The 144,179-nt window shown below is 37.7% G+C and overlaps 1 protein-coding gene across 1 annotated transcript; it reads right to left on the bottom strand.

The window, feature by feature from the left end:
• Positions 1-56,444: 56,444 nt before the first annotated feature.
• LOC101978348 (sodium/glucose cotransporter 1) lies at positions 56,445-125,468 on the bottom strand. The gene is made up of 15 exons (XM_005339872.4): positions 124,989-125,468; positions 118,815-118,886; positions 101,158-101,262; positions 100,018-100,077; positions 98,648-98,752; positions 90,333-90,438; positions 89,267-89,347; positions 86,396-86,616; positions 86,051-86,186; positions 84,492-84,599; positions 75,365-75,515; positions 72,788-72,956; positions 69,558-69,773; positions 61,572-61,677; positions 56,445-58,061 (listed from the first exon to the last, which is right to left on the bottom strand). The coding sequence occupies exons 1-15, from the start codon at positions 125,121-125,123 to the stop codon at positions 57,847-57,849; spliced, it is 1,986 nt and encodes a 661-aa protein (XP_005339929.1). The 5' UTR covers positions 125,124-125,468; the 3' UTR covers positions 56,445-57,846.
• Positions 125,469-144,179: the final 18,711 nt, after the last annotated feature.

Below are 144,179 nucleotides of genomic sequence, written 5' to 3'. Positions count from 1 at the left end.
AAGGACAGTTGGCCAGAAATTGTATTGGTGGCTGCCTGTAATCTGCTTAGCTACTACTTGAGTATATATACATGGTACCTGTGCAATAAAATCAGACCTGCTTCCTGCTTTATCTCCAGAAGTCTTTATTAGAGACTCTGCACCACACTCTCTTCTACCCTATATCGTGGACCTCCTCGCTGGACAAGAGAGAGCCCACGCAAATAGGAGCATTCAATGGATTTTGGAAAGTATGCTAAATGTTTCCAAAAAATGAGTTGAAAGGATTTTGAAGGTTTCCACACAAAGAAATGATAATGTTTGAAGTGTTGGACATCACAATTACTCTGTCCTGATTATTACACATTTTATGTATTTATTAAAATGTCACACTGTGCCATATAAATATGCATAATTATTCCATGTCAATTAAAAATAATAAAAATATATATTTTTAAAACTATCCTGTATCAAAAATCATGTTTGAATTCATTAAAGGCTCCCCCTTCCCCTTCTTCTAAGCACACTGGGAACCTTTCAACCAGGTTCTAATCTTGGCTCTGCCATCACAAACTATGTGACCTTGACCCAGTCACTTTTATGCTATGAACCTTAGTTTCCTCTGTTATAAACCAAGAATAAGACTCTTTCTTCCCCTAACCCACAAGGGTATTGTTGCACTTAAATGAGATGACAAATGTTGGAGACCTTTGAGAAACATTTGCCCACAAAATCATACTACTCTGAAAGAATACTAATATACGTTTTTACATGACCTGTGTTTTTATAGAGTGCCCTGAGTTTCATCAAAGAGCCAGAGTTGTCGATTTCTCTTTGAGGGAGAAAGATCATAGCTCAAACGGAATTGCACTCAACAAATTTCAAGAAACTATTTTCTTCATTAATTAAGCATGTAATTTCAATAATATCCAGAACACTGAGATGGCACCCTGCTCCCTGCTTCTGTCCTCCTCTTTAAAGGATAGGACTGTTTCTCCGTCCCTTCTCTGGGCTGTGCTAGACACAGCTATTGGGGTGTTCTCCCAAAAGTGATTCTCAAACTTTAGCACACATCACCATATGAGATTCCAAACTAAATATGCATTTCACATTAGTAATGAATATAGGTTTTTAAGTACATCATGTGCAATATTTGGGATAACTTATCATAAAATGTTTTTCTTGTTTGTCTGAAATTCACATTTAACTGAATATTGTGTATATTTATTTGTTGAATTTGGCAATCCTAATTAAAATCACCTAGAAGCTTTCATTGCTCTGCTTGATTCTCTAGAGTTTCTGATGCAGTAGGTCTAGGTTAGGGCTGGACAAATAGCAAGGTCTGGGTACCTCACTTAGAGAGCCCCACACTAGGAAAATAAGAAAAGAAAAGAGGAACACTGACTTTAACAGTGCCTCCAAGTGTTAGGCCATGAACTCAGTTCACTTTATCTTACTTAATGCCCACAAAGTTTGGTAAGGTTGGTATTATTCATCTTAATTTTACAGATGAGATTAAGGATCAGAGGAGTTGAGTGACTTGCCCAAGGTCCAATACGTTCTTAAAGTCCAGAAGGCACAAGAATTGCTTCAGCCCTCCACTGACTTCCCCCTTTTCTGACAGTTTCTTCTAATTTCCATGAAGGGGAACCATGGGAAGAGACCCTCCTCCCTACCATCTCACTGTAAACTCAGGAGCAGCATGTGCTCCCCTGCATCATCTTTTATTTCCTCCTTCACCTTCTCAGGAACTGTTAATATCTTTTTCCCTTTAGTAACTATCTGTTCAATAAGGGGAATTTGAAAAGGTTTAACCTTTGAAACTTGCCATCTCTCAGGAATCACACTTCTTGGATCGAACAGAAATAGGGTGGGGTTTGTATATTCAGAATGTTTTATTTCTGAGTCTCTGGTAAATATTTAGACACAAGCTTTGCTCCAGAGTTGTTATAACCTCTGTTTACTCTACATCAGCTCATGTGCCCACAGACAATGGTTGTCTTTCATTCATTACATGCATGCACATCTCTCCCCTGACCAACAAATCAAAGTGATAAGAAGTCAGGAAGCCACTGCCAAAGCTGGTATCTTCCCACCAGTTTTTGACACAAAAGGCAGGTGAGGTCTTCTGATGGCATTTAGAGGTTGAGGGGACTGGACACCAACTCCCCCACCAACAGATGAACCCATCTTCAGAATCATCAGCAATTCAAAAGGCCTGATCTAAATGTACCAAAACTCTCTCATGCTGCCCCTTTTCAATCCTTTATATACCCTCATCTTCTTTTCTATCTCAGTGCTTTTGGCTATCTGTTTATTTTGCTTAGATTGCTCATCCCCCAATTTTCCTTATTTTATATTTTAAAATTTTTAATTGATTCATAAAAGGTACACATACTTATGCGGTAAAATGTGGTTTGTCAATGCACTTATACATTGTGCAATGATCAAAACACAGTAATCATTTCAATCATTTCTTGTTTCTGGATGAGTTTTTCTGCTCCTTTAGGTCTTAGCCTAAATGACCAATCCTCATAAATTTCCACACTATGTAAGCAAAGAAGACCCTTATCTTTCCCACCTACCCTTAACTCAAATTCTTTTATTTCTTAACATTTAACTATTACTTATAATATTATATATCTTGTGGAAATGTGACATGTACACACATAAATTCATATATATAGGCACCTATCACAGAATCTGACACATAGTAATCACATGCAGTTGTGGAAAAAAGAATAGCAAATCATAAATAGATGAATGAATAAATGAATTCATAGCTAAAGGGAAAGATATGCAAATTTGTTAAAATAATGATTATAATGATAATAGCCAACCCTTGATTAGTACTGAAAGTATCCTATCATAAGATATTCACATACACTAACTAGTTCAATATTCATAACAACTCTACAAGATAGGTGCAATTATCTCTATTTTGCATTTGAGGAATTGGGGCACACAGAGAGTAACTCACCCAATAGCCACGTAAGTATGAATTTATGGAGCTGGGGTTTTAACCAAGGATTCCAACTCCAGAGTCTGTGCTCTTAACTATAACTTTAAATCACCTCCTTAACGTAAAGTTTGCCCAAAAAGATTGATATAGTTGCCTTGACTCACTTTGCCACATGCCAAGATAGACAAGGAAAGCCCAGATATATTTCTTAATGCAAAAACCACTTCATTTTAGCTGATAGTTTTAGCACTCTTCTGACAGTGACCAACTGGAAACATTGATTGAAATTTAGTTTGTTCTTTCTGTCTACAAAAGTGTTAATTTGTTAGAAAATACTGGGAAGGTACCAGTGGGAAAGGGGAATCTGGGAGCTTAGGTACTAACTAGATGACAGCATCTTGGCTACATGCCAGTTGACTGATGCCTAGGAACACAAAGAGGTGAGTGGCACATGATGCCTAGGAACCCATGGGGAGGTGAGTGGCAATACATTTCTCAAAGAAGCTCCTCAGCAGGGACTAAGAATAGAAGAATGGGAGGCAAATTGCTCTACCAAAAAAAATGAAGAATAATGAGAAGGAGACAATGAAGGTGAAAGGAAAAAGTAGAGAAGAGCAAGAAAAGGAGAAAGCAAGAGAAGATAGAGGAAGAAGAAAATGAGAAGCAGCAAAAAGAGCAAGAAAGGAAGAAAAGAAGGAGGAAGAGAACAAAGGAACCGGGTTATTTAAGAGCAAAGCAGGAGCTGGCAAAAATTTTCACTGAAAAGGAGATACATATTATGGGATTTTTCACGTTTTACAAAAAGTTGACTCAAACTGACCAAAAAAAAAAAAAACAAAAAACAGTCTTGAGATAGAGAGGAAGCATGGCCACACCAGACTTTACCAAGATTCCTATGTGGGCTGCACCTGTGGGAGACCTTGAGTGAGGTGATTGCTGGTGATTTGGCTTGGTCCACAGTGAAGTTCATGGAAGAAGCTTCATGAAGGAAGTGGATGGACAATGGACACTGCTGGCTTTTATTGTTTATTAATTATTAAGGTTTTAATGAGGAAAATAACAGAACCAATGAATGGCAGAACTATCAAAATGACAAAACTATTACTTATAAGGAGGAGCATTGTAGTTTACTCATTTAGAAATGGCAATAATAATAATAGAATGAATAACAGTGAATGTACCACAAAAAGGGAAGCCTAAGCAGGAAGAATCACCTCATCAGTTATGAGTTTATTCTAAAATATCTGTTATTTCACTTAACCTTATAAAAATAGTTCCTTTAGAAATAACTTTAAGGAAAATTATTTTGTAGATGTTCCAAGTTTTATGAAAAGATTAGACAGAATACTCAACTTTAAATGATAATAGAATATAAAGGTTTTTTAGTATATAAGTAAATTTAATCATGGCTTCAATAAAAATATATTTTAAGACCTATAGAAATGATTTAAATATTTTCCTGTATGTGTTACTTCATGTGAATTTTGTTTTCTTGGGCATTTTGTGTTGGAATGCCAGAGTGAAACATAACTTAGATAGTAAATACAGTATCATTTACCAGAATGCCTACCTTCCAACAACATTGTTTCTTTATTTCTGAGTAATTACAACTTGTTTCAAGAGAGCTGTGGCTAATTAAAAATAAATTTCAACAGTAAATAAAAAACAAATTTGGATACTCCAATTAAGGACAGACTTGTTTTTCCAGTTTTACTATTATGAGCCTTAAAAAAATAGAGCAGCAAAAGCCATTTTCTCTGTGCACAGGGACAGAAATTTGGAGCCCTGCTGGAGAAAGACTTTGAGTTGGATCCTGCATCCTCTGGATCTCCTGAATTCTTACCAATGCCTACACTAGAGAAGAGAATGCAGACTGAGCTCTCAGGTGACACCACCAAGGGGGGCCAGCATGAGGATCTGCAGACATTTCCCTCTCCTCTCTCCCTTTTCTCAAATTCAGCTCCTATTTCCAGTGCTTGCTTTCATTGAAAGATCTTGGAGCAGGTATTGTAAGGGATAAAGAGAAATTATGAAAAGTATAGGATTAGACCTCATCAGAGGATACTGGGATAAAAAGAACACAAATGGCTTTTTGCTGGTGGAAAGCAATTCCAACAAGAAGACAGGGCCCAATGGACTTGGGTGGTAAAAGGAGGCAGAAATCACTTCTCCCAGATTTTTGAAGGATAAACTACTTGTCTTTTCTTCTCATTTTGTCCTGGGGATTTCTCTTTTAGTGGACTTTCTGTCTCTTCTATGTCCATTTGCCTAGTTCCCTCCCTTTTCTCTCTGATTCACGAGGTCCCACCTGTACTGGGCCTGCCAGGTTTTTTTGGTCCTCTAGTGGCATTGTAAGGGGCCAAACTTTGGTTGGATCATTAGCTTTTAGAGACTTAAAGTTAAATCTGGTATATTTTTCTCCAGAAGGTTTTAAAAGTTTGAGAAGCTGTCTTCTTTCTCCAGGGATAATTTCTATCATGGTCTCTGGTCAACACTAAATGAAAGAATTTCTGGGTTTTCAGGTTAACCTTAAGGCTACACCTATTGGCCTCATAACTCTTCTCAAAGGACAAAGAGAAAGAGACCTGAATAACCAGAAGAACAGAGAGAGTCCTAGCTCAGTCTTTATCTTTGAGTGAACTTGGCCCATGGAGTCAATCATCATCCTTATTATATTTGCAAACTAGATCACTGAAAAGTCAATTGGATAAGTGATGTGACAGTCTTTGGAAAAGTTTCTACTTGAAAAAAAAAAGGAAAAAAAATTAAAAGAACTACCATTAAGACTTTACTATCAATACTACTATACACATGTTCTCAAACCAATAAACAATAAATCTGGTCCTTTGCCTGTTTTTTTAAATAAAGTTTATTGGAACACAGCCATGCCCATTCATTAATGCACTTTTAATGTATGCTTTTGTGCTACAAATATGAGAGTAGTTTTGACAAATATCACAGCTACAAAGATGAAAATGTTTACCATGTAGCCTTTTGCAGAAAAAGTTTGCCAACTCTTTCCCTAAGGCACTGGGATATAATGCTTTCTGTAAATTCTCTAACAATAAAAGAAGAAAAGGAATTCTGGCTGTCCAGAGACACTATAATCTCCATGGTCTTTGCAGGTAATGAATTAGCTAGCATGCCCACACCCATTCCCTGTACTTTCTCCCTCCTCTTTGGTATATAAAGTCTTAGAATTTTAGTCCTGGAAGAGCCTTTGAAACTCATTGAATGTTTTTGCCATGGTCAGAAGGCCAAGAGAGATGCCAGATCTGGAGAGCCTCTGGCTTCTGTAATGATATCTTTGAGCCAGCACATTTGAGAACCGATATTTGAGACCTCTCATTGGACCCCTATCATTAAAGAGGAAACTCCTGGAGCCTTGGAGAAGTTAATGAATTTCTCAATGTCCTAAGGCTTGGTTAAGTCAGGTCCTTTGGTTCCTTGTGCAGTTCTCACTCCCTGCCCTTTGGAATGCTTACTTCTGAGTAGAAAGAGTTCCAAGGGGTTGTCCCAGCCTTGTTGTGCCCCATGCTCCCATGGAGTCCATCTGCCAATGTATAATTATGACCAAACTCCTCTCTGAAACAAGAGTTTTCCCTGAGATGTGCCTCTGGGGGCCTACTTTTCTGAATAATTTCTGCTGCCTATAGCCAAGGAGTAGGAAGTTCTCTTTCAAAACTCAGCCCATGAGTTTCCTAGCCTTCTTGCTTTCATATCTTCCATGTCTCTCAAATGATCATCACAATATAGCACACAGGCAGCTGCTAGGTAAAAAACAAGAACTATGTTGACTAGAAGTGATGAAAAAGAGCATCCCTATCTTGTTCCAGTTTTTAGAGGGAATTCTTCCAATTTTTCTCTGTTTAGAATGATATTGGCCTTGGGTTTAGCATAGAGAGCTTTTACAATGTTGAGGTATGTTCATACTATCCCTAGTTTTTCTAGTGTTTTGAACATGAAAGAGTGCTGTATTTTGTCATATGCTTTCTCTGCATCAATTGATATAATTATATGATTCTTATCTTTAAGTCTATTGATATGATGAATTATATTCATTGATTTCTGTATGTTGAACCAAACTTGCATCCCTGGAATGAACCCCCACTTCATCATGGTGCACTATTTTTTAAAATGTGGTTTTTATATGTGACTTGCCAGAATTTTAATGAGATTTGAAAACTGGTTGGGGGAAGAAGACTCAAATGAGAGCCTCATCATTAAATCAGTGGATTCTGTACAAAAGTATGACGCCATGCATCTCTTTGGTTATAATAATCCAATTCTGAGATATGCATATATGTTCTTAAGGAAAAGAACACCCATGGAAAACACTATATGAACCATTGAACCCTACCTGCTTAGAGTGGGGCTAATTCCTCTCATTAATCAACCATCAGCCCAGATATAGACTCAGAAAATATCAGGAAGAAAGAAATTATTGCTGGTCAATATGTGAAGTATTCCCAGACCTAGACTAGACTAAAATGCAAATCTCCTATGTGTGATTGTGCCACATGCATTCCCTCTCATTGGCTTCTCCAAGTCCCAGAAATTGGAAACTGAGGTATCACACCCAATAAAACAGTCCTAGAGGCACAAAAATTCATCTTGATTACAATCAATAGAAGGGAAAATAGCTGTGTAAAAAATGCAATGATTTATCTTAAAAGCGGTGAGTTTCCTATCATGGGGGGATGTATAGGAGAAAGGGGTACTGGAAACAAACTGAGACTGGATGAGTATTCGGCAGGCTTGCTATAGGTGGCACTGAGGCATTAAATGGAGGAGGAATACACTATTTTAAAAAATATTTAAACAAGCTTCTAGGTCCTGTTTAGCTCTCTAGTTTGGAAAATCTCAAATCCACTAAGATTTCAGGCTAATTTGCATATGAAATCCATAGGCTGGCAACATCCAATAGGAATATCTGTGATTTTGGAAATGTTCTATATCTGTACTATTCTATATGACAGCCTTTGCTACAAATGGTAATTAAGCACTTGAAATATGGCTAAGTGACCAAGGGATGATAATTTTATCTAATCTTAAATTTATATTAAATAGACTATTGACTAGTGGTTATCACATTGGTCAGGACAACTTCAGAAAGGATACCCAAACCTTGTCTTAAACTTTGGGATTTGAGATACCTCTTTAATGCCTGATTTTAGGAAAATACCAAATTCTAAACATGAGAGGATTAAAAAACATTGACCCAGAACTGAAAGGAAACATTAGAATAGGTGTGCTTCTACCCACTAAGTAAAAGAAAGAAAACCATGAGGGACTCATCACAAAGTCAGCATCTACCCAATATTTTGGCCAGTATAAGGATAAAATATAAATTACTTCACATTCCAACTTACATTCAGAATCTAAAAGGGTTGGGCTAATAGAAACAGAGAATAGATGGTAGTTGCCAGGGGATGAAGCATAGGAAATTAGGAATGGATGAGAAGATGTAAAACATTTTAGTTGGGTTTAATAAATTCCAGAGATCTATGATACAGCATGGTGACCATAGTTAATGATAATGGATTGTCTACTTAAAAATTGCTAGGAGGGGCTGGGATTGTGACTCAGTGGCAGAGCATTTGCCTTGCACTTATGAGGCAAAAACAAAAAAGCAATCCATCTACAAAAATAATTTTTTAAAAATTGCTAGGAGATTAGATCTTCAATGTACTTATTGCAAAAATAGTAAGGTGATGGGCTTATTAGCATGTTTGATTTATTTCTCTGTGTGTGTGCATATATATATATATATATTATATACATATTATATGCCAAAACATTACATTGTATACCATAAGTGTATACAATTTTTACTTGTCAAAAATTTTTAAATAGAAAATGACTTCAGAAATAACTTAAGCAGCTGTAAAAATTCCAGTTATCAAAGTCCATCCTAAAATAGTTCATCAAAAACCAACTTCAGGATGTAATGATATCCTGATAAGTCCTCTCTGGGCAGCATGTATCAGAACAGTGACAATCTTTACTTTCTTGCTTCTCTTTCTCCAATCATCTTACTGCTGTCATTCCTCCTCATTGTATATAGTTGTCAGTACTCCCATCTTTCACCAATCTCACTTGTATTTTAATTTGGACATGTTGCAATTGTTCAATCAGTTGTTTCAATGAGAACTTTGGATCAAAATGATAAGTGGGCTGAATTGATAACCCAGCCAGATCCCTGTGCTGATATAATGGGATGAATGTCTTAGTTTCTCTACCACCCATGCACCTTAAAAAGAACATAGGCCACACAGTGATAATGGTAAGAAACCATGAGCAGAACATTCAAGAAATATGAGATAGCATAAAAAGACCAAATTTAAGAGTTATTGAGATAGAGGAAGGCACAGAGGTCAAAACTAAAGGCATGAAGAATCAGAAAACTTTCCAAACATGAAGAATGACTTGGAAATCCATATTCAAGAAACATACAAAACACTGAATGTACAAAATCACAACAGATCCACCCCAAGGTACATTATAATAAAAATGCCCTATATATAGAATAAGGAGATAATTTTTAAAGCCATGAGAGAAAGGAATAAGATTACATATAGGGGAAATTTAATTAGAATAATGGCAAATTTTTCAACACAGACCTTGAAAGCTAGAAGATCCTGGAACAACATATATCAAGCTCTGAAAGAAAATGGGTGCCAACCAAGAATCTTATATCCAGGAAAATTAAGCTTTAGATTTGAAGATGAAATAAAAACCTTCCATAAACAAAAGTTAAAAGAATTTATAGCTAGAAAACCAGCACTACAAAACATCCATGGCAAAATATTCCATGAAGAGGAAATGAAAAACAACAATGAAAATCAGCAGAGGGAGATAGTACCCTAAAAGCAAACTAATCAAAGAAGAAACTCAAGTTAAACAATAAAAATAAACAAATATGCCTGGGAATACAAACCATGTGTCAATAATAACCCTGAATGTTAATGGCTTAAACACACCAATCAAAATACATAGGCTAGCAGATTGGATTTTCAAAAAAAAGACCCAACAATATGCTGCCTTCAGGAGACTCATCTGATAGAAAAAGACACATACAGACTGAAGGTGACAGGTTGGGACTAACATGGACTGCAGAAGTAAGAAGGGGTTTCTGTCCTCATATTAAATAAAAGTAGACTTCAAGCCAAAGTTGATCAAAAGGGATAAAGATGGATATTACATACTGCTCAAGGGAACCATACACCAACAAGACATAACAATCATAAATATATATATATATATATATATATATATATATATATATATATATATATTCCAAACAATGGTGTGGATCTGTTGTGACATCATGTAATGTAGCTTAAATAAAATTTTTATGTATACATTTTTACTTAATTTTTGTAATTATATAGTTAGGAATTAGGATTTTTTGTCTATGACAGGAATATTATTGGCTTTTGTTCTTGTGGCAAGCAAATGTATCCCCATAACTTTTAAAATTAAAAGCAAAATATAGATGTATGTTTGATATCTCTATTTAGTAACAAACTATAGAGAAAAGTCATGTTAATTAACTCAAAATTAACTTAAACTTAGGGCTGGAATTAGATTTTGTTTGAAAAAGATATTTTTTGTTAACATTTTTAAATTAATCATTTTTAAAAATCCAGGCTCTGGGTAGCTCCAGGCAGCAGGTCTGAAACAGGAAGTACAGGTTATAGGCTGGAAGGCAGGACCAGAAGTTCTGTCTGAGTGACAGTGGAAGGACCAATGGGAACCCCACTAACATGTAGGAGGTAGGATCAGGAAGTCCGCTCCTCCAGACAGGTGTTGAGTTATTACCATGGTGAGAGAAACAGCATGGAGCCCATAAGCTGCTTGAGTTTCCCTAGTTGGTTACATTGCATTTGATTTTGTCTGTATTTTCCCCACCTGGGCAGGATCCTATGGGTGTTTAGCAGCTTGCCTTGTCTCTGTGACCTATGATCTATAGTTTGTGTTCTTTTAAATTTCGCATTCTCCCTTGCAGCATGTGGGACTTTAATAGTGAGTTTTATAGGCAATGCCAGTGTTACTATCAGATCTTAAGGCAGTCTTCTTTTGGCACTCAGGTGAGCTTGTTTAAGGGTTAAAAGCACTACTGGTGATGGGTCTAGTTACAAACCCCATAGGGAGTAGCAGCTAAAGCCTTTTGTCCAAAGTGGCTGAGTTGCAGCCATTCTGATCTGGTAGGACAAGAATGTAGTAAAGAGGTTAAGTAAAAATTTTCTGAGTATTCACACACACAAAAAGAAAATTAAATTTTACTTTTCTACAGGTAAAGAACCCTTGTATTAAGTCTCATCACAGAAATTTATTTCCCCTTTTCTCACTCTCCAAGTGCAGACTTCTACTACATAAACCACAAAAGTCTTTACCTAATATTTCAAAATATAAAGATTCACAAAAACAATCTAAAAAAGTCCACAAAAGCACTTTTTCCATGGGAGAGGACTCAACTAAACAAACAATCCCATTAATCATCTTAATAACTCTTATATTTATTTAGAGTCTCTAGAATTATAAATTTTTTTCTAAAGACAAAATATTCTTAAATATTAAAAAGTTTAACATCACAGATTTTTCTTCTAATTCACTTAGTTTCTACAATTCAGCCCACAATACTCTGCAACCCTAAACATACTTAACTTCTGGAGAGAAATTTCAAACCCACTAAATTTTTAAAAAATCATCCTGGAGTCCCTGTTTGGGCACCAATTGTCATGCTTCTCATGACTAAATCACTCAGGGTCACTCCAGGGGAACTGGGCTTCACAAAATAACCACACAAGAGACAGAGATATCTTTTTCTTTGGGATCCTGTGACAGCTCCTCTGACCTTAAGGGTCCACAGAGAGAGAGAGAGAGAGAGAGAGAGAGAGAGAGAGAGAGAGAGAGAGAGAGAGAGAGAGCCAATGCACACTGACCCCTTTTATTGAGGAGAAGCCATTCAAATGAGGCAAGGGATCAGGTTTCAGGGGGTTGTGTCTAGCTTTGTGATGTCTGTTGTCAGCAGTTGACTGACATCTAGGATGGCCACACCCAAAGGCAGAGCAAGAGAAGGAGAAACACAAAGGGCATTTCCATGGAACATTCTATCTCAAAAGGGCAAAGGGGTAATATCACAAAGGATCAGGTGAGTGTAGCTCAATCCATGGAGTGACATGCCTACATTTGAAGACATGTTCTCAAACTTCCAGGACTGGGGCAATGTCCAGGTCACTAGGAGATGTAGTGATGGTCAAAGCTTCTCCACTTTAGGAAGGAGAATGGAAATCATTACAGAGAGGAAGAGATGAAGAAAGGACAAGTGAAGCCTTAGTACTAATTCGGAGGCTATCTGAGACAGCCACTCTCCATCCCTTCTTCTAGTTTGGCACTGGGCCCCAGTTACCCACAGAGGCATTTCAATGATCATTAGTTATAACAAATGCAGGCAAAAGTCAGTACTCTTCTAGGCACCAAGTTCTACCAAATACTTTGGTTTGCTGAAAACTCAGAGCCTAAGTATAAGACCCTATTGGATCCTAAAGAAATCAGCTCTCTGAGAGAAAAGGTTCAGTATTACTGGCACTCCATGTGTCCCAATTTCCTCTAGAGATGAGATAAAGAAGCTCTGGAAAGGAAATGGCTCAGAGACCTGAGGGCCCTGGCTGGATAACTCACCAAAGCTCTCATCTGTTAGTCTTTCCCCATCCTGCTAATTCACCGACCATCAGTCAATCTGCTAATGAGAGTGAGATTCTAGGAACACAAAACCCAGGCTCAAAAATCCCTGGACAATTCCATTTATATGAGGTAGTTCAAGGAGTCAAAAATAGAGACAGAAATTAGTGCAATATTTGCCAGGAGCCACAGAGAGGGGGAAAATGGGGAGTTATAAATGCTTTTTTTTTCTCAGTGCTGAGGATCCAACCCAGGACCTTGTACATGGGAGGCAAACACTCTACCACTGAGCTACACCCCCAGCCTGGGAGTTATTGTTTAATGAGTACTGAGTTTCAGTTTTATAAGACAAAAAGTTGTGTAGGTATATGATGCTAATGGTTGTACAACACTATGAATTACAAGTTTAAATAGCCAGAATTGTTAATTTGTTGTTACATGTATTGCTCCACATTAAAATAATAAATTTCTAGTGATGTCTAAATATATTATAAATAACATAATTAAGAAAAAATCTGAGGGCTGCAGATGTAGCTTAATGGTAGAGGGCTTGCCTAGTATACTTGATGCCCTGGGTTTAATTTTAGTACCAGAAAAAAAGAGAGAGAGGAAAAAAAATCTTTGAGCAATGAAAAGACCCATGAAGATAACAGTGGAATTAGGAAATTATTTGTGTATTAGATAAAGACTGGTTAAACACTGGTCTAAACACTAGGGGGACAGAGTGAATAAGGCATTTAGTACCTGCCTTCCAGGGCTTAAAATTAATTGCAAATGCTTAATGAGCACTGGAAGCCATTTGAGAAAGAAAAGAATGTATGGGAATTAGATAGAGATGGTAGTTGCACAACTGTGTAAATGTGCCAGACACCTCTAAATTGTATACTTTACAATGGTCAATTTTATGTCATGTGAATTTCACCTCATTTGAATGAATAAATCAATAAACAAATAATAAACAAGGTACCTGGCCTGGAGATAAGAAAAATCAAATTCCCCACCCAGATAATTTTTCCTTGATTTGTTGTGGGTTCTAAAGTTTTCACATATCTTATTCGTTTGTTCAACAAACACACTATTTGACAAGAAAAAATGAAAAGAATCATAAAAAACATGACTCTTTATGTCATCTAGAGACCCATCTTGGTAATTCTATACTGAGAAACTCATTCAGTCATTCATTCATAATATTCACTCTATGTAAATACTGGTATTACAAACTGAATAACACAATTCAGTGCCTCAGACCCTCCTGAGGTCCATCGAGGGAAGTTTGCGCATGATATGCACTTGCTGTGCAAGGATGCTTTCCCCTTGCCTCTTCACTAAGTCTCACCTACCTTTACACTCAATTAAAACTTATCCCAACAGGCTTTCTGACCTGCTTTCTACCCCTAGCCTAAAAGCATCCTTAGAAATTCCTATTCTTCCTACAGTTGTCTGATTTTTTAATTATATTTATTTGTATAACTATATGTTTAATATCTACAATACCCCAGTAAGCTATAATCTTCATGAAGATAGCACCAGAATATCTTGGCCTTCACTGTGCCTAAGCCTGGGGTTGGCATATATGAGATGCTCAATAAATATTAACTAGATGAATAGAAATAATGAACATAAGCAATTCCAATGTGATAGATATTCTGATAGTGAGGCAGGACATATTTGACTTTATCTTTCCAAGGGAGAGAGTGGCAAAAGAAACAATTTTGAATAACTCACCAAATACTTAGTCTTAAGTATTTGTATTTAGTCTTAAGGGAGAAGTAGGAACCACTGATGCAGCACAGCTGGAGAAATGTAGGGAGGTGTGAGAGCACATGGTGTGCATGTTCAAGGAACTGGAAGCATTTGTGTTCTGCATGACTGGGAAGAACAGTAGACAATAATGCAAGAGATGTGGACAGGACTTGGACCACAGAAGAGCACATGCAGTATGCCCAGCCTGCTGGAATTCACTCCATAGAATAATGAGGAGCATGTAAAGCAGAGATTCCTGTCATTAGATTCATGGACACTCAGAGGTGAGTTTCAGACATCCATTAACTCCCTAAAATTGTATGCATAGTTGTGGTCAGATTTGTATTTCTTTGGGAAGAGGGCTCACAATTTTCATAAGATTCCCAGAAAGATAAGTGACCCCCAAACTGGTTAAGAGCTACCACTTACTTTAACTACCCAAACTAAAACAATCCCACTCTCACCCCGGTGGGCTTTTTTAGCACTCAAAACAAAATATAAATAAAAACATACTGTCTTATTTCACTTAGCATAATGTCTTCAACTTTCATCCATATATTGTAATATCTTTCAAATTTTTCTTCACTTTTGAGGCTCAATAAATATTACTGAGACTCAGTACTTATTAAAAAATAACTCCCAGGCTAAGGGTGTATCTCAATGGTAGAGTGTCTACCTCACATGTGCAAGATCCTGAGTTGAATCCCCAGCACTGAAAAAAATAATATTAAGTCTGGAGAAAAACACATTTTAAAATGTTAGTTAAAAATTTGTGATCTGATAAATATATCCATATATAGTATGTATATGCCATATTTTGTTTATTTCTTCATTCATTTATGAATATTTGGTTTGCTTTCATCTTTTGATGATTGTGAATAATGCTATAAGATCATGGGCATGTAGGTATTTTTTATCCTTTTTGAAATAAAGAGTAACAAAGTGGATAGGCATGTTGCTTGATGGTAAAGCACATAATTAGCATGTGTGAGGCTCTGGGCTCAATCCCAGGCACCAAAACAAATAAATAAATAAGCATAGTGACACAATGGTGGATGAATGAATGGAGGCATGGATAGATTTTTGATGGACAGAAAAGTTATTGATGAATATAAAATTGGGGGATGGAGGTATGGATGAATAATGGAAGGACAGACAAATAGATAAAAGCACTCTGAATTAAACATTAGGAGAGCTGTTCTCTATCTTAGCATGACACTTTCCAGCTGACACACCAGGTATCAGAGATACTGTGAGCTAACAGTGATCCCATAGTAACAATGGCAGTAGTATTAGATTAAAGGAAGTTTCAAAATATTTATAAAGACGAGTAACTCAGTTTAAGATCACAGTCAGCATTAGTCAATGAAAGGATTGTGTACTAGAACTTAAGTTGTTGCTGACTAGGGTCATTAGAGTTTCCCAGAATGTTATCAGGAAAGAAGGAAATAACTCAAGTTGAGTGAAACCACACTCAGTATCAAATATGGAACAACCAGAACATCAGTCAAAATAGCAAAAGCAGGATCAATGAAAACTCAGGAACATGAGCCACAGAGGATGCTGGCAGTGCATGGGTCCAAATGTTAAGGAAACATATATAAATGAAGAGTGCTCAGGGAGGGAATTTTGATAATATTGAGCCCTGCTCTGGCCCATAATATTTACTGATCCATAGTCTCATTATTTATGGCTGTTGTCAGAGCTAACCCCAATGGTTAAAGGAACAAAAAATGTAAAGTTATCTCATATAAATGGAAATATAAATGGCATATAACATTAAAAGCTACAAAAAGTGTCACTAATAAAATAAATGCCAACTAAAACTACAGTGAGATAATATGTTTAGCAGACTGGAAAAGATTTTAAGTAAATAGATAATACATTATTTTTGTGAGGAAGTATGTACTCTCACACACTGCTGACAGAGGACATAATTTTGTGTCACTCTAGCAGTGATTTGAGACCATCTATGAAAATTATATCATGAGAATAGATAAGATGCAGACTGGGAGAAAATATTTGCAACTGACATATCTGATAATCTACCAATATACAAATAACTCAAAAATAAAATTTAACAATCTGGTTTTAAAATGGGCAAAAGTAACTATTACTAGCTACTCAGGAGGCTGAGTCAGATCAGTCACGAGCTCGAGGACAGCCCTGACAACTTAATAAGACCCTGTCTTAAAAATAAAATTAAAGCCATTCTTGGGATCCATCTCTAGACCCCCTGTCCTGTGTTCAGAAGACCCATTTTACTCTTATGTGCAAATGTTGGAAAACCTATAGGGAGAAAGCAAGAAATCCTGAAAGTCAGAAAATGTAACTGTCGACATTCAGAGATGTGGCTGTTGATTTCTCCGAAAGGGAATGGGAATGCCTGGAGCCTGCTCAATAAAATTTATATAGACATGTGATTTTAGAGAACTACTGAAACCTGGTCTTCCTGGTGAGGATAAGTTCCTTTCAGACTTCCTAATTTGCTATTAATATTTAATTTCTTTAGATTCTTTTTTATTTCTAAACATCACAGCACTAGGATAGAAACATCAATAGTTATAGGAAGGATCCCAATGAAGAGTCATTCCATTTTCCAATAAGCAAGTCTATGCCATCCCTTGCACCTTTCTGAAGCAAAGGAAAGAGCTCTGGAGAGAAAAGAAATAGTAGCTATATACTCAGATGTGCAGAAATGGGTAAAACCAAAAACACAGATGAGAGGCCCAAAGGCCAAGGAAGATCTCAGAATGGTAGTTGAAAATGTATGGTCCAATACAAATGACTATTTAGAAGCCTAAATTTATTTCTCTTGATATTATAGAAGAACACTTCTTGCTTTATGTTTATCATTCTTTTAAATTCTTTAAAGTTTCCTCCTCCCCCTCCAGTGATCTCTGAGTACAGTGAAAGTAACAGCAAAAAAACTCCCCTTTGGGAGGGTCTGCATGATCTGACTGCTTTTCCATTGCTTAAGGTGGTCTCTAGAAAATCTATGCATATTTCTAGAGACCTCTAGATAAACAAACTTTTATATGTTAATATCACAAAGAAGTTTCTCTAATATTTATACATTTTTTGAGTAATATTTTTCTCATCAAAAGTGTTTATAAACTCTTATAATAAATTTTCTGTGAACTTTTTCGTCTAAATAATTAATGTCAATGATTTACAATAGTCATTGTGGGTATATAGTCATATATGAAAATTATAGTTACTCAGAAGGACTTTAAAAGTAATACATCTATGGTTATTAAGGGTTTTGTAAATTAAAGTTTTTCTTTTTCTTGACTCCTTTTCTGTGTTTCATTTATGAAATAAGTTTTCTGTTGTAGAGCAGATTCCCTCATATACTTTAATAATGCTTTATATTTTCACCTACATATTATGATTGGATAGCAACTGTTATTACTTCACAATGTAATTACAACAATGTAAGTTGAAATTAAATTATGAACAATCCTATGTCTACTGACAATAAAAATATAATTCTCCTTACTTGCTTTTATAAATATCACCCCTAGTTTGCTTATGACTTGTATTTTTGCCTCATTTGGTTTTGTCTAGGTGCACATGAAAAGTTATAAAAATTATCTTATTTTTGTATGTATATGTAAATGTATATAGCCCTAAAAGGAATGGAAACCGGGGGAGTGGTCTAATACTGAGCTGTATCCATAGCCCCTTTTATTGGGAGAGAGATTCTCGCTAATTTGTGAGGATATCTTCTAATCCTCCTGCTTCAGCCTTCCTAGTTTTTAGGTTTACATACATGTTCATCATCTGTATATTGATGACTCTGTTCTTATGTCCAGAAGAAAATTTTAGCATTTTAAAGACAACTTTAAACAATTTTTGTGATTCTGTTTGTCTTTTATGTACTGTTTGAAATTTTGTGATGAAAATCATTCAAAATAAACTTACTCTCTTAAGTATTTAAATAATTATATTAAATCAATAAAGATTGGGGAAGTAGCTCAGTGGTGGAGTGCTTGCCTGGCATGAGCTAGGACCTGGATTTAACCTCCCTAAAGCAATAATAATAATAATAATAATAATAATAATAATAATAATAATAAACAAAAGAACTGAACAGACACCTTACCAAAGAAGATAAACAGATGGCAAATAAGCAAATGAAAATATATGCAACATCGTGCCACTAGAAAATTGCAAGTAAAACAGCAGTGAGATATCATTATGCAACTATTAGAATAACCAGTAGGTGGCCTAAGTACTGAAAACACCAAATGCTGGTGAGCATGGGGAACAATAGGAACTCATTCATGGCTAGTGGGAATGCAAAGTAGTACAACCACTTTGGATAAAATTGAGACAGTTTCTTACAAAGCTAAACATAGTCTTACCATAACTTCTATCAATCATCCCCCTTGGTACCAACTCAAATAAGTTAGAAACATGTCCACACAACAACTGGCACAGAGATGTTTATAGCAGCTTTATTCATAATTTCCCAAAGCTAAAAGCAACCAAAATGTCATCCTTCAATAGGTGAAAGGATAAACAAACTGTAGTACACCCATACAATGGAGTATTATTCAGAAGTGAAAGAAATGAGCTATCAAACTATGATAGAACATGAAGGAAATGAAAAAGCATGTAACTAAGTGAAAGAAACCAATCTAAAAAGATCACATACTGTATGTTTCAAACTATATGATATTCTTTAAAGGTACAACTATGGAGATAGTACAAAGATCTGTAGTTGCAGATTTGTAGCCCAGAGGAAGGAATAAATAGATGGAATACAGATGATTTTTAGGGCAGTGAAATATTCCATATGATAATATATGATAGATTTGTATCATTACACATTAGTCAAAACCCACAGAATGTATAATACAACACCAAGAGTGAACCCCAGTGTGAACTATGCACTTTGGTAGATGATAAGGTGAGAGTGTAGGATTATAGATTATAACAAATGTTCCATTCTGGTGTGGGATGCTGATAGTTTGGGTCATGAGTATATGGGAACTTTCTGTACTTCCCACTCCATTGTTCTTTGAACCTGAAACTACTCTTGAAAAAATAAAATCCACTCTTCAAAATTATATATGCATATACCCTTTGAACCCAAAATATACTTCTAATAATTTATGCTGTAAATTATTCACATAGGACAAAATAAAATGTAAAATTTTCCTTATTGCAGCATTATTCATAGTTTTAAAAAGATTAAAAACAATGTAAATGCCCATCAATTCATGTATGTAATTAAATATATCATGATGTATACATTTAATGGAGTAATACTATGCAGATGTTTTTAAAAATAAACTTTTTGTGTGTTGATATAGATTGATCTCAAAGATATTTTGTTATATTCAAAAAGCAAAGCATGTAGAACAACATATAGTTTGTTAACACTAATTTAAAATTTTAGGGGTGAGGAAAGAATATAGATACATATTTGATCATTTAGATATTAAATATCTTAAACATACATGAAACTAGCTAAATTGATTACCTTTAGGGAGAAAATTTGAATGATTATGAGATTTTTCTCATTACCTTGATTAACACAGGGGCAATAATTAAAACTCTAATATTTAGCCTAATGTTCTAAGTTAATGTTTACCAAAACATTATATAACACAATATGGAACCAAATACACACAGATATATAAATATCCCCATAAATATCCACCCACATAGACAAATATTAACCCTAAAGCACAGAGTCAAAGTCTGACTTGAAAAACTATCAATTCTTGACTGGATTCACTTAGATAATGTGACCCACAATGATGACTCAAAATGCAAAATCCTAAAATCTCTGACTTGGAGTGATTTTATTAAAGGAGAAGGGCCCAATGATTGACTCTTTAGCTTTACTTTGGCTCCTTGCTGAGATAGAAATGCTAACTGGAGAGAAGAAATGGTTTGAGGTTGTGCTTCAAAAAAAGCAAAGAAGTCAAGTTTTAATATGGGCTTAAACTATGGATACAACCATAGGGCCTCATTTTCCATGGAAGACCACTGGAAGGCCCATTTGCTCTGTACTCCAGACACCAGTTATCCCGAGTCCCAGTTTCATCCCTTATTTTGAATTATCCTGAGTCACTCACTGTTTTCTTCTCACTCTCATTACTTGAGAAAGCACCTGGGCTGAGAGAGTGCAAAGTATACTCCAGAGTCATTATTCCATGTGAAAGAGCTGTGATTTCTTTGGGGCAAAGGCCTCTTTAATCTACAGCTGTTACTATTGTGACTATCCCCACATGACCTTGATACAGGAGGGCTGCCTGTGCCTTCTTTTTGTCCCTGAGCACAGCGAGGTACAGTGGCTTGGGGGTCAATTTCTTCAATGTCTGAATAAGGCACTGTCAGGTTTTGAATTTCCAAAACCTCTAAGAATGATAGACTCTTCGTATTGAAAAAGTCAAACACATTCAACCAACCTACCCGACCCTTCATTCTATGGTGAGGAAATTGAGACCCAAAGAGTAGGAGTGACTAGTCTAAAGTCATGGTCTGATCTCTGAGAAACTAATGAAATGCTCTTTCACCTTCAAAAATATTTTCAACACAAATTCTTAGAATTTCTTGTAAAGTTTAATCTACATTTACCCTATGACCTAGCAATTCCATTCTGAAATGCATGTTCAAGAGAAATGAAAACATATCTTTCAGAGGGAAGATGGCCAGCAGCTCACTGGAAGGTTCTTCTGCCCAAAGGAATCCAAGCCACACTAAATGGCAACCCAAAATCTTAATATCTCAACTAATTATCAAATAATAAAAGACAAACACTCAGAAATTTATTTACAAAAGGGAAGCCCCTGATAGATCTAGTCCACTAAAGACAAAATGGCTCCGGTGGTTTATTTAAGTGGGTACATCAAAGGTAGGGGTAAGGCTTCAAGGACAGAGTCTTTGTGATGTCCTGCAGTCAGCAAGTTGATTAACATCTTGCAGGTCACACCCATCTCAGGTGCTGTGTGGAATCTTAGGCAGAGCTTGAGGGGGAAGTTCACCTGCATCAGGCTGTCAATCCCTATGGGGAGTGCCCCAGGGAGTTCCCAGTGCCAGACTCATTCCCTCAGGGGGCTACAATGCACAACTCAGTCCATACACAGCCCACAGATGGCTGGTGACATGTATCCCCCCCCCTCTCTCTCACACACACACACACACAAATATTCATAGCAAGTTTGTTTATAGTAGCCAGAAACTAGGTATCACCCAAATATCCATAGGTAAATGGGTAATCAAATTGTGGTTTATCCACTTAATGGAATACAATACATCAATAGAAAGAAACAAATTCTTGATACATACAATGTCTCGAAGACATTGAATTAGAAAAAGAGGATAAACATTAAGCACAAAAGAATATTCACATATTTTAACATTTATATGTGTCAGTACCACAGGCAAAAATAATTCATCTTTGGAGAAAAAAAATAGAAGAAAGTGACCCCCGCTCCCCTGGGGGGACAGGACAACTACAGTCAACACAGGAAGCCACGCTGCCTCTCACCCTGCACAAGCCTGGGCCAGTCTCTACAGTGCTGGGGCCCCAGGTGCCTCTCCACAAGGTCCCCACTGAGGTGCACCACATACTCCCCAGGCACCAAGGCTAGAGAGCACCCCAAATATTACAACTGGTCAGTCCTGTGGTCTCTATCCACCTCGGGCTTGACAGTTTGGCCTGATTAAGGGATATGGGATGGGTGGGCCAGTGTCCTTTGTGTTCCTTGTTAAGCAAAAGAAGTTAGTAGTTAATTCTATTATGAATGTTCTTCTCTGTGTATAATCTTTAAGACATTACAAGGGATTTGTTTGCTTAGCTGTCAACAGAATCAAGCCCTGGGGGCCTATAGCCACAGTCTGAGCTACCCTCCAGAGGGATGCAGGCAATCCCCTTCTCAGGATGATGGATCCTTTCCCTTTTCCTTCATTCTTTACAGTGCATTGTTTTTTCTACCTGCTTGTCTTATTATTAGAACAACTTAGAAAAACAACAAAGACTGTTTTCCTGATTTTGGCATGAACCCCACCTTGTTCTAAAAGAAGACTGCCCAGGGCACCCCCAAGCTCCCTGCAGCTGACTTCTATCCTCCAGGGGGTAGTCTCAAAGTCCCACCTGCACAAGTGCTTTCCTGCTGATGTGGTAGGCTAGTAATATTTTGGCTAAAATCATGTTTGTGGATGTAACATTTTTAAGAATTATTTTAAGAAATAAAAGTCCCAGAAAGTAAAAAAAAAAAAGTTGTCTGGGGCAGGAGAGGGATAATGTGGACAGGTTTAGGCTCATTACTCATAGGTAAATATTTGACAAATGTTTACCCCTAAAAGGGGGGGGGTAAACAAAAAATTTAGGGGTAAACATTTGTCAAACTTATTAAACCATATATGTTAAATCTATGTATTTTATTGTATGAAAATTATACCTTAATAAGATTGATTTTAAAAAAATCTGACAGACTCAGTAGCTCACACCTATAATCTGATACTCAGGATGCCAAGGCAGGAGGTTTGCAAGCTCAAAACCAGCCTGTGCAAATTAGTAAGATCCTTGCCTCAAAATAAAAAATAAAAATGATAGAGAAAGTAGCTCAGTGGTAGAGTGTTGTTAGGTTCAATCCCTAGTACCACACACACACACATGCACACACACACACACACACACACACACACACAGCTTTGATATTTGCATTGCTTTTTTTTTTTGTAAAGTACTTTCTTACATTTCATATGTTAGAGAAAGGAGAAAATCCCTTTTCTTCCCAGTTTAATGTGCACTCTTTGAATCTAGGAACAAAATTAGAGATCTAGGAGTCAAATTAACACAAGACAGATTAATAAGAGAGAAACAAACAAGTTTCTTTTATATTTTTTGACAACAAAAAATATGAAGAAATCACAGAACAAAGGATCTCAGGGCTAGGGGTAATTAATTCTAGGAAATTCATTAGGAAATATATAAAGGGTGAAGTGTAAAGCTACAGGTAGATAAGGATTACCTTAGTGACCTTATCTATGCAGGCCCATTGCAGTACCAATTTTGTAGGTATTCTGACCATGGAAATATACCGGGAAGCGTTCCTCTGGTGATCAAACTCTGGGGGAGTGGCGAGGGGGTTGAAGGTAACTGGCACTCTGTTTCCCATGCTTTGAATGCCCTGCAGTTTCCCTAGGAACTAGTAAGATAACTAATACATATGCTATGTCTAGCTGCTGTAGCAATGCCACTAGAGTCTTATCAGCCTCAACCTTGATCTCAGGCACATAGTTCCTGGGAATGAAGAAACTCTCTTGTTAGACAACCACAATGCTTCACTGAGCCTAAACCTGTCCACATAACAGTAACTTAATACAATGGGCTTTCTTGAGAACGACACAAGGCTCCTAACATTGCACATTGCAATTTAGTATGTAACTGAAGAATAAGCTGCGTAATGTTGTTAAGTCTGCGAACTGATTAGTAATACAATGAACAATATGTACAAATGATGTCAATGACCTAAAGTAACATAAGGATATAAATAAAGCTTGGCAACTTGGCCCCTCTGCCATTCTTCCATCTTTCTTTCCTGCCTCAGCATCTTGTCTGTGTCTCCTTTTATTTTCCTTACACAATTCAAAGTCTCTAGTTATAAGGACTCTTTTTATCATGGTTACAGGGAAGAAATCCCTCCCAAAGCAATCTTTATTATGACTTGCTATATGTAGGAAAAGGCAGGGCAGGTAACCCTGTCTGCAACTACAGTTTCTCCAATGTTTTCAGCTTGAAGCTATCAATATACTAACTGGGCATATTTTGTGTTGGCTTTCTTTAACCCCTTCACATCTTACAACTATCTGGCAAAAGTCCTGTTAAATCAGTGAGTTAGGGCATACTATCTTCATTTTACAGTGGATAAACTGAGGCTGACAGTCAAGAGTCTCAACAATCTAGAACAGGTACTGGGAAGGCCTGTATGACCATTGGACCTGGAAGTCCACCCCTCATTTGTCAGACAGGCACACTTTTGTTCAGAGTATCAGGGAATCCTATAGTGAATCAGTGGCAGGATTGGGACTAGGGCCCTGGCTCCTGGCTCCTGTGGTCCTATGTGTTCCTCCTGTGCACAGGGCTGTTGAGACTCTCACTTTGCCTACCCACCCCCTTTCTTTTCTCTGCCTATGACCTGTTTCTGCTGCTCTGGGATGCTCTCAGATCCCTCTGGGAGCTCCAAACCTTACTTCCTGAAGCAAAGCCACAAATCCCAGCTCTATGCTTTTCCTTCTCTATGTAAATGCTGGGTGAGCTCCTCAGGCCCTCTCTCAGCTTGTTCTCAAGAATTCCAGGGTGCTAACAAATGTGTCCACAGAATGGTTTCTCATAAAATACTTCCTAGCTGATTCCATAACTTGTGAATCACACTGCTATAAACATTTATGTGGCTGTATCACTGTAGTGGACTAACTTTAAGTGTTTTGGCTAAATATCAAAAAGTGTAATAGCTGGGTGAAGCTAGACAAAAAATAAGGAAACAGAGGGTGGTGGGGATACCATGAAAATAGTATAGAGATGAGTGAATAGAGGGCAGAGATTGAGAGCTAGGGAGGGGGGATAGGAAATGGGAAGAACAGTGAAATGAAAAGGGAAATTAAAAGGAAAGTACTGGAGATTAAACTGGAGCAAATTATATTCCATGCTTGCATAATTATGTCACAAAGAACCCCAACATTATGTATAACTATAATCCGCTAATAAGGGAGATCTTTTCATCTTCTAAGGTCTTCTTTAATTTCTTACTTTAGCATTCTATAGTTTTCATTGTAAAGGTCTTTCACTTCTTTCATTAAGTTGATTCCCAAGTATTTTAATTTTATTTTCAGGCTATTGTAAATTGGGTAGTATTTCCCATTTCCCTTTCAGAAGATTTGTCACTGATTTACAAAAATGCCTTTGAATTATGAGTGTTGATTTTATATCCTGCTAATTTGCCAAATTCATTTATTAGTTCTAAAAGTTTTCTGTTGGAATTTTTTAGGTTTTTTAGGTATAGAAACATGTTCTCAGCAAATAGGGATAGTTTGAGCTCTTCTTTTCCTATTCATGTCCCTTTAATTTCTTTCATCTGTCTAGTTGCTCTGGCTAGAGTTTCAAGGACTGTGGTAAATAGTAAGGGTGAAAGAGGGCACCCCTGTCTTGTTCCTGTTTTTAGAGAGAATACTAACAATTTTTCTTCATTTAGAATGCTGTTGGCCTTGGGTTTAGTATAGATAGCTATTACAATGTTGAGATATGTTCCTTTTATTCCTAGTCTTTCTAATGTTTTGAAAATGAACGGGTGCTATATTTTGTCAAATGCTTTTTCTACATCTATTGAGATGATCATATGATACTTACCTTTAAGTTTATTAATGTGATGAATTACTTTTATCAATTTCTGTATGTTGAACCAACCTTTCATCCCTGGGATAAACCCCACTTGATCGTGGTGCTCTAGCTTTTTAATATGTTTTTGTTTGACTTATCAGAATTTTATTAAGAATTTTTGCATCTATGTTCATTAGAGATGTTGTCTGAAGTTTTCCTTCTTTGAGGTGCCTTTGTCTGATTTTGGAATCAGGGTGATATTGGCCTCATAGAATGAGTTTGGAAGTGTTCTCACTTTTCTTATTTCATGGAATAATTTGGTAGTATTGGTACTAGTTTTCCTTTGAAGGTCTTAACTCAGTTGTGTATCCATCTGGTCCTCGGCTTTTCTTGGTTGGTATACTTCTGATAGTGTCTTCATTTCATTGCTTGAAATTGACTGGTTTAACTTGTGTATATCATCCTGATTCAATTTGGACAAATCATGACTCTAGAAATTTCTTCCAGATTTTCTATTTTATTGGAGAACAAATAATTTCTAGTTATCTTCTGTGTTTCTGTAGTGTCCATTGTGATATTTCCTATTTCATCAAGGATGTTAGTAATTTGAGTTTTTTTCTCCTTCTCTTCACTAGCATGACTAAGGGCTTATAAATTTTACTTATTTTTTTCAAAGAGCCAACTTTTTGTTTTGTCAATTTTTTCAATTGTTTTTTTTTTTGTTTGAATTTCATTGATTTCAGCTCTGATTTCAATTATTTTCTGTTTTCTACTGCTTTTGGTGTTGATTTGTTCTTCTTTTTCTAAGGCTTTGAGATGTAATTTATTTTTTTGTCTTTTTCTTCTTTTAAAAAAAAAATGAACTTCATGCAATGAACTTTCCTCAGTACTTCCTTCATAGTGTCCCTGATATTTTGATATGTTGTATTAATGTTCTTGTTTACATCTAAGAAATTTTTAATCTCTTCTTTGATGTCTTTTGCAACCCAGTATTCATTCAGTAGCATATTATTTAGTCTTCAGGTGTTGGAGTAGTTTTGTTTTTTATTTTTTCCTTGATTTCTAATTCCATGCCATTATGATCTGATAGAACACAGGGTAGCAACTCTAATTATTTGTATTTTCTAAGAGTTGCTTTGTGGCATAATATATGGTTTATTTTAGAGAAGGATCCATGTGCTTCTAAGAAGAAAGTGTATTCACTTGTTGCTGGATGAAATATTCTGTATATGTCTGTCGAATCTAAGTTATTGATTATTATTGAGTTATATAGTTTCTTTGTTTAGCTTTTGTTTGGATTATCTATCCAGTGGTGAAAGAGGTTTGTTAAAGTCACCCAGAATTATTGTGTTATGATCTATTTGACTCTTGAACTTGAGAAGAGTTTGATGAATGTAGATGGTCTATTGTTTGGGGCATATGTATTTATAATTGTTATGTCTTGTTGATGTATTGTTCCCTTGAGCAGTATAAAATATCCTTATTTATCCCTTTTGATTAACTTTGGCTTGAAGTCTATTTGATATGAGGATGGAAACTCCTGCTTGTTTCCTCAATCCATGTAAGTGGTATGTTTTTTCTTAACCTTTCACCTTCAGTCTGTGAATGACTTTTCCTAGGAGATGAGTCTTGTGAATGCAGCATATTTTTAATCCAATCTGCCAGTCTGTGTCTTTTGATGGGCAAGTTTAGGCCGTTAACAGTCAGGGTTATTATTGAGACATGATGTGTATTCCTGGTCATATTTGTTTATTTTTGGTATTAACTTGACCTGGTTTCTCCTTTGATTAGTATTTCCTGTAGTGCAATACCTCCCTTTGTTGATTTTCCTTGTTGTTTTTCATTTCCTCCTTATGGGATGTTTTGCCGAGGATGTTCTATAGTGCAGGCTATCTAGTTGTAAATTCTTTTAACTTTTGTTTATCATGAAAGATTTCTATTTTGTCATCAAATCTAAAGCTTAATTTTGCTGGATATAAGATTCTTGGTTGGCATTCATTTCTTTCCTGAGCTTGCTACATGTTGTTCCAGGATCTTCTAACTTTCAAGGTCTGAGTTGAAAAATCTACAGATATCGTAATTGGTTTCCCCTATATGTAATCTGATTCCTTTATCTTGTGAATTCTCTCCTTATTCTTCATGCTAGTCATTTTTATTATAGATTGTTTCCTTCTCTCTGATTCTGAGACTCTGTCTAAGCCAGAATTGATCACTGCAGGGCCAGAATCTCAGAACCTGGATTCAAAGGAGAGGTTTAAAGGTCCCCATGCTCAGGAGCTGGCTCTGATATCTCTCCCCACTTACCTGAGGCTGATAAATAGCCAAATGCTTAAAGAAAGGGCCATCCTTGGGGTGGGGAAATCATCACCTGCAACCATGGCTAGCACATTAAGCCCCAGCACTATGGCTGGAACTCCAGAGACATCTGCATTGTCAGAGGGTTTTAGAATGCTGCTGATATCTCTGTCATTGTCCATTTCATTCTGGTGATGGCTTCTGGGATGTAGATATGTGGGAACTCAATGGACTTTCAGAATGGGCACCATGATTGTCAAGGGATGAAACTTAAGGTAGGAAAAGTGTGACATAAAAAGGCAACATTAACACTTCACTTTCTGCATGAGTGATTTCCTGATGTTTGGCATAAATAATGCTTATACAGAATAAATTTTTCTCCTAGAAGCCCAATCATTTTTAACAGAGATAAAACTAGGAACTACAGATTTCTTGTGTTCGGCATCTCCATTACCTGGAATAATGAACAACAATATTAGTTTTATTATCTCACTTTATTTGTTTTCTTTGGTTTATTCCCCTTGCTTTGTGACTTGGTGGAACATTTAATCATTTTCTGTTCTCTTTATTCTTTCTTTTCAATAATTAGTTTCCATATTTTTATTAGTGCATCATAATTGTATACAATATTGGTGTTCATTTTGACATAATCATACATACAAGGAATATAATTTGCTCCACTTTAGTTCACCTATACTTTCCCTTTTTCCCTTCCTCCTTCCCCCTGTTCCTTTTCCTGAACACTACTGGTTTTTCTTTTATTTATAGTTTTTTTAAAAAATTGTGCTTTATAGGTATCCATAAAGATGGGGTTCACTGTGGTAAATTCAAATATGCATATCAAATAATTTGGTCAGTTTCATCCTGCAGTTTCTCTTTTTCTGTTCTTCTTTCTTTCCCCTCTACTTACTTCTTCTACTCCCCTGATCTCCTTTCTATTTACATGGGATCTTCTCATCCTTTCCCCACTTATTTTGACCTATCTTTTACATTAAGAAAAAACATGTAACCCTTGACTTTCTGGGTCTGGCTTATTTTATTTAATATTATTTTCTCCAGTTCCACCCATTTACTAACAAATGACATTACTTCATTCTTCTTTATAGCTAAATAAAACACCATTATGTATATATAACACATCAATAATGAATTTGAGCCTGTAAATTTTTTCCAAGGACAGCTTTAGATACACCTCAAATTGTTTTCATAAATGAAAATAAATAGCAGTTTGAAAGAATATTATCTCTTGAAGTCAGTCCAGCTCTGAAGTTTTATAAAAACGAAGATTTTATTGATGCTTTTTAGTTACACATGACAATAGAATTTATTTTAACATAATTATAAAAGTATAGAATATGATTTGTTCTAATTCGGTTCCTGATGCTTCTCCTTATCCTCCGTTCCTCCTAACTCTGTTCCCTTACCTTTACTCTACTCATTGTTCTGTTCTGCTATTTTTTTTAATTAGTGTCTTGTGAATATACATAATGGTGAGATTCACTGCAGTATATTCATATATGTATATTGAAATGTTATGTCAGATTCATTCCACTGTCTTTCCCTATCCCATTTCTCCTCCCTTTCCTTCATTCCCATTTGTCCACTCCACTAATTGCTTTCTATTTTTTAAATATTCACCTCATCTTATTTTGGATTACCTTCCACAGATAAGAGAAAATATTTGACCTTTGTTTAGTTCCATCCATTTATCAGAAAAATGGCATAAACCCATTCTTCTTTATGGCTGAGCAATACTCCACTGCATATATATCTATACCACATGTTCTTTATATATTCTCTGCTTAAGGGCACTAGATTGGCTCCATAGCTTAGCTATTGTGAATTGAGTTGCTATAAACATTGATGATGCTGCATCACTATAATATACTGATTTTATTTCCTTTTATAAACTGAGTAGTGGGATAGTTAGGTAAAATGGTAGTTCAATTCCTAATAAAATTATAATTTTTTAATTCCAATAAAAATTTCTGATATAAGGACTGTAGGTTTACCTCAATTCTTGAGCACTTGCCTAATATGTGTAAGGCCCTGTGTTCAATTTCCAGCACTGTAAAAATAACTTATTTTTAAAGTCATTTCCATAACCATTCCTAGGGAAATATTTCTCTCCTTATGAGTCCTGGAAAAATCACCAATATCAGCACCCTGGCCAGAGGATCAAGGGTTTCTCCAGTGCATCTGCAATTGTTTTGCCTTCACATGACTTCTTTTGTGCTTAGGTATGCTGAAGACCAACTGAGGTACTGTTAGATTCTTCTTTTTGACTGGTCAAGATATATTTTGGCATAGACCAATGGTGCAGAATAGAAGACACAGAGATAAATCCACATAAATACAGTTATCTCATATTAGACAAAGACGCCTAAAACAAATTGGAGAAAAAATAGTCTCTTTAACAAATGGTGCTGGGAAAACTGGAAATCCACATGTAGAAAAATGAAATTAAATCTCTATCTCTCACCCTGCACAAAACTCAACTCAAAGTAGATCAAAGTTTAGTCACTAGAAGAGAGATCCTGCACCTAAGAGAATAAACAGTAGGCCTGAATCATCACTACGTCAGCTTAGGAACTGACTTCCTTAATAAGACTTCTAAAATCAAGAATCAACAAATGGGAGGGCATCAAGCTGAAAAGCTTTTTCTCAGTAAAGAAAGCAATCAATTGTGGGAGGCCATCACGCCATGTGACCAACATTTTCCTTCCCTGATTGGTGAGGCTCTGTCAGTCACTTCCCATGTTTTGGCCACATAAAGTGGCCCTAGAAAGTGGCATGGGTCATAAAAATGTCACAAAAATGTGTCTTCATGCATAGGCGTGCCTTCCTACAGCCCCAGGGGTCAAGTTACCTTACCTGTCCTTGTAACCCCACCCCTCTTGACCTTTATTGGATGGAAATTTCTAAAGAATGAGAGTCTCCCACTAAAAGACCACTCCCAAATGTGCTAGCTCTCTCTCACCAGCCTCTCATGACATTCCTCACTCTTCCATTTGGGGAGCTTGAGGCTAAGGGCAGAGGAGTCATTCCAGGGCTTGAATTAAAGGTAAATGGTGTGTGTGTGTTTTATTTGGTACCTTAGGAAATTCATTTGAGCGATCCTTTGTTGGCTACTTGCACTGGCTGGGGACAGTAACCAATAATGTGAGGAGAGAGCTACAGAATGGGAAAAATCTTTGCCACATGCATCTCAGAGCATTGATCTCAAGAATATATAAAGAACCTGACCTGCAACCCCCCTCCCCATCTGCAGCCAAAACGAAACGTGTCTAGCTAGCGCTGGGGGAGGGGCAAGCAGGAAAAATCAAAAGGATAGAGTGCCTGGGATCCCAATTGCAACTGTGGGACCCTGGAGATCCAGGCCGACTGATTCGCACGGCCTGCCCCGCGGCTACAGAAGGCGTGGCGCCCCAGGGAAGCGATTAATTAGCAAGCAGGGAGAGACGTGGCTGCGATCAGGTGGAATCCCACCAGCCAAGCCCGCACTGACCCCTGGGCTGAGTACGGGATTTTAGACGGGGAAGGAAGCAGTACAGTCCCATCCCCCACAGCAGACACTCCACCAAGGCAATCAGCAGCCAGCATCTTGGAAAGCTGAAGTATCCACCGCCACTCTCCGACAGATTGCAACAACAAAACAGGTGTATGGCACTCAACCCATCCCCCATACATCGGGAACTCGCATAAAATCTCTCCTAGGCTTTCCGGGGGAGGGAGTATCAGAGTGAGCCTGCATAAAGACTAGGGGAAAACTAGAGACACCTGACCTTCAACTCCCCTCCCCATCTGCAGCCAAAACGAAACCTGTCTAGCTAGCGCTGGGGGAGGGGCAAGCAGGAAAAATCAAAAGGATAGAGTGCCTGGGATCCCAATTGCCAACTGTGGGACCCCGAAGATCCAGGCAACTGATTCGCGCGGCCTGCCCTGCGGCTACAGAAGGTGTAGGAGGGAGTATCAGAGTGAGCCTGCATAAAGGAAGGAAGCGGTACAGTTCTATCACCCACAATGGAAACAAAACAATAGAGTTCCGGGGTTCCCAATAGTCACCCTCCACACCCAACAAACGGCAGGCCCAGAGTACAGTTTGAACTGCTGAGAACCATCACTCAGGGGAAATCTGGTCTAGCAGGAGAAACCAAGACTAGCAGGAGAAACCAGGAGGCTAGAGGCAAGGCCCTCGAGACTGGGCAGCTGGAAACCGCAGGCCCGCCGAGGACAGTTCACCCACTGCCCACGTAGCTGGGCGGTAGGAGAACACCCGCCTGCAGGCGACCAATCACCCGCCCGCGGCCTGTGATACTGGGCGGCTGGAGACCGCCCGCCTGCTGCAACTGGGAGCTGAAACCAAACAGAGACAGTCCAGTCACACCCCCTCATCAGGACACCCCGGCAAGGAACTGGGGCCAGTCATAGCAAAGTAGTGTCGTCACTGGAGCTCGGACATCGGAACTTCCTTCACAGTGGAATCCACGTTAGCAGGCATAGTTTAACAACACAAAGGAGAGACATCAGAGTAATACAGAACCAAAACAAATCTATAGAAGAGAGCAGAAACACGACAATCAAATAGAGCTGGAAAGCAACGGGGACAACGTGAGAAAACAAGGGAAAAAAGGAGTACAAACAATGCAAGACAACTTAATTCTACAAGAGGACATAGAAATATCAGAAGCAGGGATAGGGAAAGAACTCAAGGCATACCTAACTCGAATGGAAAGGAATATTAGAGAAGACATGAGACAGCAAGTCCAAGCAATAAAAATATATTTTGAAAATGAATTAAACAAACAAATTCAAATGGCAAAGAACGAGCTCTACCAGGAGATAGAGATCTTAAAAAAAAAATCAAACAATAATCCTAGAATTGCAGGAAACTATAAACCAAATTAAAAACTCAAACAAGAATATTACAAATAGACTTGATCAAGTAGAAGTCAGAACATCAGATAATGAAGACAAGGTTTATCAACTTGAAAAGAGTATAGTCAACACAGAAAAGATGCTTAAATCCCATGAGCAATCTATTCAAGAGATATGGGATGTCATTAAAAACCAAATTTGAGAGTCATCGGGATAGAAGAAGGCACAGAGATTCAAACCAAAGGAATGGACAGCATATTAAATGAAATAATTGTAGAGAACTTCCCAGAGATGAAAGATGGAATGGATTGCCAAATCCTGGAAGCATACAGGACCCCAAACATTCAAAACTATAATAGACCAACTCCAAGACACATAATTATGAAGATAGCCAACATACAGGACAAGGAGAGAATATTAAAAGCTAGGAGAGAAAAGAGGCAGATTACATTCAGGGGTAAACCAATTAGGTTAATGACTGATTTCTCAGCACAGACTTTGAAAGCGAGAAGATCCTGGAACAATGTATTTCAAACGCTGAAAAATAATGGATTTCAACCAAGAATACTGATGCCAGCAAAATTGAGCTTCAGATTTGACAACGAAATTAAAATCTTTCACGATAAACAAAAGCTAAAAGAATTCGCAGCAAGAAAACCAGCACTGCAAAGCATTCTGAGCAAAATACTACAAGAAGAGGAATTGAAAAATAGTGCCCAAAACTAACAACAAGAGGTATCTCAGTAAAGGAGGAGGAAAATAACCAAAAAGTAAAACTAGCCAAACTAAAATAAATAAATAAAGAAGCATGACTGGAAGTACAAATCATATCTCAATTGTAACCTTAAATGTTAATGACCTAAACTCACCAATCAAGAGACATAGGCTAGTAACCTGGATCAAAAAAACAAATCCAACAATATGCTGCCTTCAGGAGACTCATATGATAGGAAAAGACATACACAGGCTGAAGGTAAAAGGTTGGGCAAAATCATACCACTCACATGGCCCTCGGAAGCAAGCAGGAGTGGCCATACTCATATAGAATAAAATCAACTTCAAACCTAAGTTAATTAAGAAGGATAAAGAAGGACACTATATACTGTTAAAAGGGACCATCCACCAACAAGACATAACAATTATAAATTTGTATGCACCAAACAATGGAGCTGCAACGTACATAAAACAAATGCTCCTCAAGTTCAAGAGTCAAATAGACCATAACACAATAATTACGGGTGACTTCAACACACCACTCTCACCATTAGACAGATCCTCTAGACAAAAACTGAATAAAGAAACTATAGAACTCAACAGCACAATCAATAACCTAGACCTAACTGACATATATAGAATATACCAACCATCATCAAGTGGATACACGTTCTTCTCAGCAGCACATGGATCCTACTCAAAGATAGACCATATATTATGCCATAAGGCAACTCTTAGTAAATATAAAGGCATGGAGATAATACCATGCACCATATCTGACCATAATGGAATGAAATTGGAAATCAATGATAAAAAAAGGAAGGAAAAATCCTACACCACATGGAAAATGAACAATATGTTATTGAATGATCAATGGGTTACAGAAGACATAAAGGAAGAGATAAAAAAAATTCTTAGAGTCAAATGATAATACAGACACAACATACCGGAATCTCTGGGACACAATGAAAGCAGTTTTAAGAGGGAAATTCATTTCCTGGAGTTCTTTCATCAAAAAAAGAAAAAAACCAACAAATAAATGAACTCACACTACACCTCAAAAACCTAGAAAAGGAAGAACAAAACAACAGCAAATGTAGTAGAAGACAAGAAATAATTAAAATTAGAGCAGAAATAAACGAAATTGAAACAAAAAAAATTGAAAAAATTGATAAAACTAAAAGTTGGTTCTTTGAAAAAATAAATAAGATAGACAAGCCCTTAGCCATGCTAACGAAAAGAAGAAGAGAGAGAACTCAAATTACTAATATACGGGATGAAAAAGGCAATATCACAACAGACACTACAGAAATACAGAAGATAATTAGAAAGTATTTTGAAACCCTATATTCTAATAAAATAGAAGATAGCGAAGATATCGATAAATTTCTTAAGGCATATGATTTGCCCAGATTGAGACAGGAAGACACACACAATTTAAACAGACCAATAACAAAGGAAGAAATAGAAGAAGCCATCGAAAGACTACCAACCAAGAAAAGCCCTGGACCGGATGGGTATACAGCGGAGTTCTACAAAACCTTCAAAGAAGAATTAATACCAATACTTTTCAAGCTATTTCAAGAAATAGAAAAAGAAGGAGCTCTTCCAAATTCATTCTATGAGGCCAACATCACTCTGATCCCAAAACCAGACAAAGACACTTCAAAGAAAGAAAACTACAGACCAATATCTCTAATGAACTTAGATGCAAAAATTCTCAATAAAATTCTGGCGAATCGAATACAAAAACATATCAGAAAACTTGTGCACCATGATCAAGTAGGATTCATCCCTGGGATGCAAGGCTGGTTCAATATACGGAAATCAATAAATGCTATTAACCACATCAATAGGCTTAAAGACAAGAACCATATGATCATCTCGATAGATGCAGAAAAAGCATTTGACAAAGTACAGCATCCCTTTATGTTCAAAACACTAGAAAAACTAGGGATAACAGGAACTTACCTCAACATTGTAAAAGCTATATATGCTAAACCTCAGGCTAGCATCATCCTAAACAGAGAAAAACTGAAGGCATTCCCTCTAAAATCTGGAACAAGACAGAGATGCCCTCTATCACCACTTCTATTCAATTTAGTTCTCGAAGTACTAGCCAGAGCAATTAGACAGACAAAAGAAATTAAAGGCATAAAAATAGGAAAAGAAGAAATTAAAATATCGCTATTTGTGGATGACATGATAATATACTTAACAGACCCAAAAGGATCTACAAAGAAGCTGCTAGAGTTAATAAATGAATTCAGCAAAGTGGCAGGATATAAAATCAACACGCATAAATCAAGGCATTCCTGTATATCAGCAACAAAACCTCTGAAATGGAAATAAGGAAAACCACTCCATTCACAATATCCTCAAAGAAAATAAGATGCTTGGGAATCAACCTAACAAAAGAGGTGAAAGATTTATACAATGAAAACTACAGAACCCTAAAGAGAGAGATAGAAGAAGATCTCAGAAGATGGAAAAATGTACCCTGTTCATGGATAGGCAGAACTAACATCATCAAAATGGCGATATTACCAAAAGTTCTCTACAGGTTTAATGCGATGCCAATCAGAATCCCAAAGGCATTTCTTATAGAAATAGATAAAGAAATCATGAAATTCATATGGAAAAACAAAAGACCCAGAATAGCGAAAGCAATTCTAAGAAGGAAGTGTGAATCTAGAGGTATAGTGATACCAGAGCTCAAACTGTACTACAAAGCAACAGTAACAAAAACAGCATGGTACTGGTACCAAAACAGGCAGGTGGACCAATGGTACAGAATAGAGGACACAGAGACTAATCCACAAAATTACAACTATCTTATATTTGATAAAGAGGCTAAAAACATGCAATGGAGGAAGGATAGCATCTTCAACAAATGGTGCTGGGAAAATTGGAAATCCATATGCAACAAAATGAAATTGAATCCCTTTCTCTCGCCATGCACAAAAGTTAACTCAAAATGGATCAAGGAGCTAGATATCAAAACAGAGACACTGCATCTGATAGAAGGAAAAGTTGGCTATGATCTACATATTGTGGGGTCGGGCTCCAAATTCCTTAATAGGACGCCCGTAGCCCAAGAGTTAATAACAAGAATAAACAAATGGGACCTACTTAAACTAAAAAGTTTTTTCTCAGCAAGAGAAACAGTAAAAGAGGTAAATAGAGAGCCTACATCCTGGGAACAAATTTTTACCCCTCACACCTCAGATAGAGCCCTAATATCCAGAATGTACAAAGAACTCAAAAAATTAAACAATAAGATAACAAATAATCCAATCAACAAATGGGCCAAGGACCTGAACAGACACTTCTCAGAGGAGGACATACAATCAATCCACAAGTACATGAGAAAATGCTCACCATCTCTAGCAATCAGAGAAATGCAAATAAAAACCACCCTAAGATACCATTTCACTCCAGTAAGATTGGCAGCCATTATGAAGTCAAACAACAATAAATGTTGGCGAGGATATGGGGAAAAGGGCACACTTGTACACTGCTGGTGGGACTGCAAAATGGTGAGGCCAATTTGGAAAGCAGTATGGAGATTCCTGGGAAAGCTGGGAATGGATCCACCATTTGACCCAGCTATTGCCCTTCTCAGACTATTCCCTGAGGACCTTAAAAGAGCGCACTATAAGGATACAGCCACATCAATGATTATAGCAGCACAATTCACAATAGCTAGACTGTGGAACCAACCTAGATGCCCTTCAATAGATGAGTGGATAAAAAAATTGTGGCAGCTATACACAATGGAGTAGTATGCAGCACTAAGAAATGACAAAATCATAGAATTTGCAGGGAAATGGATGGCATTAGAGCAGATTATGCTAAGTGAAGCTAGCCAAGCCCTAAAAAACAAATGTCAAATGTCTTCTTTGATATAAAGAGATCCACTAAGAATAGAACAGGAAGGAAGAGCATGAGGAAAAGACTAACAGTAAAGTAAGATGAATGGGGGGAGAGAAAGGGAGAGAGAAGGGAAAGCATATGGAAATGGTAGGAGACCTTCAGTGATACACAAAATTATAAGAGGTTATGAGGGGCAAGGGGGAGGGGGAAAAAAGGGAGAGAATTGAACAACAGCAGAGGAGGTAGAGAGGGAAGATGGGAGGGGAGGGGAGGGGAGGGGGGATAGTAGGGGATAGGAAAGGTAGCAGAATACAACAGTCACTAATATGCCATTATGTAAAAATGTGAGTATGTAACAGAAGTGAGTCTGCAATTTGTATTTGGGGAGTTCAAAACCCAATTGAGTCAAATGTATGAAAGATGATATATCGTGAGCTCTGTAATGTTTTGAACAATCAATAAAATAAATGAAAATTTAAAAAAAGGAAAAAAAAGAATATATAAAGAATTCCAAAAACTTAACACTAAAAAAAACTCACAAATAACCCAATCAAAAACTTAACACTAAAAAAAAAACCTCAGAAGTAACCCAATCAATAAATGGGCAAAGAAACTAGACACTTCACAGAAGAAGAAATATAATTGATCAACAAATATATGAAAAAAATGTTCAATATCTCTAGCAATTATAGAAATGGAAAACTAGGATTTCATCTTACTCCATTCAGAATGGCAATTATCAAAAAAATACAAGCATTAATAAATATTGGCAAGGATTTGGGGGAAAGGTACACTCATACATTGCTCTTGGGACTGCAGATTGGTGCAACTACACTGGAAAGCAGTATGGAGATTCCTCAGAAAACTTGGAATGGAACCACTGTTTGATCTGTTTGATTTATAACCAGTGGACTTAAAATCAGCATACTACAGTGCCACAGCTACTGTATGTTTATAGCAGCTCAATTCACAAAACTATGAAACCAAACTAGATGCCCTCAACAGATGAGTAAATAAAGAAAATGTGATATATATATATATATAATATATATATAATATATAATATATATATAAATATATATATATATTTAAGGATGATATATATATAAGGATGATATATATATCATCCTTAAAGAAGAATAAAATATAGCATTTGCTTGTAAATCAATGTAGCTGGAGAATATCATGCTAAGTGAAATAAGCCAATCCCCTAAACCAATGATTGAATGTTTTCTCTGGCATGTGGATGCTATTTACAATAAGAGAGTGGGAGCTAGGGAATAATAGAGGTACTTTGGAATAGACAGAGGGGAATGAAGGGAGGGAAGGGGATATATGGGTAGAAAGGGTAATAGAATAAATCAGAGATTATCACCCTATGTGCATGTATAATTATATCACTGATGTGATTCTACATGGTGTACAACTAGAAGAGTGAGAAGTTGTATTCCATTTGTGTATTATGTGTCAAAATGCAATCTATTGTCATGTATAACTAGCAAAAACAAATTTTTTAAAGCCTCATGGAAAAAAAGGGTAGAGTAACATAATATGTATTAGGCATGATATTTACAGGAGGAAAACTGAAACTCAGAGAGGCTGAGTATATTGTCCAAAATCACTGGGTTAATTGAAACAAGAATTGAACTGCAAAACTATCTGCCTACAAATTGCAAGGTAGATTCTTTTAATTTTGTCCATTGGCCTTCTTTTTTGGTAAAATATAATTTGATAACTTACTTCTTACAAGTATAAAATGTGCTATATCTTTAAACGTGGACTCAGACAAAACAAACCATCTTGGAATTCTTACCATGAACCCTAGTGTAAAGGTGATATAGTTCTGTGAATGAAGTACCTTCATGGATTTTTGTAAGTTGAGAAACTTGGATGTCTGTAATATGCTTCAGTAAATAGAAGTTACACCCTAAGAAGCTAAAACAGGAGGACATTTCAAACTTTCTTTTATTAATAAAAAACATTTGATATTTGCGAAAACAAATTTCTTGATAGGAAGTTTCCATGCCATAGCTTCCTGGAGACAAGTTCTCTCTCTCTCTCTCTCTCTCTCTCTCTCTCTCTCTCTCTCTCTCTCTGTGTGTGTGTGTGTGTGTGTGTGTGTGTGTGTGTGAGAGAGAGAGAGAGAGAGAGAGAGAGAGAGAGAGAGAATAAAAAATTGGACACATTTTGCTGGGAGTCGCCCCGGCTCCAAAGACTAGCTTCCCCATCCCCCGAGAAGAGCGGTCCAATGGTGAGCCCTGCTAGTTCACATGATCCTTACTCACCAATCAGACTAGCCCTGATGGCTCACATGATCCTTACCCACAAATCAGAAAGCACCCCATGCCAACTGTCAAACCATTCAACCATTAAACTGTCATAACTGTCAAACCACCCCCAGCTCTATAAATATGCAGAGCTGTTCCTCAATAAATGGGCATTTTCTCAGATGACGAGCCTTGTTCATTCTTTCACATTGATTATTTTTGACATACATTGGTTGCTCACTTGCTGGTGGCTCTTTTCATAAATCTTTAATTTATGACTGTGACCTGCAATTCCAGAAAAAAAAAAACATTGTCACCAATTATGAGATGTTTACTTTTGGCATTTGAGAACCCCAAGTTCAGCTCTATCTTGTGTGCTTTTCTCTGTTCCTCATCAAGACTCTTCTGCTTTAGCTTCTAACTACCACCACACATTCCTTCTTTTCTCCCAATCCTGAGCTAATGCTAATCCTCTTGTATGAATTAGCCTTCCCTCTCCTCCAAAGTCTAGTTTCTCCCAAATCACTCCAACCCTACCCTACTCCCTCCCCTCACCTGAATATCTGGGTACTTCAACTGTCTAGTTCATATGTTCTGTGCAGTTACTGAAAGTGTATTCTGTTCCCTGTGGTAATGCTAAAGGTGGTGCCCCTGACCCTTATCCAGTGACTGATCTTTCTGGGTTTTGATGTGTGCTACCTTTTGACCACATTTCTATTGCAGTAGAGGCTGCATCTTCCTCTATGGATTCGAATAGTTTCAGAATTGTTTTGGGTATACAACAGGTGTTCAGTAAATTCTGTCTTCATACATCTTTTGACTTTATTTAAGTAGTACAAAAGAAAATGGAGACTGGCCAATGACTTAGCCAGGGTTATTGGAGCAGACCAACTGCAAGTTCAAAATGGACTTTTATTCAGGGCATCCAATCTGACATTGGTTTCTTTTGTGAAACATGCAAGTCTCAACCAAATTCCAAAGCCACAAACCAGTTCAATGCCTCTCCTCACCTGAAATATCTAAAGAGAAAAACTGATTTCACAAATTGCTTAAAGTAAGACAGAGGAAGTACTCTAGGGTCTTATACTCTAGTTCTATTCTGTCAGAACTAGTGCTTGCCCATGTTCACTCAAGGGCTTTTTCTTCATCTTTGAGTCTTAAGCATAGAAGGCAATATTATGGAAAGGTGCATGACTGAGGACAGGGTCTTATAGCAGAGGGATAGAAATGGATTCTTTTCCATGCAATTTTGGGGTCTATGTTACTGATTCTAGGGTAAGAGTTGATAGGAGGCCTGACAGTTTGGGGCCAAACACAAGCTCAACTCAGAGCACATAGGTAGATACACCAGTGTTCTACCTATACATTACCTACACACCAGATAGTTATAAGTATTTAAGGGTTTATATGACATAGAGCCTATTGCAGCCATACAATGCTGCCATTGTAACACAAAAGCACCCAGAGTCAATATGTTATTCCCAAGATCATGACTGCATTCCAGTAAAACTATGAACACTGAAATTTAAATGTTATATTATTTCACATTTCACAAATTAGTATTATTTATTAGGATTTTAACCATACTTAATCATTCAAAAAGATAAAAAATATTCTTGCACTATGGGACATGCAAAAATTGTTGACAGGTAGATTTAGCCTATGAACCACAATTTGTTGACTTCTACTTTAACAAATGGCAATTGGAGCACCTTAACATCCATCTGTTTTCAATAAGTTGATTAGGATCTTTTAACTCTAACCCCATCCTGCTCTCTTGCAATCCAGTTGGTTGCATTCCTCTGCCAGTGACAATAGCATTGGCTACTTTGTGGGTCTGGTTGGTATGGTATAGGAGCAGCTTCAGGAATTGCTGTTGCAACATTTGAGTGGAATGTAAATGACAAATAGGATTTTTCCTTTAAATTAATCCATACGTAGAAATTTTTATAAAACCATATCTCAGGTAGTCTATATAGGATGTATTGCTTTCTTTTAATTTTCATTTTTCCTTCTACTGACATATATATATATATATATATATGTGTATGTGTGTGTGTGTGTGTGTGTGTGTGTGTGTGTTTTATATATATATATAAAACTTTTGACACATTGGTAGCCCTATTCTGCCTAAGACATTCTAGTCACATTGTTACTCACCTTTGAGATTTCTCTCAGTTATTTCAATCAGGAATTTCAAGATTGTGATGAAGTTCCTAGTTGTTTTGTAGAATGTATATTTTTCTTAATCAGACCATCTTTAAGGCAAAGGACAAGGATAATGTCCTCTCTTTCATTCATACCACCCCACATACAGCATATAACTGGGCATGAGGTGAGAGTGTCAGTTCTTGAATAGCCTCAGGTTTTTTTTTCCTATTCTTTTATCCTTTTTAGTGTTTCATGTACATTCATGTGCATATTTATCAGAGGCAGAAGCTTGTGTGAAAAAAGTTGGGCATATTTAAAGTTTAAATGCACCAACTAAAAAATTTTTAAAAAGAAAGTTTAAAAAGGCCATTCCTGTATGGGCTCAGGAAGTGACCTTGAACCATCATAAATATTGTTTCCCATCCTGTGTTGAAAACATTTGCTTCAGCTTTTATTTTAGTAGTATCATGGAATAACAGTATGCATCCAGCCCCCAGATATACCCTATGCCAGAGATTTGTTTTGATAGTACCATGAATACCAGAATAAAGTCAGCCTCAAGAGGCATGAACAGAATTGTCTATAACCCCAAGAGTGATTATCAACCTGCAGATAATTCTGCTATTCCTCATTTAGGCTTTGACCTCTATGAGGCACAAGTTGTACTTCCATAGGACTCTTTGTAAGACTTGCATTTTAACTCTGATTATTTTGTTACTATTATTATATTTGGTAATGCTTAGTGGGCATTGAAAATATTATTCCATTTCCAATTTTTTCTCATGCTTTCTCATTTACATATAATTCCTACCATTCAAAGTTATTTCTTTTAGCAGAGTTTGTATGATCTTCAGCAGTCAGCTGGGCTCAGATCACTTTATATTCTGATCACTTTTTATCTTACATCTTGATCACATCCTAAGCCCCAGAAAATGGTGGCCTCCACATTATAAAAACAAAGGAAAGGAAGGTCATAGTTGTCTGGGAATCATAATTGTTTAGTGGGTCAGGATCAAAGTAGAGCTTTTTGCTTTACAGACTCAGAATTAAAAAATTATAAAGTCTCACAAGTGAAGCCTCTTTGACTTTACACTGTTCTTGGTTTCCAGGGCAGTTCTATTTGACCCCATGTTCATCAAGTGAGGGATGATTATCTACAGATGTCCTGGGAAATCTTTCAGATATATATAATCAGGCATTCACTTATTCAAACATTCTTTTCATTCATCATACCTGGATACTCAGGCTCACCAAGCCTATTGCTAAAAATATATAGTAACAAAAATCAAATTCCTTGCCCAGATGGTCTCCCAGCATAGATTGTGGCTGCAGCCCCATGAGAAATTTATACTGGACCAGCATAGCAACTACTGTAATGAGGGCAGCCTGGTGAAGGAGCCCTAAATCTGTAGTCATTCATGTCTTTCAAACAAAGCTTGTTAGAGATGACCAGACTCAAGCTCTAAGAATAAAGATCACATCTGTAGGTAGAAAAATTGAACCATGGAGGGGTATAAAAAGTAAATAAATTGAATCTAAAAATAAATTACTTGGGCTATTTGGAGGTCAAGTAAAATATGGTCAAAATAGAGAGTATATGAGGGTAGAGTGATGGGAAATGGAGATAGGTCTGCAAGTGTAAGGGTTTAATTATGAAAGCCTCATGAGTATGCTACATTTTAAAACTGTCCAATATGCTCCTGGAAAAGGGATATTTAGGCATTCAGATCATTATCAGATTAATGTTTTAGGAAGTTTTACTCGGACTGAATGGAGAATGGACTTGAGAAGATGTTTACTCAAGGCCTCATGAGGCTCTCTGAAGGAAACAGACAGGAGAGGCAACTGCTTCCTCATTATCAATGACAGGTTTGGTAGCAGATTACAGGTGAAGGCTGTGGATAGGGAAGCATTATGAGAAACTCAGTCTTGAGGCTCAGAGACCTGATGTGTGAGGTTTTATTAATGGAATAGGGGATCCCAGAGGAGAGCTAGATGATGGGTGATGAGAAGAACAGTGAATTAGCTTTGGTACTGGATGAGTATTTGGTATATACAACACTAATTTGGAGATGCCCAGCAGGCAGAGGGATAATTTCAGGTTGGTCAGAAGAGAGGGCTGTGCTGCAATTATCCAAATAGTTACCCTCTTTAGAAACATTGAACACCTGCCTTATGCTAATCACTGTGTCAGGACATAGGACATGATCAAGATTGCTATAAATATACTCCTTTAATAAGACTTTAGTCCAGCTATGTTTTAGTATCTAGTCAAGGTTATAAACACCCTGATTCAAGATATGTATTCAAGGTCATAAATATCTGCTTGTGAGAATGCACTTATTTGTGTAAGCTGTTTACACGGGGTCTTCTATATTTAGTCTGCTTTGCACATTAAAAAGGCCCGTAGAAAGACTCAGGGGGATGCTTCTGCCTCTGAATTAAGCATGTCTACTATGTCAACTGCACCTTGCATCTTCTTTTACCTATAGAGATCTCAAATGTTTTTCCAAGGGTCTGAGCCCCTGCAGGACAATTGGTGTAGTTGGCAGGATTCCACACAGGTGAAAGGTGCCTCAACCCTGGAAGAAGGAAGGTACTTGTATTCACCAAGCTGCATGTAGCGCTCAGTTGCCATGGTCCTATTATCATTAACTCTTGTGGAGAGTTTCGATATAATGGATGGATCACCTATTAGCATAGAAAATACTTTACCGGCAGTTAGCTCCCACCTATGAGATGATGTCACTTGGACACCAGGAAGACAAATAGGGTGTTATGAAAGTCCTAGAATGCCAAGAGTTCCTTCTCAAAGAGAGATATTATAATATTCTTTCCTTTCTTCAAAAACCAGATTCCAGCAGAGGGTCTTTACATTTCTACTTGGAATTAAAAAAACCCTCTAATATATTATTCTCTGATCACCTGTAAATATGCAGGAAACTCTATATACTGTTGTAAATACATAAGCACACTAGTTTATCAATGTTCCATATTATACTTGTATTATTTAATGGCTCTCTGATTTAGCTCAGCCTTCATAGATCATGACACTGACCACTAACCAGTACTTGTAAACTCTTCTGGCCCAGGAACTATTAGGCCTGATGCTGTCAGTCATTTAGACCTCTGTTATAAGTCCCTGACCTCCATATTCAACAGCTTTAACACCTTCTTCACCATGGGCCTCTACATCAAGGTACATCATAGAATATAATGGGATGGATCACCTATTAGCATAGAAAAAGACTTTACCAGCAGTTAGCTCCCATCTATGAGATAATGTCACTTAATAATTGCATGCTAAGGGAATCCAAATTTCTAAGAAGAATTTGGAAGGACAGATGTAGAAGTGAAAAAGAACTGGCAAGTCTTTAGCTTCATTGAAAGTGATCACAGTTACACATAGAGTGTGTAAAGGGACAAATTATAAAACATGTAATTCAACTTATCTCCTCATACAAAAACTTGGATCATACTTTTAAATCTTTTAAAATAGATAATTGCTTTTTCATACTTTCAAAATTTCTCTGATTATTTTTTATTTAATCCTCTTCTTACCTAAGCTCCTTCAGCCACATTGTCACAAATTATACAATTCCCATTTGCTCTTATAGGTTAATGAATTTTCCATTTTTAACACATGAAGGAGATAATGGTTTCATTCATATACTAACACAAATGAGTTTATCTTCTGAATTCATTAAGAATTCCACCATGTTAAAAAGGGACATACTTAGGGAAATGGCTAATTGATAAGATTTCTTAGAGAGTTATGCCAACCAATGGGATCCTGAGTTGTCTGGGGGATGTGAAAGTAATAAGGTGGAAATAAAAAGAAAAATTGATTTATAAAACACTCCTTTTTTCCTCTTCATAATTTCAAGTAGATCCTATATTATAGTAGCCTTTTGTAAAATGTTTTAAAGATTAAAATATAATATACATGCAAAATGTAAATGTACATCTCAGCGATGTATTGCAAAATAAGTACATAATAACCACTGATGGTCACATCATTCCAAAAATTGGATCTTAACAGCACTCAGAGTTTCACCTTTGTCCACATCTTTCCCAACCTAACCACTGTAACTTCTAATGTTATTCATTTAGGCTTCCAGTTTCAGGCTATATAAATAAAATAACTCAATCTGTCTTTCTTGAGATATGGCTTTTTGTGCTCATTAATTTTGTGATGTTCAGTCATGTTGCTATGTCTAAGTTTAGCTTATTTGTTTTTCTCACCATATCATATTCCATTGTAGTCATATATCAGAATTTATTTGCTCTATTGTTCATGGCCATATTGCTTTGTCTATCTGTTGGTGCACATGGGCATATATTATTATTATTATTAGTTAGATTATTGTGTGTGCATATATTTCATTCTCAGTATTTTCAAAATTAGTGATTTTGATTAGAAAGAAATATGGAAAAATGTCTTAAAAGAAATTGAGCCTATTTCTTACAAATGTAACCAGATTGGAGAGATAATGTGGCAGAATGGACAAAAGATGCACCTCACAGTAGCTCCTCATCTTCAGATTCACAAAGTTGAAAAGATATTTTCTTTGGAAAGAGGGAAACTAAATGGAAGTCACTGAAGCTTATTACTAATTTTTTAAAAAATTGAAATTATAGAGGTGCACACAGTGCAACTGTTAGCAGTGGCAGAAAGATGGGAACTCCTGCAGCCAACTTAAAAAATTTACAGAAGACACCTGAACCAGAGAGAGTAGTATAGGCACAAAGGATATTGTACTTGGATCATCCAGAATCTGGACTGCAAGGGAGAATGCTACCTTATTGCTGATACTGTACTGTACAGACAAAAGTATCTGTAGTCAAAGGAAGATACTTAATACTTCATATGCATAGTGATGAAGCTGAAACCTGTGAAAGCTTAGTTCCTATGCCCCAAAGTAGGTTTTAACAGACTTTGAAATCCAGACATTCTGCAGTTACTGGCATTTTCTCAGTATTAAGGGGTGTGGAACAATTCTCAAATTTCCACCCACAGAGTTCCAAAGTTCAGTTGAGAATAAACCCCAATTACTAGAATCTCCAATTTAGAACACTACACCAAGCCCATCACAGAAATACAATGTGTCAGCACACAAATTGTGATGTCTCAACTGTAATGGTTAATTTGAATTGTCAACTTGACTGAAGTAAGAGATGCTGAAGATTAAGAGACTTGTGGTGTGTCAAGGAATGATTAGAGCATGGGATAACAAACTTAAGTAGAGACCCTCTCTATGTGTGGGCAGTACTGTCCAATAGCTTGGAGACTTGGATGAAATAAAAGTTGGAAAACAAAGAAGTAGCAGAAGATAAAAACTTGATTCTTACATGGGAGGAATAGACAAACTCTAGATAGGGCAGAGGAGTTGGAGGGGAAGGGAAGGGGGCATGGGGTAATTAATGATGGTGGAATGTGATGATCATTACTATCCAAAGTACATGTATGAAGACACAAATTGGTGTTAATATACTATGTATACAACCAGAGTTATGAAAAATTGTGCTCTATACATGTAATAAGAATTTTAATGCAGTCTGCAGTCATATATAAATAAAAATCTTCATTCTTCTTGAATGAATTCTTGATTGCTGCTGCAATCACCTGAAGACATCAGAATTTCACTCCTTCACTCTTCTAAAGAGATCTCTGCCAGTGATTCTTCAGGGAGTTTCCAGAAGTCTTCAGTATTGGACTGAGGTAGCATCATTGATCCCTCTTGTTCTGAGTCTTTACTATCTCAGAACAACTACTGGTTCCTCCAGCTCTCTAGCCTGCAGATGGCCACCATGGACTGTCCAGCTTTTGGTTATGTAAGACAAACTAATAAATTCCCTTTTTATTAGAACAAACCTCCTTTTGGTTCTGTTTCTATAGAGAACCATGACCAATAAAGAAATTGGTACCAAGGTGGTTCTAGAGAAACAGAATTTTAAAGATAAATTTACGTAGTTAGTTTTGTGGTTTCTGGAGTTGGCTGTCTAAACTGATTAGGTCTAAAGTTGCTAAAGTCTCTCCTACTGTTACTATAAAGTCTCTCCTACTGGTACTCTCCTACTATACTAAGTTGCTAAAGTCTCTTGTACTGGTACCAATAATCCATGGATTCACAACCAAGTGGTGAATGTCTTCTCTGGTATAAGGGGGGTGACTCAAAATGAGGTTGGGAGGGAGAGCAAGGGAGGAAGATTACCTCTAGATAGGGAATAAGGGTGGGAGGGAAATGGAGAGAGAAGGGGAATAGCATGGATGGTCAAAGAATACCTTCATCATTATACAAAATACATATATGAAGATATGAACTTGGTGTCAACATACCTTACATATAATCAGAGATATGATAAATTATGGTATAATGAATGGTGTATTAAGAATTGTAATGCAAAAATAAGTCAAGTCTCAAAAATAGAATTAATACCAGTAATGCAAATAATTGGTATTAATAAGTTAATAATATCAAATATTATTGGTATTAATACCAATAATACTATTCAAATTACTGTATGAAATAGAAAAGAAGGGAACCATTTAGACTCATTCTATAAGACTAATTTCATCCTGATATCAAAACCAGGCACAGACACAAATTCAGTGAAAGAAAATTTCAGACCAATATTCCTGATAAACATAGATGCAAAAATTCTCAATAAAATTCTGGAAAATTTCATACAAAAATATATTAAACAAATAGTGCATCATAATCAAGTGGGGTTCATTCATTTCAGGGATGCAAGCTTGGTTCAACATACAGAAATCAATAAATGTAATTCATCACATCAATAGAATTTAAGATAAGATCAGATGATTATATCAAGTGATGTAGAGAAAGTATTTCACAAAATACAGCAACCTTTCATGTTCAAAACACTAGAAAAACTAGGACTAGTAGGAACATAGCTCAACATTGTAAAAGCTATCTATGCTAAACCCAAGGCTAATATCATTCTAAATTGAGAAAAATTAGAAGCATTCCCTCTAAAAAATGAAACAGGACAGGGATGCCTACTTTTACTACTTTTTAAAAAATATTACCCTTTTTTAAAAATCTCCTCCCTGATGTCTTCTGATACCTATATATTATTCATACCATAATATTTAGTCTCCAGTTGTTGGAGTAGTTTCTAGTTTTTATGTTATCATTGATTTCTAATTTCATTTGATTATGGTACAATAGAATGCAGAGTAGGATCTCTAGTTTTTGTTTTAATTTTATTTGTTTTAATTAGTTATACATAACAGTAGAATGCACTTATACACTTTGATATATCATATATGAATGGGTTATAATTTCTCATTTTTCTGAGTGTATGTGTTGAAGAATAGTGATTGTACCATGGTGGTTGTACCAATTTGCAGTCACATCAAGAACGTATGAGTGCACCTTTTCCCCCACATCCTCGCCAACACTTATTGTTACCTATATTATTGATTATTGCCAATCTGATGGGAGTGAGATGAAATCTTACAGTAGTTTTGATTTGCATTTCTCTAATTTCTAGACATGTTGAAATAAAGTAATAATGTCTGTTTCATTTTACTATCTTTCCTATCCCCACATCTGCTCCCATCCCCTCCCTTTACTTCCTTCTATCTAATCTAAGGTAACACCATTCTTCTTTAGTGCCCCCTGTCTTATTGTGAATTAGCATCCACATATTAGAGAAAACATTAAGCCTTTGGTTTTGGGGAGTTGGCTTATTTCGCTTAGCATGATATTCTCCAACTCCATCCATTTATTGGCTAATGCCATAATTTAATTCTTCTTTAAAGCTGAATAAGATTCCATTTTATATATAGCACATTTTCTCTATCCATTCATCTATTGAAGGACACCTATGTTGGTACCATAGTTTATCTATTGTGAATTGAGCTGCTATAAACAATGACATGGATACATTACCAATGTATCAATGTGCTGATTTTGAGTGCTTTGGATATAAACTGAAGAGTGGGATAGCTGGGTCAAATGGTAATTCCATTTCCAATTTTCTGAGGAGTCTCCATACTGCTTTCCATAGTGGTTGTACCAATTTGCAGTCACATCAACAATGTATGAGTGCACCTTTTTCCCCACATCCTCACCAACACTTATTGTTGCCTATATTCTTGATTATTGCCAATCTGACGGGAGTGAGATGAAATATTACAGTAGTTTTGATTTGCATTTCTCTAATTGCTAGACATGTTGAACACTTTTTCATGTGTTTCTTGATCGATGTATTTCTTTTTCTGTGAAGTGTCTGTTCAGTTCCTTACAAATTTATTGATTGGGTTATTTGTTTTCTTGATGTTAAGTTTTTTGAGTTCTTTATATAGCATAGAGATTAATGCTTTATTGGAGATGCATATGGTAAAGACTCCCTCCCACCAGTAAGTCCTCTGCTCACATTTTTTGAATGTTTCCTTTGCTGAGAAGAAGCTTTTGAATTGGAATCCATTCCATTTATTGATTCTTGGTTTTACTTCTTGAGTTTTAGTAATCTTGCGAAGGGAGTCAGATTCTAGGTTGACATGGTGAAGATTTGGCCTATTTTTTGTCTATTAGGTGTAGAGTGTCTGTACTAGTGGCTAAGCCTTTGATCCATTTTTGAGTTGACTTTTGTGCAGGGTGAAGACAGAGGTTTAATTTCAATTTGCTATGTATGGATTTCCAGTGTTTCCAGCACCATTTGTTGAATAGGCTATCTTTTCTCCACTGAATGCAATCATATCTGGAAACTCCACTCAATTGTATGACCTTTGACTAATTCTTTAATTCCTTAGAAACTCAGTTTTCTTATCTAAATTAGAGATACACTTTATCACTAAATTGGTGTATTGAGAGAATATGGGCTTATTACCTCATACCTAGTTGCCCATTAATGATGAATGTTAGTCCCCCACGGAAGGTAATGACTTAGTCTATCTTTGTTTTCTGTTCTGAAAAACACCTACCTTTATAGGATCAAGGTAATGGCTAAATGAAAATATATGAAAACACATAACTTTTACAAGTTATTATTTTATTATCCACTCTTCCTTAAAGTCACACTAAGTAGATTTCTGCTACCAGCTTTATACACAGAGGAAGATTTCTGCCTTAGTTAATTAAAATATAGTAGCTAATTTTAGATGAGAAAGTGATGAATAGCTGTTTTAAAAGGAGATAGCCATTTTGGGGGGCAGATAATATGTCAGGCTGTATGCAAAGCACTGTTGCTGTGAAACTTTTTTAAAAATACAGTAGGGAATGTCTTATTATTCACACACTCCAGATGAGAAATTCAGTTAAAGGAACATAAATAAATACACTTCCTTAGGATATACAACTAATAGACAAGGAGACAAGATTTCAACTTATTTTTTTAGACTCAAAATTCCAAGCTCTTAACCTGTACACAGGCTTTTAATGATGTTAATAAAAATGGAAAGGATAGAGGGAAGATTTGATAATGGGGAAAGAGATAAGTCACAATGAGTTAGGACTAGTCAAAAAACCACAGTGGGTTTTTTCATAAGCAACAGGCAGGTGGAGAATTTTATTTTATCAGGTAGATGTTCTTCTCTCAACTTTAAGGGTGATAGAGAGCCTCAAATCTACTTGGTATGGCCTTGAACCAAAGAATAATTTTGATGGGAACCTATCCATAAACAAGTCTTTTATTCAGAGAAATAGAAACTGGTGGAGAGAAAGAAAGGGAAGGAAAGAGAGAAAAGGGAAAAACTGATACAATACCTGGCAGCAAGGCCATTTCTTAATCTTTCAGGAAGAAGACTCATCATGGTGCTGGGGCTTCAAGTGGTGGTCATGGTTACAGACAGTGATTCTTGATCTCATACCTGGCCCATTTCTATAAGATCTGGGGTAATATATAATTTCAGGCAGATGGAGCATGACATCAAACCTGAGCATAGGGAGCATCAAATTAGATGAGGCCAGGCCTGTCTTCCAGGGATAAACCCTGATATTCCAGACTTAGAGGGGTTAGAATTGGGGTTTGAGACTAAAGTAAAAAAATGTGAACCTGTAAGTGTAGTTTATGTGACTTGAGGATGTGATGCAGATAATATATTCTCTGAAATCATCATCTGATAATCTTCCTTATTTTGAAATTTTCTGTGAGAATGAAAACTCTCACTGCTTGCCAAAAGGTCTAAATAACATATACAAAAATACATTTAGAAAATCACTGGTAGAAAAATAGCATCAAGGGGCTGGGGATGTGGCTCAAGTGGTAGCGCGCTCGCCTGGCATGTGTGCGGCCCGGGTTCGATCCTCAGCACCACATACAAACAAAGATGTTGTGTCTGCCGAAAAACTAAAAAATAAATATTAAAAAATTCTCTCTCTCTCTCTCTCTCTCTCAAAAAAGAAAAAGAAAAATAGCATCAATTTCCAACTAACTTTCAAAGCTTCACATATAAAATTTTCAAATATAGTATTTCCATGTTGATCTCAACATTGAATTCCCAAGATAATAGGACTCGTGAATCTGATTCTTAGACTAGGCTGGTTATTGAACCCTTTGCATACAGTCTCTGCTGTACTTTGAGCTAAAAATATATGACAGTATGTAAAATTTCTCTAAACACTACATTTATTAAAAATCACATAATAATTCTGTATCTTCTTTTTTTGGTGAGAAACTCAAATTCTGTTTCTCAAATTCTTGAATCAACCTAGCTTTGTGTGACCACAGGTGTGTTCTTGGTGGGGCCTAGTTGATGATGGATTTCAAGAGAATTATAAAGGAGTGAAAAGTATAGGGAGAGACTAGTAGTATAGGTTAACTGTGGTCCATAAGATAACTGGATCCTGAAAATGAGTACTGAGTAGCACATAGGATACAATAAAAAGAAAGCACAAAGGGGCCAGAAAAAAGGTTAAGATAAAGGGGTGATTGTGCCTATAGGCATGAAATCAGGTTATTTGTATAAGAAAGACATAATCCCAGCCAATCCCTTTAAATCTTCAAGAAAAATTGGGAGATGAAGCCTTTTCCCAAGTCTATAAGAACCCCCAAATACAAGACCATCAAGAATACATAAAATAATCTGGGGGTGTAGCTCAATGGTAGAGCACATGCTTAGCATACATGAGATCCTGGGTTCCTTCACCAGCAACACACACACACACACACACACACACACATACACACAGTAAGAATTAGGAAATAAGAAATATTATGATTGGCTTTGTGTTGAATGGGTACCAACTAGATAAATACATCATCTAAAAAAATACAGAAGAGGCTCTAACAGCTCCCTTCTAGACTGTATCTACTTGCTAGAGCTGCCATAACAAAATACAAGTACTGATAGGCTGAAAAAAATTAAAATTATCTTTTCAATATTCTATAGGCAAAAAGTTTGAGATCAAGGTGTCCACAGGGTTCCCCTTAAGACTTTCATTTTCTCTTGTAGATATCCATCCTTGTGTCTTCACATAGTTTTCCTCTGTGTCCTAAATCTCCTCTTCTTCTAAGGACACCAGTAAAATATTACTGGTTAGGACCAATCCTAATGACCTCACTTTAACTCAATCACCTTTAAAAACCCTATATCCCCATCCAATCACATTCTGAAATACTGGGGGTTAATGAATTTTGAGGCTAATGAATCCCACATGCAGAGTTGTACCCTGTGCACCCACAAACCAGAGTTCCTGTGGAAAGATAATCCAAAGTGGGTGCTATGCAGCAGAAGGAAAGAGAATCACAAGCCTATGGAATAAATGTTAGTGCTTTCTCTTCTCAAACTCACAGAAGCAAAGAGCAGATTGGTGGTTACCAGGAGGTAGAAGAGAAAGATATTTGGGAGATTTGGTCAAAGAATGGAAATTTTCAGGTTTTCTGGTAGAATCAGTTTCAGAAATATATTGTACAATATGTTGATTATACCTAATAGCAATATATTATATACTTAAAATTGATGAGAGTATATTATAAATGTTCTCATCACAAGTTAGTATGTGAAGTAATGGATATATTAAGTGGCTGGCTTTAATTATCTCATAATGTATACATATATCAATACATCATGTTGTACACAATAAATATATTTTATTCATCAATTAAAAACCTCATAAAGAACTTTTTAAAATAGTGTCAGACCCTGTATATCTAAATAAGAGGGAAGAATTAAACAGAGGATCCTTTAAAGTTAGTGGGGTAGGATTTTATTATACTTTGGCATTATAATGTGCCTCAGACATACTTAAACCTTGGCTTTAGAAAAGACTTTTGATCCTAAGGTATCACTAGAAATATCAAAGGAAGACCTGGGGGGAAGTTCCACTAGCTCAGTATGCCTTGGTAATGAAATCATTTTGGAAATTAACCTAAATAGTAGTTTTCAGAGTGTTTTCTTCAGATTATCAGCATCAAAATCATCTGGAAACTTGTGAGAAATGCATTTCAGGCTCTATTCCAAGATCTATCGAATCACAAATTCTGGGGTAGGTCCAGCAATCCACGTTCACACAAGTCCACCAGGGGATTCTGATGCAATCTATAGTTTGAGAACCATGACTGTAAGCCTTTGTCTGATTCTGAAATTCACTTGTCTGTGCTACAAGCACTCATGTGTAGAAAAGTCCCCTTTAACAGATGAGCATTTGTTACCAGTTTTCTAAACATGTGATGAATTATATTAAATAACTTAATTTTTTATTTGTTCTCTTTAGATATACATGGCTGTAGAGTGTATTTTGGGATATTATACGTACATGGAGTATAACTTATTCTAATTAGGATCTCTCATTCTTGTGGTCACACATGATGTGGAGTTTCACTGGTAATGTATTCATATATGAACATAGATTTTTACTAAGAGTTACCCTTATGACCAAAATTTTGGGCTGGGTTAGGGAGGCAACATGAGGCTCTGCTACAAAAGGACACTCACCAGCAAACACTCCCCCCCTCATAAAGAGCCAAACAATGCCAGCCCTGTTGACTTCTTCCTAATCTCATCCCATTCCCACCAACCTACTCAAACAATGATGGCACCTCACTCAAACAAGTTCATGCACCAAATCACAATCTGGAGGTTAGGTGTGATTTTTTGGAGTGGGATAAGAGGAATTATTAATGAAAATTTCTTTCCTCCAACCAAGCACACATATGATTTTTTTCCTGAGGTTTGCTTTTGTGAAGCAGCCACATATCATTTAGGAGATGGTGATTTCAGCACCATGGAAAAGTGGATTCCTTTAAGTCCCCAAAGTAAAACTATCCCTAAGTGAACACTAGTGTCTGACTGGGCTACAGAGAAGTAAGCAGTGCTCCCAGGGAGGCTCAGGACCTACTTCACTCTGCAAGGAAGGAGACCTGCCTTTTCATTATGAGATAGTCCTTTCAAAACTATCATCTGTATTTAAACAAGCTTTTTATTCCACTAAATTGTAATTTTTCAGTTCTATAAACTGAGCATTGATAAGTTATCATTCTGCTCCTTGTACAATACCACCTTCAGTTTGAGAACAAGAATAGCTCTTCCATGTTCTCCTGAAATGATTCAAATATAATTTATCAGTTACTGGCCTCTGGTTACCCAAGTAGCAGTCTATTTTAGGAGGACATTATACAGGTTTATTAGAGGCTTGCATCTGAAAATTATCTTCAAGCTTAGCTATACTTTTTAGATGAGGTCTCACTGTGTTGCCCAGGCTGGTCTCAAATTCCTGGGCTCAAACAATCCTCCCTCCTCTGCCTCTCTATTAGCTGGGACTACATAACTGCACCACCATGTCCAGCTTTAGCTACATTTAAAAGAAATTGTTCAAGTTGCCCAATTTTATTCTCAACTATCCTGACCTCCTGTTCCTAAACCATACCTTGTGCTAACCAGTTTTGTATTTATTTATGATCTCTAGATGTTAGAGATTTCAACGTTTGTATTCTTTCAAATACATTTAATTGCTGAGACTCTAATGCAGCTTAATATAGCATCTGTATGGCATCTTTCATGTATGTATCTCCCATCCCCTTTTCAAAGTAACTTATTTATACCACAGGAGGCAGGAAGATCCCATAATCATCAAGTTTCCCATATTTCAAAGAGAAAAAATACACAGTTGAGACAAAATAATTTACCCCAATATATATAATAAATCATTGACTAAGACAGAAACCAAACACAAGGCACTTCATCTAATACTATTCAATCCTCTCCCTTTATTCTCAAAGGTCAAAACTTACCACAAACTCCACACAAGACATTCCTTTAAGTAATGCTAGCCATGTGAAAATCTCCATTTTCCCTATTCTTTGCTTAGATTAAGAATGCACCGGGCTGGGGATGTGGCTCAAGCGGTAGCGCGCTCGCCTGGCATGCGTGCGGCCCGGGTTCGATCCTCAGCACCACATACCAACAAAGATGTTGTGTCTGCCGAGAACTAGAAAATAAATATTAAAAAATTCTCTCTCTCTCTCTCTCTCTCCTCTCTCACTCTCTCTTAAAAAAAAAAAAAAAAAAAAAAAAAAAAAAAAAAAAAAAAAAAAAAAAAAAAAGAATGCACCTAAAGCAGTGAACACTAGGTTTCCTTCCTTCCACAAGAATAAGCCATCCCCTGTCAAGCTACTTCTTCTAGACCCAAAACCTACTCTCAAAACTCTTTTCCAAACCCAAAACTCTTTTCCAAATCATTCAATACAAACAAGTTGACTTTAACTCCAATGTGAATATATTATCATTAAGATTTCACAGGTAGAATTTTTAAAAATAATTACATTTAAATTAAATAAAAATGATTTCCTACTAGGAAACAATTCAATGAAAACTACATTGTTTTCACATAGAGGCAAGGATTACCATCACCTGAAATAGAGACAATGCATTTTAACCTTTGTCAATAGATGATTTGCAATCAAGACACCTGATAAAGGAATAATAGCTGTAGTCACATGAACTAATGAAGGATCAAACCTAGGCTAATTATTTCAATGTTTCTTTGGAGAATGAAGCTGTATTGACATGACAGATACCCTGGGAGATGCATTTTCTCTGTCAAGTGACACAATGTCAGCTTCTAAGTCCATGGGTCAACATCAGCACCATGAGGCACAGTAGCCTCTGACAAATGCATTTAAGTTTATTAAAATCACCAGAGGGTAAAGTATGTATACAAAAACTGGTTAACCAAGAACCAGGCAAAACTATCTGTAAATAAAGGCCAGTATCATTGATTTAGAAAAAAAGAAAATAAAAAATAAAGACTTACTGAGGGGCCAAGACATTCTAGGAATATTGAATGTCAAAATGAGTGAAATCCCAAACATGAGGAACACCCAATGGGAATCTTTAAAAAGATAAGAAAATTCCCTGGACTCAAGATTATCTGTTTTCCCTTGGGCCTGGGGCCCTCCCTATTGGGCTAGTACAACTTTTCTGAGGCCTGTACTTCAAGGAGCAAATAACAAGGACAAGACTCCATCAAATTTTCTTCCTCAACTTCTGGGTGTTCATTGGTTTCTCAGATTGGTATCTCTAGTACAAGGAAAAACATGAGAAGAATATGATGGTGGGAGAAATTTTTTCTTAAAAAATAAAGATGAGAAGTTGAGACATGGTTAGAAATTGAGAGATTAAAACTCTAAAAATAGTATTCAAGGATCACAAAGAATGTGGACACACTGATTCTACTTGAGACAAAACTGTATCAGACACCATAGGACTTCTGTTTCTTAGTCTGATTTTTATGAATATGACTGAACCAACCTTCCTTCTGAGACTCTAATATGTACAGGTGAAAGTATTACACTGGCTTCAATATATAAGTTAATGGCAAAATAATGATTTGCCTTCAGCTACCCTATAATTAATTACATGTATACATGTTTATCCAACTGGGCAAATTTTACAACTATCTGGTTTCCCTTCAATGCTACAGAATGGAACTGAAGGGAGGTAAAGATTGCAGCCTTGATGAGTCTACAGCAGAAGATAGGACTCAGGCAAAGTATGCATGGCAAAAGACAGCTACAGCTAGCAGGATGATGCCATTGATGTTCACTACTGTCCTCCACAAAGGCTTCTCAGAGGTGTCTGTCAGCTTCATCTTCATAGCTGCCTCCTCTTCCTTGGTCATCTTAGGTCCCTTCTGGTCCAGCCCACAGAACAGGTCATAGGCCCGCCTGAAGCACCCTTTTCTCTCCTCAGGAACTTCTGCATCAAGGGAAAGGCATAAAAGAATTATTGGATACAGAAGCAGGAGAGATGAGAAGGGGCTTCCAGAAAGATGCTACTCCATGAAGCATCTCCATTCTGAAGAAATTTCTTAATTTTCTTATTTTCAGGAATGGGAGTAGTAAGTACAAGACAATGTTGGATGGATTCTACATTGTCACAATCAACTAGCCTGAACTGTTTATCAGATAAATAAAATGTATTTTGATTTAGAAAATTTAGATCAAGTGATAGTTTATGAGAGAGAAATGTTAACAGTTGGCTGGTAAACTGTGGTGTGAAGGACATGGAAAACCCACCTGTGAAATACATAAACTCATAGCTCTCTGCTGTGTTAATGGAAAGCAACAAGGCTGGCATGTCAGGAGTGAATTTGGCTACATCTGTGAATTCTAAGCTTCCACATCAGACCCACCTGGATGGCAAAGAAAGGTCTGAACCATTCCTGATGCAAAGTAGCAGTGATCAATACTTCTGGGCCTTAAGATCTGGTGTTGCATATCAATACTGATGAGTCAAACTATCCAAGTGGCCCTTACACCCAAAGTGGATGCCTACCAGGGAATGGATTCCCTTCTGAGTTCATGTGTGGCACCAGAAGTAGGCAGACCCAGTTTACAATCTCTCTCTTCCACTCACTAATATGAGATCAAACACATTATTTTTTGGCACCATCTGCAGAGAACACTCTTCTGCATTTTCCCATTTTTACAAGTCACAGATATTTTAAAGACAGGCACAGAATTTTAGAACTGGAAACATCCTCAGTGATCCAGGGCATAAATGTATCACAACTGGTACCAAGTCCAGTCTTGTGGCCTTGTTAATTCACTTCTTTATATTTTGGGTATCTGTAAAAGTAGATAAATACTGGCTTGTTTGCTTTATTAATGAAAATTTAATGATATATTTAATCTAATGATTTAATGAGAGGAACTCATTACATAGTATATATTAATAAGTAAAAAGCTCCTCCCACTCTCTCTCTCTTTTTTATCTACATGAGACATACCCTTTTGTACCTCTCCCATCTATTTGTTTCATCCCAGATGGACTCACTGACTAGCTCATGTGCCAAATAAATACATGGTTATCTGAGTTAATATAAAGTGGTTTTGGGAAAGTATCTACATCTTATTTTTCTCATCTATAAAATTGGAAAAAGTATCTTTGCCTTATCTGCCTTCAGTTATGATATGAATACAAAATGTATCATTTAATGAGTAAGTTATTTATAACTAAATGTTATAAAAATGTCACAGTCAATCATATGATAATGGTGGTGGCGATGCATATGATAAGGGGATGGTAATGCAATTGCCAATCTTCCTTATAATGCTTTTTCTTAGAGAATGGTGATTGTGACACCCATGGTCCATCAAGAGAGCTTAATTTACTGTGCTTTAGTATGGTAGAGTGTTTCTTATTATTTCACCATAAGTTATCAAAGAAAAACAATTCAAGTTCTTCCATGAACCTCAGAGGTTGCCAAGCTAATTCTGCTCCCAATGAGAGAGTCTCCTCTATAATATCCCTGAGAGACAAATATCTGAAACTCATCCCTTTCCAGATCAATTCACTAAGAAAACTCTTCCTTAAAATCAATCATATGGTGATAATTATAGTCAATTCTTAAAATATCCAAATAGAATACTCAAAGCTAAGGAACAGGAATTTTAAAAAATCAATTCACTTTCCCAAGGTAATGAAAAATAGAATTCATGATTCAATATCAGTTCCACCTCATTATAAAAACACCCCCTACCCTCTGTCTCAATAGGGATTGAATACAGGGGCATTCTATAATTCAACCATAGGCCTGGTTCTTTTTCTTTTCTATTTTGAGACAGCATCTCATTTAATTGCCCATGCTGGTCTCATATTTGCAATCCTCTTGCCTCAGCCTCTTGAATCACTATGATTACATGTATGCATCACCAAACCCAGATCCATAACCTAGATGTACAATAGTCTACATTCTTACTCTGAGTTAAAATTAGATGGATCCTTGAGTTCATCAGTTTCATATCTCTTCTCTGGTGCAAAAATTATCTCTTCTTCCATATTAACACTTCTTGATACTCAAGGCTCCTTATCCATGTCCTTCTAAAATCTGATACTCTCACTCAGTATGGAAACACTTTTTAAAGTAGAAGAGGAAGGGGTCATGTTCACAGGGCTAAGGTGTAGTTTTGTGGTACAGCAGTGGTCTAGTAGGTGCAAGTCCTTGTTTTAATTCCCAGTATCACAAAAACGAAGAGAACAAGAAAAAGAATAGCGGGGCATGTTCATGCCTGGCTGCTCCAGGAAAGCAGGAAGGAACTGCCTGATGTCAGCATCATGGACAGCTGCCTGTGGCTCCATGTTCCTCCAGTACCCTCAGAGATGCTGGTTTCAGAAATGAAATGTTCTTAGACATTAAGAGCATATTGTATCAGGGCCAAGACCATTAACAGTCTCTCCCTCCCAGTGCCTCAATTTGTGTCTATAAAGTGAGATAATAAGATCTTAGGATATTTATGGCCCTTTCCAGAGCTAGAATTCTATGACATTCCTAATGGCCAGATTCAAAATTTTCTCTGCTTCATCTGGCGCTCTACTTCACATGGAGCAATGAGCACTCCAGTCCAGTACCAGCAAAAGCATCTGATCTTGAGCTCCCCTACTTCTGCACACCAACATATCCATTCTCCATGTATGTATCTCACCAATATTGTGAGTAAAAGTTCCAACATTGACGCTAAACAAGACATTAATTTAAAAGGAAAGCCTCTAGGCACTAACTAAGCATCATCTCAGGCTTCCAGAGAAATTTGATTTTCTAAGTCTGATATGGAAAGACATAATATCCCAACAGTCTCTATTCTTTTATTCTCTTAATGTTACTAGAATTGAACAAAGCTTCTCCCCACCCCTCCACCCCCCCCCCGCATCTTTTCTGTTTCCAAACTATGTCAGAAGAGCCCTGACCTACCTCTTACCTATGACCATGCCCCAAAGCATGGTCAAGTCAGGGTGACAAACTTCTCATGTACTGATTCAATGAGCACTTAAATTTGAGGGGTAAGGTAGCTGAAATGGCCCTGTACCTCCCTTCTTGACCTCAATCAAGCCTCATCATAAACTTTCCAAAATCCACTTATCCATCTCATCTTTCCTCATTCCTCCCAGGGAAGGGATCTGAGCTCTGATGAAGGCATTTAGTGAAAGCTTTACACAGTCTTGCTGTTGTGAGAGTACTTTTTTTGTACCAGGGATTGAACTCAGGGGCACTCGACCACTAAGTCATGTCCTCAGCCCTACTTTCTATTTTATTTACAGACAGGGTCTCACTGAGTTGCTTAGTGCCTTGCTTTTGCTATATCTGGCTTTGAACTCATGATTCTTCTGCCTCAGACTCCTGAACTGCTGGGATTACAGGTGCACACCACCACACCCAGCAAGAGTAACTTTTTATGGCTTGTAAATCAGCTTTGACTCATAAATCACCTATTTCAATGGTATCCTTCGGGGATTCCTGGAGGTCCTCCTCTTCTGCATCCAGGTCAATACGTTCCTCTGTGCTGTTTCGAAGACTCCAACACAGACGATAGAGCTATGGGAAAACAGAGAAAAAGTTAACATAAAAATCCAGTGTCTTCAGCCAAGCAGTAGGAGAGCAAAGAGATAACAATCAAGAAAGGAAAAGGAATGTGGACTCTTAGTACCAACAAAAAACATAGATTACATTTCTCACCCACAGCATAATCTCTCAATATGTTGGAAACTTACATGTAGATAATACCCATGTATACATGATATATGGATATTCATAAGTTAAAGAGGCTGCCTCAAATAAATAATGTTTGTACAGTGATTGTTTTTACACATGATAAATGAATTGTTCCTTTTAGCATTGGTACTAGGAAGCAAGACTAGACAAAACAACCATTTGTCCAGATCAGCAGTGTGAGGTCATAATTTTATACTATGTCATATTACAGGGATAAGAATATGCAGAGGGATACATCAAGTTGGTAGAATAGAGACAGCCAGCACTAGTTTGCTCCTCCATGGGATGGAAACAAAGAAAAACATTGTGTAACTGCTCACAGAAGTAAGGAACTATGAGTGAACACCGGAAATTGGTAGCACAGAAAATTAAACCTGATGAATTCCAGAGACAACAGAGAATAGCAAAGCAAAAGAGGTAGAATACCCCAGCGCCTGGTGCCTGACACTCTAGTCAGGGGAAGGCACTGATTCCTGCAAGGAGGTAAAGTCTACAGAAAGGGTCATGGCATGGCATAAAAGGATGTACCCTGCAGACTAACAGCTTAAATAAAGATGACCTGGAGTCTGTTTAGCAAGCTAGCTTTAAAGAAACTGCATCTCTCAGCAAACCCTCAGAGTGCTATGGCGAGGATCCAACTTGAGTAGGGTCCTATTGTTAGGGACTAATCAGCTCTGGGATCAGAAAACCCAGCAAAATCACATTTCAGTGTCCCTATGAGCATTCCTGTGCACTGACTGGGTATGCAGTGGCCAAATGAGCTAGTATGACTTGGAAGAGTGTCCCTGACAAAATTTTGCTGAGAAATTTATGCAAGTATTTATTTATGATTTACTTATTTATGATTTATTTATAAAGGGAACATAGACTGCAATATATATGAGAATGGATGGAACAGAAATTCAGCAGTTTTCCCTTGTGTTACTTGAAATAACCTCAGAAGTATATTATTTTGGGGGCCAGGTCTGAAGTCATGAGGATAGAGGTCAGCAAATCATTTGGTTCCCACAACCAAAAGTACAGAACAAAAAGTAAAGGCTGCAATAGAGCAGTGCAGACTCACTATTCAAACCAAAGCAGATTTCTCAGTGGAAAACATTATCACCAGGAGGGTATGGAATGATGTATTTCAAATACTGAAAGAAAGTAAATGCCCATCTATATTAGTATACCCAGCAAAGTTATTCTTCACATTTGAATGATAAATAAGGACCTTCTATGCTAATCACAAACAAAGCGAGTTTATGGCCATGAAGCCAGCACTGCAGAAGAAAGGGACTTCTATACCTAGAAGAGGAATAATGATAAACACAATCATGAGAACACAGGAAAGAATAAATCTCACTAAAAGAGCTGATGAGCAAATAACAATTAGGAAAAACAAACAAACTTAATGTGTAAAACCATCAATCTTCTAAGATGAATAAGAAAAATAAACATAGAATATCCAAAACAACCAGAAGCTAAACAACAAAATTATATAAACCTACACATACATTTCAACAGTAATCCTGAATGTAAATAGTCTGAATCCTCCAATTAAAAAATACATACAGGCCAACTGGATTAAAAAATAAGATGTAGCAATCTGCTGCATACAAGAAATTTATGTCATCATCAAGGGCATGAACAGTCTAAAAGTGAAAGGATGGAGAATGATATTTCAAGCAAATGAAATATGAAAGCAAATAGCAATAGCTGTACGCATATCTGACATAACTGACTTTTAGCCAAAATTTGTCAGAAGAGACACGGAAGATCGATACAGATTGATAAAGGGAACAATTCATCAAGAAGATATAAAGATCATAAATACATATGCACCAAATGTCAGGGTACCCAGTTTTGTAAAACACAGACTATTGAATATAAATGGAGAGATAAGATTAATACTATAATAGTAGGTGACTTCAATACCACACCCTCAGCAAGTGATAAGATCACCCAGACAATAAACCAACAAAGAAACATCAGAGTTAAATTATACTACAGATCAGATGGACTTAATATACAACCATAGAAATTTCACCCCAAAACTGTACAACACATATTTTCATAAGTACATGGAAGATTTTCCAAAATAGATCATATATTAGGCCATAAATCAAGTCTTACATATACCAAAAAAATTGAAATAATTTCTTATATCTAATCAGATCATAATGGACTGAAACTAGAATTAAGAGGAAGAGAAACTACACAGAAATTATACAAACACATGGATATTGAACAATATACTTGTTTTTGGTGGTATGGGGGTATTCTACCTCTGAGCTACATCCTCAGCTCTCTCTTTAATTTTATTTTGAGACAGGATCTCACTAAGTTGCCCAGGCTAACCTCAAACTTGTGATCCTCCCTGACAAGTATGATGTCACCACCACACCAAGCTGACAATACACTTTTGAATGTATAGTAAGTCATTGAAGAAATTTGGAATGATATTTAAAAATTTCTAGAATCAAATGAAAATGGAAATATAACATATCATAATTTGTAGGATATAATGAAGACAGTATGAAGATGAAAATTCAGAGCTATGAGTGTTTGCATTAACAACAACCAAAAAAAACCCACAGAGATTATAAATAAATAACCTAAGCAATGCAAGGCCTTAGAATGACAAAAACAAACTAAACCCCAAGTCAGTAGAAGGACAGAAATAATAAAGATTAGGGTAAGAATAAATAAAATAGAGACTAAATGAATAATACAAAGATTTAATGAAACAAAGAGTTGGTTCTTTGAAAAGATAACATTCACAAGTCCTTGACTAAACTTACTAAAAGGAAGAGAAATAAGACCCAAATAAATAGAAAGAGATAAGAAGGGGAATATACAATAGATATCATTGAAATTCACTGGATCATTTGGGAGTATTTTTTTAAAAAACTATATGTAAAACAAATTGGAAAATATCACAGAGATGGACAAATTTTTGGACACATATAACATTACAAAATGAATCAAAATAGAAAATAAAACGAAAAAGCCTAAATAGATCAATAACAAGAAATGAGATTGAAATAGTCATAAAAAGTTTTCTAACAAAGAAAAATTCAGAACAAACAGGTTCACTGTTGAGTTTTGCTAAATTTTTAAAGAAGAAATAATGCCAAATACCAAAGCTCCTCAAAATATTCCATAAATTAGAAAGAGAAGGTACCTTTTAAACCAATTCTACAAAGCTAGTATCACCCTACTATCATAACATGATAAAGACACAACACACATACACATAAGGAAACTATAGATCAATATCCCTAATGTCATAGTCCAAAAATTCTCAATCAAATTGTTGCGACTTGAATTCAACAGCACATTAAAAAGATAATACACCATGAACAAGTTAGTTTCATTTCAGTGATGTAAGAATGGTTCAACACACACAAATCAATAAATGAAATACAGTACACAAATAAAACCAAAGACAAACATCACACGATCATCTCAATAGATTCAGAAAGAGCCTTTGATAAATTGTGTATCTCTTCATGATAAAAATTCTGATTATAATTAGATATGATAGGAAAATCAGAATTTTGTTGAACTTCCTTATACTTGTTTAGAATATAGTATTGTTTTTAGTCTAAATTACATAATGCTTTAATTAACAAGGACCATAAAATTCTTATTCTAGTCCTGTCTGTTGAGAAGGCATGTTGGAAAGTGAAGAAAAAAACCTGATTACATTAGGGATAGAAGTATTATATGTCAACACAGTAAAGGCTCTATATCACAAGCCCATAGCCAACATCATTCTGAATGGGAAGAATAAAAGCATTTCCTCTAAAAATCAGGAAAATATGAGAATGTCCACTCTCATTACTCTTATTCAATATATAAAATTTCATCCGGAGCAATCAGGCAAGAAAAACAAAAGAGATTCACAGAAAAAATGAGGAAGTCAAATTTCCCCTGGTTGCAGATAGTACAATTTTATACTTAGAAAGCCCTAAAGACTATACACATACCCCCACAAAAAAAAACCTTTTAGAACTGATAAACAAATTCAACAAAATAGCAGAATATAAAACCAAATATATATAAAATCGATAACTTTTTAATACACCAAAAATGAACTTCCTGAAAAAGAAATTAGAAAAAAAACTATCCACAATAAGTGAAAAAAAACACAAATTAATAAAATATTCAGGAATAATCTTGACCAAAAAGATGAAAAAATTCTACAATAAAAATTTTAAAGCACTGAAGAAAGAAATTGAAGAAGACACTAGAAGGTGGAAAGAACACCAGTGGGAGAATAAATATTGTTTAAATGAATACACTACCAAAAGTGATCTACAGATTCAATATAGTCCTCATCAAAATACCAATGACATTCTTCACAGAACTAGAAAAAACAATACTAAAATTCATATAAAAGCACAAAAGACCCATAACAGCCAAAGCAATCCTGGACAAAAAGAGCAACACTGTGGGGATGATAATTCCTGGTTTCAAAATATACTAAGAGCAATAATAATAAAAATAGAATTGTATTTAAATAGAATAGAGGACTCAGAAATAAATTCATGCATCTATAGCTAACTGATCCTCAACAAAAGTTCCAAACACATATGTTGGAGAAAAGACAGCCTTTTTAACAAATTATGTTGGGAAAACTGAATACCCATAGGGAAAAAATTGAAACTAGGCCCCCTGTACAAAAATCAAGTCTCAACTTGTATAAAAATCAACTCAAATAAATAAATAAATAAACTCAAAATGAATCAAATATATTAATGTAAGACCTGAAGCTTTTAAATGACGAGAAGAAAGCATAGATATTGCTACAGGCAACAATTTCCTGAATAGGATTCCAATAGCCCAGGAAACAAAAGAAATAATGGACAAATAGGATCACATCATATTAAAAAGTTTCTGCACAACAAGAGAAACAATTATCAGAGTGAAGAGATAATGTACACTATAGCAGGAAACAAAATCTTTGCTAGCTATTCATTTGACAAAGAATTAATATCCAGAATATATAATTTTTAAAAATTAACAAAAGAACAAGCAATCTAATCAAGAAATGAGCAATTGGTGTGAATAGATACTTCTCAAGAGAAGAGTATGGATGGTCAATAAATATATTTTTAAATGATATATATCTTTATTCATCAGGCAAGTGCAAATCAAAACTATAGTAAGATTCCATCTGGAAGTATAGTCAGAATGGCTATTATAAAAATTAATAAATAAATAACAAATGCAGGCAAGGATATGGAGAAAAAAAGAACCCTTTTACAATTTTAGTGGGAGTGTAAATTAGCTCTGTCACTATAGCAATCAGTATGGAGTTTCCTTAAAAAATTAAAAATAGAATTACCAAACAATCCAGCTATATCAATCCTGGGTATATATCCAGAGGAAATAAGTCAGTGTACCAAAGAGGTACCTGTACACCCATGTTTTTTTACAGCACCATTCATAATTGTAAAGATACTGAATCAGTCCAGGTGCTCATCAACATATGAATGAATTTTAAAAATGGTATATATACACTATGGATATCATTCAGTCATAAAGAATAATGAAACCATGTCATTTTCAGGAAAATTGGTGGAATTGGAGAATGTTAAGTGAAATCAGCCACATAAAGAATAAGTGTGGCATGTTTTCTCATGCCCATTAGTACCTTGGTTTTTCTACTTTAAAATGAAACAGAGCTAAATGTGTTTGGGGCTGCAAGACTAAGCATGGGGAAGCAGGTGATAGTTTTATCAAAGAAAATCTGTGACAGTCAATTAACATCATGGTGATTCTACAGTTACAAAATCAGTTTTTATTTGACATATAGTTTTGTCACAGCTTTTGAAAATTTGGCAATGAGGCTGAAGGTCTGTTAATAATTCTATAGATCCTTGTATTCATGTATGCATGAATAAAGTATTAATAAAAACTTTTCTCTTTTCTATGGGTATATATGATCTTGGGTTAGCTTTCTACCTTTGTTCCCTTGGAAACCTGAGAAAGGTGGAATACCATTTGGATTGGTTTTGTAGATTTATATTGCTTATAGTCCCATAATTACTAATTTTTCTAGATTTGGAGGGATACAAGTGAACCCTAAATCAATGGAAGCATCTAGATTTAAAGAAGAATGCTTTTCATTTATGAAGTCTTAAATCAACTGGACCTTGATATTATGCTATGATTTGAATATCAGCTCCAAAACTTATGTTGAAATTTAACTGCCATTGTGACAGTATTAACAGGTGTCAGCATCCTACAGTGATACAGGCACATCACTGTTTATAGCAGTGCAATTCACAATAGTCAAGTTATGGAACAATCCCAGGTGCCCATTAACAGATGAATCAATAAAGAAAATGAGTCATGTATACACAACGGACTTTTACTCAGCTATAAAGGAGAATGGAATAATGCCATTTGCTGGTAAATGGATGTAATTAAAGAACATCAGGCTAAGTGAAATAAGTTAGATTCACAAAATCAAAGGTCAACTGTTTTCTTATACAAGCAGAAATTAGAAACAAGGGGGAAACAGGGTTGGAGAATCCCACAAAAACAGAAGAAAAGTCAGTAAATTACAGAAAAGGGATTAAGGGTGATAGAGGATAGATGGGGAAAGGGAGGAACTGCAGAATTGAATTGACCAAGTTATGCTATGTACATATATGAGTATACCACATTGAATTCCCCTCCATGTATACCTACAAAGTACCAATTAAAAACAATGAATAAACAGAAGTAAGTTCAGTAGAGTAGAAGAAGAAAACTGGGACAGGAAGGACAGAAGAAAATATGCAACTACTGAGGATTGAAATGCACCAAATTATATTCCATATATGTATGAATATGTCACTATTGAACATATGAACCCCACTATTATTTATAACCATAATACACTAATAAGAACTTTTTTAAAAAAAAAAGGATAATTAGATCATGAGGAGTCTGTCCTGATGAGTGGATTAAATCTACTATTGTGGGAGCACTTTTCTGATAAAAAGATGAAGTTTGGCCTCTATTAATTTATAACCCTCTCTTATTCTTTCTTGCTACATAATGACTTCCATGAGGTTATGATGTGGCAAGAGGGTCCTTACCAGGTGCACCCCTCAATCTTAGACTTACCAGACTCAAGGATAGAAAATGAAACAAATTTTATTATTTATAACCTATCCAATCTGTGGCATTCTGTTATAGCAGCAGTAAACAGACTAAGATATATTGTTAGAAATATCTTGAATTTTATAAACAACTCTTTGGCAGCTTAAGTGGAAAATATCAAAAGGTAAAACATAATACAGATTTCCCTGAGTTTAGAAATTTTTGTAACCAGGCCTCAGAAGCTTCAACTATGGGAAAGTTACAGGAAACACCAGTTCCTATTTTGAACATGGGTTTCTGAGCCATGGTAGCCCCGTGCTTGCTCATGTGATCTCATTTCCCTTGCACATGTACTATCACTCAGGGAGTAGGATCCAGAGTCAACCCCTCTGGACTGAAGTATGGACCTTAAAAAGATTCCCATTAAAAATGCACTCTTGAAACTTCCTAGCTGGCATACCATGTTTCCTAACCTGTGTCCTTCTACACAAAAGTAATGGCAAGTACAAACCATTTTATTCATGCAGGTGGGAGATGTCTAGTTGAGCTGAGGTCGACCAAGAGTGCTGCAACATGAATGTGAAACAAGGACAGACGAGGTCTTCTGAATGGATACTCACATGCACATCTGGAATGGGCTTGGTGAACAGGGAGATGACCACAATGGTGATGACAGAAATGACAAAGAGGATAATGGCAAAATATAAGTAGTGGACCCCACAGATAATGGTGGGACAGTTGCTGGGCTCCATGCAGCTCCCAGTTCCATAGGCAAACTCAGTAATCATACGGGAAATTCCAATCAGAAATCCTAGGATGAGTCCCCAAAAGGCTCCCTGTGAAAGAAAACCCTGAATTAATGAGTGCTGAACCCACAAAACAGGTGGGAATTCTAACATTCCAAGAGATGGGCAGAGGCAAAGGAATAAAGCTGAGAGAAATGGTAGCTCTAGACCATCTGAAGCCAGGACATCATGGTGCAGGATTGTTAAGTCAGGCTTCCAGGGGGTCTCTCTATCTTGTTTCAGCAGCATGATTTCACCTGCATCATTAAACAAGGACTCATAATATAATGGGGTAAAGTGATTAATAAATCATATGGAATTTTAATCTCCCCTAAATTCCAAAAATTCCTTTTAACTTAAAAAATATTTGAACTCTCCACCTCATCTATTGTCACCACCTGCCTCCAGATTTACACCTATTCAGATATAAAGTAACTACTTGTAAAATATTTTGTCTTCTTTGAAGACACTGAAAAAAAATTAGGTATTTGTGGGGTAGAGAAAGTAAATTTTCCATATATAAATAATAATTCTTCCTTCATTAGTCCCTGTTACAAATAAAAAATATCTCTTTTTAGTTTAATAACATAACATTATATAATGCATTTTTATATCAAATTTGGGGTTTGTATATGAGATACACAGAAATTTTCCAAAGACTAAAAGAGGGGACTATTTTTTCAGAGAATTTTTTAGACTCTTCTTTCTTCTTCCTTTCCTTTCTTCCGTATCTTTTCTTTGCTTTCTTCCTCCTTTTTTCTTTACTTTCCTTCACCTTTCTTTCTTTGCTTCTTCCTTTGCTTGCTTTTTTTTTTGCCTTTTGGTCTGCACTCACTTAAGGTCCATATCTATTTTTGAAAGCTACATATTAAGTGATCAAGTGGCAAATGAGAATGTGCAAGTAGAATGGTGGCCAAAATGAATCTTCATGATTTTATCAAGTATTGACAGTCCCTTAGCTAGCCACAGTTACTCCTACACTATAATCCAAGTGTGTTACATTAACAGCTATTCTTTAAGTATGCCATGTATGTTTATGTCCTAGGACCTTTGTTCAGGTCATTCTTTCTATCTAGAAGACTTGGGATAATTCTCTTCCTGGTAAATTTCTCCTGTCTTAAATACAATAAAATAGAGAGAACTGGGTGGGTTCATTCTCCTTGTGTGGCCACAACACTGTGAACACATCTCCATGCCAGCCCAACTCTCCTGCCATGCAATCACTCATTCAGTTCTCTGCCTCCTCACTTGAATTGGGAGTTTTCCCAGGAAAGGAACCAAGTTTCACTCACTTAATGTAGCTAGTGCCTGGCACCATGCCTGGTATCTGAAATTGTCTATTAAATTAATAAATGAGTAAGAAAAAAGGTTTCTCATTCATCCCCCATAATGTATTCCTTAAAAAACATTTTTTTAAATTTTAGTTAGTATGAATAATTCTGATAAAACTTACCAAGAATCTTTTTCTTTTTGGCAATTAACTTCTATTCCTTTATCATTACTCTCAAGTGGCTCTTAAAAAAACTGATAGCCTTTCATATTTTCTTGTGCATTTTAGGATATCCCTGACAACTAACCACTAGATATATGCAGGGTTCTCAGAAGCAAAACTATCAAAAATGTTTCCAGACATTGACAAAGTCCCCCTTGAAGAGGGTGAAAAAACACCTCCAATGGAGAATAAATATGGTCTATCTCAATTCTTAGCTTTATTTTTAAAAGCACTGGTCTATTACCAAATTAGATATTCTTGTGGCCTAATATAGTACCCACCTGGGCTCTCAGTTGACAATTTGTATTTTAGAAATATTCCAGGGAACCAGCTTTCTGCTAATAACTACTGAAATTTGTCCAAAGATATTTATCTATGTCTCTATTGAGATTACTTTCTTGTTTAATTCTGATTTCTCCAAGGTATCTGTGTGCCTAGTTTTGAATAACTGGATTATCTTTCTCATAGCACAAATATGGAAAGAACAGATATACCTGTTGTATTTTGTGTACCTCAAAACTGGGTTTTTCCACTGAAGTACTTCCCTGATGCAGTATATATCTGTTTCTGTCCTTTTGAGAGTGAAAAAGTGTTTTCAAGTAAAACTATGTTATCAATTTTATTTTACTCTTTCAGATAGTAAGCCACATGGTCAGCACTGCTGCTCAGAGACAGCTGAGCAACACCCCAGTCATACAACATATCCAAAAGCATCTTTCTCATTGTTTTTTAAAAACAGCAATGGCACCCCACTGTTGGCTTAAATTCTTTAACCTGGCTTTCAAAGTGATCATTCCTATTCTAACTTTGACCTGCTTTTCCAGCTGCATATTCCATTATTCACAAACTCTCTCTCCAGCCAGGTAAGATTCCTTGCAAGACCCTTGTCTTCCCCTTATCCTTTCTTTTCCACATTGGGCAAATCTCTTCTCTCTGCTTAAATTCTTTCTCTTTCTTTTACAATTTTAAATCCCTCCAGATCCACTTTTCCAAGGTATCTTCTCAAATGATTTCAGCACATGTTGATTGATACAGCCTTTCCTAAATCTCTTCCTACTTACATTTTGAATCAAATTTTTAAAAATGCCTCAATTCCTATCTATCTTACATTGTTTTTCAGATAAAATGTTTGAGCAACAGGACCTTTTCCTTCACTGGGTCCTGAATAGTGCTGGCTGAAAAACCCAGTTCAAACCATAGCCACTGGAAGTAACTTATGCTAGGATTTCCTGTGGAGCTGCTCACCCAGAGACTACAAACTTCATAGGAGGCTCCATGAGGTCAGGTCAGAATCACCAAGGTTGGATAGAAAATGTACAATATGAGTTGGGACCCTGTACCAAGAAGAACAGGGTACTTATAGAGAAAGTAGACCCAGTATTAACTCCTGAGGAGTTTATTCCAACTCTTAGAGAGTCTCCATGGTCCATAAAGACTTTCTCATATAAACCTTTAGAGGTACATCCATTTCTTCTTAAGATCTCTGGGAAACAGAATCTCTTCCGCAGAGAATGTACCCATAGAAAATTCTGTGTCAGACTGACTTTTCTGAACATGTCAAAGCAATACCTACAGGTTCAGTGATTCTCTTCCAGAAAACAGCAAGCAGGAAGACAGCTGCAATGGGTGGTCCCAAGTAACTGGTAATGGACTGGATATAATCAAAGAGCTGCCCACTTTGTGCTGACTGCACAATGGGCACCCAGGCAATGCTGATGGCAATCAGAAAGAGAATGAACAACCTGAAATCAAATTCCCCATGACAGAATGTTAATAAATAATCCTACATAAATAAATATATATTACTATGTGTCCCACACATATATACACACGTCACTTTCAAACATATATATACATACATATATATACATATGTATACATAATATGACCACAGAAAGGAAAAGTAATAAGCAAATTCATTCTTGAGTCTTTTTTTCTCCCTATTCATCTGTGGCTATGGGTAAGTGAAACACACTTGGTTTTTGATAGTCATTTGGGCCAAATCATTCCCATATAAAAATCCCACTTTGGGAGGCAGAAGTGTACAGGGACAAGGCTATATACTTTGGAGCAAGGTAGTTCTGAATTAAATTTTTTTCTATCTTTGTGTTTAGCCTCTCCCTGAGTCTCAAATTCTCCAACTCTAAACAGAGAAATATGTGACTGACCACAAAAAAAATTGGAATAAGCATTAGTGAGAGTAAAATGCCTCACAAACAGTAGGCATTCAATAAATAGTAAAAAAACCACTATTGTTTTATTTAAAAATATATTGTTATTATTTTCTTCTCCTTCCTCATAATAAAATTTAAAACAAGCCAATGAAAGTTTATAAAGGAACAGTCTGGATAGGAAGGGACACAATTAGGTATTTCCAGCTCTCTCTCTCTTGAGCTTTACCATGTCCTAAAAAGATTGGTGAGTCTCACATAAGCTCTTATTACTTGGCTCTTGATTTAACTATAAATTAAGGGGATCCTTGTGAACATAGAAGAAAGAACAGCAGAATAGAGGAAGAGGATTGAGAGGGAGGAGGGATGGAAAAGGGGAGGAACAGCAGAATGAAATTAACCAAATTATGAATATATCACAATGAAGTTCATTTTTTATATAATTGTAATGCTCCTCTTTAAAAATAAAACCCAACGTGGGCTAGAGTTGTAACTCAGTGGTAGAGCATTTGCCTGTCATGTATGGGGCCCTGGGTTTGATCCTCGGCATCACATATATATAAATAAGGAAATAAAATTAAAAATCCATTGCAATAAAAAAACATTTAAACAACAACAATAAATGAATGCAAGGAAGAGCACTAGAGTAGAAGAAGGGAATCAGGAAGAAGGAGAAGAGGAGGGAAAGGGGAAGAACTGGGGATTGAAATGCAGCAAATTATGTTATATGCCTCCAAGAATATATACCACTATTATCTAAAACTGTAATACACTAATGAAAGCAATTTAAAAAGGCTTTGATTCACTTACTTCACATGTATTTAAGGCAAAAGAGTCTTAAACTGACCTTCTTAAAGTTGTGTTTTTAAATATTTCTCACTCTGAAATTTCCTCCCATTGCCCCCTATTTACCCAAATTCTACCTACCACTTTGAACCCAGTTAAGGTTCTTCCTCCTCCAGGGCCCTTTCCCAAGTATGCCATACTATGCTCACTTCTCCCTTATCTGAGTCCCTGATTGCTCTTACAGTCCACATAGTAGAGTTTCAAACTGTTTCACATCACTGTGAGCTTGTACAGGAGACTGAGATAAGCCACAAGATAGTAGTTATGGGATGTAAGGAAGTGTGAGACCCAACATACTCTTAGGACTAGGGGATCCAGATCTGTACAAAGAAACAAAGTTATCTTCTTTTCCATTTTGCATTTGAGCCTTACAAATACCAAGGAAAGTTAGTAAGTGCCTTTTTAAGGGAAAGCCAGTCAAGGTAGTAGTACTATTTTCTATGATACAAAGTAGTAGATTCTGATCTGGTCAGATCTCCCTTGGCTGCCTTTCTTTAGCCCAGAGACCTGTGAAGTGGTAGCCCATATCCCTCCTGAACTCATTGGGAATCTTTTCTTTAACTAACATCCCAGGGTTTGTTCCACCTGACCTAAGGAGAGTGCTTTAGCCCCCTGAAGAGACATATCAACAGTCAGGCACACACTGTAATCCCAGTGACTAAAGAGGTTGATTTAGAGAATCACATTTGAGGCCAGCCTGGACAATAGAGCAAGACACTGTCTCAAAATTTAAAAAAATTAAAGGGTTGAGATTGCAAGTCACTGGAAGAGTATCCCTTGGACACATTCCCAGTACCAGGGAGAGCAGGGAGAGAGGGAGGTGGGGAGAAAGAGAGAAGAGACACATAAGCATATCTATGAATCCTGTGTCCAGAGCACCTGTTTAATGGCTAATTATGATAATGAGCACACCTGATCCATTTGACAATGTTTTGATATTTTCAGAGTCCTGTTGATAAATTCATTTATGACAGTCAAAAATGTAGCGCATTGATGACTTCCAATTCTCCAGTTTAAAGTTAAATATTACTGAAGGGTAAATATTACAAACCACCAATATCACTCTACCAGCACTGTCCAATCTTGTCTAGCTGATCATTTTCTGATCATTCATGATAGATGACTGTATTTACCTTCCTGCAATCATGAGCTCTTTCTCAGATGCTTGCTTCCGGATCTTCGTGTAGATGTCCATGGTGAAGAGGGTGCTGGCACTGTTGAAGATGGAAGTTAGGGAGCTCATGAGAGAAGCCATCATGACTGACAGCATCAGGCCTCGCAATCCTGGAAGACAAGGAAGGTCTGAGTGGCACATCTAGTACTTCAGCAGGACTCAACTTTTGTTTGCTTCTGAAACTGTGCCATCTTCTCTAGTTTATGTTTCCAGAAAAAATAAATGTTTTAATTTGGGCATAGTGGTGCACACCTGTAATATCACTGGATGGGGAGGCTGAGGCAAGAGGATCACAAGTTCAAAGCCAGCCTCAGCAATTTAGCAAGGCCCTAAGCAACTTAGTGAGATCCTGTCTCTAAATAAAATATTTTTTTAAAAGGGGTTGAATGTGGCTTATTGGTTAAACAGCCCTGGATTAAATACCTGCTACCAAAAGCAAAACAAAACAAAAAAAAATGTTTTAAGGAATAGGCCATGGCTTTAAATTATAATTCCATGACAACCAACAAAGCTCTAGATAAAAAAAAAACATGTATGAGGTAAATATTTCACAATCGAATTATAATGATGGTGATGGTGGTGGTGGTGGTGGTGTTTCCAGTTGAGGGATTTTTTTATATGATCTTTCACTCAAAAGATTCATGATATAGCTCAAAGATATTTAAATGAGGATTCAAAAGATAAGGTTATCAAGAAAATAAAAAGACAGCTATGGAATAGGAATAAATATTTACAGTTCATATATCTGGTAAGGACTTACTATATAGACCATATAAATAACTATCATAGCTCAATAATAAAAATACAAATAACCCAATTAAAATGGCAGATGATCTGAATAGCCATTTCTCCAAAGATATACAAATGGTCAATAATGACATGAAAAGACGTTTGACCTCAAGAAAATTCAAATCAAAGCCACAATAATTATTATTTCACACCAATTAGGATGGTATTTGAAAAATATAATGAGAAATGTGGACTTTCTATTGCTAGTAGAAATGTAAAATGGCAAAATTGGAAGTTCGGCAATCAGTTAAACATAGAGTTACAATATGATTCATCAGTTTCACTCCTAAGTGTCTACCCAAGGGAAATAAAAATATACATCCAAACAAATATATAAGTGTAAATGTTCATGGCATCATTATTTATAACATCTGAAAAATAGAAACAACTCACATGTCCATCAAGTGATTAATGGTTAAACAAAATAAAAAACTGATAAATGGATTATCATGCAATGGAATATTATCCATTAATAAAAAGAAATAAAATGCAAATACATGCCACAACACAGATGCTCTGTTAAAGTAGACAGTCACAAAGGACCACATATTTTTATATGATTCCTTTTAAATGAAAGATCTGGAACAGGCAAATATATAGAGACAGAAAGTGTATCTTTGGTTATTTAGGACTGGGAGTTTGGGTTGAAACAAGGAAGGGCTGCTAACTTCTTTAACAGGTGAAGAATTTCTTTATTAGGTGGTGAAAATTTTCTAAAATGGATTAAGGTGATAGGCACTACTCTATGAACAACTAAAAATCATTGAGTTGGACACCTTGAATGAGCAAATTGAATGGAATGTCAGTTATAGCTCAATGAAGTTTTTATTGAAAGAAGACAAAGCTCTATTTCCAACTCTGACCTAAGCAAGTTATGCAAAATTGTAGGCCTTATTTCTTGAGGTGTTAAATAGGGATAATATGACATCCACTCATGTCAGAATAAGAGATATTGTTTTAAAAGTTTTCCCACTCACAGCAAGCATGGTTGGCTATAATCTCTGTCATTCTTTCTATACCTATTGCATCTGCTGAGGCCAGAAGGCCAGGGCAAGCTGAAGGCCCACTATCACTGCACAGATTTACAGTCTCGGTAGCAAAGTGACTTTAGGGATCACCTAGGCTTAATATCTACTTGCTACAATGGGTCCCTTCCACAACTCTTGCCATGCCCAAACCCTCGGTAATAGGAAATCTGCTACACCACAGGAAGCCTATTCCCTCTTGGACAGTTCTGACCAGGCTGAAATATGCCTCTTTACAGCTTCAGTCCTTATGCAACTCAGTTGGAGAGGTCTTACCTTTCCCTTCTTTACCTCTTTCATATATTTAAAGATAGCTTGTGATGGGAGGGGAGGGGAGAGGATGTGAGAATAGGAAAGATAGTAGAACAAAACAGACATTATTACTATATGTCTATATGTGACTGCATGACCAATATGACTCTGCAATATATATATACTCAAAAATAAGAAATTATATTCCATCTATGTATATCAAAGTGTATAAATGCATTCTATTGTCATGTATAATTAATTAAAACAAATTATAAAAAAGATAACTCATGTCTCCTTGAGTTTCGTATTCTCTAAGCTAAATATCTTCAGTTTCTTTCAATGTTCCTACTTAATTTAGGAACCCAACTATATAAACTTGACTCCTATTTCCATTAACTTCAATAGATTTATTGAGTCAACATTCATGCCTGTTATGATTTGGATCTGAAATGTTCCCAAAAGGCTCATATGTTGAAGGCTCGGTCTCTAATGCAGCTTTGTTCAGATGTGGGGCTTTTGGGAAGTGATTGGATTATTAAGGCTCAAACTTCATTAGTGGATTCATCCATTGATGGATGCATAATTTGATAGCACTATTGGGAAATGGTAGAAACTATAGGAACTGGGTCCTCATTAAAGAGAGGGAGTCTTCATTAAAGAGAGTGGGTCCTTGAGGCAATGCCCTAATGTACTTAAGTTCTCTGTTATCTGTCTCCTTGTCTGTCTGTGAGTACACACTCACCACAGGAATGAAGTAATTCATACTTCTCTCTCCTTCTGGCTGTATGAGGTAACTTTCCTCTGCCACAGCTTCCCTACCATTAAGTTCTGCTCACCAAGGCCTAGAATCAAATGAAATAAAACCTCTAGTGACTGGAATCTCTGAAACCATAAGCCAAAGCAAATCTTTCCTCCCTTAGGTTGATTTTTTCCTCAGGTGTTAGGCCACAGACACAAAGCTAATAAACACAATGTAACAGTTGTCTAATTCATGCTTTAAATATAGCCAGTACTGCTCTGCATTGAGATTTATTTTTAAATGGACATGCTTTTTCTCTTCTCCTCCTGCCTAATCTCTCCACTTTTCTAATCTTGGGGGAAGCAAGATTACCCTTCTTCCCCATACTAAGCCTAGTTGTCTGTCTGTGAGTACACACTCTCCACAGGAATGAAGTAATTCACACTTCAGAGATGGTAGCAGATCTAAGAAATCTTACAAATGAGCAAATGAATTCTGATTCCCATCAGGGCACACCTGGAATATAGCCTTTGAATCACCCCTTTCAGAGCTCTCTGTTCTTCCTGATGGACGGAATCATAGACTCTGGTGGAGTGTCACCCCCTCCTCCACAGAAAATCTTAATTAAGCTTCTCCAGATGTCCTCACCATAAGTGATCTTAAAATATCAGCAAAAGAATCTCTGCAAAAGAGTTCAGTGTAATTAAATTTCCTGTTGCTCTCTTACAATAACTAAAATTGGCCATGGCCTGAAAGAGAACCAGGTGCTGAATACCCCTTTATTAGTTTATCACAACATTTATGGGCTATCTAGTGTTGCAGATTCTCTAGTTTAAATGATATATAATAGTTTGTAAAGGTTTTCAAGCGGGAGGTGTATTTACAAATATAGAGTGTGATAAGAAGACTTTTTTTAACAAAGTCTCTGGCCTTGGGCCTGCTTCACAGGGATATTTGCATTTCAAAGATATAAGAAGATGTTACTAATTTGGTTCCATGGAAACAGCTGTCAGGGGAGGGGAGAAGAAGCTCTCCCTTTCTCAGACACTGATTCTTACAATAAATGTCTTTGAGGGGTTAATTTGCCCAGAACAGTAAATGATAAACCTGTTGTCATGGGAACTTCTGTAAATTGGAAACCTCTGAATTTCTCCCCCTATACACTGGGTATAAAGTTCTAAAACTTCCTGAACTCATGGTTCAGAAGGACTGAAAGATTACACTGAAAACTTTTCCCTCTGAGCCTGGTTACAACCAATAAAAGTAAAGAATAAATCTGTTTCCTGCTATCTTCCAATGTCCTATCACATCTGTCCCTACAACACTGGGACAGTAGTTCTGTGTTTCTCTTTTGCTAGCAAAGTAATAAAACTTTTTTTTTTCCTTTTTCTCAAAACCTTGTCTTCTTTATTGGATTGTCATCATGGACAAGGACTGAGCCTTTGGTAACAACAATTTTTCTTGAGGTCTTTTAGTAACATTATTCTCTTATACCTCTGGGTTTGGTATCTATAAACAATTTTATGGTCTCATATAAATAGCCTTTCAATATAGACATAAAGTCTGCCCATTCCAATCTCTTTATTTTTTAGAAGATTTTTAAAAATGTTTCCTCCTGAGTTTATATAATACAGACAATACACCTACTGGAGCTATAGGAGTTATAAAGACCACTTACTCTGATTTTCTCATTTTTTCAATTGATAACTCTATTTTAAGAAGTTATTAGGTAGGGCTTTCAGTGATTTGCTCAGGGTTACTTCATCAGTTAATTGCTTAACTGGGACAGAACTCTGTCCTCTGTTCCACATTAATTTAAAACTCTCATTCATTTATTCACTCAACAAATATTTGTTGATCATAATTTTATAGCAGCACAAACAAGAAGTAATGTAAGGTCAGACCAAAATTTTAGAGAAATAGGATGATTGATGAGCCCAACCTATTCTATCCTAAGAATGGGAGCCATCTCATCACAAAGTAATGAAAAGTTCATTTCTGTTTTACTAAGATTTCTATTTAGCCTGACCATACTCTGAGGGCTAATCTTATTTGGAATTCCTACCCAAGCCCTAAACTCACCCAACCCTAGTTCTCCTTGACCAGATAACAATGTTCCCTAAAACCTTAGCAGCCTCTCATAAATTCATATGTTGGAATCTCAATTTACTCCCTACCTTGAAATGTCAAGCCATGTAAATCCTTAACCTGCTATCTGCCTTTGTATTATGCTTCCCAGAACCTTGTTAGCTGTAAGTTCCCAAGACACCCCCCCACACTTTGTAATTTCTTGTGCTATAAAACCTTTTTCCTGGAGAGCTAGGAAGTTTTCCTCAGGCCCTGCATTTTGGGTGAGGCAGCCGTTGGCCAGTTCTCTCTTATGTACACAATACAAGCTTGCTTTAATTTGGCTTAAAATTGCAGTCGGTGGTCTTTTCTTTGTGTTGTGATTCATCAAAGATAAGAGATATTTAGGAGACATGATGATAGCATTTGATATGGATTGGTGGGGAAATAATTTACTAGCTGAGAAAAGGAGGATGAATCAGCAAATGAGACATAAAGAAACTACCCAAGAATATGGAAAATGAGAAACAGGAAGAGTGGATACGGGTAGCTGTGCCAATCTAAAGAAATAGGACAAATGCCCCCACAGAGACCAGTGTTATCAGAGCCAAAACTCTGGAGCCATTTTGACTCTTGCTCATCACAACCTTAATAAGCATCCTGGCTGCCTGGAGGTAATTAACTATTACTCCCATATTTATGTCACTTGAATGCAAATGGTTTGCCCAAGGTCATGCATGAAGTCTGTGGTTTAAAAGAAAAAGGACCCTCTCAAAATTCTTCAATTCCTGCCTTGAGCAGAGTTAAGGAAGCCAGATGGCAGACAGAGTTGTTGTGTGCCTTGAAAACGTCACTTTCTTACTGGAGGCCTCCGTTTTCCCAACTGTAAAAAGAAGAGGCTAATCAAATGGCCTCTAAGTTTCTTTTCAATAATAAAAATTTAAAGTTTATTATACATTAATATATTAATATTTATGAATTTTTGTATTTCCTAAGAACCTCCTTGTAAGATGGAAAATGACAAACTCCAAAATAGTGTGGTCTGGAAAGAGGGAGTGAAGAAGAAGGCAACACATTGGTAACATTGATCCTTTCCCAATACACCTTTTCCTAGAGATAGGACACTCCCTGAAAAGTAAGCAAACATCATCCAGTGACAAGACAATCCCTGGGAAGGAGATCTCCATCAGGCCTAGAATGACAGACTCTGAGCAGAAGCCAAAGCATAGATCCTTCCCCAAATAAATCCTTTCCCAGTGAGAGTACAATGGGACCCTGAAGGGAAAGAGATAAGCACTGAACACTGCCTAGACCCTAATATTCTCTCCTAAGTAAAAATATTGCCCAATGGTTCCATTCCCAATTTTCCAAGAAATCTCCATATTGCTTTCTATATTGGTTGTGCCAATTTGCAGTCCCACCATCAGCGTATGATTGTACACGCCCACCCCCCATCCTCACCACCACTTATTGTTGTTTGTCTTCATAATGGCTGCCATTCTGACTGGAATGAGATGAAATCTTAGAGGGGTTTTGATTTGCATTACTCTAATTGCTAGTGATGATGAACATTTTGTCATATACTTGTTGATTGATTGTGCATCTTCTTCTGAGTAGTGATTGTTTAGGTCCTTGGCCCATTGTTGATTGGGTTATTTGGGTTTTTTTTGGTGTTTAGATTTTTAGTTCTTTATATACCCTAGAGATTAGTGCTCTGATGTGTGAGAGGTAAAGAACCAACCTAGATGCCCTTCAATAGATGAATGGATAAAAAAAAAGTGGCATGTAAACACAATGGAATATTACTCAGCAATAAAAGAGAATAAAATCATGGCATTTGCAGGTAAATAAATAGAGTTAGATAAGATAATGCTAAGTTAGCCAATCCCAAAAAACAAATGCCGAATGTTTTCATTGATATAAGGAGGCTGATTCATAGTGGAATAGGGAATGTAAGCATGGGAAGAATAGAGGAACTCTATTCCTAGATAGGGCAGAGGGGTTGGATGGGAAGGGAGTGGGCATGGGGCTACTAATGATGGTGGAATATTATGGACATGAGTATCCAAAGAACAGGCATGAAGACACGAATTGGTGTGAATATACTATGTATATAACTAGATATATGAAAAATTGTACTCTATATGTGTAATAAGAATTGTAACCACTGACATATATAAATTAAAAAAATAATAATATTGCCTAGTAATAACAAATTTCAAATTCTGAAAAACTGTTTCCTGAGGGCCCAAACTGACATGCTCTGTCAATAATTAAGTCATCACTCAGTGTAGCATATATAAACATAGACTTCCCCTTAGCCATTGGCTTATTTTCCATCAGGAAAGTTGGTCCACAGATGCATGATTTCATTACTGAATAAAGGCTGTGCTGATGCATGAAGCTTGCGGCCAGCCCAGTCATTTTGTGCTAACACTCCTAATCTAACCAGCTTTTCAGCCCTTGAACCATAATTAAGAGATTTATTTTTCTCCAACGTGAAACATGAATTACAAATTCACAGGTCAATCCCAAAACTCTAGTTATTCTAAACTCAGGATTCAATCTTCTAGGATAACATATTCTTTTCTTTCTTTCTTCCTTTCTTCTTTCCTTTCTTTCCTTTTTCTTTCCTTTCTTTCCTTTCTTTCCTTTCTTTCCTTTCCCTTTCCTTTCCCTTTCCTTTCCTTCCTTTCCTTCCCTCCCTTCCTTCCTTCCTTCCTTCCTTCCTTCCTTCCTTCCTTCCTTCCTTCCTTCCTTCTTTCTTTCTTTCTTTCTTTCTTTCTTTGTACTGAGGATTAAACTCTTGGGGATACCTGACTACTTATCCACATCCCTAGCTCTTTTTAATTTTTTTCATATTGAGATAGGGTCTCATTAATTTTCATAGGGCCTTACCAAATTTCTAAAGCTGGCCTTAAACTTGTGACCCTCCTGCCTCAGCCTCCCCTCCAGACTTGCTCGGATTATAGACAGGCATGAGCCACCAAGCCTAGAAGGGTGGGGTTCACCTATAATTCCAGCAATTTGGGATAACATACCTTGTATGGTAAGAAGCCACACTGAATTCTATTCATCTACAACTTATCTACAACTTCAAACTCCTTCCTTCTAGAACTAAAATCTGGACTTTTTCCTCCACATATGTCTGTGAAATTATCTAAAAGTTAATTTATTCTCCAGGTAACTATGAGGCTTAGTTCAAGCCTTCATATTAATTTGTTGGAATGTTTTATTCATTTTTAATGGATAGAAAAATTGTTTATATTTATCATGTACACCATGACATTTTGAAATTTGTATAGATTGTGGAATGGCTAAATCTAGCTAATTAACATATCAATGACCTCACATACTTATTTTTTTGTGGTAATCTGCTCTCAGCAATTTTCAAGCACATACACTGTATTGTTAATGACCATAGTCACCACATTGTACAATACATCTCTTGAACTTATTCCTCCTATCTGAAATTTTGTATTCTTTTACCAATATTTCTCCAAATCACGCCACCCTTTGTCTCACTCCCAGGTAATCACCATTCTCTCTATTGCTTTAATCTTGACTTTTTACATTCTGTGTTTATCATGCAGTATTCATCTTCCTGAGTCTGGCTTAATTCACTTAATATAATGTCCTCCAAGCTCATCCAAGCTGTCATAATGACAGAATTTCCTTCTCTTTTAAGGTGAAACAATATTCCTTTGTGTATATATTCCACTTTTCTTTACCCATTCAAATGTTGAGTTCATGGATTGATTTCATGTTGTGAACCATGTTGCAATGAACATGGGGGTGCTGCTACCTCTTCAACATACTGATTTCATTTCCTTCAGAGATATATATACCCAGTAATGAGATTATTAGATCATATCGTAGTTCTGTCTTTTTTTCAGGAACCTCCATAGTGTTTTCCACATTGATTATACTAATTTGTATTGTCTGTGTTGAAGATCTTTGAAAGATTTTCTAGACGATCATGGAAGAGCCACCGTTTTCCCTAATAAATTTTTATTTTCCAAGCCTGGTGGACAAGTCCCAGGACTCAGAGAGCCTAACCAAGTCATATTCTTATAGACATGTGCAAAACCTGAAAATACTTAGAATGAAACTTCCCCTACTGACCCACTAGATTCAGAAAGTTTTTAGTCTCAGAAGGCACCCAGGAGTCTAGAGGGAGCCTAAACCCAATCAGCCTCTCAAGAAAGACTCACCATTAGGCATGAGCTCCACCACCAAGGTGGGGTAGGCGATGTTGGTACAGCCAACTGGGGTGCCACAATATTTTTTACATTCTGAAGGAATGACACAGGCAATTTTTTCTGGGGAGAGACAAAAAATCATATCAGCAAACACACATTGGGGGAATACTTCTAAAATTCACCTTCTTAAAACAAGGTGTCAAATATAACATTTCTGCCCAGGGCCCTGAAATGGTTGCACACGAGTGTAGATTGCAGTAAGCACCTCCATCCCATGCCCCTATATTTTTTGTCTTGATTCACCCCCAACCTCTGACTAGGGAGGAAGGATGGCTCCTAAATAGAGGAAGATGAGGAACAAAAGAAATGCTTAGGGTGAGATGGTGGGGAACACTTTCTTTAGACTTTAGCTAACTACTCTTCAGCTCAACAGTGATAATTACCTTGTTTTCTCCTGTAAAAGCACAGTGATCTGTGGTTCCTAACCACAAAGATATGCATAGGTTAGGCAAATTCTAGACCATGTTATATAAGGCACATGAGCACCTGCAGAGTTTTGTCCTCCAGATTTATTTTAAGCAGCTCTTAGAAGTAGAGTCACATGTCTAAATAACTGAGGAAATTTCCTCTGTGACAGGATTGTTGGATACCACCTCCGAGATATGGGAAATCTGGGATTAAAAAGTAAGTAGCCTGAGAGGGAAAGGAACATGGTCTAGAGTTTTAGAGAGAATTCTAGAAATGTGCATAAGGATTCAGATCAACAAATATTTGTTCAACACTTGCTACAAGAATATCTCATTTAGTGCTGCCCTATATTCAACCATAGCACTATTTTGTAAACAAGTATGTATAACATGCAGTAGAATATAAACCATTCAGTTAGTTATACAGTCTTCCCTCAGTGTCCTTAGAGGGAACTGGTTCCAGGACACTACCTGACACCCAGTGGATACAAAACTCTGCAGGTGCTCAACTACCTTATATAATATGGTATAGAATTTGCATAACACATATATATCTTTCTGCATACTTTAAATCATCTCTAGATTACTTATAATTCCTAGTATGATATAAATGCTAGGTAAACATTTGTTGTACCATGTTGAACAATAACAAGGCAAAAAAGGCTACACATGTTCAGTATAGATGAAATTTTTTCTGTATATTTTCAATCCATCCATAGTTGGTTAAAAACATGGACATGCAAATCATAAATATAAAAGATCGACTGTATTTTTTTTCCTAACAGAAGAAACAAGCCTGGGGTAGGTGGAGGAGCTATAATTGAACACATGTTATTAAATGGAAGAGGCAAGTTGGATGCATATTGCGACTTTAGAAGATTTGAAAAATAAAATGAGAAAACAATTGCCAGTGTAAGAAACCAGGGAAGACAACTCCAAACGTCTTTGTCCTCAAATTGCTCATTGTTAATCAGAGGGAAAAATGATGCTTGGGAATCATGGCAAGAAGAGGGCAGACTACAGGGAGCAGAAAGTTAGGGACTTTAGAAGTGATCCAGAGGTAGAGAAATGAGTATGGTCCATGAGTCTCCCAGAAGGTATTACCTGTGTAGAGAATGCGGCTGATCATCCCTGGCATCACCATGAGGAACATGGGCAGCAGCTTCATGTACCCACACAGGGTACAGCCGGCCTTCACGTGAGACATATTCTTGGCTGAGAGGCAGCGCTGCACAATCACCTGCCATGGAAAGCCCAGTGAGAGTGGGTTGCAGCCCTGAGATCCCATGATATCCGACAGTTAGGTTCCCCATCCTGAGTCCTTGGCCTGAGACTCAAGACCATGTGAGGCCTCCCCTATGTTTCCCAGCCCCACAAGCCACAGGTAGGCAAGAATCTCTGCAGTTCCCTGGGGAAAATCTGTACACCCTGCCTATCCGGCTTGAGTACCTGATCCGTGCACCAGTACCACAAGGCGAGGATGGCCAGCCCAAAGATGAGCCCAGGCCATGGGAGGTCTCCCTTCAGGGGATCTCGGAAGATGTGGAAGGAGTCTTCCCTTGGAGTGTAGCATTCTTCCTTGATGGTGGTGTTTCCATCAGAAATTAAGGTTGGAATGGCTTTCATATACTTTTCCATGAAGGCTTCATACCCTCCCACTTCATTGAAAGCTGGAAAACATTGGTACAAAAACAGTCTGAAATTTCCAACTCTTCATAGAGATTTCATCTCTGGAGCCTGAGAATTTGAGAGGACACCACCACCAGAGAGAGCCCTTACTGTGTGGTCTTGAGCAAGTTATTTTCCCATTCTGTGCTCCACTTTCTCAACCATAGAATGGAATTATTAACCCTGCCCAGCCCCCTTGGGGGCTACTATGAGGATCCAAAGCAAAAACTTGTGAGAATGTTCTAAACACAAACTTCTTTACAAAATGGAAGGTATCTCAATGACTTAAATGAAGTTCTTAGTATGGGATCACATGCAAAGACTTCTTTCCTCACTCCCTGTTGTCAGCCATGGTCTTTGGAACTCAAATCACAGGCTTAGAGACCCTCAGTGACCAGTAAGAACCTGGACAGAGACCTACCACCTCTGGTCCTAGCAGTGGAATTTGATAACCAAGAAGATGAGGAATCTGGAACCCTGCTACCTCTCAGGTATGGGCCCTTGACAAGTCATTTCTTATTGACCCACAGGGCCTACTAGGGAGCTTTCATACCAAATGAAAGTTCTTGGAAAACTGAACACTACAGAGAATATACAAAACTTTCCAGGACAGGTAAAAGTTCTTGTGCACCTAAAAATGAAATGCATTCTACATCCTCTCTTAACAACTATCCCTAGACATAGCTTTTCAATGTTGTCTTTTAAATTTTTTTTATTTTATTCTCATTTGTTATATATGACAGCAGAATGCATTACAATTTATATTACATATATAGAGCACAATTTTTCATATCTCTGGTTTTATACAAAGTATATTCACACCATTCGTGTCTTCATACATGTACTTTGGATAATGATGTCCATCTCATTCCATCATCATTTCTAACCCCATGCCCCCTTCCTTTCCCTCCCACCCCTTTGCCCTATCTAGACTTTGTGTATTCCTCCCATGCTCCCCCTCTCTACCCCATTATGTATCAGCCTCCTTATATCAGAGAAAACATATGGCATTTGGTTTTGGGGGACTGGCTAACTTCACTTAGCATTATCTTCTCCAACTCCATCCATTTACCTGCAAATTCCATAATCTTATTCTCTTTTCTTCTTGAGTAATATTTCATCTGTATATATACTACTTTTTTTTAATCCATTCATCTACTGAAGGACATCTAGGTTGGTTCTACAATTTAGCAATTGTGAATTGTGCTGCTATAAATATTGATGTGGCTGTGTTCCTGTAATATGCTAGACTGAGGAGAGGAATAGATGGTCAAATGGTGGTTCCATTCATAGTTTTCCAAGGAATCTCCATACTGCTTTCTATATTGGCTGCACCAATTTGCAGTCCCACCAACAATGTATGAATATGCCTTTTTACCCACATCCTCGCCAACACTTATTGTTTGTCTGCGTAATAGCTGCCATTCTGACTGGAGTGAGATGAAATCTTAGTTTTGATTTGCATTTCTCTAATTGCTAGAGATGATGAACATTTTTTTTCATATATTTGTTGATTGATTGTACATCATGTTCTTAGAAGTGTCTGTTCAGAGCCTTTGCTGATTTATTGATTGAGTTATTTGGTTTTTTTTTTTTTTTGGTATTTAACTTTCTGAGTTCTTTACATACCCTAGTGATTAGTGCTCTATCTGATGTGTGAGGGGTAAAGATTTGCTCCCCAAATGTAGGCTCTCTATTCACCTCACAGATTGTTTCTTTTGCTGAGAAGAAACTTTAGTTTGAATCCATCCCATTTATTGATTCTTAACTTTAATTCTTGCACTATAGGAGTCTTATAGTTGGAGCCTAATCCTACGTGATGGAGATTAGGGCCTACTTTTTCTTCTATTAGATGCAGAGTCTCTGGTTGTATTCCTAGGTTCTTGATCCACTTTGAATTGAGTTTTGTACATGGTGAGAGATAGGGTTTTAATTTCATTTTGTTGCATATGGATTTCCAGTTTTCCCAAGAAGAGTGAAGCAGGTGGCATCAACTATAACAGACCTGAAACTATACTACAGTGCAAGAGTATCAAAAACATCATGGTATTGGCAACAAAATAGACCAGTAGACCAATGTTACAGAATAGAGGACACAGAGACTAACCCACAAAATTACAATTATTTTATATTAGACAAAGGTGCCAAAAACATACAATGGAGAAAAAATAGACTCTCCAATGTTGTCGTTAGGATTTTCTAGGCAAGAAATGAGGAGGTGGAAGGCAACATTAAGTGGCCAATTTTTTTCAAAGAAGGACATTGAAAGGAAAATTATGACATACTGTCAATAACTCATGAGAGTGGACATTTAACTTCAAAATGTAAGAATATATTTAGCTTAATGGATATTAAGCCTCATCTATCACTTTTTTGCCCCCTCAATTTCTCCACAGAGAGGCCCACACTGGGGTCAACTGATTGAAGCTATCAAGGGAGAACAGGAGCCTCAAGCTGAGTCCTCCCAAGACGAAGAAAATACCTCTGTACCCCAGGGTGATGGCCAAAGTGGGTTGGACCAGTGCCCTTAAAAGGACACAGACTGCCCAAATTCACAGCTTGGCAGGAAGCAAGGAGAGAAGCCGAACTTTCTTTGCCTGGCTCTGTATATCTTCCCCCACCCCCTCCTCAGCCTGCCCTTCCCCCACTTACCAAACCCAGTCAGGATAAAAGACCCCACCAGCATAATTGCTGTCTGCAAGGTGTCCGTGTAGATCACAGCTGCCAGGCCCCCTACGCAGGCAAGAAGACAACATAGCTGACCTCATGTGGAAGTCTGCCTCCTATCACCCATCCCAACCTCTACTTCTTGTACACAAATCTGAGAAACCTCCCCATCCCCAGTCACCAACCTGCCTTTCCTCCCCACCCTTTACGGTATTCTGCTATTTAAAAGTGTGTTCTCAACCTCTGCTTTTCACAGAAATGTTCTCAAGGCCTTATGGAAAGGAGAATGTTCTGAAGAACCTGATTTGACCATGTTAAGCCAAGGGATGGCTCAAAGGAGATGGCTGCTCTATAGTAAGAGAAAGCAGCTTCCAAATGAAGGCAAAGAGGAGCAAAGAGCTGACTAGGGAGATGCCTGGGAACATTACCATATTGCCACATTTCAGAGGGCCACTTCTATGTCCATCACTGTTTCTCAGACTATCTGAGTAACTTTAGTCCTCAAAGATATGGAGCCCCAATTCAGCTGTAAGTTTCATTGCTGCTCCTGACCTTCCCAAACTAGGCAAAGTGACACCTCTGCAACCCTTTCTCCCTCCTACAGTAGCTCCCAGTCCCCAGAATATCAAATCCAAGGCCTCTGTACCTCATTTGAATTATCAAGCCTATGGCCCACACTCGCCCCCCATTACTCCTCAGTGGCCACTCTCCTTCAGCCAGGTGCATCCTCTTGCTTACTTTGCCTCCACCTCATGGCCTGCCATTCCTACCTCCATTCTCAGTTCTCCAATCTTGCACCTGAAACTCCTCTGATGTTCCCAATTTAGTCACATTGTTTCTACAATCTGCAGGGCCAAACTCTCCCTGAGGTCCTGTAAGAAGTTGCCCTATCCCAGCCTCTACTGGAGATTTCTGAGACCACTCAGGTAACTACTAGTAGATACCCAGAAAATGCCCATTCTCAAACTGTTTCCTGGGTGTATCTCTCTTCTTCAAGAAATGCCTAATACTGGGCTGAACTTGAGATGCCAGTTCACTTGAACAGACTCACCTGTGATTGTGTAAAGCCCAGTAATTGCTAATAAGATAAAGATGGCCAGGTATATATCCAGGCCCAAAGCCAGATTGATGAATATGGCTCCAGAGAAGATGTCTGCCTAGAAGAAGAGGAGAGGCAGGTTAGAAGTGGCAGAAGCCAGTTAGCCACAGAGTGCATACTGTATTCCCAAGCTTTATTCAGGAGGATAATTTGTATCCAGAAAAAGGATTTCATGGTTAAAAAGGTGGAAAATGCTAAATTTAAAAAGTTAAGGCAATTTCTTTGCCACACACCTTCTCTGAACCTTCATTTTCTGTGAATCCATAGAAGCAAACATGAGCACAGTATACAACTTCACCAACTTATTTAACTTTTGCCAAGGAGTAACTATTAACTATTGATGTTCCTCCTAACTCACCTGTAGTCTGCTGCTCTTAGCTATTATCCATAATTTATACCTCAATGTACACAAGTCTGTCAGATCTATTCCCAAACACAAGTTTTTGTGCCAAAGAATCCATGAGTGGGGATCGCAACCCCAACTGAAGAATGGAGAGAACTTTAGAAAGATTATAATTTTATCTTCCTGACCCAGAAGGAGTTCATCTTGACTCAGACTTTCAGGGAAATTGTTCCATTTATTTCTCCTGAACTCAATATATTCTTGGTGCGGTTCTTCCATGACTTCTTTCTCCTTGTGTCTCTCAGCCCTCTCATAATTAGCCTTCTACCTGGCTGGATGATGTAGTTGCTAATATACAACAGCAGAGGGCGTAAGGATCAACCAAAATCAATTTTCATGTCATCTCCAAAATACTGCACTACCAGGAAAGATTAATATTAAGGAATGATCATGGTGAATCTTTTCAAACATTTAGATAAAGAATAAGGTTGTCTTCCCCTAGATGGAGATGAGTGAGATGTTTTATTGCACAGAATCATTTCAGGGCTTGCAAAAATTGCCCAGCAGAGTCCTGGGGAACAGGTCAATAGAGTTGGACTCACCCTCTCTCAGTCTCATCTCCTCTCTCCCCCTCTACTGCAGCTCCTCAGTTCTCCCTAGTGGCTGAGATGCCCCACAACACCCTCCTGTCCTGCTGCTAGATTTGAATGTGTCCTCCAAATGTTCACTTGTTGAAAACTTAACCCCCAAATCCTTATGTTGATGATATTTAAAGATGGGACATTTGAGAGGTAATTAGGATTAGAAAATACCACAAGGACAGGAGCTCCATAATATTGTTGACTTTATAAGGACAAGAAGAGAGACTGTACTTTCCAGGCTCCTTATCACCATGTGATCCACATGTTAGGAACAGCAAGGAAGCCCTCACCAGATGCCAGTGCTGTGCCCTTGAACTTCCCAGTTTCCAAAACTATAAGAAATTGATCTTTATAAATTATGCAATCTCAGGTATCCTGTTATAGTAACATAAAACATACTAAGACACTCTCCCAGTGGAATCTCCTCACTACTGTCTCTCTTATTTGCCTCTATTATTTGGTATAATGTAATTTCATACTTATGTGCTAATGTTTGAGCCCTGGAGAATGAATCAACCCCCCACTCCCAAGATGGGCTTCTGAGGAACCCATGACTTAGTTCCAGTCATCCAGATCTTCCCTGAAGATTCTCATTGAAGAGACTTAATGCCATCATCATTCTTGGTGAAGGAGAATAGGCAGAGCTAGGAGGTGGGAAGAGAGGGGATGACTTAGAAAGTCACCCCCTCACTGGAAGCTGGTGGTCAGAGGACCTGAGTTTTAGGTACATCACTGAGTAACCCTAGGCAAAACATTTTGCTTCTCTACTTCTCAGTGCCTTTAAAGCAGGACGTCCTGCCTCCAGATGGTTGTCTTAGTGGCTGGAAATGGGAAAGGACTGCAGCCAAGGAAAACATTCCCCAACAAGATCCTGGATGGATGCATCCTGCCCTCTGTAGCAGCCCAAGAGGAGGAAAGAACCCCTGCTGTACTCCTTGCTTGCTAAATGTAAATAACCACTTTTTTCTGATTGCACATTTGAAATTGTGATGAATACTCATAATGCCAGTTCCTCCCATCCCATGCCTCCAAACAGTTACATGAAATTATGTAAATTAAAGGGATCCTATTCAAGATTACAGCAGGATGCTGTCAAATTCACACACTTTTGATTTGGTGGATTAGCTAACAAACACAAATGAGCTATAAAAAGAGGCTGCTACTATTGCCTTAGAAATGCCCACAATTGGCTTATTTTCCATGGAAGGTAATTTTTAGTGCTTTAGGATAACATATCATTGTAGACTGTGATTCTCTCATTAATATTGCCTTACTGTCATTAGTCTCAGACAAGTATTACACAACCCCAAGATAATTCTATAAATGAAGTTTATAAAGACTTCTTGAAGTGTTGAACTCATAGAAATCTTGTTCTATGACATTCTATTTCTCTAGTAAAGATAAAGAATTCTAAGAAAACCTCCCTGGTGAATAAATTCTTTCTCCCATGAGTCATTCCCAACTCCAAAATAGATTCTGCCCTTGAAACCCCAAATATCAGCAGAAACGCCTGGGGTTATGATAGCTGAGTTCATGAAAGTGACTGTATTTGAGTGAACTCACTTTAGCCTGGGGTTTCTGGCATTAGTCTTTGGGTGTCTCTTGATGCCCTAATTTCATGCTTCACTACTAGGTTCCCCACCCCCCTACTTTTCCAGAGAATTTTATAGTTTACTAAGGACTTCCAGATGCCCATGTTATTTTGATCCTCAAAACAACATTGAAAAGTAAGGAATCACTTTTCTGTGATATTTTCTGTAGTCATTTTAACCATTTTTTTAAAAATTGACTTTTAAAATAAAATAAAATTTTAAATAAAACAATGTGTGTGATTTTAAAACAAACAGCATGGGAAGTTATATATTGAAAAGTAAAATATTAAATGCTGAAAAATTATCACTCTGCCCAAAGGTGAACACTTTTTAAAAATGATAAATTATGTCAGGTGTGTTGGCACACACCTGTAATCTCAGTGACTCAGGAGAATTTCAAATTCAAAGACAGTTTCAGCAACTTAATGAGACTTTGTCTTAAAATGAAAAGAAGAGCTAAGAGCAGTGGAGAAGATGTAGCTCAGTGGTAAAGCTCCTTTCCATTCAATCCCCATACCACAATAAATTAATAATATATAGTTAGATCTATAAAATTTGAGTGGATAGATATTAAGGCGTTTGCCATATGATTATTCTTTTGCTTTTCTGTATGTTTCAAATATTTCATTAAATTATTTTTATTTAGAAAAGCAGAGGAAATACACCATAATAGTGGTATGGTAATAGCCCTGAGAACAATGGTGATAATAGCCCCAGGAAATACAAACAAGGACATTCACTTATCATGTGTAATTCATAAAACTGAGGTTTTATCTCAAGTGATGATGCATATTTGAATAATACATAGCTTTGATATAAAAGGAGTATTCTATAATCCTCTGAGGTAATTTGTTTCACATGTAATCATCCCAGATTGCTCCTTTCCTACACTACTGTTAAATGCCTTAAGAAAAAGAGAGAAAAGAGAAAAAAGAAAGGAAAGAAGGAAAAAAGGAAGAAAGCAAGCAAAGAAAAAAGGAAGAAGAGAAAAGAAAAAAAGGGAGAGAGATGGAAATTTCCCTGATATTGCTAAAGAAAATCAACTCAAAGTGAAATAGAAAAGTATAGTCCTCTAGGTTCAGGGATTGGCAATTTTTTCCCTGTAAAGAGTCAGGTATGAAATGTTTTCAGCTTTTCAAGCCATATCATTATTCCAGCTCTGCAGGTGAAACATGAAAGCATCATAGACAACATAAACAAATGGGCTTTTCTGTGTTCCAAGAAAACGTTATTTACACGAGCAAATAGTAGGTTGGTTTCTCCCAAGGGCTTTGAAAGTTTAGCTCATCAGTTTCCATGGGACTCTTAGGGAACAATAAAACATTCAGACCCTAACTAGAAAATATTTGGGACTAACTGAGTCTGATATTGGTGAGCCTTCTGTAGGTTGTTTGGTTTCAGTGAGGATGTTTTTAAGATGCTGTGATTTGTCATGTGTGTTTGCTGTCCATTCTGGTTCTAAGATGTATCTGAGCACCCAATAAATCCTACCTGGCAATGAGGTTTCAGATGGAGAAGCATCATTGCTCAAATTTCTCTTTCTATCTGTGAACGTGAATAGCCCAGGTAATAAGCATTCAAACCTTAAGCAAAAGCCAAAGCTTTTATTTTTACCCAAGGATCCCAAATGGACAGCAGAGTTGCAGTAAAAGTTCATTGCAGTCATGATCTGTGATAATAACTTAGGAAATACAAACAAGGACATTCAATTATCACATGTAATTCATAAAATCTGAGGCTGTATCTCAAGTGACTGCACATATTTGAATAAGATGCACCATGCCAGGAAACCTCCAGAATAAAATGCTTCTCAGAGCTTGATAAGGAAGGTGCTCAAAGGAACCAATAAAATGCAGAAGTTCATAGAAAGACAATCAGTTCAGAGTCTCTGAGTTGGAAAGAATATGACCTCAAGATGGTAGCCATAGCAAAGGCTCCATGCCACCACTACCCACACACCTGCAATATGCTTTGCTGTCTACCACCAATTCTATACATATTGAATTTCTGTGTCTTCTCAAAACCTTCCTGGCAAGTCTCTAGCTGTTCTTGGTTTGTACATGGATCCCACAAAGCCTTCTCTCCTCTCTTGTCATGTATCACAAACTGTCTGTACACACACACACACACACACACACACACACACAAATACACAAATTAGTTAATCTTTGTGTGTAATACAAACTATACCTACTACTAGTATACTCAGTTACTTTATAAACTAATAGTTCTTTTTTTTTATCCATGATCCCTGCACTCCTGTGTACTGGGCTCCTAGCAGGTACAATTGACATCAATGTATTTCTTTTGTTTTCATGTCTGAATTCTGTGTATGTATTTCTTTATAAAATTTCAAGTTCTATGCCCCATGGTAAACCTGAAGCCAGCCAAATGTACAGCCAAAGCCTTGTCTCTCTCCACACACCTCCCTCCTTCAGGACCTCCACACACCCAGCGTACAATTGATGTTTTCCTGTTACAGTCCTTTCAGATCCTTCTCTCACCAACTCGTTTATATTATGAGATTCATTTAACTGCTTCTCTTAATTTTTCATACAGTCTTAAGTTTTAACCCTCTCTGTACTGGAGGAATGAAAGAAAGAAGACACATAAGGTCAAAAGATTGAAATCAGTATCAAGAAACCTGATTCTCATCCTGGTTCTGCTCCTCTTTAACCCCCAAAAGTCCCTTTCCCTCCCTAAACCTCATTTGTCCATCTATAAAATGAGAGCTTAGGACATAGAACTAGCTAATCTATCCCATTTCATCATTTTCCACCTTCATTTTATGTAAGCGCAGTGCAAAAGCGTGAAACCACAGACTTTGAGACTAGACAGACTAGATTCCAATCCTGCCTTTGCCTTATGCTAGCTGGGGAAAATTACCTCACTTCTCTGAGGCGTCATTTTCTCTTCCATGAAGTGAAAAGTAAAAAAAGAAATCCCTAACAATGTGGTACACTTATGAGAACAAGAGATAGTGGAAGTAAAGGCTCTACTGAAGACTAAATAAAAATACTGGCACTAAGTGCAGCTATCATCCTTCTTAAGCATTTGTCAAGGGATTATGTTTGGGCAACAGATGGAACAAATATGATGTTCATTAGGGCTTGAGTAGGGAGCACCGGGAATTATACAGAGAGGCAACAGACAATGCCATGCCCTGATTCAAAAGCAAAATTTAGAAAAAAAAACTGATGCTAGGAAACATTCCTCATCAAGATCTGAGCAGAAAGAGGATGCCCCTCACCTACCTGGGGACTCTCAATCCAAGGAGGTTTAATCAGTAACCTGAAAAATAGGTGGGGTGACAGGGAAGGCAGGAAGAGAGGTTGGCCATTTATTTATATGACTACCCCTACACCAGCTCCAAGGGCAAAGAGTGCCCTTTCCATGGCAACTGCAGTCAACAGACTTTCACCAGCTTGAACTGTGGACTTGGAAAATGTTTGCCTCTGAAAAGGGGAAACCCATTACCCTTCTCTATGTGCTCAAGAGACTGGTACCACCTCACAAGCTGGACTGAAGGGCAATTGCATCCCCAGCTTCCTGCTACTTTTAGAGTGACCTTTCCACCCTCCTGCTTATCTGCCTTTTTCTCATCTTAGATTAGTGCCCTCCGCTCCTTTATAAAGCTGGGGTCTGATGTCTTCAGCCCTACCAGCACTTTCCAGTCTTAGGCCAGTCTGACATCCAGTGCAATAAAACTGAAAAGGCCAGAGTTTTCATCTTGTAGCTAAAAACTAACCCTGAAGGAGAAGAGGAGAATGAAAAGGAGGGAGAATCCTTCTATTAGTGGAGAAAGCACAAAGGCACTAGTCAGAAGGCTGGCACAGGTCAAGGACAGTAGGAGAGCAGTCAGAAAGGAGGCAGAATGATTTCTGGTTGTCAGTCCCAACTCCTGAGACAAAAACCTATCAGCTTTATCAATGAGAGCATGTTCAAAGCCTTTCATGGGAAACAACCGTCTCTTCAACAAATAGTGCTGGGAGAACTGGATATTCACGGGCAACAGGATGGAGTTGGATGCCTATCTCACACCAAACACAACAATTAACTCCATAGAGACGAAACCTGAAGGTAAAAGCTAAAGCTATGAAACTCAGGAGAAAACGTGTAGACAAATCTCCAGAACCTTGGATTTGGCAATGGAATCTTAGAAATTATACCAAAAGGATTAAAAAGGAAAATAGATAAATTGAACTTCACCAAGATTTAAAATATTTGTGCATCAAAGGCTATTATTAATAATGTGAAAAAGAACTTACAGAATAAGGGAACACATTTTCAAGTTACATATCTGATAAGGATCTGGGATCCAGAATATACAAGGATGTTTTACAACTGAACAACAAAAAGGCAGGAAAAAACCTATATTTTTTAAAACATGTAGACGTAGGCCAGGACAGGAGGGTAATAATACAGAAAGCAAAAATAATTCTGGTAGATTTTCTTTAAAGAAAGAATAACCAAACACAACCTCATTTGGATTCTGAGTCAAACTAACTAATTAAGAGAGTGTTTTGAGATAATCAGGAAATTTTGGTTATGGAATAGCTATTAAACAACCTAAATTTTGAAATCACTATAATTTTAGGTAGACATTATTATAGCACAATAGTTATGAATTTAGGAAGCCAAAGGTACATCCTGAAGAATTTACAGAGAAATGACATGATCTCTAGGATCTATTGTAAAATATTGCTGAAAATGGCAAAATATTGTTAATTATTAAAGCCAAATGATTAATACTAGATATTTGAGTACTTGTATTCTACCTCTGTTTATGTATGTTGCAAATGTTACTCAATTATGTTGTTATCTCAGCTTTAAGTAATCAGAAAAATGAAAGCACTGGCAACTGTTTTTTTTCCCCAATGCCCTGCTTAGCTACAGTAAAGACTCACTTCAAATCCAACCCACCTCAGATATTAGCCAGGGCAGATCTTTTGCAAAATGCTGAGATTGGTTTAATCTCTCCTTTGGCGCTGGATGGGGTAGGATAAGAAAAAGGAGAAAAACTAAATAGTACTCTATTATGTGTAATATACCACATTTTCTGTACCCATTTATTTGTTGATGGGTACTTAGGTTGATTCCATGTCTTGACTGTATGAATCATGTTGCAATTAACATGAGAGTTTGTTTTTTTTGTTTTGTTTTGTTTTTTGACATATTCAAAAATTCAGATTTGTACCAAACACGTTGACTAGGCTGGATGTGACCTTCATCATGCTCTTCACCCAGACAGTGCCAAAGATTATGGCTGCAAGTCTGCTAAATGTTCTCCCAGTTCCTTCCTGCAAATTCTAATCACATTCTGATATTACTTCCTCTGCCCTGAATTTTTTTGACATATTAATTTCATTTCCTTTGAATATATACCTACAAATGAGATTGCTGGATCATATGGTATATCCTAATTCCTTAACTCCCTTTTAATTTTCTATTAAGAACAGCTTTCACTGAAAATTCATAAACCTGTTATGTTCCCAACCTGTGCCACAGTGGGGAACAAGGAGTTCCACTAAACTTCACTGGCTCTTTGATACATGAAACAGGACTTTACCCTGAGCAGCAAGAAAGCTTATGGAACCAAGTTCATAGAGACACATAGAGCTGCCTCTTGGTGAATGACAGTGGGCAGCTTCTGAGGCAGCCAGGGCCCAGTCCACAGTGCAGCGTACTCACCGAGATCTTAGTGAATATATAGAGCAGCAGGGACAGAACAGAAAGGTAAATCTGGATCCGCTTGCCTCCAAACCTCTTCCGCAGGTACTCTGGCATTGTCACTACCTGCATGGAATGCAAGAGAGGTCATCACCAGCTAGAGTGACCAGAGAGCCCAGAGAACACAGAAAAAATGAGAGCCATCTTGGTGTTAGAGTCATAATAGTATGGTCAAGGATTCATTATCCTTGTTGGCCTGGGAAATCTGCAAAATGGCCAGGTGACCACAGACATTCAGCCATTTGCTCATTTTAATCTCACCTGCCCTACCACTATAGGAGTAGCTAGGCATTATCCCAGAACATAGAAAGTGCCAAATAAAAACCTGTTTTTGAATGAATACATAACTGGACTTAACTAAGGAAGCATATCATTGTCCTGAAGAGGAGGGGAAATGTATATATATAGATATAGACATATAGAGAGGGATACATTCCTATATAGAGCACCTACTGAAAAACAAGACATCATAACATGGATGGCATCTTGCCAATGTACCAAACTAGTCAACTAGATTGGGTGTGAACTTCACTATGCTCTTCAGATAGGCAGTGTCAAGTATTGTAGCTGTAAGTCTGCCCAAATGTTCTCCCAGTTCCTTCCTGCAAATTCTAATCACACTTTCGACATCACTTTTTCTGACCCAAGCCTCTTGTCCTCTGGAACCAAACATGTCACCATCAATCTGTGAGTCTATAGAAGATATAGCACCCTCCCTGTTTTTCCCACATTGCTTTTAGCTCCTAATATGTAAATTTACATATAGGGGGTGCTCAGTATATCTCACTGAACAGGTATGTAAAATGTCTGAGAGACATAGTCAGGAGTCCAAGGATGCATTTGATAGTTGAGTACCAGCTGCATGCTCAGCAAATAAGAACTACTGATGTACATAAATAAAGAGGAAACACAGTTCTTTTTCTGAATCTGTTTCCTTTCTAGAGGCAGAAACTTGACATAGTTGTACATCAAGAGCAAATGCATGGCCAGGTAGTACAGGGACACACCCAGAGTGAGAGAGCAGGATGTTTCAGAGGAGTTCAATTAGTGTGGTATTTCTTAGGAAACCTTCTCAGAGGGAAGAGTCATGAGTCTTGACAGAAAAGAGCCAGTGTCACTGTTCAGTGCCCCTAGGGAGCCAGAAACTATTTTACAACCTAGAACTAAAAGCAAACACAGGTTATCTTTGCCATTTATTCCACAAAGTCTCCTCTGTCATCCAGAAGGATCAAATTCACGTATGTGTGTGTGTGTGTGTGTGTGTGTGTGTGTGTGTTTGTGTGTGTGTGTGTGTGTGTGTATCAGCAGGGAACAACAGAGTGGGTACTTACCCCAGCCTTTATGTAAATGGGAACAAATATCCAGCCCAGCACAACCACCAAAAACAGGGCCTGAAACCAAAAGAAGAGATAGATTCAAATCAGGAGGAACCTTAACCCATCCCTACTTACCTGAAGGACCCCTCAGCTGCTGCAGAAAAATCACCCAGCACTTTGGTTTTTGGATTGAAGAACAACTCTTAGGTGGCCATTAAAGGCTGTAGGATGCCTTAGTTGCCCAATTGGCCCAAAGAAACAGAAACTGGGCAACAACAGAGGAAACCCAGGAAGCTATTGCTATCATCACAGCCCTGGGCCCCAGCCAGAGGACTGAGATCTCCTTTGACTCTTTCTTGTATTACACGGAGGTAAAATACCATTTAGAGAATAATAATAATAATAATAATATCTGGTGATAAGCATTTCCAAACTTCTAACATGGCTAGAAAGGTACTTGGGCCTCATCTTTGTAACATCAAAAGGAAAGAAAAAAAATACTCTTACCATCCTTCCAGTGTATCTCTCATGCTACTCTGGTGGAAGGAAAACAGAACACCTGGGCTCCTAAAACCATGCTCCTCCATCTGCATCCCAGGATGGCTCTGAGGAGTCCCTTAGTATTTGAAGCTCCTCTGGACATCAATTGACCTGGCTAAGTGCTAAGGTTCTGCTATAGCTTGGGTATTGTTTAGCATGTCCCCTAAAGGTTCATGTATTAGAGGCTTAGTCCTCAGGATAGTGGGAGGTGGTGGAACATAGTATGAGGCGGAGCATAGTATGAGGTTCTTAGGTCACTGTGGGTGCTGCTCATGGAAGGGATTAAGGTAGCTCTGGAGTGACCCCTTGGTAGTTATAGAAAGTGTTATAAATGCCTGACTCTGGCCCCACCCATCTCTCTGACTTCTTATTTTGGGTGATATTACCTCTCACACACAATGCTGCTATTGTCTTCCACCAGGAAATGCCACAGTCAAGTGGGTCCCTCACAAGAACCTGCAACATGCTACTTGGACTTTTGACTTTCAAAACCATGAGCTAAATAAACCTCATCTTCATAAACTTAGCTGACATCTGGTATTTCATAATAGTAACTCAAAACAGATGGGTACAGGTTCTTTTCTTCTCCAACACAGTGGCACTGATGCTACTCACATTCCATTCAAAGGCTCCAGTGGCAATCCCTGAAGCTGCTCCAGTCCCAGCCAGCCCCACAAAGTGGCCACTTCCAATGTTACTGGCGAAGAGAGAGGCTCCAATCTGGAAACACAAAGTTAAAGTCAGGTGAAGACTCTATACATGACTGGGACATTCCGGGTAGGCCAAATAAAGAAGAAACATGCCATTCCAAAGAGGAAAACTGAAACTTTGTGCTAGAATTTGTTGATACCACAAGCTCCCAAGGCAGACATGGGGACTTGGGAAATAGTGGAGATGAAAGGAAAGAATTGGCAAAGGAGCAGATGGCAGATGATCCCCATATCAGATCATCTGTAAGTCTTTTGTGAGCCTAATGTCCATTAGTGAAGATGATGGGAAGACATACATCATGCCAGGATCCTCTAAAAGTCCCCTGCATTCAGGGCCTGTACCATTCATGTCTATGTTCTCAGCATGCCTGGGGGTTTCAAGCCTTGTCCAACATTGGCTTTCAGTAAATATAGATAATGTTCTTAAAAGAAATTATTTAAAAGAAGCCTCTGGGTCTTGGTCACCTTGTCAAAGAACAAGGGGCATGGAGCTGATAATTTCAGAGTGATTCCTACTAAACTATGTAATTTCATGTGGTGCCAAGTAGCAAAAGATAATATTAATAATAACACAAATTTTCTAAATCCATAAAGTATTTTTATTTTTAAAAAAGGACATGGTGGTGCACACCTGCAATCCCAGCAGCTCGGGAGGCTAAGGCAGGAGGATGACAAGTTCAAAGCCAGCCTCAGCAATAGTGAAGTGCTAAGCAACTCAGTGAGACCCTGTCTCTAAATAGAATACAAAAAATAGGGCTGGAGACGTGGCACAGTCGTTGAGTGCCCCTGAGCTCAATCTTCCATACTGAAAAAAGGTGGGGGGCGGGTGTTGAGATTGTACAGAAAATGCACAAAACACTGCAAGGATATACATATCTAAAGACATAGATTAGAATTCAGATTGGAAGGACATATTTAAATACCCAAGAGTGGAAATCTAAAAGGAGAATGTGACTGTGAATAGAAGTCACAGAAGAAAATACCAAATGAAATAGGAGGGATCTTGCACTGACCAGTCCTAACACTGTGCCACCAACTCAATTGCATTTGAGATCCAGAATAACTCCAGAGAGTTCTAGAGTCTTCCTATAAGCAGGAGCATAAGGAACAAAATCATTTGAGAAGTACAAAATATGTACAGATGCTTTTCAACTTACAATGTGGTTATGTCCTAATAAAGCCATCCTAAATTGAAAATATTTTACGTCCAAAATGCCTTTATTTAATGCACCTGACCTGTTGAACATTGCAACTCAGTCTGGTATATTTTATTAAAAACTATATTGAAAGTGAAAAACAGAATGGTTGTACTGGCACAGTTTCATACCACAATAAAGTTGAAAGCTTTATTAAGTTAAGTGATCATAAGTTAGGGACCATCTGCATAATTATCCCCATCTTTGCTAAACAGATAGAAGTATGTTTGCAGTTGTTTGATTATTTTCCTTAAAAAGATCCAAATCTGGAAGAAAATATGTATTTCCCCAAAGAGAGATTACTCCAAGAAACTGTCCTAACTATACCATCCCCTTTCCCCAATATAAGGCAGATGGTACTCAGTGCCAAAAGCTAAGTCATAGGACAGGGATATCTCTGAAGGCCCAGGCAAAAGGAGGCCTTAGAATGATGAGAAGGAAACAGTGGTGTAAATGCATTCATTCATTGGCCCAAACAATATTAACTTAGCAGCTATTAAATGTGTCTAGTGCTATTCTAGACACTGGAGATTGAGCCACAGATAACATAGATGAAAATATTCACAAGAAGCATAGTAAATAAAGAACACAGAAAGAAAGGTCAGAGAGTGGTTAAATGCTGCAAAGAGAATAAAGTAGGGGGAGCATGACAGAGAGGTTAAGTGTCAGAGAAAGTCCCTTGGTGGAGGCAATCTTTAAATTGAGATCTAAAGGATACAAGCTACCTGTGCAGAGGTCAGGCAGAAATCATTCCAACAAAGCAAAAACCTCCAAGTGGGAGAGGTATGCATGGTTGAGAAGCATAAAGACTAGAGGAGAGTGGAGTAAGGTAGGCCAGGAAGAAGGTGGTGTGAGATGAGCCTGAATAGTCAGGAGGCACTGGGTAATGGGGATGCTGGTAAGCCAGGTCAGGAGAAGTGAATTTTATTTTAAGTAGATGGGAAGCCAGTAGAGGGTTTTAAGCAGAGGACTGACAAGATCTGATTTTTTTTGTAAGGATATCTCTAAATTATGTGTGGAGTATAGGGTCGGAGGGGTGAGGAGAAAACTGAGAGATCAGGTGTGAGGCTATCTCTACATCTAGGTAAGGATGGATGGTGGATTTATCTAGGTTAGTAGGAGTGAGATAAAGTCAAGCAGAGAGGTTGAGGGTAGGTTTTACAAAGTCAACAGGCTTTATTAATGAATTTGATAAGAGAAAAAGTAACTCTATGATTTAGATTTGAGTAACTGAGTAGATGCCATTCATTTAGAATGAGGAAGCTGGGAAGGCAGGTAGTTTAGAGATATCAGCCTGTGTCTATTCAAAGCTTGATGGGGATAAAAGTCTACTTTTAATAAAAAGAATGTTCCTAAAATGGCCCAAATATAGAATAAAACATGTATCTCCCCAAATACTGTTTACTCTGAGGAACTATCCTAACGACAACCAGTCATTTATCATCAATCACTTGATAAATTATTAAGCCTAATGCCATACTATTATGGACAATTTAGAACTTAATTATCAGAATGATTAACTGGATTAGATTAATCTTAAATTCAAGAGGTCCTCTCTAATATCCCTCACTTGAAGGGAGATGTTGGACTTTAAGACATCTCAGGCTGTCCTGTCCCCGCCCAACAATCGGAGTGAGATAAAATGTAGATAGGAGTGCTTTGGGTGCTAGAAGGTTGTGGGACCAGGTTAGTTTCACTTCTGTCAGAGACACATCCTCAGTTTTTTCTGCTCTCCTTCCTTTGACCCCAGAGCTCACAATCATTTACCAAAATGCTGACTCTACCTTCATAATGTCATTGAATCTAGCACTATCTATATCAACCTTGGCTGCCTACCATTCCCCACAACCTGACTACAAAATATTCTTCCAGATGTTCTCATGGATCTCCCTCCTATCTGTCACTTCACCCACCACCCACATGGACAGTTACCTACCGACGCAAAGCTTCGATCATGTCACTTCACTCTTCTTTGTTGTTGTTGTTTTTAAATATACATGACGATAGAGTGTAGTTTGACATGTTACAAATACATGGAGTATAACTTATTCTAATTGAATCCCATTCTCAGATTCTCCCAGACCCTACTTCTCCCGTAGACCTGCCAAGCAGTCTTACTGACAGCTTCAGGCTTAAAGACATAGTCCTAGGTATTCAGCAGGATTTCAAGGCAAAGTTCCATCCAGTGTAAAAACAGCACAAACTTAAAATTTCAGTTGGAATGCTTTCTTTAACCCTTACTGTCTTGGTGCATATAAGATCTGTGAGCCTCCCATCTTCTCTCGTGACTTGCTGTGAAAGAGTCAAATGAGATGCTTAATCAGTAATGACTGGCACTCAGCTGGTTCTAAACAGCTGTCCCTTCTCTCCTTTGTTCTCCCACAAGGACAATAATGTCACCCTAAAGGATATTTACAAGACCTACATTGGACACCATTATGGACTTTTCTGTATTCCTTCCCACAAAACTTATGTATTGAATCCTTAGACCCCAATATGACTATATCTGGAGATAGGCACATAGTGGATATAATAAGATTAAAAGAAGTCATAGGGTAGGGCCTTATGATATTATAGAACTGGTGTGCTTACAAGAACAGGAAAAGATACCAGGAATCTCTCTTTCCTTGCACACAGGAAAAAAAAATAAGGCCATGAGAATACAGCAAGAAAACAGCTGGAAAGCCAGAACGAGAGGATTTGCCGGAAAACAACCCTGACAGTTCATTGAAGAGTTAGCCCTCAGAGTGTTAGAAAACAAATTTCTGTGGTTTAAGCCTTCCAGCCTGTGATATTTTGTCATGGTTGCCTGAGAAGCCTAAGATAGACACCATTGCTTTATTACCTATGCGCCTCTGCCAGATTGTCATACTGTTCCTCTGCTCACAGGAGCTTATTAATGATAATTTATCACAATGATTTCCTAAACACTATCTCTCCACTCCACCCATGTTCATGCCCATTTGGGAATCACACCCCCTCTAGAGAGTAAACCAATGACATGAATCATGTTGTTCTCTGCAATTTCCTCTGCCATCCCTTCTGAATTTGGGATTTAGACTTTATCTAAAATTTCTCCAGCTTGACCTTGCTTCTGACTAGCAAACCCTCTTCATCCCCTGATGGGGTGAGAAAGGCTGTTATATACATTTACACAGTTTTACTGCCACTGTGCTTAAGGATCTGTGTCAGACCAAACCCAGCAGGTTTGATAGGATGGTAATTTGGAAGATAACATAATGTCACACCACAAAAGGCAAAAAGACTATGTGGTTCCTTTTGCCTTTAGGCAATTCATGATCACATTTGACTGCCTACATTTCCTGTCCAACAAGGTTGGCAAAAAAGAAGATAGAGAAATTAGAGAATCTCCCAGAATTTGATGGATCCATGCATATCAGCTTGAGTCCCTCTTGCAACATCTTCCAAGTGATGGTCAGCTGCATACACATCTCTAACAAGAATTCCCCACCTTTTCAGGCAGCTGAATCTATGGTAGAACATTTAATTTTTTTTATTAAGACTCTCTTTACCTTGACCTGAAACTTACTCATGTCCTACTTCCACCCCAGTGATACAGAACAAGACAAATCTCTCTTCCACAAGCTCTTACTATTTCTAAAGACAGAGGTAATACACTCCCCTCTGATTCTCCAATCCAAGCTTCCCCTTTCTGTATGTCTGCTTCTCCTTAGTCATGGACTTGAATCTCATAACCCTGTTCCTCTCTGCTTCCATTAGTCCCTTTCTCTCCCCAAGTGGGCCTCAAAACCAAGTAGATTAATCTAGACATGAGCTGTCCAGAATGAGACAGGATGCCCTTCTTGCCTTTCCATCTGGCTTTAACATCCTCCAGCACCAACTTCTTTTTTAAATCTTTACGATTCTTGGCAGTACTGAAGACTAAGCCAGTTCCTCTCATTTCTAGCACTATTGGAGGATTGGTCTCTAAATTATTTGGAATATTTAACAAGACCAGTTCTCTTCTCATTGCAATTTAGATTCTTGATAAGACCAATTTGGTTTGCCTTAATACAGTCACTTAAATTTTTTTCACTCCAATCCCTCCGGGGTTTGGCACAATTTAGATGACTTCTGGTGAGCCTTCTCTAAAGGGAAAATTAATTAAACCACAAAGGAAAATATCCCAGGCAAATCATTTCTCCCCCCAAATGTTGGAAACTAGTGGGGATTGCATCTATCTTTTGAACCAAAGACATTACTCTATTTAATAATAACTCCTTTAGTGCTTAACTCAGTCCTAGAGATGTGTTCCCAGAACTTGTACTATTCACAGTGCTTGGCAAACCAGGGAAATCTGCTTCCCTTTGGAGCTTGTGAGAAATGCAAACCCTCAATTGCCTCCCAGAGACTTACTGAGTGAGAGTAATAAGCACTCCACTCCATGTGATTCTTATGCCCAATTAGGCTTAAGGAACCTGCTCTAAACTGTATGAGAAGTCATGATTCTCTCCTTAATGTTGGTTTGACCTCTCTTGTGAAGCAGAAGAGCAGTCCCTAGCTAAACAATTACAATGCTAAGATCTGAAGGATAAAAAGTTGGGGATAAAAGAGGCTGTCTCCAAAGTCCCCTGCTTTACTTCCAGAATTTTAAAGGTCTGTTACCAGGGCATTTATCCTTCCCAATGGGAGATACTATTACTCAAACCATATGTCAAGATATGGCATGAGGACTGAACAAATCTTTGGCCAACTCACTTCTAAAAATCTCAGAGTTGACAGGCTCAAATTAATACTCCCAGGATATCCTGTCACAGTTATTGAGATATCCAAATGGAAAAGTCAAAGACTTTGTGGGAAATACTTCCACAAACAATTTAGCTTAAGAAATAGGATTATTAGGAGTTTCCAGATGGTGATCCCAACCACCAGAAACAACAAAAATGGGCTCTGATATGGCATGGAATTCACAAGAGGAATAATGCGCACTGAAGCCGCTTCACAATCAGGACAATCCTACTTTCTCCAACCCCAGCAGCCCTGCCATGTCCTGTCACATCCTCTACCTTCTGGCAAAATCACACCAACTCATGCTCTGTGCTTTCCTGACTCCCGGGTTAATGTGTTTTCCCTTCCTGAAATTCCCTCTCTGTTGAGCTCTGCCTTCCAAAACACTGCGTCAGTCATCAAAATGAGGCATAGTCCCCTCTCATCACCGATACCATGCAGAGCTAATCTCTTCCCCCTCTGATCTCTTGTCCCACATGCTGTCTGTTCCACGCTCCTGGTGCATTGCACACCCTATGCTGGTACAGCAGTGCCCCCTTATTCATGGTTTCACTGATAACAAATGTTTGAATGTTCCTCTTGGGAAAACAACAGGAAGCATTGCAACCAAATGCCTTGCAGTTGCAATTCTTCCTACTGACTGCACGAAATTGGGACTTTTCACAGGAATATACCAAGGTACACTCTATCCTGAAGGAGAGGCAATAAACTTGGCCCTCCAGGCTTACACGGGGCTCATAAGGACAGCAGGGCATTCTAGAGAAATGTCTATGAGATGTCAACCTGGCACCCTGTTTAGCAGTAGTAAGAACAATACTACAAGTGGGGTGGGGGAGATCTGATATTATGGGTTATTTTCTATCAAACAGACAAAATCTTTTTAATGATAATACTTGATATTGGCAAGTAAATTTTCTCTTCCCTATATTTCTGGTATAATTCATTTTATACTATATAAGGACTTATACTATTTGGGGGACTCTATCTTAAGCAAATTATCTGACATGCAAAGATTTATTTAGACATATTTCATTAGTATGTTCATTGCCATGCAACCAATACACCATATAATCCCTAAAATGTTTAAATTATGCATGTGAACATATTTGTACATAAATTAATGAAAATATCCAAATTTCATAGTGGCTATCTTTGGAAGAAAAATAATAAATACATTGTTTTACTTCTTTATACTTTTCCAATTTTTTCATGATGAGTTTCTGTTATTTTATAATCATAACACAAGTCTTTAAACCTTTGACAATGAAAGACTACAATTTCAAGGCTCCTCTCTTAGACTCACTGGCAGAGTCTGAGAACTAAGAACAAAGTTATGTATTTGTTTTGGGGGATGTAGAAAAAGACATGATATGTCACTAAATACTAACTACAATAATGTTTTGTGTGACAAGAAATAGAAGATGGACATCTTAATCCAGGTTATCTGATGTTAGAGTTAGAAATACCTTGGAAAAGACTATGGTTAACATTGCTATTTTCAAATGAAATTAAAATTATAGTTCAGAGGAAGATAGTGGTTAAAGTTTACACATTATCTTTATTTACACCCTAGGGAAAATAAGCCTGAGCACACTCAAGACCTCTCACCTAGGAATCAAGAATTATCCAAGGAAATGAACAGGATCACCTTTGTCTTCTAAGTTAAAGATTAGGAACAGACAATGGATTTGGGAAAGTATGCTAAATGCTTCAAAATAATGAGTAGAAAGGATTTTGAATGTTTACACACACACACAGACAAATAAATGTTTGAAGTGATGGATATTACAATTATTCTGTTCTGATCATTACATATTTATATATGTATTGAAAAGTCACACTGTACCATAAATATGTATAATTATTCCAGGTCAATTAAAAATAATAAAAATAGGGAGGGGTCATGAAGTTAGAAATGATGGTGGAATGTGATGATCATTATTATTCAAAGTACATGTATGAAGACATGAATTGGTGTGAATATACTTTGTATACAAACAGATATATAAAAAATGTGTTCTATATGTTTAATAAAATTATAATGCATTCTGCTGTAATAAATAAATAAAAAATAATAAAAATATGTATCTTTAAACTACCCTGTATCAAAAATCATGTTTGAATGCTTTAAAGACTCACATAGCCTTCCTTCCCCTCCTACTAAGCACACTGGGAACCTTTCAACCAGGTTCTAATTTTGGCTCTGCCATCACAAACTATGTGACCTTAATTCAGTCACTTTTCTGCTTTGAACCTTAATTTCCTCCATTATAAACCAAGAATAAGACTCCTTCTTACCCTAACCCACAAGGGTATTGTCCCACTTAAATGAGATGACAAATGTAAGAGACCTTTAAGAAACATTTGCCCATAAAGTAATACTATTCTGAAAAAACACTAATAATGTTTTTACATGACCTGTGTTTTTATGGAGTGCCCTGAGTTTTATCAAAGAGCCAAAGTTATCGGTTTCTCTTTGAGGGAGAAAGATCATACATCAAACCGAATTGCACTCAACAAATTTCAAGAAACTAATTTCTTTGTTAACTAATCATGTAATTTCAAGAATATCAGAACACTAAGATGGTACCCTGTTCCCTGCTTCTGTCTTTCTCTTTAAAGGACAGGACTGCTTCTCCATCCTTCTCTGGGCTGTGCTAGATACATCCATTGGGATGTCCTCCCAAAAGTGATTCTCAAACTTTAGCACACATCACCATATGAGATTCCCAATTAAATATGCATTTCACATAAGTAATGAATATGTTTTTAAGTATAAGTACATCCTGTGCAATATTTGGGATAACTTATCCTACAAATGTGTTTATTGTTTGACTGAAATTTGCATATAACTGAACAACCTGTATAATTATTTGTTAAATTTGGCAATCCTAATTAAAATCACCTAGAAGCTTTCATTGCTCTGCTTGATTCTCTAGAGTTTCTGATGCAGTAGGTCTAGGTTAGGGCTGGACAACTAGCAAGGTCTGGGTACCTCACTTAGAGAGCCCCACACTGGGAAAATAAGAAAAGGAAAGAGGAACACTGACTTTGAGAGTGCATCCAAGTGTTAGGCCATGAACTTAGTTCACTTTATCTTATTTAATGCCCACAAAGTTTGGTAAGGTTGATATTATTCATCTTAATTTTACAGATGAGATTAAGGATCAGAGGAGTGAAGTGTCTTGCCCAAGGTCCCATAGCCAAAGGTTCTTAAAGTCCAGGACTCAAAAGAAATGCTTCAGCCCTCCACTGACTCCCCCCTTTTCTGACAGTTTCTTCTCATTTCCATGCAGGGGCACCATGGGAAGAGACCCTCCTCCCCATATCTCACTGTAAACTCAGGAGCAACATGTGCTCTGCTGCACTTTATTTCCTCCTTCACCTTCTCAGGAACTGTTAATATTTCTCTCCATTTAGTAACTCTCTTTTCAACAAGAGGAATTTGAAAAGGTTTAACATTGGACAGTGGCCATCTTTCAAGAATCAAACTTCCTGGATTGAAACAGGAAAAAAAGGTGGGGTTTGTATATTCAGAATATTTTATTTCTGAGTCTCTGGTAAATATTTAGACACAAGCTTTGCTCCAGAGTCATCATAACCTCTGTTTACATCAGCTTATGTGCCCACAGACAATGGTTGTCTTTCATTTATTACATGCATGCACATCTCTCCCCTGACCAACAAATCAAAGTGATGAGAAGTCAGGAAACCACTGCCAAAGCTGGTGTTTTCCCACCAGTTTTTGGCACAAAAGACAGGTGAGGTCTTCTGATGGCATTTAGAGGTTGAGGGTACTGGACACCAACCCACCTACCAACAGGTGAACCCATCTTCAGAATCATCAACCATTCAAAAGGCCTGATATAAATGTACCATATCTCTCCCATGCTGCCCCTTTTCAGTGCCTTTGGCCATCTGTTTTTTTTGTTTGTTTGTTTGTTTTGCTTAGATTGCTCATCCCCCAATTTTCCTTATTTTATATTTTAAACTTTTTAACTGATTCATAAAAAGTATACATACTGATGTGATATGTCAATGCATGTATACAATGTGTAATGATCAAAACAGTAATCATTTCAATCATTTCTTGTTTCTGGATGAGTTCTTCTGATCCTTTAGGTCTTAGCCTAAATGTCCAATCTTCAGAAAGTTCCACCCTAGGTAGGCAAAGAAGACCCTTCTCCTTCCCACCTACCCTTCACTCAAATGCTTTTCTTTCTTAGAACTTAACTGTTACTTATAATTTTATATGTATCTTGTAGAAATGTGATATACATACACATACATGCATATAAATGGGCACCTATCACAGAATCTGGCACACAGTAATCACGTATAGTTGTGGAAAAAAGAATAGCAAAGCATAAATAGATAAATGAATAAATGACTGCATAGCTGAAGGTAGAGGACCTGCAAATTAGATAATATAATGATGATAATGATGATAGCCAACCCTTGATTAGTACTGACAGTATCCTATCATAAGTTATTCATATGCACTAACTAACTCAATCCTCACAATAACTCTACAAGATAGGTGCAATTATCTCTATTTTGCATTTGAGGAAACTGGGGTACAGAGAGAGTCACTCACCCATAGCCATGTAAGTAAAAATGCATGGGGTTGAGATTTTAATCAAGGCTTCTAACGCCAGAGTCTGTGCTCTTATCTATAATTTCAAATCACCCCCTTAACACGAAGTTTGCCCAAAAAGATTGATATAGTTGCCTCTGACTTACTTTGCCACATGACAAAACAGACAAGGAAAGCCCAGATATATTTCTTAATGCAAAATCCAAAGACTTCACTTTAGCTGATAGTTTTAGCACTCTTCTGGATTTGACCAACTGGAAACATTGATTGAAATTTAGTTTGTCCTTTATGTCTACAGAAGTGTTAATTTGTTAGAAAATACTGGGAAGGTAGCCAGTGGGAAAGGGAAATCTGGGAGCTTAGGTACAAACTAGATGACAGCAACTTGGCTACATGTCAGTTGACTGATGCCTAGGAACACAAAGAGGTGAGTGGCACATGATGCCTAGGAACCCATGGGGAGGTGAGTGGCAATACATTTTTCAAAGAAGCTCCACAGCAAGGACTAAGATAAGAAGAATGGGAGGCAAATTGCTCTACCAAAAAAAAGTGAAGAAGAATGAGATGGAGAGGAGGAAGATGAGAGGAAAAAGTAGAGAAGAGCATAAAAAGGAGAAAGCAAGAGGAAGAAAAGAAAGGAGGAGAAGGTGGTAGAGGAAGAAGAAAATGAGAAGCAGCAAAAAGAGGAAGAAAGGAAGAAAAGAAGGAGGAAGAGAACAAAGGAACCAGCTTATTTAAGAGCAAAGAAGGAGTTGGTAAAAATTTTCACTGAAAAGGAGATACATATTATGAGAATTTTCAAGTTTTACAAAAACTTGACTCAAACTGACAAAAAAAAAACAGTCTTGAAATAGAGAGGAAGCATGGCCACACCAGATTTTACCAAGATGTCCAACGTTGGCTGAAATTAGACACTCCACCACAGGCTCATGCCACTGCACCTGGCATCAGACTACACCTGTGGGAGACCTTGAGTGAGGTGAATGCTGGTGGCTTGGCTTGGTCCACAGTGAAGTTTATGGAGGAAGCTTCATGAAGGAAGTGGATGGGCAATGGACTCTGCTGACATTTATTGTTTATTAATTATTAAGGTTTTAATGAGGAAAATAACAGAATCAATGAATGGCAGAACTATCAAAATGACAAAACTATTAGTTATAAGGAGGAGCATTGTAGTTTCTTCACTTAGAAATGGTAATGGTAATAATAATAATAATAATAATAATATGGAAATGAATGTCTGTGAATGTACCACAAGAAGGGAAGCCTCAGCAGGAAGAGTATCATCAGGTATCAGAGGGTTTATTCTACAATGACTATTATTTCATTTAATCTGTAAAAATAGTTTCCTTTAGAAATGAGTTTAAAGTAAATTATTTTGTATATGTTCCAAGTTTAATGAATATTGGAGAAAATACTCAACTTTAAATGGTAATAGAATATAAAGGTTTCTTAGTGTGCAAATAAATTTAATCATGGCTTCAATAAAAAATATATTTTAAGACCTATAGAAATGACTTAAATATTTTCCTGTATGTGTATTTCATGTGAATTTTTGTTTTCTTGGGCATTTTGTGTTGGAATGCCAGAGTGAAACATAACTTAGATAGTAGATACAGTATCATTTACCAGAATGCCTACCCTCCAAACCAACATTGTTTCTTTATTTCTGAGTAAATACAACTTGTTTCAAGAGAGTTGTGGCTAATTAAAAATAAATTTCAACAGTGGTCAAAAAACCAAAATTGGATATTCCAATTAAAGACAGACTTGTTTTTCCAGTTTTACTATTATGAGACTTAAAAAAATAGAGCAGCAAAAAACATTTTCTCTGCACAGGGACAGAAATTTGGAGCCCTGCTGGAGAAAGACTTTGAGTTGGATCCTGCATCTTCCCTATCTCCTGAATTCTTACCAATGCCTACACTAGAGAAGAGAATGCAGACTGAGCTCTCAGATGACACTACCAAGTGGGGCCAGCATGAGGATTTTCAAACATTTCCCTCTCCTCTCTCCCTTTTCTCAAATTCAGCTCCTATTTCCATTGCTTGCTTTCATTGCAAGGTCTTGGAGCAGGTATTGTAAGGGATAAAGAAAAATTATGAAAAGTATAGGATTAGACCTCATCAGAGGATACTGGGATAAAAAAGAACACAGATGGCTTTTTGCTGGTGGAAAGCAATCCCAACAAGAAGACAGGGCCCAATGGACTTGGGTGGTAAAAGGAGGCAGAAATCACTTCTCCCAGATTTTTGAAGGATAAACTATTTGTCTTTCCTTCTCATTTTGTCCTGGGGATTTCTCCCTTAGTCGGCTCTTGTCTCTCCTATGTCCATTTGCCTAGTTCCTGGTCTTTTCTCTCTGATTCATGAAGTCCCACCTGTATTGGGCCTGCCAGGTTTTTACAAGACCCACTTTGGGTCCTTTAGTGGCATTGTAAGGGGCCAGACTTTGGTTTGATCATTAGCTTTTAGAGACTTAAAGTTAAATCTGGTATATTTTTCTCCATAGGTTTTTAAAAGTTTAAGAAGCTGTCTTCTTTCTCCAGGGATAATTTCTATCAGGGTCTCTGGTCAACACTAAATGAAAGAATTTCTTGGTTTTCAGATTAACCTTTAGACCACACCTATCGGCCCTCATAAATGTTCTCAAAGGACAAAGAGAAAGAGACCTGAATAACCAGAAGAACAGAGAGAGTCCTAGATCGGTCCTTATCTTTGAGTGAACTTGGGCCATGGAGTTAATCATCATCCTTATTATACTTGCAAATTAGATCACTGAAAAGTCAATCAGATAAGTGATGTGACAGTCTTTGGGAAAAGTTTCTACTTGAAAAAGAAAAAGTAAAAGAGCTACCACTGAGGCTCACTACCAATACAACTCTGAAACTGTACACATGTTCTCAAAACAATAAGTCTGGTCCTTTGCCTGTTTTTGTAAATAAAGTTTATTGGAACACAGCCATGCCCATTCATTAATTTCATGGATACTTTTGTGCTACAAAGCTGAGTTGAGTAGTTGTGACAAATTTCACAGCTACAAAGATGAAAGTGTTTACTATGTAGTCTTTTGCAGAAAAAGTTTGCCAACACTTTCCCTAAGGCACTGGGATATAATGCTTTCTGTAAATTCTCTAACAATAAAAGAAGAAAAGGAATTCTAGCTGTCCAGAGACACTATAATCTCCATGGTCTTTGCTGGTAATTGACGAACTAGTGTGGCCATACCCATTTCCTTTACTTTCCCCCTCTCTTTGGCATACAGTCTTAGAATTTCAGTCCTGGAAGAGCCTTTGAGACTCATTGAATGTTTTTGCTATGGCCATCAGGCCAAGAGAGATGCCAGCTCTGGAGAGCCTCTGGCTTCTGTAATTATGTCTTTGGGCCAGCACATTTGAGAACCGATATTTGAGACTCCTCATCTGACCCCTAAAATTAAAGAGGAAACTCCTGAAGACTTAGAGAAGTTAATGAATTTCCCAATGTCACAAGGCTTGGTTAAGTCAGGTCCTTTGGTTCCTTGTGCAGTTCTCACTCCCTGCCCTTTGGAATGCTTACTTCTGAGTAGAAAGAGTTCCCAAGGGTTTGGCCCAGCCTTGTTGTGCCCCATGCTCCCATGGAGTCCACTCTGACAATGTATCATTATGACCAAATTCCTCTCCAAAACAAGAGTTCTCTCTGGGATGTAAATCTGGGGGCCTATTTCTCTGAGTAATTTCTTCCTGCATTCGAATCATCCATATCCTTCAAATAATCATTATAATACAGCACACAGGGAGCTGCTAGTTAAAAATGCCCAAACAAAGTGCCCCCCAAAAAGGGAATCCTGAGCTACCAACCAGTCCACAATTACAGTAGTACAACTTTATGGTTCCTGTTACTCAGTTGAGTTGGCTTGGGTTGCTTTAAGAGTGATTCAGGCTCCTGCAGACACCCCCCACCCCACCCCACCCCGGTCCCCGCCTGGCTCTCCGTGGAAGCTACTCTTCTTGTAATTTCAGCCCTGGAGTCTGATGTTTCCCCGCTAACTGTCCCTCACTTCTATTCTTAGGCCAAGGTACAAACTCCTTTCCTCTACCAGACTCACTAACTTTTTAGGAATGAGGCCTGTTTTAGAGTTCCCAGATTTTCACCTGGAGTACGTCATAATGACTCTTTCCAAAGCTCCCTTAGATCCTAGAAATGCACAGAACCAGCCTCTTATATCCAGTCTCCTTTCAGATTTTATGAGCTGATTTCTTCTGACTTTTCCATGCCTCAAGTATCAACCCAGGGTCAACACAAGTCTTCCCTTCCTAAAATCTCCCTGGGCCATCTTTCAGAAGCTTATCTGGATGTATTCTCTTTCTACAGCACAAAACAACTGGGCAAAAGGCAGAAGGAAGGGGCACAGGGCCCCAGTGAAAGTTTTTGCCACAGCCAGCAGGCCAAGAGAGATATCGGCTCTGGAGAGCCTTTGATTCTGTAATGTCTTTGGGCCAGCGTATTTGAGAATTGATATTCTGGTTATGGGCTTATTGAACAATGACAGGTTTAAACTGACTTCATATCATATTTCAAAGAGAAATTGAGATGTATAGTTTTGACGATGTTCTAAATTTTTCAGTTTTGGAGGGAAAGTTCTTAAATGTGTATTTTCTTGATTTCCATGTTTTCCTCTAATTCCTTCTTTCAGGTGTATATCGCTATGTGTTTAAAAAAAACCAATGTTTTAAATTCTAGAATGAAAATCACTGTGGTTATTTATTTCTTCTAAAGTAGCAGTTTTTAAACTTTGATACGTCACTAGAATGTTGTTCTCAAACAAAATGTGAGTTGATTCCTCTTATATAAAATAAATAAAAATTGAGTTGCTGGGGAATAAAGAGGAGAAAAACCACCCCTGAAGCATTTCTTCAGAGCCCAAGTGTTTTAGTGAACATAGTATAAAAACACTTTGGATTGCAATCATATTTGGTTTTTTATTTGTTCTTTTTAGTTATACATGACAGTAGAGTATATTTTGACATACTTAATACAAACATGAAGTACATCTAAAAGAATGTAACTATATTTGTGTTAGTCAGCTTTTTGCATTGCTAATACCTTAGAAAACAACTTAGGGAGGAAGAATGTATTTTGGTTCATGGTTTCAGAGATTTCAATTTATATTCAGTTGGCTCCATTGTATGAGATGACACAGAACATCATGGCAGAAGAGCATGGTGGAGGACAGCTATTCAGTTAATTACAATGAGGAAGCAGAGACAGAGACAAGGAATACCCGTTAGGGCACACCTGCAACCATGCCCACAGCCTATAGTTTCTACCACCTCCCAGTAGTTCATTCAGTTATCAATGGATTAATCCACTGGTGAGGTCAGAGCCATCATGATCTAATCACTTCCCAAAACCACCATCTCTGAACATTGTTATACTGGGAATCAAGCCTTCAACACATGAATCTTTGGGAGACATTTAAGATTCAGACCATAACACCATATTTTAATGCATCTAAGATACCAACTATCATAAAATGTATCATGTACCTCAAAGAGAGAACAAACATTGTCAATTGACGTATGGAATGCCACAGATTGGCTTTGAAACTCAGCCCAACACAAATTAACATGATTCGTGTGTGTGTGTGTGTGTGTGTATACATATTTTATTTATACTCCTGAAAGTCAACAAATTCATTTTAAAATGCAGCCAATGTGTACCTGGAATTGATAATTTGCAGGAATATAAGTAAATATGCATATAAATCATCTCAATTTATTCATACAATGAACCTAGAAGTTAAATTTAAGACATCAGCAGCAATAGTTTCAGGGAAACACTAAGCTTCCCCTTACTGAGCACTACTAAATACCATGCACTAGATAGATGCCAACTGAGGGAGTTGCCTTGGCACTGTGAAATAGAAAAGGAGGGAACCCTTCCAAACTCATTCTATGAGGCTAGTATCACCCTTTATGTCAAAACCAGACAAAGACACATCAAGGAAGGAAAACTTCAGATCAATATTCCTGATGAACATAAATGCAAAAATTCTCAATAAAATTCTGGCAAATTGCATACAAAAACATATTAAAAGATTAATTTTATTTTAAATAGATTATGTGACTAGTGGTTACCACATTGAACAGGACAGCTCCAGAAAGGATACCCAAACTTTGCTTGAACTTTGGGATCAGAGCTGCCACTTACGGCTGTCATCCCTTCTCATTGTATATATGTGCCATTACGCCCATTTTTCACTAACCAATCTCACTTATATCTTAATCCCAAGTAATTGCAACATTTGGACAAATTGTTCAATTAATTGCTTCAATGAGAACTCTGGATCAAAATGGTCAGTGGGTTGAATTGATAACCCAGCCAGAACCCTGTGCTGATATGATGGGATGAGTGTCTTAGACTCTCTCACACCCATGCACCTGTCCTTTGATTGAGCTAGTTCTGCCTGTATGAAAGTATCATAGAAAAAAGCGCTTAAATATGCAAAATATAAAATCCAACAAAGGTTAAGAACTACAATTGAAAACAGTGGAAGTCTCTTCTTCCATTTATTCAGTGAGTGTCTCCTATATATCAGGTACCACAAATAGCTCCAGAAAACGACAATAAAATTGCTCTTAAATGAGAGAAAGTAGGAAAGAGGTAGCAAAAGAGCTTCTATTTACAGATTTTCCACCATAGAAGAGGTCCCCACTTCTCATAACACTTCTGGAAAGTAAATATAATCAATTCCATTTTATAAATAGAGAAATGGAAACTTAGATTTGTCCAAGAATACTTCCATCTGTGTGTTCTTGTTTCTCCGCACTGCCCACCTTGTGAAGTTTTTTCCTCTATTTATCCCTTGATGAATTCCAACCATTACTTATTTAAATGTTATTCCATTAAAACAAGAGATTATAAATGCTCAGGAGACCTGGTGAGCATGTGACCCATATCCAGAATTTAGGGAAGAAGGAAGAATATGGGTTCCTAAAGGTAATACCCCCAGTACATAGAATTTCAGAAAAAAACTTACCGGCCACCACACCATACTTCGGCCTGCCAGGAAAAAACCTCCGACTGTCCCACGATTGGTGGAAAACATAGCCTAAGGAAGAAAGGGTCCAAAATTTAATAGAAAACTAGAAGAATGACCTTACCAGCCTAGGACATACCTTCCCATTCTGGCACTTTCTTTAACCACTCCACTTTTTGGCCTTCTTTCACTTTCCTATTCCCCTGGACCCTCACGATACTTAGATGATGGAGGCAGGGCCCTACAGTTGACAGACAAGGAAACTGAGGCTCAGAAGGCTTAAACAATGCCCCTAGTTCCAGTGAAACAAACTGAAATTAAGGACAACTTCCTGATAAGTATTTTTCTGCATTGTGTCTTTCCTCATACTGGGAATAAAATCTTTAGCCTGGGGGATGCCAAAGAAACAGAATGGCAATCACCCCCTGCCTCAGTCTGTCTAGTGCAGGTAACTAAATATTCATATGTATGCCATCTGGCTTTTGTTTCTACAAATTATAACCACTTCTATGGGTCCTGCAGATAAACAACCTCACTGCTTCTTCCTAGTTTGACCAAACTGCAAAAAATTCATTTTTTATTTTCCATATTTTGCCTATTGTGTGGGTGGGTGGCCAGATCCAGCCAATCAGGATCCAGGCAGGATCTCTGGGTTAGGCTGCTGGTAACACTAACTTACTCTGCAATTGGCTCTGAACAAGCCCCTCCACCTGAATCTGTTTGCTTTCATTAAATAGGAGGAAATGCAACTCTTACATTTTTATGGATGCATTATAATTATACATAATAGATTTACTGTTATATATGCATGTTTTCATACATGTACACACACACACACACACACACACACAAATATATACACACAAAAAGGTATAACAATACAATTCAGTTGATTTTTTCCCCAGTACCTCTCTTTTCTCCTCTCCTTCAATACCTTTTGGAAATAGAAATTTTTACCTCTTTCTTGCAAGAATATCAATGTACCAAATAAAATATCATGCTTTTGAAAAGTACTATATGGTATGTGCATTGTATCTTAATAAAGCTATTGTCAAGAAAGAAAATACTGTAAGATTGCAAGATGTTGATACTAAATATTGCATTAAAAAACAGACATTCAAACTCAATACAAATTTATCCCTCCCTGAAGATGTAAGTAGGAGCTTGCTGGAATCGTTCTTTGGCAATATATTGTGACTAATGTGATAAATACAGAGAAAGGGGACAATTTCTTCTAAAAAGAGGACAAGAGGAAAGGCTTCCCAGAGTGGGCAGCATTTCAGCAAATGTTAAAGGAAAAGGGAGGGGGATTTCAGGAGTTCAATGATCCAGAGGTGGAACTATACTCAGGCTGGGGAGGGAAGGAATGGCAAACAGTGTTAGTTGTTGAACCTGACTGAGGCATATGAATAGGGAGAGTGGTGAGAGGTGAGCCAAGATCTCAAATGCCAGGCTAAAAGTTACAGGCTGTATTCATAAGCAATAAGCAGTCACTGAAGTCTTAGGAGGAGAAATATGACATGTATGTTTAATGCATGATGACCAGCTCTTCTCAAGCCTTCTTTGGAATGTTGTTTCTGAGACTGCAGCTTATTTCTGTTTGAGCTCAGGCCCAGGCCCAGGTCCAGGCTTTCAGCATAAAATTGGGCTTGTCCCTGGACCTCCTCTTTTCTGACATTGGGTTTCTCTCAGCAGACACTTGCTAATCTCCCCGAAAATATTAATGACTGATAGGGACTTAGCCCCATCTGATGTGTTTGTGTTTTCATAGCTGACCATGAGGCTAAAAGGCATCACTGGTCTAAAGAAATTAACCTCTGATGGTGACATTTCAGTCATTTAGAAACTTCATTCAGCAAACAAGTCTGCAGTGGATGACTCATTGCTAGATTGTCACACAGCAAAGAAGTATTGAATAGAGTCCTTTAAGAAGCAGGATTATTTATGCATCTAATCTAATAACAGATTTGTTGAGCATCCCTGGGTGCTAGGCAGTACCAAGGAGAGCGCATCAGGGCTTTCTGGACTCCTAGCAGGGTCTTCCATCCCATTGGACATACTCTGAGGGCTCTATAGTGGATGTTTTGAGAGTAACAGGAGAACCAACAGATTAAAACACATAAGAAGGTCACTAGGGCTGAAATAGAAATAAATCCCAATGACTTAGCCTCCAGTGGTGGGTTAGGGAAAAATTATTCTGAAGTCAAAGAAGGTGATTAGGGAGACAGGAAAAGTAGGTTGAGGTCCAGACACAAAGATTTCCCAGTTCTTCAGAAATGAAGAGCTTAGAGGAAGAATGTAAGGGCAGGGTCTAGAATGGGGAGCTGGAGTAATTCAGAAAAGATATTGGAGATGTACCAAAGGTAAAGAGAGGTGCACCTCCACAAGGCCTTTCCTCTCCAGCATGGTTATCCTCTCCTCATCTCTGCCTACCCATCCCTCAAGGCCTCTCAAATGTCACCTTCCCTGTAAAACCTTACCTAACACTCCCCCCATGGAAATCTCTTCTATGTACTCTTCCCTTCCCCAGGCAAAAATAATCTCTCCCTCCTAAGATCACCTAGAGAACACCACTGTTACCTTGTTCAAAGTCCTTACATGTTCTTTTACTTTGTGTTACCATATTACAAATTTTTAATCCCTATAAAACTCAGTAAATGCCTTATGCATGGAAAAGCACTGTCTCATGATTAGGATAGGCACAAAAAAACGTCAAGGTCCTAGGGTTCACTTTGTAAACCATAGTGTTAAATTTGCCGCTCTATCCTACAACTAGAAGAGAATAAACTCACAATGGCAAGCTGTGAGAGCAAAAGAAGAACAATTAACTCAGAATGTTTTTTGTTTGGTTGGTTGGTTGGTTGGTTTGGTTTTCTCAATGGAATACAAACGTCATTGAGCAAAAGGAAGGAACTTTAAACCTCAGTTTAAATGAGGAACAGATTAAGAAACTGGAGATGTTGGGCCTGGAGAGAAGACTCAGGTGTGGCCTGTTACCTTCTGATATGTAAAACAGGACAGTCACACTCAGTGCATCCTGCATAGAGCATAACAAAAAAAAAAAAATGGGAGAAGCCCCAGGATGTCAGGTTGAAGCTGGGTCCCAGCTCCTTTTTGTCAGTGCTGTTCAGAGATGGCCATGGGGCCACTGGGAAGATTTTTCTGCTGAAAGTATTCAAGTCAAGGCTGTTGAAAACTAGCCAAAGTGACTTTGACAAATGGATTAAAGAAGAAATGTAAGCATAAGATGAAGAGGATTGAAGTCAATAAACTTTAGGTTTCATCTTTATGAACACATATACATAAAAAAGAAACTCAGAACCATTTGGACACTGTCACTGTGTCACTGTCACAGCTGAAAGGTCAAAGGAGAGAGTATTCCAAAAAAGAATAGTGTCTTAGAGGGGGCAAGAAAGAATATTGGGAAGAACATTGGATTTGGTATCTATGACCTGGGTCCGAATTCCAGCTCTATATTGATTCATCTGATTGACTTCTAGCCACCCTTTCTGATCCTAATCTGTAAAATAAAAAAAGTTAGGGTTCACTCAGACACCATTCCAGCTCAGGCATTAGACACCATTCCAGCTCAGTACATAAGACAGGGGTCATTAAATTTATTCTGCAAGGAAAAAGAGCCTGATAGTAAATACTTAATATTTTGTGGGATACATGCTGCCCTATTTTTTGTTTTGTTTTGTTTTGGTTTGGTTTGTATTTATGACACTTTAAAAGTGTGAAAAGCAGCTGGGTGTGGTGGTACACACTTGTAATCCCAGCGACTCTGGAGGCTGAGGAAGGAGGATCACAGGTTCAAAGCCAGTCTCAGCAATTTAGTGAGGCCGTAATCAACCTAGTAAGACTCTGTCTCAAAATTAAAAAATAAAATAAAATAAAATAAAAGGGCTAGAGTGTTGCTCAGTAGTTAAATGCCTATGGATTCAATTATAGATAGATAGATGATAGATAGATAGATAGATAGATAGATAGATAGATAGATAGATAGATAGAGAGAGATAAATGTGTAAAAAGTATTTTTAGTTTGTGGATCATACAAAAACAGGGTGTGGGTCAGATTTGGCTCATGGACCATAATTTTAACAAACCCTGGCCAGAGAGAGTTAGAGGATAGTTGAAATGTTCCAGCATGACAAGTATAGAGATTCACTTTCAGAAGATATAAAGTCCCCCACGAAGCCACCTGAGAGGAAATAGAAGTGGAAATAAATACCAAAGAAGCCACAATCCAAAGCTCAAGTATGATCGAATGAGTCACAGATGGAAGAATATGAAACTACTGAAGAATATTGGAAGTGACAGGATGGTGACAGAGGGATGTTGCTAAAATGGGCCTGGACCCTTGTATCCCTGCAGCACAGGGATTAGGCATGAGTCAGAATGCCTATCCCAAAGTCACTCTTAACCCTTTCATAGTAAAAAGGGGAGTCTTGACTGGAAGAAATTCAGCATGTTAAATGATCAGGGTCCAGGGGCACTGCTAATGGGGAAAGATTAAATGTCGGCAAATACTAGCAGGCTCATTAACCAGCATTTAAAAGGACAAGTGGTACTGATTCACAGATACTTCAGAAGTGCAAATACCATAAAAAATGTAAACATCTGTAGTACTGGCAGGGCTAAAGAGATTGGTTTACAAAACTGAGATTATCGGGATTGTCGGGGAAATGGGCAGTATAGCATAGCTACCAAATGATAGATTCACATCTTGGATCCAGTGAATATAAGTTGGGGAGAAGTGGGAAGTATTAAGGCAGACACAGTGACAGTGTACCTGATACCTTGAGAAACCAGGAGTCATGACAGCCTGAGTTCCAGGAACAACCCTATGTATTGCAAAATCTTAGGCAAATCACAACCACTTGGGGTTTCAACTTCCTCTTTTGTAAACTGGGGATTAGCATTTATTTCTGTCTTGTGGCTTTTTGTATAGATGTTCTATCCAGCTAACCATTTTGCCCATTTTCCTTAACAGACCAAATTATTCAGAGTCTGGGTAACACCCTGTAGGGCAAATGAGATTCCAAAAAAAATTCCCAAAGTCTATAAAAGTTTGCAGATCCTCACAATATCTTTGAGAAGTCATAAGATTAGATGCAACTGTACCTATGTTATTCTTGGGTAAACTGAGGCTATAGGAAGCTATCTTACCTGGTCATTTTGTTTCAAGCCTGAGAAAGCCAATTCTGGCTCCTACTTGAATATTTCCCACTCTTTTGGGGGAAGCTGAGAATATTGAGGAAGAATAAGCCACACCAACCCTATAATTTCTTTAAAAAATAAAAAAATCCACACTTCCTTTTACTCCTGAAAGTTTCAGTGCCCATAGAAGGGTTAGTGCCCATCCTTCCCTCTAAGTCTGAAGGGTTCAACACAAATAGGTCTGACTGGCACAGCAGCCCCCTCTATCTGTCACCCCCATCCAGGACAACCCTTGAAAGTGGCTGGAATTTAAAGTGGCAAGCTTTTAAAACACCTTCTCTTTTAGTGTTAGGTGTGCCAGAGTCTGTCATAAATGAACTTTCCAAGTTCCAGGATGCAGAGAACAAGTTTCTCTGGTTTGGTGTGTCCCCAGAGTCCCAAGGGGAGACACATGCACTTCCCTCTCTGCAGCACCAGGGCACTCTCTGGTCTTCCTCCTCCTGCTCCATATAACTTCCCCATTCCTAATTAGCTCCAGCCCCTGGGATTCCCTGGCAAAGGCCTCTTGTTTAACCTTCCCCAGGAGCAGTGACATGGGTCAGCCTCCCCCACAGACTGCCCCAAGCACCTGAGCCTGACAGGGGCTGTGACTTTCTGGCTTGACACGGTTTCTTTCCCATTTCAAGTTGGTTAACTAACATAAGGCAGTAGTCACCTGGTTGACCCTCTGCCTCCTGGCACTTTCCTGCCCTTTTTACTCTCTCCTTGTCTCAGCAATCCTCCACCTTCCTTCTTTGCTCATAGGCCCCAGGAATCTCTTGGCTTTCCTGATGCTCCCCTGGGATCCCCTCTAACTGAATTTCATGCTTGCTTACTGTCCACACATTGCACCCCTCAACACCTCTCAAGGGTTTCCAACGCTTTCCCACTTGCCTGCATCCATCTCCTGGCAGCTCAGAGACCCCAGCCCTTCGTGCGCCCCCGTTCAACTCTGGTCTCAGGGCCCCTACATACCCATAGCCCGACGGCCATCACAACCACAAAGTAGATGACAATGACAGAGATGTCCGCAGCATTTCGGATGCGCTCATAGGATTCCACTGGAGCAGCAGCGGTGGTGGGCGATGGGCTCCAGGTGCTACTGTCCATGGCGGTGGCGGCAAATCCTTCCCCCACGCCCGGACTGCTCACTTCTTATTCAGCCTCGGAGTTAATTATCAGCCCTGGGGGAGGGGATCCGCGATGGAGGGGCAGCCGGGCGGTGAATCAAAGCTCCTGCACTGCTGTTGCTGCTGCTGCTGTTGCAGGTGCTCTGCACTGTCGGCCAGCAGCACCAAAGTTGGAGTGTTGAATGAGGAGTCAGCCGAGCTGTTGGCAGGGTGGTGTTGTCCAGGACAGGTAAAGGCTGTCCCTCGAGCAGGGAGGGGCCGGCCAGGAGGTGGTGCCCGCGTGGCACAAAGGCCGAGGTCCTTTAGCAGCGGGAAACCACCAGGCTGCCACGCCTGGCCTGCCATGGGATTCCACCTGGGACAGAGCAGGAGTGGCTTAATAGAGGGATCACCGCCTGGGGCCAGGGACCTAGAGACTGTTGAGAGCACCTGCCAACTGCTGCTCTTGGACAAGTCCCAGCACCTCTCTGGACCTGGCCTCTCCATGTGTAAAATGGGCACAGAGCTCTTCTAAGAAACTCAGCCAAATTCTTGGTCTTGGTGGAGAACATTCTGGGGAAATGGGAACTTGCTGGATGCATAATCATAATCCCTGGCCACAGGCATAGCCAGTCACTCACATTCCTGATTCCACCTCCACAGCCCTCAAAGACACTGTTACCCTCCTATAGGAGGAAGACACTGAGACTGGAAGAAGGAAAGCATTTCCTTACTCTGTGTCTCACCAGGTACAGTCAGCCTGCATATTCCAGGATTTGGCATCCAGAGTACAGAATTTTTGCTTAAATTTTCCCTAAACAATACAGTATAAAACTGTTTACATAAAACTTACATTTTATTAGATATTATAAGTAATATAGTATTTAATACATATGTGAGGATATACATAGGTTATTTGCAAATTCCATGTCATTTTAAATAAGGGAATTGGAAACAGGCCACCACCCAGATACTCAGGGACAACTGCCGTGTGTTTTGTGCCCCTTCTGAATCACTCACAAGGGACAATACGAAAGAATCCCTTCCAAGGAACTCATCAGATCCTGAGACTTCCTGGGTACTCAGCCTGCTCATTAGGAGACACATGTCTAAGCCACACCCTGGGCTCAGAAAAGAGATGGTTGAGAAAGGAAGCAGGACTTATCCAAGGTCACACAGTAAAGGAGTGGCAGAGTTGGCCCTGCAACCCAGGTCAGGCCAGGGACTCTTTCAGAGGGATACTTGGAAACATTCTCAAGGGCTGACCCTGAAGGCCTCAGAGCAACCAAAAGTGGCTGTTTTGGGAGAGGAGAGCCTTGCTCTGATGAGAAAATACAGGGAAGAGAAAGGACTGCATAAATCTTACTAGGACTCTGTTCTGCCCTGGGTCCTCCCTGCTCCCCCACTAACAACCATTCACTGCCCAAATGTAAACAGACTGTTCCTTTGCACCTTGCTGTCTCCAAGTTCTGCTTCCTCTCCTCCCTCATCAGCACTTTTTCTTCCCACCTTAGTTGCAATCAGAAAATCATTATTTAGTCAGCATCCATATAGCTCATCTCATTTTCCCCAGGACTATAAACTGAATAAGGCTATGTTCAGGGCCCAGCATGGTGCCTGTTCAGAAAGATCAGGAATTCCTCTTCTAAGAAATTTTCAAGTAGAAGCTTTCTCCATGGATGCCTCCAACACTTACAGTTTAGCTGTCAACCACAACAAAAAGCAACCTTCCTTTCATCCACGTTCCTTTATTAATTTATTCATGCATTAAGCAAAGCTTTTCCACCTGGCTCTGTGCCAGGCAAAGTCCTTGCCTTCTCCTGACAGTCCAGGAGCTCTTCCTTAGCAGTTCTCAAATATGTAGTGTCTGGGGCTGTAGAGCACTTGCAGTAGAGTGCTTGCCTAGCATGTGTGATGCACTAGGTTCAATCCTCAGCATCACATAAAAGTAAATAAACAAAATAAACAAGTCCATCTACAACTAAAAAAATTTTTAAAAATATTCAGTATCTACCTTTCACTCTAAATTGTGCTTCTGGGTAAGGCACACAAGGGTGGAATAATCATGAAACACTGAACTCTTAGGACACAATAAAATCAATAGCATAAGTGCAGAGGCAGTGGATTTAGGGAAGAGGGGTGGAGGAGGGACTTACATGTCAGTTTGAATCTGAGCTCAGCCACCAACCAGTAGACCATGGGAAAGCTCACTGGACATCTGTGACCCCCATCTTAATGTCTATACTATGGCATAGAAAGTAATGACTGTTTCAAACAATGGGTCTCACTGACAGAGAGACACCAGCAAAGGTGAGGGGAATAGAAGGACACTATGATATTTTTTCTCCTTTTCCTTTTCCTTCTTCTGAGTTCAGATATGGAAAGTCCAGGGAAGCAGGATGTTGATCAGCATATAATTTTCTTGTGGCTGCTGTAACACATTACCACAAATTTGGTAGCTGGAAACAACCGATTTTTTTTTTCCTCGAAGTTCTGGAATGCAGGAGTCCAAAATAGGTTTCACTGAGCTAAAAATCAAGGAGTCAGGAGGATCAGACATCTGAGATTATAGGGCAGAATCCTTCTTTTTCTTTTCCAGCTTCTAATGGCCATGGCATTCCTTGACTTGTATCACATCACTCTAATTCATAGAGGTATTGTGTGTGTGTGTGTGTGTGTGTGTGTATGTGTATGTATTAAAATATCCATAGCATAAAATTTACCACCATAACCATTTTTAAGTGTGCAGCTCAGAAGCATTACATACAATCGCATTGTTGGGCAACCATCACCAGCATCCAACTCCACCAGCATACCCCCCCACTCCCATTCCCCGCTTCCTCCATTGTCTCCTCCTCCTCCTCCTCCTCCTCCTCCTCCTCCTCCTTCTTCTTCTTCTTCTTTTCTCTCTCTCTCCCCCCCCCCCTCTCTCTCTCTCTCTCTCTCTCTCTCTCTCTCTCTCTCTCTCTTTCTTTTTTTCTACCTGATATATTTTCCAGAGGAAGCAGCATTTGAGATGATTTGTGAGGGTGAGGTAGGGAGAAGGTGCTCCTGAAGGTGAGTCCAGGCCTAAGGATAAAAAACAAAATATTGCCAGGAAAAGAAGAAATAAAGAAGAGTGAGAAGGGTCAGGATAGAAGACTTTTGAGTTCACCCCAGGCTACCCCTAGACTGTGGGTAAAGAAGGTAAAATAGAAGGAAAGATAAAAAGCAAGAAAGGTAAAATGTCCCTGACCTTCCCTCTAAAACTGTAATCAGGGAGGGATTGACCCCTGGTGGGCTTTATCTAAGGATCTGAGCATCAGTTCAGCCCTTGACTTGCTGGGTTAGCTTAGGCAAGTCCTCTAAATTCTCTGAATATCACCTCTAAAGTAGAGAGAGACCCAATTATTTTTCTAAAATCTTTTATTGGTGCATTATAGTTATGTTTTACGGTAGGATTCATTGTTACATATTAGTACATGTACACAATAACAATATAATTTAGCCAATATCCCTCCCCAGAATTTCCCCCCTTCTTCCCCTCCTCCCACCCCCTAGTCCCTTTCCTCTATTCTACCGATCTCCCTTTGCTTTTCATGAGATACCTCCCTTTCTTTTCCTTTCTACTTTCTTGCTTCCACATATGAGAAACACATGACCTTCTGAATTTGGCTTATTTCACTTAAAATCATAGTCTAGATACAAGACCCAATTTGATCTAACAGGTTTGCTGAGTGCCCACCATTCATGCCAGCTTCAGGTTGAGACCAGAACTCAGGTTGCTTGATGGAGGCTATAGCTCTTTCTTCTGGATACTAAACATCTGACTGGCTTCAGAGAGGAGCTACAGAACAAAGAAGGAGCTGCAAGACATCCAGCCTGCCTTCCCCAGAGCTCTTCACAGGACATTGCCTCTCAACTTTGACCTCAGCCTGGTGGAGCAGGAAGAGTGCATGGCTGGGAGACAGGAGCCTCGGTTCAGATACCAATTCCTCTGCCAAGTGACCTTACAAATCTCTTCCCCATCTGAGATTATTTCCTCTCCAGTCTTATTGCCAGAATTTGACCAGTTGGTCTCTTAGGAAGGCTCCTGGTGCCCATTCTAACTCTAGCCAGGCTCCTGAAGCTCCTTGGGCCTCCAACTCTTCTCCATTCCATGATTACAAGCCCTGAATAGTTGCATGACAGATGTGTGTCGCCCTCACTTCATCTTGAGTTTCATCCCCTGCTACATCTCCCAACTCCAGAGATGAATTTTTTTTTATTGCTCACCAGCATTTCTAAAAGTAGAAGTGGGGAACATGGTTTATAAAACATCTAGCTACTCCCTGGATGTTCCTCAAACAGTGAGCTCAGAAGTGGCTATGTAGTCAGGCACACCTGGTTGGAATTCTAGCTCCTTCTCTCATTAGTGAGGAAACCTCAGAACAAGTTATCCAACTTTGGGGTGGGGGCTTATTTTCCTCACTTGCAAAATATGGATAATAAGATTTAAGATACATCAAAGAACATATGGAAAACACTTCAGCATACCGTGACATGCATATTTAGTGTTCAATAAAACAGCTGACCTTGGGGTTAAGAAGGGTGTAGGTGAATGATAGGATACTTGCCTTCCATGCACAAGGTCCTGGGTTCAATCCCAAGCATGGCAAAAAGGCAGGAGGGTAGGGGGGTATAACTTTCATTTTCTTAATACTGGCCACATTAGTACTTACCTGGACTCAAAGATGAGGGGTCCTCATGAGGCCTCTACACTCACAGAACAGGAGAAGATATGAAAAAGAATATAAGGCCTACAAATTGTACAACTTCAATTTTCACAATGATCCTATTGTTTTCCCCATTTTATGGGCAAGTGCACCGAGATTCAAAAGGGTTAAGTAACTTGCCTCAAGGTCCATCAGCTGGCAGATGGCCAAACTGGCACTCAGCCCCATGGCCCCAGTGGTACAGAGAGGAGGGGATGAAGCAAGGAGAAGTGAAGCCTTAGTCCTGATTCTGAGGTTATCTGAGTGAGCCACTCTCCTTCTAGTTTGGCACTCGGCCCCAGTTGCCCACAGAGAGAGGCATTTCAATGAGTCATTAGTTTAACAAATGCAGGTAAAAGTCAGCACTCTTCTAGGCATCAACTTCTACCAAATACCTTGGTTTGCTAAAAAGTCAGAGCCTAAGAATAGGAGCAGGTTAACTGCCTGTTGGATGCTGAAGAAGTCAACTCTCTGAGTATTACTGGCACCCCATGTGTCCTAATTTCCTCTATGAGATGAGACAAAGGAGCTCTGGGAAGGAGGTGGCTCAGAGACCTGCAGGCCCTGGCTGAAGAACTCACGAAAACTTTCATCTGTTAGTCTTACCCCACCCTACCAATTCACCACCCATCAATCAACCTGCCACTGAAACTGGGATTCTAGGACCACAAAACCCAGGCTCAAAAATCCCTGGGCAATTCTATTTATATTAGGTAGTTCAAGAAGTCAAAAAATGGAGACAGAAAATAGTAAAATGTTTGCCAGGAGTCAGAGAGAGGGAAAAAATGGAGAGTTATCAATGCTTTCTTTTCTCAGTGCTGAGGATCTAACCCAGGACCTTGTACATGTGAGGCAAACACTCTACCACTGAGCTACACCCCCAGCTTAGGAGTTATTATTTAATGAGTACTGAGTATCAGTTTTACAAGACAAAATGTTGTGTAGGTATATGGTGCTAATGGTTGTACAACACTGTCAATGTACAGGTTTAAATAGCAAGAATGGTAAATTTGTTGTTATATGTATTGTTCCACATTAAACTAATAAATTTCTAGTGATGTGTAAATATGTTATAAATAATATGATTAAGAAAAATCTGAGGGCTGAAGATGTAGCTTAATGGTAGAGGGCTTGCCTGCATACTTGATGCCCTGAGTTTAATCTTAGTACCAGAAAAAGAGAGAGAGAGAAAAAAAATATTTGAACAACTAAAAGACCTATGAAGATAACAGTGGAGTTGGGAAGTTATTTGTGTGTTCAATAAACACTGGTTGAACATTGGTCTAAAAACTAGGAGTAAAAAGTGAACAAGGCATCTAGCACCTGCTTTTCAGGGCTTAAAATCTATGCACATGCTTATGAGCACTGGAGAGAGGAAGCCATTTTGGGAAAGATAAAAATGTATGGGAATTAGGTAGAGATGGTAGTTGCACAACTGTGTAAATGTGCCAGACACCTCTGAACTGTTCACTTTACAATGGTTAATTATATCTCATGTGAATTTCACCTCATTTGAATGAATAAATCAATAAACAAATAATAAACAAGGTACCTGGCCTGAAGATAATAAAAATCAAATTCCCTACCCAGATAATTTTTCCTTGATTTGTTGATTGGTTCTAAAGTTTTCACATATCTTATTCTTTTGTTAACACACTATTTGACAAGAATAAATGAAAAGAATCATAAAAACATGACTCTTTATGTCATCTAGTGGCCCATCTTGATAATCTAAACTGAGAAACTCATTCATTCATTCATTCATTCATTCATTTATAATATTCACTCTGTGAAAACACTGGTGTTACAAACTCAGTAAAACATGTCTGTGCCTCAGACCCTCCTGGTCCATATAGGGAAGTTTGCACATGATATGCCCTTGCTGTTCCCTGTGCAAGGATGCTTTCCCCTCACCTCTTCTCCAGGCTAATTCTCACCAACCTTTACATTCAATTCAAACTTATTCCAAGAGGCTTTCTGACCTGCACTCCACCCCTAGCCTAAAGCCATCCTCAGAAATTCCTATTCTTCATACATTTGTCTCAATTTTTAAATTATAATTACTTGTATAATTTATGTTTAATGTCTACAATCCCCCCCACACACTAAGCTATAATCTTCATGAAGGTAGCACCAGGATCTCTTTGTCTTCACTGTGCCTAAGCCTGGGGCTGGCATATACTAGGTGCTCAATAAATATTAACTGGATGAATAAAAGTAATGAACATAAGCAACTATAATGTGATAGATGTTCTGATAGTGAGGCAGGACATATTTGTCTTTCCAAGGGAGAGAGTGGCAAAGGAAGCAATCAATCATGAAGTGAGGATAGTTGTATTGAGTCTTAAAGGAGAAGTAGGAACCCCTAATGTAGCACAGCTGGAGAAAGTTAGAGAGGTGTGAGAGCACAGGGTGTGCACATTCAAGGAACTGGAAGCACTTGTGTTCTGCATGACTGGGAAGAACAGTAGATGATAACACAATGATGTGGACAGAACATAGACCACAGAGGAGCGCATGCAGTATGCCCAGCCTGCTGTAATTCACTCCATAGAATAATGAGGAGCATGTAAAGCAGGGATTCCTGTCGTTAGATTCATGGAACACTCAGAGGTGAGTTTCAGACATCCACTAACTCCCTAAAATTGTATGTATAGTTGTGGTCAGATTTGTATTTCTTTGGGAAGAGGGTTCACAATTTTCATAAGATTCACAGAAAGATCAGTGACCCCCAAATGGTTAAGAACTACCACCTACTTTAACCACCCAAACTAAAATAATCCCACTCCCACTCCAGTGGACTTTTATAGCACTCCTCAGAAATAACAAAATATAAATGTCTTGTCTCTCTGTTTATTGCTTGTCTCCTCTGCAAGAAGGCAAGCTCTGTGAAGGCAAAGACTTTGTTGTTCCTATTCACTGCTCATTCACTAGTGTCAAGCACACATGAACTCAATAAATACTCCCTGACTAAATAAGTATTATCATAGGTATTTTTCAGTGTGGTAAAATAACTGTAATTTAAAGTTTGCAATCTCTCAATTTTAAGTATATACATCAGTGGTATTAAATAAATGCATATAGTTGTGCTACCATAACCACCATCCACCCACAGAATTCCTTTTATCTCACAAAATTGATGCTCTTTACCTAAAAGCAATTACTATTAAAATCCATTAAAGCAATACCCCCCCACCCAGCCCTAGTTACTCCTGAAAACCACCTTTTACTTTCTGTCTCTATGAATTTCATTCTAATTTTTGTCTCTACTCTAGATACCTCACATAAATAGAATTATATGAATAGAAGCATACTGGTTTATTTCACTTACATTAATGTCTTCAAGGTTCATCCATATTGTAACATCTGTCAAATTTTCTTCATATGTGTGTGCATATATATGTATATATAATGTATATGCCACATTTGTTTATTTCTTTATTTATTTATGGACATTTGGTTTGCTTTTATCTTTTGATATTGCAAATAATGCTATGTGAACAAGGGTATGTAGGTTTTTTAAATCTTTTTTTCAGATAAAGAATAAACAAAGGGGCTGGACATTTTGCTCAGTGGAAGAACACATAATTAGCATGTGTGAGTTTCTGAGTTCAATCCCAGGCACCAAAACAAACAAGCAAGCATCGGCATACAATTGTGTATGAATGAATGGGGACATGGATAGATTTTGGATGGATGGAAGAGTGATTGATGAACATACAATTGAGGGATGGAGGGATGAATGAGTAATGGAAGGATAGAGAGATGGATGAAAGCATTCTGAATTAAACATTAAGAGAGCTGTTCCCTATCTTAGCATGACACTTTCCAGCTGACACACCAGGTATCAGAGATACTGTGAGCTAACAGTGATCCCATAGTAACAATGGCAGTAGTATTGGATTAAAGAGAGTTTCAAAATATTTATAAAGATGAGTCACTCTGTGCTAGTCCATGATCACAATCAGCATTAGTCAATGAAAGGATTGTGTCCTAGAAGTTAAGCTGTTGCTGACTAGGGACAGTGAAGTTTCCCAGATTGTTATCACTGGGAAAGAAGGAAATACCTGAAGTTGAGTAAAACCACACTCAGTATCAAATATGGAACAACCAGAACATTAGTCAAAAATAGCAAAAGAAGGATCAGTGAAAACTCAGGAACAAGTGCGACAGAGGATGCTGGCAGTGCATGGGTCCAAATGCCAAGAAAACATATAAATGTAGAGTGCTCAGAGAGGGAATTTTTAGGATATTGAGCTCTGCTTTGGCCCACAGGATTTGCTGATCCATAGTCTCATTATTTATGGTGATTGTCAGAGCTAACCCCAATGGTAAAAGGGACAAAAAAATGTAAAGTTAGTTCATGTAAATGGAAATATAAATGGAACATATCGAAAGCTATCAAAAGTTCTCTAATAACATAAATGCAAATTAAAACTACAGTGAGATAATATGTTTACCAGACTAGAAAACATTATAAATAAATGAATAACACATTATTTTTTGAAAGGAAGTATGTACTCTTTCACATTGGTGATGGGGGACATAAATTTGCATCACTCTAGCAGTAATTAGAGATCATCTGTGAACATTATTTCATGAGAATAAAATAAGCCACAGATTGGGAGAAAATATTTGCAAAAGACATATCTGGTAAACTACTCTACCAATATATAAAGTACTTTAAAACTCACAAATAAAATTAACAGTCTGGTTTTTAAATGAGCAAAAGAAGCCAAGTGTGGTGCTGTAGCACATGCCTATAATCTTAGCTACTCAGGAGGCTGAGGCACATCAGTCAAGGACAGCCCTGGCAACTTAATAAGACCCGGTCTGTCTTAAAAATAAAATTAAAGCCATTCTTGGGATCCATCTCTAGACCCCCTTTCCTGTGTTCAGAAGGCCCATTTTGCTCTTCTGAGCAAGTGTTGGAAAACCTATAGGGAGAAAGCAAAACATCTTGAAAGGCAGAAAATGTAACTGTCAACATTTAGGAATGTGGCTGTTGATTTCTCTGAAAGGGAATGGGAATGCCTGGAGCTGGCTCAATAGAATTTATATAGCCATGTGGTTTTAGAAAACTACTGACACCTGGTCTTCCTGGTGAGGATAACTTCCCTTCAGACTTTCTAATTTGCTATTAATATTTAATTCCCTTAGATTATTTCTGTATTTCTAATCAGCACAGCACTAGGATAGAAACATCAATAGTTACAGGAAGGATCCCAATGAAGAGTCATTCCATTTTATTATAGGCAAGTCTAAGCCATCCTTAGCTACCTTTCTGGAGCAAAGGGAAGAGCTCTGGAGAGAAAAGAAACAGTAGCCATATACTCAGATGTGCAGAAATGGGTAAAACAGAAAACACAGATGAGAGGCCCAAAGGCCAAGGAAGAAACCAGATCTCAGAATGTTAGTTGAAAATTTATAATACAGTACAAATAACTATTCAGAGCCTAGACTTATTTCTCTTGATAACATAGAAGATATTTCCTGCCTTATGTTTATCATTCTTTCAAATTCTTTAAAGTTTCCTCCTTCCCCTTCATGAACTCTGAATACAGTCAAAGAAATAGCAAAAACACTCCCCTTTGCCTGTGGTGGTCTGCATAATCTGACAACTCTTCCATTGCTTTAGATGGTCTCTAGAAAATCTGCGCACATTTCTGAAGACCTCTGGATTAAATAACTTATATATTAATATCATAAAGAAATTTCTCAATGAATTACAGTAGAGGGGGTAGAGAGAGAAGAGGATAGGGGAGGGGAGGGGAGGAAGGATAGTAGAGTATAGGAAAGGCAGCAGAATACAACAGACATGAGTATGTCAATATGTAAATCAATGGAAGTGTAACTGATGTGATTCTGCAATCTGTATACGGGGTAAAAATGGGAGCTCATAACCCACTTGAACCAAAGTGTGAAATATGATATATCAAGAACTATGTAATGTTTTGAACAACCAATAAAAAAAGAAAAAAAAAAAGAAGCTCTTCACATTTCTTACAAGTCTAAATGCTGGTTTCCTGGTTTAATACTGTAGATCCTTCTAACAATGTTTTTTAAAAAACACCATCATCAGGTCTTAAACTTGAAGAAAAATATCTTGTGGTTATTATTCATGAGTGTTATGATGCTTTTTCTCAGTTTCAAACACATTGTACAAATATAATATTGCATAAATTTCAAAAATTAAATTATAAGTTTAATATTACATAAATTTCAAAAATTACTCAGTGTATTTACAGTAATTCTCATTATAAAAATATATAAATATATATGATAGTTAACATTTTAAATAAATCATGATTTTAAGTGCTCAAAAAAAAGAAATATCTCAAATATTTACATATTTATTGAGTAATTTTTTCTGTGAAATTTTTCTGCTATATAATTAATGTAAATGATTCACAATGACTACTCTTTGTGGGTACAAAGTCACATATAAAAATTATAGTTATAGAGAAGAGTTTTAAAAGTAATAATTTTAAAAGTAATACATCTATGGTTATTAAGGGTTTTAAAGTTTTTCTTTTTCTTGATTTCTTTTCTGTTTCATTTATGGAGTGGGTTTTATGTTGTAAAGTAAGCTTCTTCATATCATTTAATAATGTTTGTATATTTTTACCTACATATTATAATTGGAGAACAATTATTACCTCACATATTAGAACAATGTAAGTTGAAACTAAAATGTGAACAATTCTGTGTATACTGATAATAAAAGTATATTTGCCCTTACTCACTCTTATAAATATCACCCCTGGTTTGCATATGACTTGTATATTTTGCCTCAATTGGTTCTGTCTAGGTGCATATGAAAAACTATGAAAATTTTCTTTATATATATATATATATATATATATATATATATATATATATAGAGAGAGAGAGAGAGAGAGAGAGAGAGAGAGAGAGAGAGAGAGAGAACCATGAAGGAATTAAAACCAGGGGGTACTCTAATACTGAGCTATATTCCTAGCCCCTTTTTATTTTATTTGGAGAGATGTTCTTGCTAAGTTTTTGAGGATGTCCTCAAACTTCTAATCCTCCTGCCTCAGCCTTCCTAGTAGCTAGGTTTACATGCAAGCCCATCATCAATATATTGATGAGTCTGCTCTTATGTCCAAAAGAAAGATTTTAGGATTTTTAAAGACCACTTTACATGATTTTTTGATTCTATTTGTAAAATCCTGTAAAGTTGTCTTTAAAATCCTAAAATCTTTCTCTTTTTTGTTTGTCTTTTATGTTTATCTTCTTTTGAAATTTTGTGATCAGAATCTTTCAAAATAAACTTACTGTCTTGGTATTTTAAAAAATTAAATAAAAGATTGGGGTGTAGCTCAGTGGTAGAGTACTTGCGTGGCATGAGCTCGGACCTAGATTTAACCCCCTAAAGCAATAATAATAATAATAATAGACAAAAGAGCTGAACAGGCACCTTACCAAAGAAAATAAACAGATGGCAAATAAGCATATGAAAATATTTTCAACATCGTGGCATTAGAAAATTGCAAATTGAAACAGCAATGAGATATCACTATGTAACTATTAGAATAACCAGTAGGTGGCCTAAGTACTGAAAACACCAAATGCTGGTGAGCATGGGGAACAATAGGAACTCATTCATGGCTAGTGGGAATGCAAAATAGTACAACCACTTTGGATAAAACTAAGACAGTTTCTTACAAAACTAAGAAACTTACATAGTCTTATCATAAATTCTATCAATCACCATCCTTGGTACCGACTCAAAAAGTTGAAAACATGTCCACACAACTGGCACAGAGGGGTTTACAGCAGCTTTATTCATGATTGCCAAAACCTGGAAGCAACCAAAATGTCATCCTTCGATAGGTGAAAGGATAAACAACTGTAGTACACCCATACAACTGAGTATTATTCAGAAGTGAAAGAAATGAGTTATCAAGCCATGATAAAACATGAAGGAAATCAAAAAGCATGTAACTAAGTGAAAGAAATCAATCTAAAAAGACCACATACTGTATGTTTTAAACTATATGATATTCTGATAAAAGTACAACTACAAAAATCTGTAGTTGCAGATTTGTAGTCCAGTAGAAGGAATAAATAGATGGAACAAAGAAGATTTTTAGGGCAGTGTATCTGTATGATACTATAATGGATTTGTATCATTACACATTAGTCAAAACACAGAATGTACAACACCAAGAGTGAACCCCAATGTGAACTATGCACTTTGGTAGATGATAAGATGAGAGTGTAGGATTATAGATTATAACAAATGTTCCACTCTGGTGTGGGATGTTGATAGTGCTGTTTGGGTCACAAGTATATGGGAACTTTCTGTACTTCCCACTCCATTTGGCTATGAATCTAAAATTACCCTAAAAATAATTAAGTCCACTTTTTAAATTTTTTTAATTTTTTTATTTATTTTATTATTTTTTAATTTTTTAAGTCCACTTTTTAAAATTATACATGAATGTATTCTTTGAACCCAAAATTTACTTCTAATAATTTATGCTATAAATAATCACATAAAGGCAAAGTAACCTATGTAAAATTTTTCTTATTGCAGCATTGTTTGTAATAGAAAAAGATTAAAAGCTATATAAACACCCATCCATTCATGTATATGGTTAAATATATTATGGTGTATACATTTAATGAAGTAATGCTATGCAACTCTTTTTAAAAAGAAAGTTTTGTGTGTTGATATAGACTTATCTCAAAGATATTTTGTTAGATTCATAAAGCAAAGCATGTAGAACATCATATAGTTTGGTAACATTAGCTTAAAATATTAGGGATGAGGGAAGAATATAGATACATATTTGCTCATTTATATATTAAATCACTTGGATATACAAAAACTGATTAAATTAAATAATATAATATTACAAATTATATTCTATTACCTGTAGGAAGAAAATTTGAATTATTGTGAGATTTTTCTCATTACCTTGATTAACAAAGGGGCAATAATTAAGAGCCTGAGATTCAGCTTAATGTTCTAAGTTAATGTTGACCAAAACATTATATAACCCAAAATGGAACCACATACGCACAAATATATAAATATTCCCATAAGTATACATCCACATAGACAAATATACAAATATCAACCCTAAAGCACAGAATCAAAGTCTGAATTGAAAAACAATCAATTCTAAACTAGCTTCACCTAGATAATGGGACCCACAATGATGATCCAAAATGCAAAATCCTAAAATCTCTAACTTTGGAGCAGTTGTATGTTGGAGAAGGGCCAAATGATTGACTCTTCAGCTTTACTTTGGTTTTGATGGATGTGCATAAAAGGAGTTTCTCCTTGCTGAGATAGAAATGCTGACTGGAGAGAAAAAAAAATCATTCAAAGTTGTGCTTGGAGAAAGCAACAAGTCATTTTTAATATGGGCTTGGACTGTGGATACAACCATAGGGCCTCATTTTTCATGGAAAACCACTACAAGGCCCATTTGCTCTGTTCTTCAACCACCAGTTATCCCAGGTCCCAGTTTCATCCTTTATTTAGAATCATCCTGAGTCACTCACTGTTTTCTTCTCAGTTTCATTACTTGAGAAAGCATTTGGGCTGGAAGAGTGCAAAGTATACCCCAGAGTCATTGTTCTATGGAAAGAGCTGTGATCTCTTTGGGGCAAAGGCCTCTTTAATCTACAGCTGTTGGATTACCCTTATATGACCTTGATTCAGGAGGGCTGCCAGTGCCACCTTCTTCTACCTGAACACAGGAAAGTACAGGTAAGTGGCTTGGGGGCCAATTTCTTCAATGTCTGAATAAGTCATATGTCAGGTTTTGGATTTCCAAAACCTCTAAGAATGATGGACTCTTCACGTGGAAAATAGCAAAAACATTGAACCAACCTACCCCATCCTTCATTCTACGGGGTGGAAATTGAGATCCAAAGGGTAGGAATGAGAAGTCCACAGTCATGGTCTGATCTCTGAAAAACTAACGCAATGCTCTTTCACCTTCAAAAATATTGTTCAACGCAAATTCTTGGAATGTCTTGTAAAGTTTAATCTATATCTACCCTATGACCTACCAATTCCACTCCAAAGTGTATACTCAAGAGAAATGAAAATATATTCACGCGCGCACACGCGCACACACACACACACACCACACACAAATATGTTCATAGCAACTCAGTTTATTATAGCCAGAAGCTAGATAAGCACCCAAATGTCCATTGCCAGGTAAATGGAGAAACAAATTGTGGTCTATTCACTCAATGGAATACTACACATCAATAGAAAGAAACAAGTTCCTGATACATACAATATGGATGAATCTCATAGACATTGAATTAAGAAAATAATATACACCATAATATGTGACATTACCATAAGCAAAAGTAATTCACGTGTGGAGATTAAAAAAAAGAAGAAGAAGAAGAAGAAGATAGTGAACCAGCCCACAGAATGAGACACTTACAGCGGAATCGAGAAGCCACGTTGCCTCCTGCCCTGCACATGCTTGGGCCAGTGTCTGGGGCCCCCGGGCTGGCACCTTTCTGTACACTCTGAGTTGAGGTGCACGTTGCCCTCCCCCGGCGCCAAGTCTGGAGAGCGTCCCACAGGCTACAACTGGTCACTAGTGTAGTCTCTGTTCTCCTCGGGCTTGAAGGTTTGGCCAAGGGGCATGGATTGGGTGGGCCAATGTCCCCCTTGAGCAAAAGAAGTTAGTAGTTAATTCTATCATGGATGTTCTTGTCAATGTAGTCATCAGGGAGGATTCCTTTGCTTAGCTGTCAACAAAAGCAAGCTCCTGGAGCTACAGCCATAGTCTAAGCTGGTCTCTGCTGGACGCCTGCCTGGTGGCCCCCTCCTAGAAGTTTCAGTCCTTCCTGCTTTCCTTCGTGCCACACAGTGCATTGTTTTTTCTACCTGCTTGTCTTATTTTTAGAAAAATTTAGAAAAACAACAAAGGCTGTTTCCATGATTTTGGCTTGAACCCCTTGTTCCAAATGGAGATGGCAGGTCGGCATGTCAAAGCAATTCAAAGAAAGAGGTGCAGCTGACTTCTGTCCCTGAAGCTGACTTCTGGGTCCTGGGGGAGGAGATTTCAAAATCCCGCCCTCCCTAGTGCTTTCCTGCATGTGGTAGGCTAGCAATATTTTGGTTAAAATCATGTTTGTGACTGTAACCATTTGTATGAATTATTTTAAAGAAATAAAAGCTCCCCTCCAAAAAAAATAAAAAATTAAAAAAGAAGATATTTGTCTGGGGCAGAAGAGGGATAATTGACTGAAAGGGCATAAGTAAGAACTTTTGGGGGGTAAACATTTGTCAAAACTTATTAAACCATACATGTTAAATCTATGTATTTTAATGTATGTAAATTATCTTAATAAGGTTGATTGAAAAAAAAAAAAAGATAAGCCCTCCAGGCACAGTGGCACGCACCTATAATCTGATACTCTGGAGGCTAAGGCAGGAGGATTATAAGTTCAGAGCCAGCCTGGGCAACTTAGTGAGATCATTGCCTCAAAATAAAAAGTAAAAAGGATTGAGGAAGTAGCTCAGTGCTAGAGTGTTGCTAGGTTCAACCCCTAGTATTTCCCCCCCTCCACACACACACACACACACACAGATACAAAAGATAAGCCTTTATATTTGCATTGCTCTTTTTTGTAAAGTACTTTCTTACATTTCGTCTCCAGGGAGAGGAGAAAATCCCTCTTTCTCCTAGTTTTTATGTGGGCTCTTTGAATCTAGGAACACAATTAGGGATCCAGGAGTCAAATAAACACAAAACAGACTAATAAGAGAGAAGCTTACAAGTTTCTTTTTATATTTTTTACACAAAGAACAAAAAATTATGAAGAAATCACAGGACAAAGGATCTCTGGGCTATGGGTAATTAATTCTAAGGAAATCACTAGGAGATATATGAAGGGTGGACTGTAAAGCTACAGGTAGATAAGGGTTACTTTAATGAGCTTATTTATGCAGGTCCATTGCAGTACCAATCCCAAGTCTCCAGTGATAAGGACTCTTGTCAGGGTTATGGAGAAGAAATCCCTCCCCAAAGGAAACTTTATTATGACTTGCTGCATGTAGGAAAAGTCAAGGCAGGTAATCCTCTTTGCAACTACAGTTTCTCCAATGTTTTTGGCTTGAAAGAATTAATATGCCAACTGGGCATATTTTGTGTTGGCTTTTCTTTAACACCTTCACATCTTACAACCATCTGGCAACAGCCCTGTTAAATTAGTGAGTCAGAGCATACTATCTTCATTTTACAGTGGAGAAACTGAGATTGACAGGCAAGAGCCTCAACTTTCTAGGATAGGTACTGGGAGGGCCTCTCTGGCCACTGGACCTGGAAGGCATGAAGTCCACCCCTCATCTGTCAGATAGACACACTGTGGCTCAGAGAATTGTGAATCCTACAGTGAATCAGTGGCAGGATTGGGACTTGGGCTCTGAACCCTGGCTCCTGGTCCGGTGTACTCCTCTAGTGCATGGGGCTGCCTTGAGCTTCCCCACTGTGCCTTCCCCTCCTCTTTCCTTTCTCTGCCCATGACCTGTTCCTGATGCCCTGGGATGCTCTCAGATCCCTCTTAGAGGCTTCAGAATTGACTTCCTGAAGCAAAGCCACAAATCCCCATTCTATGCTCTTCCTTCCCCATGTAAACTCTGGGTGAGCTCCTCAGGCCCTCTCTCAGCTTGTTCTTAAGGGTGCCAGAGTTCTTACAAATAGTTCTATAGAATGGTTTCTTATAAAACAGTTACTAGCTGGTTCCATAATAGATATTGTGAATTGCGCTGTTATAAACATTGATGTGGCTCTATCACTGTAGTAGGCTGACTTTAAGTCTTTTGGATAGGAGTGGAATAGCTGGGTCAAGCTAGTCAAAAATAAGGAAACAAAGGGGTCAGGGAATACCATGAAAATAGTAGAGGGATCAGTGGAGTAGGGGAAAGGGATTGAGGGGGAGAGAGAAGGGATGCGAAATGGGAAGAATGGTGGAATGAAATTGGCCTAACTATTCTACATACATACATAAATATACCACAATGAATTTACCTTATGCATATCTATAAAGCATTAATCTTAGGAAACTATAGAAGGAAGACCAGTAGAAAAAAGGAAACAGTGGACAGGATGGAGAGAGGGAAAGGGGAACTACTGAGGACTGAATTGGAGCAAATTATATTCATGCTAGTATAATTATGTTAATATGAACCCCAACATTATGCATAACTATAGTACACTAATAAAATATTCCACCCAAGGATATCTGCCATCTCCAAAAGAATAAGACTTTAGTATCACAGAAAAAAATAAGATTTCATTTTTACACCTATGATTATCAGATGTCTAGAAACTTTTTATTATCTAGTGTTGACCAGGGTAAGAGAAAATGGACATACTCATACACTGTTAGCGGGTGTGGACATTATATGGTAATTTAGAAGTATCTATTAAATTTTTAAATATTTACTCTCAGATCCAGGAATTTTAACATCTACATGTCTATCCTGTAGAAATATTCATACCATTGAGCCAACATAACCAATATGCATTATTCGTTTCAGTGAAAAACTAAACAATTTAAATGTCTACTATGGGAGATTGGTTAAAATATGGAATCCAATGTTACTTTTTTCACATTACAACATATTGAGGAAAACTTTCTTTGATAAGTGCCTCATAGTTTCTAGTAGTCACTCTTGTTATGTACTACATACGTGCAATAATTGAACCATTCACCTACAAATGGGCATCCTGGTTATCCCCAGGTGTCTTTGTTTTATGCAAGTGACAGCTCTCTAGGAAGAGAGTGAAAATAAATTTAAATTAAATCTCAGTGAACTGAACTGAACTAAACTGATATATGAATAGTACCAGATTGGCAGTGTTAAAATTATTCTAATGATCACACAAAAAGTTGCCAGTACCACTAATCATTAGGGAAGTATAAATTGTAACCACAATGGGATAGTCTTTCACACTCTTAGATGACTATTATTTTAAAAAAAAATAACTGCTCGTAAGAACGTGGAGAGATTAAATTCTTGTATACTGCTGGGAAGATTGTAAAATGGTGCAACCACTCTGGAAAATAGTATGGCAGTTCCTCAAAAAATTAAAAGTAGAATTATGCTACGATCCAGCAATTATAGTTCTGAGTATATATACAAAAGAACTAAAAACAGGGACTTCAACAGACACTTGTAATACCCATGTTCATAGCAACATTATTTACAATAGCCAAGAAGTAGCAACAACCCAAATGCCCACTGACAGATGAATGGATAAACAAAATGTGGTAAAGACAGTCCCCAACTTACAGTGTTCCACTTA

The sequence above is a fragment of the Ictidomys tridecemlineatus genome, chromosome 2, assembly GCF_052094955.1.
Source record: "Ictidomys tridecemlineatus isolate mIctTri1 chromosome 2, mIctTri1.hap1, whole genome shotgun sequence".
In the NCBI taxonomy this organism is placed as follows: Eukaryota; Metazoa; Chordata; class Mammalia; order Rodentia; family Sciuridae; genus Ictidomys; species Ictidomys tridecemlineatus.
Note: the sequence above shows the minus strand (reverse complement) of the source record. Positions and strands in the feature narration are given on the sequence as shown.

What these genes read in the sequence shown, in the direction of transcription:
- LOC101978348 (XM_005339872.4), bottom strand. Translation starts at nt 125,123, where the DNA reads ATGGACAGTAGCACCTGGAGCCCATCGCCCACCACCGCTGCTGCTCCA. An exon ending in CAGCCGCATTCTCTACACAG is followed by an intron (nt 84,600 to 86,050) that starts GTAATACCTTCT and finishes GTCTCTCCCCAG; the next exon opens with AAAAAATTGCCTGTGTCATT. An exon ending in AGCCCATTCCAGATGTGCAT is followed by an intron (nt 61,678 to 69,557) that starts GTGAGTATCCAT and finishes GTTTTCCCATAG; the next exon opens with CTCTATCGTCTGTGTTGGAG.